Consider the following 144,179-nt stretch of genomic DNA (forward strand, 5'->3'; position numbering starts at 1 on the left):
CTGATGTGGGCTGGACACGACCGACTCTCTGGGCAGATCAGTTACTACGACAGTGGACTTGAGACACCACGCCTAGTTGCGTACTTCTGATTTTTTTGGAGGATGTCCAACAGTCTCTCATGGACATGCCCTTTGATTGCTCCCATCTCTTTGGAGACAAAGCAGACTCTGCCTTGGAGAGATTCAAGGATTCCCAGGTTACGGCTCGGTCCCTTGGCCTTTCCACTGCCCCTCGCCCCCAGCAGTCTGCTTTTTGCCCCTTTCGTGGCCACGGAAGGGGCTCCCTGTCGTGTCCCCGTCCAGCCACCATGCCATCCATGCTAATCAGACACTGCATGGCTGGGGACATGGAATCCCATGTGGACGTGGGACAGGGAATCAGAGGTCTGCCCAGACCACCTCTGCTCCTGCTGCAGCCTCCAAACCCTCCTAGTCCGTCCTCTCACTTCCATCCAGTTGGTGGCAGGATTCACCATGACCTGCCCCGCTGGGAATCCATCATTATGGACAGGTGGGTTTTGCAGATCGTTTGACAGGGCTGCTCCCTCCCTTTTGAATCTATCCCACCGGCCATGCCTCCATCACTCAGCCAGCTCCGAGAGGATCATTTGGCACTTCTCTGCCAGGAAATCGTGACTCTCCTGCCAAGGGAGATATGGAGAAGGTCCCTGTGCCAGAAGTAGGTCATGGTTGTTATTCCAGCTACTTTCTGGTGCCGAAAAAGGACAAAGGCTTACGTCCTGTCCTAGACCTTCAGGACCTCAACTACTTCCTCAAGAAGGAGAAATTCAGAATGCTCACCCTTGCTCATGTTCTGTCTGCCTTAGACCCAGGAGTCTGGACGTTGGACTTGCAGGACACTTATTTCCACATCCTCATCCTGCCTGCCCACAGACGTTACCTATGATTCGTGGTAGGTCACGAGCACTACCAGTTTACTGTGTTTCCCTTTGGCCTTACCACTGCCCCTCGGGTGTTCACAAAAGTGATGGTGGTGGTTGCAGCTCATCTGCGCAGGTTAGGGGTCTCAGTCTTCCAATGCTGAAACGACTGGCTGTTGAAGGCGGATTTACCCCACAAAGTCATCTCCCAACTTCAGACTATGGTGAGCTTCCTGCACATGCTGGGGTTCACTATAAACGTGCCAAAGTCACACCTGACCCCCTCTCAGATGCTCCCTTTCATCAGAACTGTTCTGGACACAGTGCAGTTTTAGGCTTATCCTCCTGAAAAGCGAGTCCAAGATATTCAGGCTATGATTTCAGCCTCTGTCTTGGGTTTCAGTGAAACTCACTCTGAGGCTGCTGGGCCTCATGGCCTCCTGCATCCTGCTAGAGAGACATGCCAGATGGCATATGTGGGCTCTGAAGTGGGACTTGAAGTTCCAGTGGACGCAGCATCAGGGGAATGTCTCTGAAATGGTCCAGATCTCGGAGGGGACAGCAAAAGACCTGCATTGGTGGCTTTCGAATCCACATTGGGTCCACATCAGATCCCTCTCCATTCCCCAGCCAGATCCATTTATAGTGACAGATGCATCGCTTCTGGGTTGAGACAACCACGTGGGAGAGGCTGAGATCAGAGGCCTCTGGTCTCTGAGGAAGTCTGGGCTCCATATCAGTCTTCTGGAGCTCCGGGCGATCAGGCTAGGGTTGAAAGCATTTCTTCTCTCTCTCAAAGGGAAGGTAGTGCAGGTGTTCACGGACAATACTACCACCATGTGGTACTGCAACAAAAAGGGTGGAGTAGGGTCCTGGACCCTTTGTCAGGAGGCACTACGTCTCTGGACATGGCTGGAACATCAGGGCATTACGCTGGTGGTTCAACATCTGGTGGGTTCTCTCAACGCCAGAGTGGACAAACTCAGTCTGAGGTGGTGCAAGGTCTGTTTCAGCAGTGGGGAGAGCCTTGGTTAGATCTGTTCGCCTCCGCAGAGGACATGCAATGTCAACTGTTTTGTGCGTTGGAGTTTCCAAGGCGGCACTTACTCAGATACACTTTTCGGCTCGAGTGGAAATCCGGCCTCCTTTCCTCCTATACCACTTCTGCCCAGAGTTCTCAAGAAGATCAGGAACGACCGAGTCCAAGTCATCTTGGTGGCTGTGGACTGGCCACGAAGAGTATGGTATCCAGAGCTATTGAGTATGCCATTAATCCTCCACTCAGACTGCTTCTTCGGGCGAATCTGTTGTCATAGCAGGGGGATGGTTCTCCACCGAACCTCCCAATCTCCACCTTCATGAGTGCAGATTGAGCGGTGCCAGTTGACGACTTCCACCCGAAGTCTGTGATGTTATCTTGGCAGCCAGGCGTCCCTCCACTAAAACGGTATACACCTGTTGTTGACATAAATTTGTGGCATGGTGCACCAACAAATCTGTTGATCCCTCTATCTGAGGTTCTATTGTTCATTCTTTCTTTTGTCCAGCAGAGCTCTGATTTGGGCACTCTTAAAGGGTATTTATCTGCCATTTCTGCCTTATTTAGATTACCTGATCAGCCCTCATTCTTTAAATCTTTTATTGTGAGTAGATTCCTAAAAGCTCTCACCCATTTATTTCCTCCCACTCCATTTATCATGCCTCCGTGGGACCTCAATCTTGTCCTTACTTAATGTGTATTCCCTTTGGGCCGATGCACAATTGTCCCTCATGGCTACTCACCTTCAAAACTGTCTTTCTTGTTGCCATCACTTCTGTTCGCAGGGTGAGTGAGCATCAAGCCCTTTCGTCCAAACCTCCATACTTGTCTGTGCCACATGACGAGGTGGTGTTGCGCACTAAGGCTTCCTTCCTTCCAAAGGTGGTTACGCCTTTTCATGTAGGCCAGTCCATCACCCTGCCTACTTTTTACACACACCCCCATCCTTCCCATGAGGAGAAGAGACTCCACTGTCTGGACCCAAAAAAGAGCACTGGCATTCTATCTTAGTCATAATAAAGATTTCCGGGTGGACGATCAACTCTTTGGCGGGTATGTAGGTGTGAAGAAAGGGAAGGTGGTGCAAAAACCTACCATTTCTTGATGGGTACTTATTTGCATCATGATGTGATACGCTTTGGCCAAGAAGCAACCCCCTGAGGGCTTGTGTGCTCATTCCACCAGAGCGACTGCTGCTTCCAGTTCCTAGCCAGGATATCTGCCAGGCAGGTACGTCGACATCCCTGCACCAGTTTGCTAAACACTATTTCTAAACACTACTACCTGGACAGTCAGGTCCGTCGGGACGGTTTCTTTGGTCATTCGGTCCTGCTGGACTAGTATGATATTGGTTCGCAGCCCACCACGGAAGATGGCATTGCTTGGGTATCTATTGTAAGGTAAGGAAGCTGCAACTAGAAGTCTCTATCAGATGTACAAGTTACTCACCTTCGGTTACAAAATATCTGGTAGAGACATATTCTAGTTGCAGATTAGTTACCCATCCTCCCGCTTGAGAACTGATATCTAGGGACAGGGTTTCCCCACTTTAGGTCCTTAGCTCTGGCGCACCAATCTCACTGTTCTTAGTGGCTCTGAGCTTTTGTGTGAAAAGTTGTTAAAAGAAACTGACGTCACTGCGCTGAGGCGGCGTCTATGTACTACTCCCGATGTCATCACAGTGACTACGACGCCAATGACGCCTGCGGAGCCGACCGATGCCACCTGCTGACGGGCAAGGATATTGCTCAAAGAAAAATCTCCAGATCTAGTCTGACGCCTCTGACCACATATTTTGTTACCAAAGGTAAGTAACTTGTACGTTAACATGGCATGAAAGCTGTGCTGTTTTGTTGGTGGAAGAAAAAAAGAATGAATTTCAATTTGGCTCCTGAAGTTAATCTGAACATATTTCTCTGATCACTCACATTAGTAAAAAGAGATTCATAAGCCTTCATAAAGTCAAAAGAGACTTAAGATAGTATCTACAAAAAATTATCTACGTTGTTAAACCTTTTATGTTTGCAAGTCTGAACAGCTAATCCGTCAATCAAGCATTTATAGAGCGCAGCAAATCACCTGTGAGGATCTTGAGATACTGGAGCTGTATGCTGCTGCGTGGAGGAATGATCATTCGAACACCCAGGCCTCTAGTTCTCTTCTGAATTGCTGGAGTGACGGTGAGGTCCTGAGATGCAGACGAAGGATAGTCCAAGCATTGGCTGCCAGGTGCGAGAAGGAGCAACCTCTGCTCTTGGCTAGATGGATCCATGGAGTGTCTGCGAGGGAGAGGGAAGCGGATCATAGGTGTATGGTTGGTTGGTGGAATTTCAGGCATTTGTCAATGTATGCTGGTCCTTCATTGTGCACGGCCTTGTAGGCGTGGGTCAGTATCTTAAACTGGCATCTCTTCTGAATCAGGAGCCAGTGCAGGTTTTTAGAAGGGGTGTGATGTGGGTCCTCCTGGGGAGGTCAAGTACAGGTCTTACTGCTGAGTTCTGTATTGCCTGGTGTCTCTTCAGGAGATGTCTGTGATTCTTACGTTGAGCGTATTTCCATAGTCCAGTCTACTGGTGATGAGGACCTGTGTGACGGTCCTTCTGGTGTCTGCTGAGAGCCACCTGAAGATCTTGCAGAACATGCACAGGGTGTGGCAGTAGGCGGATGAAATTGCGTCAACTTGTTTCTTCAAGGTTCAGTGGTTGTGATCGTAGTCTATGGGGACGGAGGGTGTGCTGAGCTTTGTGGGTTTTTATGTGTCAGTCCATGGCAAGGTGTTGTTCCGAAAGATCAGGAATTCCTTTTTTAGTGTTGTCGTTGAGACAGTTGTCTTTCATCCAATCCGCTACGCTCATCATCCCTCTGTGGAAGTTCGCTTTTGGGGTGGAGGGATCTTCGGATAGTGAGAGGATAAGCTGTGTGTTGTCAGCATATGAGATGATGTTGAGTCCGTGTGATATGATGGCCAGGGGAATCATGTAAGTGTTGAAGATGTTCAGGCTGAGGGACGATCTTTGGGAGTCTCCACAGATAATGATCTTGGGCTCTGAGGTGAATGGTGGGAGACTGATCCTTTGTGTTCTGCCGGCGATATGTGAGGTGTTCCATTTGAGAGCATTTCCTTGAATCCTGATGTGGTGGAGTCTGTTGATCAGGATGTGGTGAAGACAGTATCACACTCAGTGGACATGTCCAGGAGAATGAAGCCTGCTGTTTTGCCGTGGTTCAGGAGGGCTCTGATGTCATCTGCAGCTGCAATCAGGACTATATTGGTCCTGTGGTTAGTTTGAAATCCAAATTGGGAGGGGTCTAGGAAGTTGTGGTCTTCTAGGTGTTGAGTGAGTTGCTGGTCGATTGCTTTCTAAAGGACTTTTGCTGGATAGGGCAGCATAGAGATGGGCCACTAGTTCTTGGCTTTGGCTGGGTCAGCTAATGGCTTCTTCTAGTTAAAGGATGGTTGTGGATTAGATTGAGCCGTTTGATGTAATTATAGTGGTCTGTGTAGTTGGTTGGATAAAACCAGTTCTTAATTTGTAAAATAAATCTGCCAGGGGCCAAGGTTTTTTTCAGAGGCTCGAAGCAAGTGCTCTCAGAGGCAGGGGTGCTAAATACCAAGGCAACATGTACTTGATTCCACCTTATGTCTCTTTTGTCCTCCACCCTACTATCCTAGCAACTTTATCTCACACTAGCAGGTTATTTTGCATCACTCATGTCTGCCTTTGCCACTGCTTTTCCATCTTTGTCTTCCTCCTCCTTTTCACCTTTTGCCTTTTTCTCTCTTGCTCTGGATAAAGTCTTTTGAGGAAAAGTGAGTGCTGGTGGGCTCCATCTTCGACCCCCGGTTATAAATAAGTACTGCCTGAAATACATGCAACCCTAGAACATAGATTATTTTCTCGCAACTTGTTATTGGGTTCTGAACTCCTTGTGTTGACTCCCTGTTTACTAGTTGATTGATGCTGGCACAGACAAAGCACTTCATGAAATTACAAATGGCTCTTATAATAGATTATTGTGATGCTATTAATAGTCAGACTGATGTCCAGTTATACACATTTTGTATGTCTTTTTATATTTTACTGATGATGAATTTTGTATGTTATATCTAACATATGTTTGTTTAAAACCATAAATAGCCCCTAACTATGATAAAAATGAAATAAAAATGTTCAAGGTCTGGACAGTAGACCTTATATCTCAAAATAATCCAATACATAGCATAGGGATCTAAAATCTGGAGATCGAAAAATCACCCAATCTACAGAATAGACGAGTCATATTAATTCCAATGTGTTAGGTTGATTTTTCATCGCCAAGTTCGGCTTACATATGGAAGCTTGAACTTCAAGTATTGGACTATTAACTATGCGTGTGCAAGCATTGCACAAATAATAATAATAACAAATGTATTGTAGGAAATTTACAACTTTTCCCCTTCTAGGATATGTTACTGGTTAAAGATTAAAGCCTCAATTTACCTTTTGGATGACCAAAATTGGTGAAGCTGTTTATATCCGCTTGACAGCGTATGCACACTTTGTTAATTGATTGCATATATTAGGGGATAATGAAATGTGAAATGTCCAGCAATTACTTTGTGATTGAGCAACTATGAATACTCTGCTGTCCTTCAGGAACAATCTGGCTATCACCATCCCGTAGCAGAAAGTTTAGCTCGATATGGCTCGTCGACTGACTGGAGGTCTCATCACAATAAAATAGTTGTATGGGTTAGAGATTGATCTAAGATGGCAAAATGGAGTCAAACTTTATAATCGAAAGAACTGTACCACTGAGAATCAGATCATTTACCTACCTCACTGCTCAAGTTAGGAGGATTTTTTTGTAGGCCAAAGTTGCCTTTATTTTAATTGAGCACTATTTTTTCACAGCAAACAAGGCCCTGTCTCTCCTGTAAATTAATTGATCATATATTGTAGCTGATTTTTAATCACACTCTAAGACTTTAAGGAACTAAGTTATAAATTGGCGTTAATAATGATTTTTCCACGTTGGCTTTAGCATTTTGCTAGCGGTGTCTGTCTTTTTCCCCTCATTTGAATTGAAATGGTTGTTCCAGTGCTAATCTTGTTTTGCTTGCAAGAATAGATTGGGCTGCTACTAGTTGTGCTATGTTCTCTTTGAGGAAAATATGCATTTTTATTGCTTATTCTGCCCTTTTCTAAAGGACATGTCTGCTGCTACTGCCATTGCTAGATGTCCTATTTTGCTGAGAAGTGAGAACTAGTGATATCTGTACTGTATCTGTCTGTATTTGTGTGGGCAGATTACACAGCTTCTTTAGTGTTGGCATTTACCCACTGTGACTAGCCCCTAGAATCTGCTTTTACTACTGGAGTTGTAGCTGTCCTATGAAAAATGCTAAACTTCCGATACAATATTAAACCTGCTTACTTTGGATTGGGATAAGCTACAGAGGTGATTTAAACAACTATTTTAAATATTTATTAAAATCCCAATTCATTGGCAAAATCAGATTTATATTAAATGTAGTAACATGACTCTTTTTGCATGATCAACCCCATTTGTTTCAGGATTGATGTTGCAGTTTTGTTTACTCTGTGCAATGGAGTTCTCCTTTCCAGGCCCCAGGACCTGTGTTCTGACCCCTAAATGGCATATTTAATTTACATGTAAATCCTTAGTAAATGGTACAAACTATATTGCCTGTAAGATGAATGCTATGAGTGAATGTCAGCACACATTTTGCCACTACTAGAGTGACAGTACAAAACATGACTGCAGGACTAATACTCTAGCACGCCTGTGAAGATTGAAGCCTGCAATGTGACCCATCAGAAAAATCCCTTTTGACTGCCCTACACCTTCCTTTCAGATATTAAGTCATCTCTATAGCAGGCCTTCAATGTCCAAAAAGCAGTGCGCATGGTATTTAAAAGTAAGACATGTAAAAGTTTAATGTTGAACATCCTTACAGTGCCAAGGCCATAAAAACGATTTTGACTGTAGCAGGGTTAGGTGTCCTATATGAATACATTGGGAAACATTGTTAGGTTTAATGTTATCTCCGCCTAGCAAGCAGCTACAAAGATCAATATTGAGCTTTTTTAAATATTTATTTCAAGCACAATATACTGATAATCTTTGATTTATAATAATAATTTACTGAAAGCATTTTAAAAATTTACCTTATACCTACCAAAAGACTCTAGAAGCCCATTTGCATGAGCGTTCAATTGCCTCCCAAGAGCTGAATAGTCCTTTGACAAGGTGCAAACTTGCTCATAGAGCTGAGACACAGGCCTTGGGTGTGGGGAGGTGTTCTGTTCCTTCACAAGATGACCACTGGGGCAGTGGACAGGAACTTAATTATTTTCAAAGAGGCCTACCCTGTCATAGCCAGATGCTGCTAACACCTATGTCTGCCCCTTCCCTTTGACTGGATAGCAAGTCAGACACCAATCCCTAGGAACTTGTTTTGAGTGATGACATAGGAGGGGTTATCATTCCTTTGGACACTACTCTAAGGTGGGCACAGTGGAAGAAAGATTCTGCCTTCTTAGTTTTAGATAGTGGGGTAAACAGGAACCAATCAAAAGGGGGGTAGGGCTACCCCAGGGATTTATTTTTCTCTATTGGTGAGTGATGGACCAGGAGTCATCCCCACCCTCAGGCTATTGCTAGACATACAAGTGGCAATCCTCAGCACTCTATCAAGAACACTACTGGAAGACAGAAGGAGGACTGCACTTGCTGTTGAGACCTGTGAGGAAAACCCTAAGAGCTGGACCTGCTCCAACTTGTACCCAGGACAAAGAAATGGACTCCAAGGATTGGTTGGCTGACCTCCTGTCAAGCTTAAGGGACACAAAATCTGTAAGACTCTCACTTTCCCGAAGGAGCCTAGCTCACCAGTTTTAACTAGACCTGCCCTGAACCCTGCTATTAGCTTCTTTTGGACTGAAACATAATGCTGTCCTGAGGTTCTGGAACACTTGAATGGTGTCAGAGTGTATTCTACCTGACTAACTCTAAAACTTGGGTGTTCATTTTTAAAGACTTTTTTCTTGGAGAATCGACAGGAGACTGGGATCAACCTGCCAAGCTGATCTGGTGTGGATGCATCGTCGGTGGTTCTCCTTCTCTGGCGCTCCCCTACATTTGTTTCCACAGCAGCACATTCATTTCAGAAAACCCGGCGCTGATTAACATCCAATTATGTCAAACCCTTTTTGGTTACAGCCTTCAGCATTGTCCTGCTGGAGGAGTCTGACTTCCAGAAAAGCGTCAAGGTCTGAAGTTAGAAAGCCTGTCCTAATTCCGAGTGGCAGCCAATTGACATTGAAGACTTTGTGTGTACAAAATCTGGACTTTTCCTGCCATTGCCAGTGGCTTCATTGGGATTTTGAACAGCGGTGAACTGTCATCATTGACATATTTTTAGATACTGCCTGTGCTTTGCCCCACTGAAGACTCTACCTTCTCATAAAAAATTAAGTCCAAAAGTAACACTTTTACTGAGGCCAACTGGTCCTCATATCTGACACATGTTCCATTGCATTCAACCTCAAATCTTACCCTTTTACCATTTTAGCATATTCAGTTGCCCGCGGTTGGCACTTTACACTATTGGGTACTGTTTTTTTAAAGAATTAAAAAATTAATAGCTCTTGGTCCCCTTTTAGATTTTTACTTTGGTGCCATTTTGTTATTTAAATTGGTGTGGGATTTTTATTATGTTGCTGTTGACTGACTTTTTAACTGTTTTGGTACTTCTAAATGCTTTACACACTTTCCTAAGTTAGGTTTGTCTGCTTTGTGCCATAGCTACCAATGGTTTGAGCTCTGGTTTAAAATACTGAAACCTTTGCTTGACTTAACAAGAGTAGCAACCTTAATACTTGTAGTGGACTATCCATCCCAACACAAATCTACTTTATCATAGTAATTAATTAGGAAACGTGACTTTTAAAAAGTTGCGCTTTGCCTACCTGAGCTTCTAGTAAATATTCAGCAATAGCTTGCTTGGAAATGGCCCTGTAAGAACTTTCTGTTAATAAAGTGTGTGTGAAAACTGCTCCCAGAGTAGAAACAATGGCTTAGGCATGGCACAGGAAGACCTGACTATGATGTATGTGATACACATCAGCTCAGGCAGGGCAGCTGAAGTAGGTTCATGACCTTAGTTAATTTGAAGGCACCAGTGTGAGCCCAATCATAGTTAAAGGGAGACCTAAGGAGGAGAAGCCCTTTGTTCAATAGGCCTTCTGGAGTGAGTTTGGCATCTGCCCAGTGGGAGTGGGTGCTCATCAGGTAGGTACAGCTTGCTTCGAGTGACACAGAGAGCCTGGGACGCACATTTGGGCATAACCATGCCACTTAGGACCTTACATGAAAAGCAAAAAAAGTGAATGTGAGAAACACTTTCAATTTATCTAAATTCAGGCAATCACGTGTGGTAGCATCCCAGACAGACATATACAGTATAGTGATCAGTAGGAATGAGAGGGTCCTGTTTAACCTGTGTCACTGGAGTGAGCTCAGAATGCTTATTCATTCAATTTGCTGCTGCTGTGTGCTTAACTCATCACTGGTTCTACATTGGGTTGTTGTGAAGTGCTGTGCAGCACATGGCTACTGTATCTGTGCTAGTTGTATGTGATCCTAGGGTGGATACTGGACAGTGATACTGCAGTACTGTGCAGTGTATGCAAGATAGATGGATGTACAGTGTACAGTGATGTGCAGTGCACACATGTTAAATGCATATATTGGGTGTATGTGAGTGTCTTTTAGTGGCACAGTACATGAAGGATACAGTGCTGTGCAGTGTGTGTATATTAAATGCATTAGCTGGGTGAATGTGTGCCTGTGAAGGGTAAAATACGTGACAATTATGAACTCCATTTTGGAGACCCAGGCCTGCATGGTGAAACATGAGAGGAGGTAGAGGTATCCCTCGGACAGATTTGTGTATTGCTGCATTTCTATAAGTTGCGTGGGACACAGTGAAGAGAGGAGAGCCAGGCTTCCCATGTACACTTCAAATGGTGTTCTTTAATCAGAGGGGTGTCACGAGGAAGGGGCCTGGGAACATTTCATGAATCAGGTGGGGATGATAAGAGGATAATAAAGCCTAGGGCTGAGGCTCTGGGCATAACTTTTGATACACATATCACTGTAGCTGACATCCAGGTGTGAACTCCAATCAGTCCCATGCCCTGTGTTGTGGGGCTATCAGCTTTGGAGTCACTCATGCTGTGACAGACTGATTTTCAAGAGGAAAAGAGAGAAGAGGAGTGAACACTTCAAAAGAAGCAGAGCCCCAACTCAAAATATCAAAGATGTGAACCCTAAATCACATTTGTCGTCTGGAAATGGACTATAAGAAGAGTACTTTGAGACCCAAAAACTGTCACCTGCCGTGCAGCCAGATGGGCTGCGTAAGGAGGGGAAGCTCTGCAAGTCTCCCTGTGACCAGGACTGGGGGCCAAGGCCTGCTAGTCTCCCTGCTGTATGAGGGAGCATAACCCAGGGAATCCAAAACCAGCTACCCTGAAGCATCATTCTCTGCCTGCTTGCCAAGACCAGTGTGCCCTGTGAGGAAGAGGAGATCTATTGAACACAGCGGGGAGCCCTGTTGACTGGACTCATTTTTGAGAGGTTTGAGGAGACTGCTACTGTATTGATCAAATTATTGCCTGTGTGCTGGATGAAGTCTACTACTGACATAAGCCAGAGGAATGCCGTAGTGATATGAACTGTTTGTCCACGGAATTGTCCTAGTCGAGTGTGAGTAAGTTCAGCAAAAACCTAGGACCTCATTACTAGTCTGGCGGTCCAACCACCACATTACAACCCTGGTGGTCGGCCCTCCAGGGAACTGCCAGCTCTGCCAGGATCCCAGATACCAGAAGTCTGGACACTGGTGACGGTCCTAATCTGCCAGAGCAGCCCTGCAAGGAGAGCTGCCCTGGGGATTACAACCCCCTTCTTTGTCAGCGGTTTCATAGCGGTAGCACCACCATGAAAATGCTGGAGGAGAACAGGTGTAGGGTGCTCTGAGGGTGGGAGGGCCTGCACTGCCCATGCACTTGGCCAAGTAGGGCAAATCTCCCAACCTGCCTTCAGACCATCATCGGGAAGTAAGAACTTACGCTTTGAAATAGATTCGAGCCACTGACTGAATTTTGGGGTATAGATTGATTTGCCGATCCTTTAGTAGCTGCACCAGACCCAGTATCGCCCATCTATTTCCTAGGTAGTTTTAGGGCCCCAAGTAGCAGATATAGGCCCTCATTATGACATATTGGTAAATTCCACTTACGGCTGTGGTGATGGCCACCAGCATACCGCCACAGTGGTGAATATCCGTTTGCCATATTATAGCACACACACACCAAACCGACAGAATACTGCCACAAACACAAATCCGCCAGCCCAAAAGTCAGTGCTAAAGTGGCGGTACGAACACCCATACTGTTACGTCAACAAAACAACGCCCACCACATTATGACTCACAAATCACCACAGTGGACATTCAATGGTGGTAAACCATTGGCAGTACACACCAGTGCTCTCAGAATGGCCACCCTAATACAAAACAAAACAACATTGGCCAAAACTAAACACACACACCTGACACTCATACACCCACCACACCCACCCACTATAAAACACACACCCACATCACACACCACCCTTTACGAATACCAAAAAGCACCACAAGACTAACATGAAGAACACTGAGACAACTACACAAACACACCACAAACACCCACACATCCGTCACGCACCCCTCACCCCACATCACTCAACACCCTCTGCACAACACACACCACACAGCACCCATGTCCCCACAAAGGCACCCCCGTTTCACATTTGGGGAGTTGAGGGTCATGGTTGAGGAAATAGGGTAGAGCCGTAGCTGTTTGGAGCACAGGTACAACACATATCCATTGCCAGGAAGATGGAGCTATGGTGGTGAATTGTGGACAGGGTGAACGCCGTGGTACAGCATCCAAGAACAATGGATAACATCAGGAAGAGGTGGAATGAGCTACGTGGGAAGGTACGGTTCTGTGTCGGCAAGGCAGCAGCTCGCCACCCAGAGAAATGGCGGTGGACCCCCACCTCCCCCCACAGCTCACAGCATGGGAGGAGCAAGTCTTGGCAATACTGCATCCTGAGGGACTCACTGGAGTAGCCGGAGGACTGGACACTGGTGAGTCAATATTTACTACTTATCACCCCCATACCTGCAAGCCATCTCACCCCCTCACCATCACTCCACTCCATCCCACACACTACACCTACACATATGACTAACCCCAATGCCAAGCCCGCCATGCCATACCAATGAATGGACAGCCCTCCCAGCCCTGCATGGACACCCATCACTAAAGCATGCACAGCATGAAGAACTAACAAGCACACAATCCATCACCATACACAAAGAAGGTGCAGGGCAACAGCAACAATAGAGGTGAAGCAAGGGTTGTACAATATGTCACAGAAATGAAGTATAATACATCACTTACATCCCCACATGTGCCCCAGCCAATCTCCGTGGAGAGGAGGTGCCACGACAAACCAGTCCCCCAACAGAAGGCTCCCCCAGTGATGACAGTAACTCTGGACTTCAGTATCTGGATGAACTACCTGGTCGATCGGGGACCACTGGTCATTCTGCCACCCCAGCCCACTCAGAGTCCACAACAGAGCTTCCCCATCAGTATCCAATACCACAGCATCCTCCCAACATCCCCACACAGTCAGTCAGCAGTGTGCCCATGTGTACCGGGACCCCAGTCCACACCTCACCCCCAAGACAATCAGGGACCTCGGGTCAGTGGCAGTGGGCACACCGTTCAGGGGACAGAGGCACAGGGGAACAGGGACACTGGGAGGATCACTGTGTGCCAGAGGGAGGACTGGCCCAGGGAATTAACTCTCCAGGAGGCACTCACCAATGTCCTGGGGGCTTACCAACAATCCCAGGACAAGATGGGCCAGATCCTTACCAACATACAGAAGAACAAGCGCATGCAGGAGGTACACCATCAGGAGATCAGGGAGGAATTTCAGATACTCAACACCACCATGGCCTCCATAGCAGGGGTGCTGGCAGATATGGCCAACATCATGAGAGAATGGACAGCACACCAGCGGGGCCCTACCACTAGCCAGTCTACTGAACAGCCCACCACTTCCACTGCAACCAGTGGGCAGGAGACCCTGCCACAGGACCCACAGGCCACCAGCATCCCTCCTCCTGCTGAAGGTGACCCACCCCACAAACGTTCCCTGTGACCCAGACAGAAGCCAGAGACACTTTCCAAGACCACCACCAGAAATGAGGCCCTCCTGATTGTCCCCCTTGTGTCCTACTTTGTCACCTTGTCCACGTTAAATTGCCTTTGCTTCCCTTCCTATGGCCCCTTGGACACTGGACCTGTGCTACAAACAGACTGGAACAATACCCTGGACTAACCTCTACCATCACCCCATTCCATTTCAATTTTCCGTAAAGTATTTGCACTACAGTAAACATCCTTGAACACAACCTAAGTGAAAGTGTTTATGATATGAAAATGTACATATAAGGAAACAGTTACATCTTGTGCAAATGATCTGAAAACTGTGATGGCATACATTTTAAGACCTCTATCTGTCTGTAGACATCACATTAGTACACTATTGTCCTATCACCAACATCTGCAAAATAAGAATAGGTGACATTCAGTAGAGATGCAAAGGAAGTGAATGACATCCTGCTACAACCACATAGAACACATTGATAATCAGAGGAATGGTCAGTTCCACTGTCTCACATGTGTGTCATTGGAAGTATTGAGGTATGACTGATATACTGTTGTCATCACACCCTCATCTTCTGCCTCCACATCCTCAATGTCCTCAGGGTCCACTGCTGCCACAGGAGCATTTTCAGTCTCCTCCTCCTGCAGATAAGGCCCAGGTTGTGTAATGACTTTCTGGCAGACTTTCTCAGGTGAGTTGCACAGTGAACCACCAGTTAGATGGCGGCATCTGAACCTGCCCTTCAGGAGGCCAAAGGTCCTCTCAATAATTCTCCTGGTTCACCGATGTGCATCATTATAACGATTCTCAGCCCCTGTCCTGGCATTCCTCACAGGGGTCAGGAGCCACAATAGGTTTGGGTAGCCAAAGTCACCTGCAAGTATTGAGGGACAAAAATTAGCCTCACACAATGGTATGGGGTCAACACCAGAAGGCATACAGTGACATACATTGGGTGTGGACTCATCCTCACCTATTACCCACACCCTGTGACTCTGTAGTTGTGCCATCACATGTGGAATACTGCTATTCCTCAGGATGAAGGCATCATGCGCCAACCCAGGATCCTTGGCAGTGATGTGGGAGATGTACTGGTCAGCCAGGCACACCAGTTGCACATTGAGTGAGTGAAAACTCTTCTGATTCATGAACACCTGCTCATTCTGGCGGGGGACAAATGCAACATGTGTACCATCAATCGCCCAATTAATGTTGGGTATATGCCCCATTGTATAGAATCCTGCCTTCACAGTGGCCAAATCTTCCACCTGGGGGAAAGCAATGTAGCTGCACATGTGTTTCACCTGGGCAGACAAAACCATTGCCAGCACGATTGAAAACATTGGCTGTGGCATTACTGCTGCCAAGCCCACTGTCACCTGAATGAACCAGTTGCCAGGAAATGGAGCATTGAGAGAACATGCGCAAGAGGGGGGATCCCTGTGGGATGACGCATAGCTGATACGAGATCAGGCTCCAATTGAGCGCACAGCTTTGTGATTGTGGCCCGGTCCAGTCTATAGGTGAGTATTATATGTCCACAAGGGGTCTGTACACAGGGGTTTGTCTCGTCCTCCGATTCCTCCGCAGTGGTAGGTATCTAAGGGACACAAGAGTGAGTAGGCTGTCCCAATTTAAACAATGGATCCACCACCTCAGTATACATAGAGCAGTAATGTGATGGGACATTGGGAATGGCAATGTATATGCAAACAATGGAAATGATGCAGTTCCAGATTATCTGAATATTGTCCACCACCATAAAATGTCGATCGCCTGTCCTGCATGTTGAGACAGGTGGAAGTGAGATAACTCCGCCAGCATTGAACGTCATGGCGGATGACGATCTTGCACCACCGTGCTATTCCTCATTGGATAACATGGGGCTCTATGGAGTACAGTGGCCAATGGGGGTCACTGGTGACGGTGACGGTGTACGCCGTCCTGGACGTGACCACAATTTTCTGCCCATAACCTCACTCAATTCCTGACTTTCCACAGTACAACAACTACACTGCATGTTCTTCTGTGACCTGTGTCTGGATCCTGCCATGGCCCATGTGACCAGGGAAAGGGCCCCTGTCTTCACTTTGGGGTAGTTAGAGCGTTTGGTGGATGGGGTCCCAGCACAGTATGGGCAGCTGTATTGGGCTCCAGACCAACATGTGAGTACACCTTGGGCATGAGGCATTTGGGGGGGTCGTATGTCTGGTGGTAGTGTACATGGTAGGCGCTGAGTAATGTGCGCGCAATGGGGATTTGTGGGCGATATGTGTGACAGGCTGGATTGTATGTGTAATGGTGTCCTTGTGTCTGTGCCCATCAGAAGAAGGGATTGTGGCGTGCCATCGCCAAGGAGGGTCTGGACTCTAGGGGTCTACAGAATGTGGAGTACCCACTGTAGGAAGAGGTGTGAGGACCTGAGACGCTGGTCCTGAAAAGACTGTGGAGGCCTAGCTGGCAATGGCCTCCCAAAGAGGGTGGGCTGACAGTTGGAATCTGACCCCCATGATGGCCCGCATACTGGTGGTGACCTACTCAGAGCTGGATGGGCACTTGAGGGCATCACCTGAGCCACAAGGGGGTGAGTACAGTGTGTGTTACAACTATGATTGGTAGGTGGCATGGGAACCTGGTGGTGTCTGTCAGTTAGTGGGTGCCCCTCAATGCCAGATCAGAACACACCATGATCCAGCTCAAGGGGAATGGGTCTATTTGTAAATCTTGTAACATAGCTAGGTTGAATACAATGTCATAGGGGGTTCCAGGAGGGGTGCCGTTGGCAGTGTTTAGCTCTCATCTTGCTGTGGTACCTAGCCAATGTAATGTCAGTGCGTTGCATGGGACACCATCCTGATCCCTGTGTGTGCCTCTAATGTGTATGCCATCTGTGGTGTTGGTGCTGTAATTGACTCAGTGCTCCCTTTCTCTCTACCCCCCTTTTTTTCTTCTGTCATCCTGTCCATGTGTGCATTAGCATCATCTGACGGAGGAGCAGGGGCACAGGTGGCAGAAGGAGCTGCATCCCACGGGACCCAGGAGGCAGATTCCACCAATGCTGAGAGGTCCAGTGGGACAGAGGGCGAGGGGAGCATAACGGCAGAGACAGGGGTGACAACACTGACCCTGATACCTCCTCCAATGGAAGCTCCCTGGTGGTGGCCGACACCTGTAGCACCACCCCAGCTACAGGTACAGCCGCCAACCTGCGTACTAGCACCGCCCTCCCAGTAGCCCTTCACTGAGTTGCCCGTGCCCGCTCACCCAGTAGGGTGTGCATCTCCTTCGCCTCAGGCCCTGCCGGGGTGGGTCCTGCTGCCCTCAGTGAGGAGGCTATTGACCTCCTGAGATCCATCTGTGTAGGGTAGTCAACCATTGTGAATGCCATCCAGTGGCTCGCGTCCCAGATTCAGCAATGCAATGCATTCCTGGAAGCCATTCACTGTGTATTGGCAGCCCAAGAGAGATCATTCCAGGCTCTGGCCTCCTCTCTGATGGCAGACATTGTCCCTGTTCCTGCTGTCCCCCCTCCAACTACCACTTCCCATTCCGAATCTCCTCAATCCCAGCCCATCCCATGCACACATACAGACAAGCATGCACACAAAACATCACTCGAGTGGCACAGACAAACACAAGCACCACCTATCAGGCCACAAGCACTCACACAGACAGTTGCACACATGACAACATCCACTACCTCCACAATCTCCCCCTCCTCCTACTCCTGCCTCACTGTCACATCCGCACTCACACCTGCATGCACTGTATCAACATCTACACCACCATCACCACACCAGGCAACACACACACCTCAAGACTCCATCCATGCGTCCCCTGTGTCCTCTCCCACCATGTCTGCCCCCCATCTCCTAAGAGACGCAAACTCACGCACACGGACACCCAACAGCCATCCACCTCACATCAGCACACTGCCCATGCATCCAAGTCCAGCAGACGTACACCTCCGACAACCACTCTGCTCAACCTCAACTCTCATACCTCCTCCCTCATCCAGCCGCACTGACCATAAGAAGCTTTTCCTTTCCCAACTTGACCTCTTCACTCCCCCTATCCCCCCTGTCCTGCCCATAAGAGCAGGGTCCCAATGACCCAGCCCAGCACCTCAGCCAAACAGTCCACGGGGACAGTGGAGGCAAGACAGGAAAGTATCCCACTCCACCACCCAAGAGAGGGAAGGATCCCACTCCACCACCCAAGAGATCGAAGGATCCAACTCCACCAGCCAGGAAAGGGAAGGATCGCACTCCACCACCCAGGAAAGGGAAGGATCCCACTCCACCAACTAAGAGGGGCAAAGAGGCCTCCCAACAGCAGTGCCCAAGCTGCCCTCACCTCAGGCAGGGACATAGGAGCCCTCGCCTCAGGCTGGGACACGGCAGCCCTCACTTCAGGCTGGGACACAGCAGCCCTCGCCTCAGGCTGGGACACAGCAGCCCTCACTTCAGGCTGGGACACAGCAGCCCTCACTTCAGGCTGGGACACAGCAGCCCTCACTTCAGGCTGGGACACGGCAGTCCTCACTTCAGGCTGGGACACAGCAGCCCTCACTTCAGGCTGGGACACGGCAGCCCTCACTTCAGGCAGGGACACGAAAGCCCTCACCTCAGGCTGGGACACGGCAGCCCTCACCTCAGGCTGGGACACGGCAGCCATCACCTCAGGCTGGGAAACGGCAGCCCTCACCTCAGACTGGGACACGGCAGCCCTCACCTCAGACTGGGACACGGCAGCCCTCACCTCAGGCTGGGACACGGCAGCCCTCACCTCAGGCTGGGACACAGTAGCCCTCACCTCAGGCCGGGATACAGCAGCCCTCACATCAGGCTGGGACACAGCAGCCCTCACCTCCAGCAGAGGGCATGTAGGCCACCCCCAAGGACTGTTGTACAAGGAGCCCCCTGCAGAACCAGTAGGCAATTTCCCCACCTCAGAGACTGTGACCTTGCATTCCCCAGTATAGGAAAAGGGGCACGGAGACCCCTCCAGAACCATTGGGCAAGTTCCCCACTTCAGCTGCGGTGCCCCCCACCACCCTTCCCCCTGAGGTGCCTGGCCATTCCCACCATGATGCCCCCGCACAGTGTAGTGCGGATTACATCAGGGAAAGAATTGGGGCTTGGACTGTGCCCTGTGTCCATGTGGGCCTTTTGTATTTTGGACTAGCCATTGGTCCTTTCTGCACAGTGGCTCATGTGTATTTTGTCACATTGTCAAGATGGTGGCTGTTTTCATTCAATTACACTTTCAGTTCTGGAATGCTGTAGTCCTTGCATTATTATGAAGTGTGTCCTGTGACATTGTTTTGCCTCTGCAACTGATTGTGTGTATGGTGTGTGTGTGAATGGTGTGTGTTGTGCGTGTGTGTCACTCTCCTTTTCCTCCCTCCCTCCCTTGTGAGCTAGGCAGCTGTACTCGTCGTCTTCGTCTTCATCGGCGTTGGTGCTCCAGGTGGAGTATGGTGTAGAAGAGCATCAGGGAGACTTGAAGTTCCGGTTCCATGGCGGCCTTGATCTTCTCTGTGTCTCCGAGGGTGAGTCTTTCGCCTTCTGTGTTCTGTTTCCACCAGGCTTTGTATGTCATCTTATAGTGGTCGGTACCTTGTCTTCCACCTGGCTGTTGATGCTATCTCTGTGGTCAGTGGTGTTTACACCCTGACGGTTGGTGTGGTACATTGGCTGTCTATGGGAGTCATCACCACCAATGTCATAATGACCACCATAGTCAGGATGACATAATAAACCCCATGCTTCAACAAGGTTATGATGGAATCTGTGGCATTGCATCATGAAACATTGCTGGGCTTAAGAATAAAGGCAATGCCAATGACGGGAAGAATATCACCCATTCTTCACTTATAATTTATATTCAGATGGCAGATGGACCCATAAACATTGAGGGTTCTTATTCAGTGTTTACAAGTGCAATTTCATCTCTGCTTGGATGAGTGAAGGGTGGGCTTCAGCTGCTGGTTTCCAGTTTGCTCCTGTGAAGATAAAAAGATACAACACATCCTCTCCCTATTATCAGTTTGTGTGATTGAATTTTAAGGGAGGGTTTGATATGATCTTTATTAACTACTATAATAATGTGTTTGATTTTAAACCGTGGTTATTGTGAGATCCTTGGAATCAGACTTTGATGTACTCATCCACAAGTCAATATTGAATAGGCCTATTATATGGGTCGGGATTTTATTATTCAGAGATGTTGTCACCCTGCAAAGCGGGTTTGTGGTTTTTTGAATGGGGCTGGTGGGGGTTATTTGCATTCTCAGCCTAGCTAGTATGGAGACCTTTTGATTAATTTGTTATATCAGCATTATTTATAACCGCTGGAGGGATCCAGGAATGTAGGCAGTTCACAGATACCCACATTTATAGGGGAGCACACTACAGGTGACCACATACTTATTAGCTCTTCTCTTGGGCAGTTGGCCATTTTTTCTAGGGTTCTACCACTGGTAGTTAGTGATCATAACCCTTTAGTTCATTCTCTCCCAATGCCAGCTAATTGCTCTTTACCCCCCTACTAAGGTCTCACAAAATGCTCCTAGCACACCATAGGCATGAAATGGACAGGAATAATCCTGAGTGTATTTTTTGGCAGCTTTGACCCAAATATCTAATGAGTTTGAAATATGCCTGGTCCCCGATGTAGGGGATTACATTTTGCTTCCAGCTTTGAGGAGAGCATTGTGGCTCCTAACTTTCTCCTGGTTCACCGCAAAAATAAGGGCAACTTCCTAGACAGAGATGGTTCAATTATGATTGCACTCAGTTCTAAAGAATACTGAGGACTGCCCTGCATCAGGCTCTGAGAAATTATACTCTTGTCAAGCAACTACAGAAACAGTATAATGATTCCTTGACTACGTGCATTCCCTCAACTAAGGCATAGTTGAGGGAAACGTCATGGTCTAACTTGGATCAGGCTGCAGAAACCAACAATTCCTCATTGTTTTGGAGGACCATAAATACTCCTTTTTGGAAGACCATTCGTGGCACCGTCTTATCTTTTGTCTTCCTTGCAGGCTTGGATTGATGACTTTGAGTTTTTTTTGGGCCCAGTACATATTAGGTAATTGACTCCTTCCTTACTGGTTTCCCCTAAATTTAAAGAGAACCCTTCTAATTAATTTCTGATATTTACACTGGATGAAGTTCTAGATGCATTGGGTAAGTGTGCAAAAGGAAAAGCCCCTGGACCCGGTGAGGTTCCAGTGGATGCATTCATAGGTCCGGGTGAACTGTGGGCCCCAATATACACACGCATTTTCAACTCAGCAGCTAGGTGTAATTTTCCTTCCTCCTGGACTAAGTCCGTTACAGTACCTATATTTTAGAAAGGTGATAAAGCAGATGCAAAATGCTAACGCCTCATTTCCATCACAGCTTGCTCTGCAAAATTCCTGGGGATGGTTGTTTTAAACAGATAAGAGGGCTAGGCAACTGCTTTTTCTATTTTGTCTAAGGCTCAGTGAGGATTCAGGAAGGGACTAAGGATGGTGGAACAATGCCTAAACTGTGAACTTCTGATTGGGAAGTACCCAAAAGCCAAGGCGGGATATCGCCACTTGTGCTTAGCAGATCTCTCTAGCTCACTTGACCCAGTAGACCACTCATACTCTTAGCACATACTGCTGTCCTATGGGGCCCCCATAGAGATCGTTAACCTCCTTGCACACTTATAAGAGAACTTTTCAGCAAAATTACAGTTCGGCCCCATGACCCAATGGGGAGTTAACACCCTCTTTTAGAATTAGCTGAGTCAACCGTTAGGGATGTGTATTGGTTCCCTTTTTATTTTATTTATTTATAAACGGAGTCGGTGACACTTAACGGCCATTGCAAGCCAATGCTCCAATGGTTGCTGGCCGCCTGGTACTTGTACTTCTCTATCTGTACTTCTCTATGCAGATGACTTAGTACTTATTAAAGGACCGCATTCATACTCCAGAAATTAATGGATCCCTTTGCAGATTTTATGGCCTCCTGGAAAAAAATAATTAATCCAAAACCTTTATAATGAGTTGTGGGGAACATCCAAGAATGTAGGATCTTTCTATTTTGAGGAGACTTAGATAGCAAAGGTTAAGTCCTTTTGTTATTTGGGTATGTTGTTTACTTCTAAGGACTCTTGGACAGATGATATAATCAATTCTAGGCTGCAGTAGAAAGGTTTTAGATTCTCCTGTAATTTGGTCACTCATCCCATGAAAGAGATGGTCATAATTTAAAGGCGAAGGCTGTTTCCATGGCAACCTATGGTGGAGGTGTGTGGGGTTACATGAACACTAGACCTCTGCAGATCAAGGAAAATATGTTTCTAAAGTGTTTGCTGTGTACCCAACCCATGGCACTGGCTACCATACTGCACAGAGAAGTAGGTTTGGACCACTTGGATGATATTCTGACAGTTAAACCTATATCCTTGTCAGGTCCAATATGGATCAAACCAGAAATCGAATTAACAAAGACAATCAGACAAGACTGTATTATTCTGGATCATACCCTACAAAACCATGGTTGTCTTTTATTGACAAAACACTCAAAACAGTATTAGGTATTTCAAGACTTGTAGATCTGACCACAATTTTAACACTGTAGAAGGCAGCAATAAAGGCAATTATGCTTGATGCATGGAAAAGAGCAGTGGGTGATGAGAAGAAAGAGACAGTTGTAACACACATAGCACATAGACTACTTCTAGTCCTTCAACCCTATATTTCTTGGGTGATAACTTATCAGCGTTGTTAAGTCTTGACTAGACTAGGTTGAACAATTTACATCAGCTGGTAGCGTACCCTAAAGTAAGTCAATGGGTTTCAAGTACAGCCTCTTCCCCATGCGATGGAGCCTCCAACCCATACACTGTACACTTAATGATTTTCTGTCAGTTTAATACGAGCCTAAGGAAACAATTTTTAAAAACAATTTGTATTGCACAAAACGTTAGAGATTTTAAAGCTGCTATGAGTTTTTTGTACAGCTTGGAGTCCCTAGTTATCTGTTTTAACATGGCTGAATTTATTTGCACAGCAATTTGCTTAAGAAGAGAACATTTCAAGGAGGGGACTGTATGTGTGTGAAGACATTTGTGTAAGATTACAGCATTAGACCTATTATATGTAATGGATTATTAATGCTTATTTTATTTGTGAGTATTTTAAACATATGGTTGGTATTGTTTTATCATGTGCTTCTATGGTCTAGTTGATAGTGCCAAAATAAAGCTTTGAAACTGTGCTGTGCTTAACCCTCTGATAGTGTGGCACAAAGTAGTCAGGCCTAACCTAGAGGCAAAGTGTAAAGTAGTTATGCAGCACACCAACAGTAATAAAATGAAAACACAACACAAGAAAAATCCAAAGCCAATTTAGAAAAAGACATCACATTTTAATAATTAATACATAAACATATATCATAATGACAACAATTCCAATCAGTAGAACAAGAGACATGTTATTTCAGAGTTTTAGGTAAGTATAGCACCTAAAAGCAGAAAAAGCTACTCTCTGACATCTGGTTGTGCTAGACCTGTGGAAAATACCAACTTCAGGCCAACTGTGATTGAGAGTGGGCCGCATGCAAGGAGCAGGTAGTCCTGTTGGAAACTTCACCTTCTCAAAGTCTTAGAGTCCAGTTGATGGTGGAGGAGGCTGCAAGGAGCAGGGAGAGTGCCACTGATAGTTGTCACTGTTGTGCGGAGAGCAGACTGGGTGGTGTGAGACATCATTGCTGTAGCGTGAAGAGCCGGTCAGAGCTAGAGCTTTGTGTTGCAGTCACCTTAGACTGCTGCCATAGCGCGGAGTGCTTGTCTTGAGTTGCCGGTCGTCACAGTAGTACAAAGTGCATGTCTCATGGAGCTTTGCATTGATGGTCGTCACAGGTGGCAAAGTCTCCATGTGAAGGGACCTGTTCACTGTTTAAGAAAATCCCAAAATTCAGAATTACACTTTTTCTTCTTTGGAGGAGCTCAAACTGATTGAAGCCTAGGATCCAGGACCTGAGTGGCAAATCTTGGGGATCAGGAACTCAATTCAGCAGTGGCCAGCAGAGCTCAGGAAGGTCCAGTTAAAGGTCCAGTTACAGGTACAGTGCAGCAGGTCAGAGCTGCAGAGAGGCCACTTCAGCTTATGTCTCTGCAGTTCACACAGCAGGTCAGCCAGCTGACCCTTGGAGTCACTCAGGTTATCCAGGGATAAAAGCAAGCAGGTCTACAGGTACTTCTTGTTCTATATTCACTTCTGGTTTGGGACAGTTCTTCCTCTGTCAATGCTCCAAACTGCATGGGGTGACAAAAGGCAGGCAGGTTTGATGCCAGAACCCTTTGTAAGCTTGAGGCAAAGTGCTTTGAAACGTGAGTCTGCAAGGGTGGCCTTGTCCACATTTAAGCCCATGTCATGGGGCTAAGGTGTGAACAAAAGAGCCATTTGCACTTATGTGACCCAGGACACTATCAGAAGGCAGAAATGGTTAGGACAAGAAAATGCCAATTTCAGAATCCAGTTATGCTATTGAAGAGTATTTAAAACTACAATTCATTTGAGTGTAAATAGCATATTTGTTCCCTTTCTAATGCTAGAACATATTAAATGTAATAAGGAAGCCCAGTGTTAGACAATGGAAGAGAGGCCTTACAAAAGTGAAGAGGTGACTGTAGAAGTATTTCTCTGTGTGAGATTTTGTATGTTATCATATTAAGCTAGATATTACTTATATCTCTTCCTGTACTTCTTTTCATTATAGGCATCCTTTGTGGTTGCCATTTACTACCTTTCTTAAAAACATTGAGAATATAGTTTCTGTACAGTATGTACTCTATCTGAAAACTTTCAACCACCATGAATACTAACCTCTCAGTCTTCCCTATTTTTACAAGTAATTTTTGCTGTATATTGCCATTGGATTATTTTATCATAATGTCTCCTGGTCAACTATGATTCATTTATAATTTGTGAGAATTTTAGTTCCCTTACATATGAAATGCTTCTAATACACATCCCTTGTTTTTTCTCTCCCCTCACCTTCATCTCCCCTTTTCCATCTGAAATCTCTAAAAGGCTATTCTTTTTTCATATATAATCTTACTTATGTAACAGTTTATGTATCATTGTGGACTTATCACATTGTTTCTTGTTTGCACTTATTGAACTAAAGCTTTTAAAAATTAGGAGTTTTTCACTGCCAGGACATGTAAAACATAAGCCCACATGTCCTTTTAAAATACAATGCACGCTGCCCTTTACGCTTTTAGGTCATACTGTAGGAATTAGTTAATCGTCTTTAAACTACGGTTTAGATTTGGCAAAAGGTTTATTTTGCCACATTGAAATGGCAGTGTAAAATATCACTGCATGGTTCAGTGGCTGGCCTGAGACGTTTTAAAATGCTACTTTAGTGGATACAAGCCCACTAGTAGCATTTAATTTTCAGGCCTTGGGTGCATGTAGTTCCATATACTAGGAACTTAAAAGTATATTAAATTTACCAATCAGGTAGGTGCCAATTGTACCATGTTTTAGGCAGAGAGAACAAGCACTTTACCAATGGGTAGCAGAGAAAAACTCCATAGAGTTCTAATGCCAACAAAAACGGTTCAGCAGCAGAAAGCAAAAAGCTGTGGTTAACCCTTCAAAAAGGGCCAGGGCCAGGTTCAACAATGACAAATCTTAATTGTATTATGTTTTTATTTACGTCTGTCATTGGAATGATGATGACCTTAATCACTACTATCAGCCCCAGTATTACTGCTGCATTATCATTATTAATGCTTTTCTTGAAATACCTTATTTGAAACCAACGTTATTGACTTGCAAGTCATTCAGAGTGCTTTTGCATGTAAAACACTTAAAGGTTAGCTTATTTGACCAGTGGTTAAATTGTGATATGGTTACCAGAGGCCACTATTAATTCTTATTTGAGGGGACCAACACTCTTTGCCACCTTCTGTCCTGTCCATGCCTCTATCTGAACCAAAGAGAGAGATTAGTCCTTCCTTTGCTGCTGGCACCCATAGAACTACCACAGCAAATTCAATGATCCATCACCATTTAAGTGAGCATTGGCAGCCCATCTCCCGTTTCCCTAAACCACAGTGAAAATTTCCCACCAGATAAGTTGATGAGAGCTGCTAGCAAAGGTTGTTGCAGTATGTAAGTGGCACTGGTGTTGCAAGTAAACCCCATCTCCCAATTCTGAGTACAAATTGATCTTTGTCAGTTAATGCAGAGTCATGTGGCTCCATTGGCCCAATTTAACATTAATCATGTTAGTTGACGTCAAGTTAGGAATAAGGGAAGCAAGAGCAGGTACACAATCTTGCATTTTCAATTCCGTTGTGCACTTGTAGACTGTTAACGTGCGAGTATTTTACACTTTAAGACGTTTTCTCTACAAGATATTGTTTTGTGTGTGTTCAACTTTTGTTTCGACCAGTAGATAAAATCTGTACGACATACACGTTGGCAACTTGATAATATTATGTCCTTGGAATCATATTCACACATGCCCAGTGAAGAAAATGTTTTATATATCAAGGGGGAATGTTGTGTCATGTGCTTTTTGTGCTAGAATTAAATGGTTTACTGGTGATCCTTTTCCTGCAGTTTTAAGTTACCCTGCAGCTTCTGATGTCTGAGGATAACAGGAGCGCTATTTTGAATGAATCGGGCAGAAACATTGTCTTTATCCTTGAGAAAGGAATAACTCATTTGGGAATGACAATTCATGATAGTTAAGTGAATTTCATATGTAATATGTGTAATTAAAGAATGCTTCATCATTTGAGCGTTCTTTGTTAATTATAAACATGATTCCAGGGTAAAGATCGGTCATAGTGATTAAAGACAGATTGATATATCGCTAAAGGCGAAGTATTGCAAATGTTCAATTACAAAATATGTCGGTTATAAATGCTGTCCTCTTTGCTTTGTAATGTATGATGGGATGCTTGTATTAATGCATAATAAACTATTTGCTAGCCCTTATATGGAAAATATATGTACATCTCTCTTGCTATTCCGTTTTTTCAGCGTATTTGTAGGAAAGTGTAGTCTTGACCGTGTGGGGGTGTTGGCCTTCTGCCATGCAACAGAAATATCATATGTTATCAAAACCAGAGTCAATGAGTGAGCATGGAAAGCTATCCAGGTGGCAAGGGTTTGAGAGGGGGAATGTGGGGGAGCGCTGCAAGGGGTGGGATGAGGGTAGTATGAATTTTCACAGTGTGATTAGTAATACTGAATTTGATCTTCAAAAGTATGTGTGTGTCCGTTAGAGACATTTTGTATTGTACGTTTATAAACTATCACTCAAAATATTGAGGATTTTACATAAAAGTGTGTACCATAAAAGTACCATCTCCTTGCTCCTCCAAGATTTCAAACATGTACAAATTCCCAATTGGCAACCCTAACTTTGATGCACAGGAACGTGTGCTACCTCTTTCTTTTTCAATATAAAATGATCAGCAGCAAAAAAGGGAACATGGCAGATTTATTTTAGGAATGTTGTATTTGACCTATATATTTTAATTAAAGACATCTGTAGTTTAAAGAGCAGTGATTAACAAATCAAATGAATCAAGGAATGTGATAAATCATTAGCATTTCTACCCATATAATGCCCTAGTTTTGCTATACAGCTGCTTACTGGACTAAGGAATAGAGATGATCATGAATGTGCTAGAGTGCCCATGGAGGTCTAACCACCTTCGGAAACTACAAGCACTCGGGTGAGACACCATAACAAATTCTCACCCTCAGAGTTCGGCCAAACCTTTGGACTTGGTCAAACCAATGACATTATGCCATAAACAATATTAAACACAATGAACAATACACTAAATCAGACTCCAAACCGAATAAAGTTTCAAAGCTTTATTACAATCCCAAAATCAATTTCACATAAATGGTGTGCTAAATTAAGTTTTAAACATACATGAAAACCCCAGGCTGACCGAATCACCTGTAATGATTCATCCTACTAAACATCAATACTGTGAGGTACTCCAAAAGAATAAGATAGATTTGCAACAGTACAATATGAACATTATTATGAGATTTCAAAGCAGATGATGGTGACATCAGTAAATCATCAAAACACAGATTTAGCCATTCAGTTTCAGAGCTGGGCCATTCCTAACCCTAACAACAACTGAGACTTGCTTTCTGGGAATGGACCAACACATGCGGACAAAGGCAAAAAAATAAAAGAAGGCAGAAATAATTTGGAAAACATCTAACTAAAAAACCTCACTATAATAAATATGCTGGTGTAAGTTACTAAAATAAAAAGGAAGCAAGAAACCACATTTAATTGTATCCCTCCTCATGGAACAGCAGGCAGCGATGTTTCATCGAGCAGAGCAAAACCACAGCCAGCACCAACTCCAGGAACCACAGATTCATCATCCACAGCAAACAAGACATGAGCACACAAGTCAACACTGTCACAACATCCTGCTTCCACACTGTAAAGATGCTGAAGAAGATCTTCAAATGGCTCCCAAACAACACAGAAAAACTGCTGCTCACACCCTAGTTACCAGCAAGTTAGATTAAGGGAACACCCTCTATGCCAGGATCACCAAGCAACTCACCACAAGACTACAAACCATTCAGAACTTGACTCATCCCCACACACAGAAATAACATCACACCACACCTCAGTTAGCTTTACTGCTCATATCAAACTTCTCTCACACATATTAAAGGCACTACACAACTTAAGTCCCACTTACTTATGTCCTTCCATCAACTACACTGCTGCATAAGACTCCTACTTGCAAACATCCCAAACATAAACAGCAGGAGGATGAGCATTCTCCTACATTGCTCCTAAAAAATGGAACCACCTCCCACTCCACAGTAGATCCTTCTCCCCTTTTCTTAAATTCTGCTAGAAGGTGAAGACCTGGCTTTCCAATTAACCAACCCTAGCCAAGGCAGGGCTAGCGCACATACCTGCTCAGCACCAGGCTATCCTTGTGGATAATAGCACACTTTAGAAATACATGTAACATAAAGTATGTAGGACACACAAATCCATACCGTACAGTAGCCATGTAAACCATAACTGGTACACCAACTGCAATGCGTATTATTTTGAAATTTACACCAATAGGTAAGGACAACTGACAGCACTACATCATAAAAACATACTTAAATAAAGCTATGATATTCTACCCATATTTGTCTTCTTGGTAATCTTAATGGTAACATCATATGTCACCTGTTAGGTCATTTACCTCATTTGTGATGAGATCTCCCACATTGTGGGTGAAGGTATGTGCAGGCCAGTTGGAAATTTGAATTATTCTTGTGAAATCTGATAATTTTGCATTGCGTCTATTATGTGAGATTTGATAAATTACACCATTATGCCAATTAGTGTAATTACGCACCATCCACAGGAAAAGCTAACCACAAATGCGCCAATTGAGGTAACAATTTATCACAAATGAATGGGAACAGTCGGCAGACAAAGCTTATCAGCAAAGAGCTGCACATCTCTTGTTGGACGCCCTATTCTGACGCTTCTGTAGTCCAGTACTGTGATCAGCCTGCTTCACTCACACGCACAGGGGGCGAAAGGCTGAATCGAACCACACCTCCCAGGCACACCGGAGGGAGGAGGCGGCCTATGATGCTCTGCAGTGCCCGAAGGTGCCTTAACTTGATACGTACTTTCCACTGCGCGCAACACTCTGCTCTTGGCCACAGGGGCCAAAGGTCTGAATCGGACCACACCTCTGAGGTACACCGGCTGGAGGAGGCCGCCTACAGTGCTCTGCAGTGGCGTAAGGTGCATAAACTTGACACGCACTTTCTGCTGCGCGCAACACTCTGCTCCTGGCCACAGGGGATGACGGGCTGAATCGGACCACACCTCCCAGGGACACCGGCTGGAGGAGGCCGCCTACAATGCTCTACAGCGCCCAAAGGCGCATAAACTTGACACGTGCTCTCCGCTGAGCAGAACGCGCATGGGTGCGTACCCGTGGGAGGAGCGGGCTCGCCTGTGCCTGTTCACAGCCAGGTGTGGCTGGGCTGGGCCCACCCTCTTGGTTTTAGGACCCATTAAGATTTGAATAGGCTGTTTATGAAATGGCAAATGATTATAAGGGCTGCAGAACAAGTAAGCAAGACATTTAAATGTAATATTATCTTTTTTCCTATATTTGATGCTCACCCCTTTATAATTCCAATTGATTTATTGAAGTGGGTCTTAACACATACTTCCAAAGTATGGGTAAGCGGAAACCCACAGCCCAAAAGGCAGGTATTGAACCATACCGCTCTACAATTGACTCCTTTTTGGTATGGGCGGTGGGAGTTATATCAAAGAAAATTGATCCTGCCGAAAGGTGTCTGTCTCTGGGGGTAGCTGGTTTAAGAGAAGGCACAGCGGGACCTCCAAGACCAATAGACCTGGTAACTGATACTACTTACACTCTAGAACTGGAGGACATAAGGAACGGTGATGATCATACTCGGAGCAAGGATATAGTTACCACTACCCCCATATCTGTTAATCACTCACCCGTCGTTAAAAGGAGGAAAAGATGTAGAAAGGGGGCTGAAAGCAAACTAGGTCCTATCATGTCAGCTAATTCTGAACCCACTTATTGGAATAATGTTACCTCTGTTTTTAATAATCTATTAAAACCACTTAGAGACAAACTGGATAAACTTGAAGGGGAATTGGAGAAAATAATGGCCATGTGTCAGAAACGTTCTAAGCCCCTGATGGCCCCTATTCCCCAATCAATTGTTGCACAAATTGAGCCAGATCCTTTAGTTATACAGCAGGATATAGAGCCTATAGGTGATATTGGTTTAGCTCCAAATATTAGGAAGAGGCATATACTATAGAAGAACGAAGGGTGGCCATTGGCGATGGCCAAATTAGTGGACAGCACACAATAATAAGTAAGAAGCTGCACGGCCAGACACTGGGCGGCCCAAGATCCACTATAAACCCAAAAGCACCCAGTATACCCCAGTCCTGTTACATTATGAAGCCAACCTGCACTACACCTGCCTCGTTGCAACTGAGGGAGGATCCCCCAACTGTTAATATACCACCTGAGTGCTGCCCATATGTAATTATCATGGTCAATGTTCCTTCTTTATGACTAGGTCAGAGTGAACCCCAAGGAACCCTGAAGAATCGCTTTGGCTGGTCCAAAACAACTTATTTACATTAGATAATGCCCACCAGATTATTTTAACTCGAAGAGTAACCTGGGTGGGTCCCTTAGAGAAAGAGTGTGGGGGAGATTGTATAGTCATTTTAGGAGCCCTAGCCTTGTGAGGGACATTCTACCCAGGACCAAATTCCACCCACACCATGTTAATACTCCATCATTTCTCCCGTTGGGTGCATTTTATTGACATTGACAACCCGTACAATCGGGGTACCCCCAGTACAACACTACTCCAAACCAACTAATTTTTTTTTTACCAAAGCTACCCAGTGCCATTATAATAGATATCAGGCCCTGAATACACTCTCAGATAATGATTGACAAAGATGCAGTGGACATGCAGATAGTTTAAAGAGGGGGCCCAATATGGTGGGGAACATTAGAAAGATAATGTCTACTGACCTTGGCATTGTCCTTATAGAGACCCAGAAGACTGAAGGATCAGACCCTGAGGCCTGTATTAATAACCCCCACAGGGAATTAGTAGGACATTTTTTAAGTACCAACAGCAAAATAGAAGCAAGGGATAATGATAGAGAGTCTAGTGGAAATATTAAAGAACGCCATAACTTTACTACATGGAATGCCCAAGGTCCACGTAGTAAGTTTGAGACAGAGGAGTGGGTTAATATTATCAACAACCTTGACCTGGTATGTATTCATGAAACTTGGTGTGTTTCCCCGGTGCATATTCTAGGATTTACCTCACACTTCTTGCCAGCTACTCGTTCCCCTTCTGGAGGGCTAAGGGTGGGCTCCAAGTACTTATTTCAAATAAACTCCCTATAGCTGTTAAATCCTGGGAGACTCCAAACTTTCAATTGTTGTGGCTGAAGTATGCGAGTATGATCAATGTGGTATTAATGAACTACTATAATATTGTTTTCGACTTTACCCGCTGCAGAGTAGTTCATGCATTAGACCAGAATCTACAAAATTCTTACGCTTTATCCAGTCCAATTTTTTAATTTTGTCAGCTGGTGATTTTAATATCCATCATGTTCCCTACCTATATCCAGAACATGTGGGCTAACAAGTCAAGAGGGGATAGGGTATGACCATTTTTATCATAATGATTATGGAGAGGCGCTCAATATGATTTTGTCAAAATATGATCTGATTTTATTGGAATGTAAACGCAGTATTAATGGGGTGTTAATACCTTCTTTTAGAGGCATTAACTCTTCATCAGTAATTGATCATTTGGTAGTGTCATCATTTGCTAAAAACGTATGTGATACCCCTTGTATTGCCCAGTCATTACTGAGCCATCATGATCCAAGCATCCTCACAACAATATTTTGGGGCCCCAAGGAAGAGTTTCATATTACTGCGAACCAGGCAGAGGTACACAGAACAAATGGGGTAAGACTGAAATGGAAAGACATAGACCCGGCAGATCTTTTACAGAAGATTGTACAAGGGTGCTCGTTTGAAATTGAATACTGTTTACAAGAGGAAATAGAACCCCCACATTTGCTCAGTAGTTTTAGTACAGTTATGTCATACACTAAGAGTCTTCTGACTTATTACCCTCAATATAGTCAGACCACGAAGAATAAAGGGTGGTTTGACCTTCTTGCACTAAAGCTAGGGCGGGAGCTTAAACTAGCCCTTCATATATCACCTAGAAACGCAGTAGTAATCAGGTTGCTGCGGGAAAAATGTAGGGAAGCTTTGGAGCGAAGAAAGAAGGAGCTGAGGGAAGAGGCATGGACAAATCTAGCATTGGCAATGGATACAAATAATACTAAGTTGCTCTGAGAAACAGTAAACACCCCTTTATTGACTAATTGGGCACCTTCTGAGCTGGGCACCTTAGTGTATCCTGTGCAGCATGGGTGGACAACCTTTCAGAGATCTTTAGGACAAGGAGCGGGCTAGAAGACATACCCAGGCAATTGCAGTTGGGGTATCCCAATCATTTGCACATGTGTCCAGGCACCATTATGGTTCTCCTTATATATTAATGGAGTCGATAAATTCCTGCAGGAAATCCAGGCGGACCCCCCCCATGTGGCAGGGCGTCCAATACCCGTATTACTCTATGCTGATGATGTTGTCTTGATTTCTAGGACTCCAATGGGGCTCCAAAAACTAATGGATGGTCTAGAACAATTTGTGACCTCAAATGGTATGGTTATTAACAAATCTAAAACCATCACTATGACCTGTGGCCAAAGGGTAAAGAAATGCAGGAGTTTTTATATTCACAATACGGAGATTACTACTGTAAAGTCATTCAGCTACCTGGGTGTTTTGTTCTCTAGCAATGGGCAATGGAAACAACATATTCATTCCGGAAAGGTTAAATTAAGAAGGAATTCAGGTGCCATTTTTAGATTTGCTAGCAAACTAGGGATTCACCCCATCTCTACTATGATAAACATTTATAGGGCCAGAGCATTATCCACGTTAAGGTATGGAGCCAGCATTTGGGGGTACACAAAAAGCACCCCTTTTGAATTAGAGGAAAACTGTTGTTTAAAACCTTTGTTATGGTTACCGACCTCAGCATCTAATTGGAATGTACTCCAAGAGGTGGGCCTCCATTTTTTTGGAGGACCTGTTGCAGGTCAGCCCTTTGCTCCTATGGCATAGTATTTGGTCCAAGGAGGAAACTGCATTTACTAAGAAAATGATTTTAGATAGTTTAAAATCGGATAATGTTATGCGTATACCATAGATCGCCTTCATTGACTCCTCTTTCAGATCTGTATTCAATATAAATTATTTTGTACGTTTTATGATCATCTTAGAGTTTTTTTTATCTCAAACCCCTTTTTAAACAAAATAGTCTAAGGACCTATCTGGTGGCGCTGGAATTTTTGTTAAGACTTGACAATACACATGTATGTTACAGGGTGGCATTATATTTTTTAAATGACATACAAGTTAGGTAATGTCTGTTTTTTAGCCCTGTTGAAACCGGATAGGTGCAATAAATCATTTTATTACTGTTTCATGATGATAATTATTGTGAATTTTGGGGGATTAGTATTAATGTTATTATATTTTATATATGTATGTTTTATTTATTATGATTAGCTAGTACTTGTATTATGAATTTTGATTTGAGTATGTTGAATATGTATTTATATTTTCTATGTGTTTTTATGGCTATTTTGTATTCGCCGAATAACGTTGATGACTGAATGGGAACAATAGAACACAAGCATCTGTTGTTCACTGTTATTTGCTTTTTTACACTAATGTTTTTAATCAAAACATGTGATCACATCAAAAATTGACTCAAGGACTGATTTTGCTGTAAAATATAGGACTAAATGATGTACTAGCATTTTGTGTACCTAGGCATAATTGATGACGTTTTGTGTAACTACGTCCCAACAAATTATTCAAATTATGCACACTCCTAATCGTGGGCATGGTATTTGGGGTGACCTTTAAGATTTGCATGGCAGTACTGAGTTAGGGTTTGCAGAGCTAACCCTAACAGAGGATATCCCTCACCTTTTGTTCTGTAGCCATTTTAGCTATAATTTTATACACATTATTTTAGCATACTAGGCCTGTCGCTTTGCTCTTTAACCTAGATATATTTTATTTGGCTTTGTTTTATTAATTCAACATCAGCCACATTTGCAGCCTTGTTTTATTTTTTCTATCTAGCTTTTCTTCGCCTTGGTCAGCACTACGTTCTTAAACAAGACATTTCTTTCCCTCTGTGCTTTTCTCAAGGCTGCAGTAAGATAGATTGCCAGCCAAAGTGGTACGCTTTGTCTCCAATGTTCACAGAAACACTCTTACGTGGGGATCCTGTCTTGCAACATCAGCTGTTTTATTATAAAAACACTACTTTGACCCATGTACGTTAGAGGGAGATACCAGCCAGATGACCACAACGGTATGCTGATTGCTTCCCTGCAGCTGCTTATGTAGACTACAGGCCTCCTGCTCAGGTATGAGGGATGAGGTCTTCCCAAGGGTAACCTGAATATGCTGTGCTCTAACATACCTTAGGTAGGAATTATCCTTAAAAACTTTAGTGACAACATGGTAGCGTTATTCTTGTGTTTTTCTGTCCTTGTCACAATTTTAATCCTATTGTGCTTCATTGTCCTGGTTATTGCAATATATGCCTTGTTATCTAAGATGCAGTTACTTCAATAAAACCTTATTGAACTATACTCTGCCTCTGATTGTCCTTGCATATGTGAGATTAATGTAACTGAGAGAAACGGATGAGAGCAGAGTGACCACGATTCCCCTGAGGAGTCATTTATGTCATGCGCTCGGTTGCCCCAATCATCCCTGCTCTTGGGTGGAGATGAGGCCCTGCTAGTTAGATGGAACAAAACCCGGATTAGGCCAACAGGTGTCACATGGTGCTGGATCAGACTCAGTCCCCCACAGTACAAGTGATTCTGCCGCCCAAATCTAGTAGTCTCATCAGGATAATGAGAGCCTACGTGACATGGCACTGCCAGCGTTTGGTCAGGCACAAATGTTCGGGTCCTGGTATTGAGGTTTTTCCTCCTCAGCTAAGCAGGGAGTACCTAACTAACGTTGTAGGTTGTACAAGCTTGAACCCTAAAAGGATGAACCCGATTTGGTGTGCTTATCTCTGAACACAATTTACCATTCATCATGGCAAACCTGCAACGGGTAGTAATTGCGGTCAGTATGCGACCACCCCTTACTGCACATTTATTGAGACAGGGTGTCCAGTTACATTTGTTGTTGAGGCTCATGCAGCTTATAGAACAGAAATGTTCTATTCTTGGGTCACATTTCCAGCAGCCGATGGGAACACAAAATGCATTTCACAACTATACACCTGCAAAGATACCTGCACAATATAGAACATATGCATATCTAGAAATACCTCTATCTTATCAAGACCATAATAATTGGCTTGATGGTGCTCTACCACATACAGTCCTACATGTTCGGTCAGGTCCTCTAAGCAATGATGGTCCTACCTGGCCTTTATTGTCCACATATATACTGCACTCTGATATACAGATTTTTATTACAGCTTGTAATGCAAACATTAAATACAAACCCAGCATGTGCTGCCCCGGTGCAACCTCATGCAGCAACACCAGGCATTAATCCTACAACTGTACATTAGATTATGGGTAAGGTACCCGCCAAACGGGAAGAGATTTTGTTTTGGTTAGCTCAAAAAATAAATGCACTTGAAGCAGTATTTACCCATATGGGATCTCAGGATAAGAATAGAATAACTATGTGCTTGCCATTTGGGATGGTTCCCACAGAAGATAACTGCAATACTTTGAGCACGGTATTTGGCACACTCTCTACTACCGCACACAGTACACCAACACTTGCCAATCTTCTGGAAGTGTTCAAACAAATTTAAGATGAATACAGGGCTGCCCCTGCCCTAGACTTGGAACATACAACTCATTGGCAATGTTGCCACTGTATCCTCAATTATATTAAGTAACCTTAAAGGGGAAGCAGTTGCACCAGCAGTCCGTATGCAGCTCAAGGACGTTCCTCCACAGGATCAAGAACGTGAGCTGCCAAAGATTATCGCGGAGACCTACTCTAGTATTGGTCGATGATAGTCTGGGGGCCAGACCCACAAATCCACAGTTTCAGGGTAAATCTAATAAAGATTCTACCAAGCAAGCACCTGAGGGTTCTAAAAAATCTATAAATAAAAATAACACCTAAGAAAGAAAGGGGGAAATCTCTGCTCTCGGAGACCCCTCAGAATAGATATAATCTCAGAAATAGAGATAATATAAAAATGCCTGACAGATATCAATATATTCTGATGCACGCCAATCTTGTTCCTTTCGGGATTCACTGGAAAAACGCAGTGAGAGCGCTGGGCGGTCAGAGCGGAGAACTGAGTTTGTGAAACCGAGACAGGAATCACAACGCTCAACAGACGTTTCTGTTAAAAAAGAAGAGAAACTTCCCCAACACAAACCCATTTTTAAAAAGAAAAAAGTGGCAGCAGTTGCGATTCCTCATGCCACTCAAGAAGAGGGCTCTATTGAAGAACAAGAAGTGGGCATTAGCTCTGCTAGACAGCGCAGCCGGGGTCACTTATAGTTCGCCGGAATCTTCAAGAGCATCTGGAAGTGAAAGCAACTGATGACTTCTTCGGAGTTGAAACTGTGGACATGCGTGTCTCCACGCCTGACAAGTTGTACAAAATAACAATACAGAGACATTGAACGTACAATTGACACAATCTTTTGGGACCACGTCGTTAACATTTATGATATTTTACTGGCCGAAAAGGATTGGCCACCTGAATTTGTCCGTACTTGCCCATATGGGAAAGAGGTTATCAAACCTTCTTTTTCACCCCTTGTTCCCGATGAGCTCGCAGAATTCTACGCCATTGATTGGGCATTGGAGCAGGCACCACTGACATATTGCAACCACATAGAGTGGGATAAAGATTCCCCTTATCATGTAATTCCAATCCAAAATCAACCCTAACTTCAACCACAATACCCAATAAAACATGATGCTAAAGGACCAGTGAGGGAAATCCTCACACAACTAAAATACCAGGGTGTAATCGTACCCTGTGTCTCACCAATGAATAATCCTTTATTCCCTGTAGCTAAACCAAACCATTCATACAAAATAGTCTTAGACTACAGACACTTAAATAGTCATACCCGCACAAATGCTATACAAAACTCTCATAGCACAGCACCGATGAATAAAATAGTGCGCAGAAAATAAAAAACAACATTGGATATTTCCAATGGCTTCTTCTGCCATAATATAGCACCTGATAGTAGAGATCTAACAATTTTCAGTGCACTAGGCATTGCAACAAGACAGGCTTGCAGCACAACTCCTGCACACAAGGGACAATAAAACACACCTGGTCATCAGAGTAATTGCTGGTGCCATTGGTTTCACCTATGTAACATTTAATGAGAGTGAGGCAGTCCTGACTGCATACAAATCACATTTGTACTCAACAGCAGAACAATGTTTTGCTCCCACTGAGAAAATTCCCACTGCTGTTCAAATGCCTGTCATTAAAGAAAGAACATTAGCCCAGGGAAAATGCATTATTGTTCTATCTCCAATCCCAGCCCTCAAGGCTATTACCAAAGCCAGCATTCCAAACGCCAGAGCATTACATCCATGCTGGATCCAATGGGCAACGTCTCTGACAGCCACTGATGTTGACTATGTTTTTGACCCAAAGTTACAAACTCTAGAATTTTTGCAATATGAACTAGAATACCCAGTTCCAGCAAATACTTTGCCTAATGATAAATATCAAAGAGTCATGTACACTGATTGCTCAGCACAACCTGCTATATGCACAAAGCATAAATACTCCACTGTTTGAGCAGTCGTAAGCGGCTATATAGAGGGTAGTAAATTCTATCCACAACATACCTTTACGCAAACCCTAAGGGACTGCACTACACAACTAGCAGAGCTAAAGGCCCTGGTGATGACACTGGAACATACGGATCCTGACCAGCTAACGCTGATTGTCTGTGATTCGTAGTATTGCGTCCCGTCCTCCAATGAATGTCTGCATTACTGGCACCAAAATGGGTTCAGAGAGTCCAAAGGTAACACCATCAAACACAGACCTCTGTAGGGGAAAGTAGCAGATCCGAAGGAAACGCTACCAAATGTCCATGTTGCACATACACTTGGACACCAGCGCGTTGCAATACATGTTGCTGGAAATACATTGGCTGATGAAGCATCCGAAGCAGCGGTAGGTCCGGCTTCTGTTGCTGCAGTAACTCGTTCTAGAACAAAACCAGACAATGAAATACTGGCTGCTGTGCAAGCCTTGGCTGACGGCACACCTTTACCTAAAGGATATCCTATTAAATATTCATACCGGATGGGAGGCTTCCTTGATGCAGAAGTAAAAATACCAGGCGTGGGAGTTCGAGTAATTCCAAATAAAGCCCTAAGACCAGAGTTGATAAAGCTGCCCATGCTGGTGTGGCGGCTACGATATCATTATTGCAAGCTCATTTTTGGTGACCAGGTCTTTACAAACAGACCAAGCAGTATGTCCTTTGTTGTGATATCTGCCACCATCAAGCACCCACCGCAGAAACCCCTCCTAATTTCAAACAAACCATTACAATGTGTGTACTTGGACCATTGCGTTCCCTGACAACTGACAGTGCATACAAATACATCTTAGTCACTGTTGACTCCTGCTTCAGATTTCTGAGGGTGTGGCCTCAATGCTCGGCTGACGTTCAGACTGTTATTAAAGATTTGCAAGTCTTTATCGCCACATATGCAGTTGTGGCTTTCCACTCGGACCAGGGCCCTGCATTAGCCTAAAGGGCATTCAGGGATGCCATGGCTTCATTAACAGGTCCTACTCCATTACTCGTCTCCATTTCATCCAGAGGGAAATAGTGTTGTGGGGCGGCGAAACCAAGATTTAAAGTAACCCTAACAGCCAGAGTATTAGGTGCGAGTTGTAGTTTGCTTAATCACCTGTATGATATTCCAGAGAGAACTAGAAGGTCCCTGGGGGTGACCATACTTCTACAAGTGCCTGTTTGGAAATCAGATGTATGTTCCAAATCTTTATGGTCCTGTTGTGGAGGCAGCAGAAACACATTTGGCATCAATGAGTGTACATAAATGAATGTGTCACTATCTTGCAGGAATTACAACAATTCTGTGACGACAACACTTCTGCAAGTGCTTCCTCCATAGGAATTAAGGATGTACCAATAACATCTATGGCTGGATTTCAAAGGCTGGAGATCTAGTACTTGAAAAAGTTGCTGTGAAAAGGAGTTTGGTCCTTTCTATTGTGCACCACTTCCGGTCCTGGGAATACACGGTACCAGAACTGTTACTCTACCACTGCTGCCTGGCTCTAAATAAAACCTTAATGAACTCTACTCTGCCTCTCATTGTCCTTGCACATGTGAGACAAATGTAACAGAGAAACAAATGAGATCTGAGTCACCAAGATTCCACTGAGGAGTCATTTTTGTCATGAGCCCGGTTGCCTCAATCATCCCTGCTCTTGGATGGAAATGAGGCACTGCTAGTTAGCCAGAACCAAACCTGGATTAGGCCGACAGGTGTCACCTGGTGTGGGATCAGCCTCAGTCCCCTGCAGTACAAGTGATTCTGCCGCCCGAATCCAGTAGTCTCATTAGGATAATGAGAACCTATGTGACAGGTTAAGGATAACAATCTACTCAACTTACCTAAGGGAGCAAAAAGTCCCCTCTGGGCTGCATTGGCCATGTAGGTATAGGGGTCAACACAACCCCCTCTCACCTTGTCCCCGGGGGGGGGTCATGGGGAAGTATGCCAGAACAACTCTTAAGTGCTAATGTGCCATGCTCACATTTTAGAAGATGGGACTATAGCAGCAGTGTTATTTTCCAGTCCTCTTTATCCTGCATAATGCTGTAGAAGACAAGGGGTGAGGTCAGCAAACTACTTTTGCATTGCCATCTTCCAAAATATTAACACAATTCCAGAACAGTAGTGTGCTGGCTTGGTGCTCAATCTCCTGCAATATTTTACAGAACACAGAGGAGTTGGACAGCATACTGAGGAACTGATACAATCTTCAAATTTTGGAAGGCTGAACAGGAGCCTATGTGGTGTGATGGTTGCCCATCATCATATATTCTCCAACACCCTCTATTACATTTTCTGCACAAACACATACACATGTCATAAAACAGATCACCACATGCACCAACGCAAGTCAGTGCATCCACCGTCATATTCCCACAGTCAACTTCATTTGGCTGAACAGCCACAATTACCCATTGCTGTAAAGTCCCATCCAACAATTTAGTCACACCATCATACAGCCTTTTACGTAGTTACAGAGTCAATCAATTAGTAAAACATATCTCAATTTAAACTTTCACAAGGAATAACAGTAGAGGTAGTGGAAGTTGAGATATAATTTTCATGGGTGAAGCACAAGTTATTGTTTGCGTAAGTAAGCAGAAGTGGACAATTTAAGGGGCTGAAGGCTTTATTTAAGAATGCTAACTGTTGTAATATTATAAGCAGAAGGAACTTTGGGGGTCATTCTGACCCCGGCCGGCGGCGGAAGCCGCCGGCCTGGCTGGGACCGCCAGAATACCGCTGCGCGGTCAAAAGACCGCCGCTGGTATTCTGGGTTTCCCGCTGGGCTGGCGAGCGACCGCCAGAAGGCCGCCCGCCAGCCCAGCGGGAAACACACTTCCATGAGGATGCCGGCTCCGAATGGAGCCGGCGGAGTGGAAGGGGTGCGACGGGTGCAGTTGCACCATCGCGATTTTCAGTGTCTGCATGGCAGACACTGAAAATCTTGGTGGGGCCCTGTTATGGGGGCCCCTGCAGTGCCCATGCCAGGGGCCCCACGACACCCCATACCGCCATCCTGTGCCTGGCGGCCAAAACCGCCAGGAACAGGATGGCGGTATGGGGGTCGGAATCCCCATGGCAGCGTAGCAAGCTGCGCCGCCATGGAGGATTCCCCAGGGCAGCGCTGGTTTTCCGTTTCTGACCGCGGCTGTACCGCCGCGGTCAGAATGCCCAAGGGAGCACCGCCAGCCTGTTGGTGGTGCTCCCGCGGTCGTTGGCCCTGGCGGATTTTACCGCCAGGGTCAGAATGACCCCCTTTATCTTCTTTTTAACAACCTTTTATTCAGTAAACCTGCATCTTCTGATAATATACTAAATTGATTCTCCATGTAAGTAACCCCAGCTGTACACAGGCTCAAGCATATTGTTGGACTTTTCAACCTTGGTGTGGTCTCCTTTAACTTTTTGCCTCTGTTTCCTAGGTTGTTGATGTGTGCTAGACTCTGTTTTTGCTGTTTTTGTACTCTGTGCACTTTACCACTGCTAACCAGTGCTAAAGTGCAAGTGCTCCTATACAAAATGTGTATGTAACTGGTTCATCCATGATTGGCATATTTGATTTACTATTAAGTCCTTAGTACAGTGCTCTAGAGGTGCCCAGGGTCTGTAAATCAAATGCTATTAGTGGGCCTGTAGCACTGGTTGTGCCACCCACATTAGTAGCTCCGTAAACATGGCTCAGACCTGCCACTGCAGTGTCTGTGTGTGCAGTTTTAAACTGTAAATTCAACTCGGCAAGTGTACCCACTTGCCAGGCCTAAACCTTCCCTTTTCTTACATGTAAGACACCCCTAAGGTAGGCCCTAGGTAGCCCCAAGGGCAGGGTGCAGTGTATGGTTAAGGTAGGATATATAGGGCCTGATTACAACAAGGAGGTGTTAATCCGTCCCAAAAGTGACGGTAAAGTGACGGATATACCACCAGCCGTATTACGAGTCCATTATATCCTATGGAACTCGTAATACGGCTGGTGGTATATCCGTCACATTTGGGACGGATTAACACCTCCTCCAAAGTTGTAATCAGGCCCATAGTAATGTTTTATATGTCCTGACAGTAAAATACTGCTAAACTCGCTTTTCACTGTTGCAAGGCCTGTCCCTCTCATAGATTAACATGGGGGCTACCTTTAAATATGATTAAAGTATAGATCCCCTTTGGGAGCAGATTGACATGTGGAGTTTGGGGTCTCTGAGCTCACAATTTAAAAACACATATTTTAGTAAAGTTGATTTTTAGATTGTGTGTTTGAAAATGCCACTTTTAGAAAGTGAGCACTTTCTTGCTTAAACCATTTCTGTGACTCTGCCTGTTTGAAGATTCCCTAGCTGGGTCAGTTTGACAGTTGGGCTGGTTGCATCTGTCACTAGACAGTGACACAAAGGGAGCTGGGGTGTAGCCTGCATATCCTGATGAGGTATCTCTGCTAGGAGGGAGGGGAGGAGTGGTCACTTAAACCTGAAAGGGCTGTGCCTGCCCTCACACAATGCAGTCTCCAACCCCCTGGTGTGTGCCTGGGGCCTGGCCTGGGCAAGGCAGGATTTCACAAACAAGAGAGACTTTTATTTGAAGCAAGGCTACTTCAAAGAGCAAAATGGGTATAAGAAGGTCACCAAAAACCCCAGACTATAGAAAACTTCTGGAAACCAAGAGGAACCTCTGCCTGGAGAAGAGCTGCCCTGCCTGTGACTGTGCTCTGTGGAGCTATCCTGCAGGTGCTGCTTCTGCCTGTGCTATAGGAGAAAGACTGGACTGTGTGTGCCTTCCTTCTTGTGAAGAACTCTCCAAGGGCTCGAATTAAAGCTTGCCTCCTGTTGTTTGAAGTGTCAGGGACATCAAAGACTTCTCTCTGCCAGCACCTGGAGCCTCTGCTGAGACTCCTACCATGCCAAGTGGTGCCCGTCTAGTTACTGGGACCCTGAAAGGAGAAGTTGACAGAACAAGAGTGAGAAATCTACGTACAGACTGCTGTGCGGGGAAAAGATCGACGCGACTCTGAGACGCGGCTGAAAAATCGACGTGCTGCTGGCTTCGCAGCTGAAAATCGATGCTCGTCTGTAGTGTGACTAAAAGATCAATGCACGAGGCTGGAGAAACAACATGCAGCAATGCTGATGGTGGCTGGTGAGATCGAAAGCCGCGCTGCGTGGCTTTCGGATCATGGTGCACCAGTATTTCCCACGCAAACATCGCTGGGCATGTAAAAACAACGTAAGGCCTGGCCGAACCTGAGAGTGCGGTTCGAATCGACGCACGCTCTCCTGCAGAGAGAAGAAGCGACGCACGCCGTCTCAACTGAAGGAGAAACAACGCACAGTCTCGCTTGTGAAAGATATGGACGCATCGCAAGCCCTTTTTGACGCACACTCGCCCGTGTGGAGTTATATTTGACACACCCAGGTGTATTTCCACGCTAACAGCATTAGCGTTGTGTTTAAAATTACATGAAGACTCTTTTTGTTTTTTAATTGAGGATTGTGGATTGTGGATTGTGCATTGTGGATTTTTGTTGTTTTGGTCTTGTTTTGTTTCGATAAATATTTTCGATTTTTCTAAACATGTGTTGTGTCATTTTGTAGTGTTTTCATTAAGTTACTGTGTGTGTTGGTACGAATACTTTACACCTAGCACTCTGAAGTTAAGCCTTCCTGCTCATGCCAAGCTACCAAGGGGGTATGCGGGGGTTAGCTGAGGGTGATTCTCTTTTACCCTGACTAGAGTGAGGGTCCTGGCTTGGACAGGGGGTAACCTGACTGCCAACCAAAGACCCCATTTCTAACCCATATCTTATGATATATTATGTCATGTTAATAGTACTTGATAAAGCTCATGGTCACCAATGATTGCTTGGTGCTATAAGACTAAGGGAACACAAAATAAAGGGATGAAGCTAGCATGAAGGCCTGTGTGAAAATGAACAAACCTCCCTAAAAGTTTGGCTCATAGATATAGGCCTGTCTTAACAGCAAGGTTTTAAGTATTTTCCTGAAAGTCAGAAACCTGCTTTATTGCCTCACAAATCAGGCAAGGAGGTTCACAGCAAAGGGGCCTGGGCTGAGAAACTATGACCTCCCACGTGTTGCTTCGTTTTCTTGAACCTGGGGAAGGTGGGCACTGGAAGGAGGGAGTGTAATTAGTAAGTCTCTTCCCTAAAGAAAAATGTGGGCTGAATCTTGCAGAACTTTAAATATTGTACAATAAATGTTAAAGTGCACCCTTTGCCTAACAGGTTACTAGTGTAATTATTTTATGATAGAAGTCACATGGAAATGCCTCAGAAGTGTTACTAAGCGGCAGGTTGCTTCATTTTTATTAGAATGAAGCCTTTGGATGACATATTTTGTAAGATTAAAATGAATAGCAGAGAAATACCCATAGCTATAATTATCGTTTTCAAGGATTCCGTAGGGACGATGGAGGTTATTTTCTTAATCCATTTCAACGTAAAAATGCATTTTGATGCAACAGCAACAATTTGAGATTTTCCCATTTGCCCACTCTTGAGTAGTAGGCACAGATTCATAACTGGTGCCTTAGGCTGCAGGGAGTCACCCATTTCCACTGCCCAAAAAAGGCCGTTCTAGAGGTCTGTTAAGTTTTTTAGGACCATCATTTCTGTGTTTTCCGCATATAACTGGTTATGTGCTATCCATCACCAAACAAATCTTACAGTGTTTTTAAATTCAAACTGTGTGATCATGGTGTTATCTTAGTTCGGAAATGCCTGCATAGTTGTCGACTCTAGAACCCCTATCTTTCCCCAGGGAAACTCCTTGGGGGACTACATGTATAATTAGAGTGGCTGTAGCTTCAAGTGGACCCGACATTTACTCCTCGAGTGTGATTCTGCCGGACGGATTTCATGCAATTCAAGGCAATATCCTTGATCCCTGCTGCTTCCAAATGGTTAATCTCATGGGTGACTGTATCAAAAGTAACTGATAGGTCCAATAATACAGCAATCCAAGCATCACATAAATTAAGCCTAAAATGTATAACAGCCATTATCACAGATATGTATTTTGGTCCAGACAAAGACTTGCTTGCTGTGGCATCAAGTAATGCAACTTTGTAAATGGTCACAGAGTTCCTGAGACACTTGTGCCTTCAATAGTTTGTTTTGCTGAATAAGGAAGCAGTGAAAGGAGGCAGTATTTTAAAAGAGGAATTACCCTGGCACTTTTGAAAGTTTTAAAAACTGCTCCTTTGAGGATAGAATTTTTCAAAAGCTTTAAAAGTAAAGCTTCAATATATTTCCCTATGTTTTTCATCATGTGGGGAAGACAAAAATCTGAGGGAGATGCTTTGATCCCCCCCATCAACCTAAACCAACTAAAAGAGGAGAAAATGTAGGAAAACGTACCCAGATCAAATTAGAACTAGTTTGTGTGGTGCTTGCTCTTATTTGATCAACTTTATGTATGAAAAATAAAAGCATTTAAGATATCATAGAAATCCTGAGAAGGTGTTAAAGTTATGGAAACTCCTTTTGGGGAGGAAAGCTCAATCTGGCAGCCAACCATGAAATGCACTGCATTTGGTGCTAGAGAAGGGTAGGTGAAAAAATGTCATCTCACCTACGGAAGTGCCAGAATTTTGGTCACTCCACATTACTCTTCAATGCAGCTCTATTTCCCTGAGGCTCCAGAAAATGTGAACTGGCAAGCACAAGTGAGATTTGGCATTCAGTAGTGTGATTTTCCAATGATGGTGGTGGCGGTCAGAGGGTTGGCTCTCAAGCAGATTTTCTGCCACTCGAGTAGATTTTCAAAATTGAGTGACAGTAAAATAATCTTGAATAGATATGCACTGTTGTGCAATGCATGGTGCCATTCACATTGTTTTTTCAGTGCTGCTCATGCTTCCAGTGCTAAATTGCAGTGCATGCTGTATACTTTATGCCCATTGTCTAAACTTAACCTAATCTCACTGAGTTTATTTATAACTCAACAGTATTTTGTGGAGTGAAACTCGATGAGGTCCTTCCACCTCTAATAGTACACTGTGGGGTAGTTATACCTGCAAAGGCAAAGGATACAGTATATGATCAAACACTTAAGACATAGATTAGAAAAAAAAGGCTAAAGTAAAGTTGTGGTTAGCTTTTGTTGTGACAATCTGACTTATGTTTTTGAAACTCTAAGAAATTCACATAACAAACAGAGCTGAAGTACAACTCTGGTTAAAATTAAAGCCAGAAAAACACAGACATTTTCAAGTAATGTTAACTATACAAGCCATAATTCTCACAAATTCAATGCAAACCATACCTCTCCCACAAAATGCAATACTTATGACCTCACTATATGCATACCAATAGGTAACAACACCCAAAAGTACAACGTAATTAAAAAGATAGGGGTGGGTGTAATTTCCGCAATTCACTGTAGCGCAATTATGCTAATTTACATCAAAAGTATGCAAGATTACGCAGAATTATGAGAGAAGAGTAACACTGCATTTAGCAAAATGCACACTCACATCCAAAATTGACTTGATGATGCATTTTAATTAAAAAACATGCTCTATATGCAACAGACCTTGGACAGCAGCAGCCAGCAGCTGCTTGCACTCGGTTTCTGGGCTCTTGCAGTAGACATTTTTGACCCACATTACTCTAAATTGCAGGACTGGACATAATTATGCAATACACAAAATTACTGTAATTACTTTGATTACTCCAGTGCAATTAAAATTTCACCCAACTCTAAAAATCCAGAGATTTAATGGCGTCCAAACCCTATTCCAAGCATATGGGTTATGTTGAACTAACATTCTACAAGAAGAGGAGTATTAGGCATTTCTAGTGACAATTTATTAAAAATCAGGCTTCTCCTTACTATTACGTTTTAGAGCTCATGTATTATTTTGGTCTACCTTCATCTCTGCAAAACATGTTCTGCAACACCATGGTCTCCAAATAGAATCTAAACATTTTATAATAGTAATGAACATGAGTGTACATTTCTATTAAGGGCACATAGACAACGATTGTTCATTCTCTTCTCTGCTTTAATAAGATAGCAGACATGCAAGTCAAATTAAACATGAAATAAGTTTGTATGGAAATAAATTACAAACTTCATAATACAAAGGGAAAAGTTACAAGTCCAGTCATACATAGTCCATCAACTAATCACAGTACTGGTAGACACACAAACTGAAGTAGAAACATGTAAAATGCCTTTTCTTGCTGTGAAGTTGTATGAAGATCACATGGAAGACGCTCCTGTTTTTTGGTGTGAAACAACATACTAATTGTTCAGTTCACTCACAAACTAAACAATATTCCATTGCATCATGAACCCACATAATAAGTTGAGATAGTAGAAATACACATTAAACAAAGACAATCATTTTCATCAGCAAAATATGGGTGGGATTGTCATACCCTAGTGTCCTTAATAGAATTAAAAATTATTGCTCACAACTGTTAAAAATGCGATTTTGTGATCGTATCTGGGTGCTTCAGATTATGCAAATATAACGATTGTCAACAATCAGTCAATGAAAAGGGATTACTTTCTGGTTTAAACATTGAATCTGATGGTCAATCTGCCCCACGGATGATTTCTTCCAAACGCACTCCCATTCCAAAGGAGTTGGATGCCATGGTTCTCCTGACTGACTGAGCACCAAATATAGAAGTATCAATGCCTGCTGTGGATAAAATTCATTGCTGCTATTATAATAAAGCAGAGAAGAGGATCCATAAGCAGAAGCTTCCATTCTTGTCACATATGATATGGAAAGTGATCAATCACATCATATTTTGTTTCTTTAGTGGAGTTTGCTACCATTAACTCCCTTAGCACCAATTCACCAGAGTAAATGTATTGTAATGCAACAATAGGGGAAATGGTATGAAACCTTAACAATATGTTAAATTTTATTTGTAAAGTAAACCATAAATACAATGACACTTAGGGGGTCATTACGACCCTGGCGGCCGGTGGTATACTGGTGGTAACACCGCCAACAGGCTGGCGGTGTTCCGCCAGTGTATTATGACTGTGGCACATTAGCCATGGCCATACTGCCGGCCCCTCCACTTGACCGACAGGCTTCCGCCCGGCGGTCATAATCCCCAGAGCAGCGCTGCCCTAGGGATTATGAGGCCGCCAACCTGTCTCTGGCCATGGAAAGCCTGGCGGTAAGGGGGACTAGGGGTGTCCCTGGTCTGGGCATGCACTTGGTCTGAGCAGTGCAGGGGCCCCCAGGCCGAGCCCCATGATGCATTTCATGGCCCGAATTTCGGGCAAAGAAATGCGCGATGGGTGCTGCTGCACCCGTTGCACATCCTCATTGTCGCCGGCTCTATTATGAGCCAGCTGCAATGTTGATGTGATTTTTTTGTGCTTCCATCTGCTGGCCCCAGCGGAAATGTTATAATAGGGAGGCAGCAATACCGCCAGCACTGGCGGTATTGTGGCGCCTGCAGCTTCGGCTGACTTTTTGCAAGACCGCGAAGTCATAATGAGGGCCTTAGTGTCATTGTATTTATGGTTTACAACACAAATAATATAGAAAGAAATACATAATACACTGTTACTTTGCCCAGCATCATAATTTGTAAATCTTCCTTGCAAAAGTGTTTGATTTGTCGAGTTTCTTTGTTGAAGGCCGTGTTTGAGTCGCTGATGGCCAGGGTTTGCATGTTTGATTGCTGAGTTTTGTAGTAGAACTTTTATTTGAGTAGGATCATATTAGTCTGTTAGTTGCAGGTCTAGTCTGGTGTTCAACATTTGTAACTGATTTCTGGATTAGGCTATACATATATATGTGTATCATGGAAACATAAGGATATGCAGCACATTTGCAAGGTATGCTTGTCCAAATAGCTGTTTCATAATATTTCCCCAATATAACATTGATTGTTAAAGTCTGCACATATTCAGTAACATTGTATTGCATAACTGGTGATATGAAAGGGTAATTAGAAAGAGATTAGAGCCTCAAAAGAGATGACCTGAGTGAAGGGTTTCTTGAGTCTAGAATAAGGTAAAAGAATCATTGAAACGTGTTCAGGTTGCCTTTGTAAAGCTGTTGCAGTATTATACAGTCACCCTTTGAGCAACCCCTAAAAATATATGTGGGGATAACAAGTACTTTAGAGCAAGCCAAATAAACAGCTTTATCGGGACGGGAGAAATAAGTGTTTCACAAGTCCTATTGAGGTACAACTAATTAAGTGTGTGATTCAATAAGTTTGAATTTTAGTCATGGATTGGATTAGCTCGTTTATTGGCCGAGCACTACATTTTACCATGTCCCAATCTGTGAGTCAACTCATAAATCTGATCCAAGACGGTGGACATGTGAGTTGTTTTGATTGAAGTTCCTGTGTAGATATATGGATTATTGAGAAATACTCATCCATGGAACCAGGGTGAGAGTTATATGAAGCACTGGAAAGCAATATAAATCTCAGGCCAAAGGAACAGCCTGGTGAGGCATGAGACAATGGTAAGTGACTTATGGCTCAAATTATGTGTATGTTATGGTGGTTAAATTTGAACCTGCTCATCCTTGATTTTGAAATGCATTGTTCCCAAATTTCCAGGCGGTCACTCTTTCTACATGCAGGCCAATGGGTGAAACACTAGAGGGCTTTGAGGGAAATCTGCCTTATAATCCAAGTGAGCTAAGGTTTGGTTGATGGAAACACAAGGAGCTTTTGGTCTGGGTTGAATATAAGCACCTGACAAACTGGGAGCGTGGAGAGAAGGTCACGGCTACCTTGTGGTCAGAATCGAGGTATTATTAAACTTCATCAACTAATTGGTTATTGCAGCAGAGTATTGTCTTCACAAAACTGATGTGTAATCTCTGGTTCACTGGGGATATTCGTATTTTCGATTATTGGTTCGTCCCAGTCAGAAACCTCAGCAGTTTGGAATTATTCAGTCTCAGTCCATTACACAATCCATGTGAGAGATAATGAACACTGAAATGACTGCAGCCCCCGGTGCACTAAGTGTATCCTTGTTAAAATGAAATATAGTATTATGCTGTCATATTTATCAAATAATACTTGAATAATTACTTCATTGTTGAACCAACAATACTTTCTGTACAATGAACCATTCAGGGTGAATATTCGCTCCAAGGCTAAGCAAACTCGTGACTAAGTGGTGTGTTCTCACGTCGCACAGGCTACTCAAGGAGATAATCTTGTGAGTTAAAATCCACAGGAACCTTCGGTTTAATAATTTTAAAATATTGAGACGCTGCTTACTCGCTAGCAGGATCCTGCTGTGTTTAAGATGCTCAGCTTGTCATTTAGAATGTTAAACGAAACCTAGGAGGAGGCTATTTATTTACATAATAAGACATAATTTGCTGCTGTGAGCTTTTAATTATTTATAGGCTGTCTAAAATATTTAACGTGCCATTAAGTGTTGGCTAATTTCTTCATTTCAGGTTTCCTGCCGTTTTCTTTATGGGTCAACCAATTTATTTCTCATTAGCATGCCAGGCGAATGGCTAGGAAACATAAGGAAAACAAATTGATTTCAGTTTATTTGCAGCTAAGGTAGTTTGAGATTGTGAAAGGTCAACGAGGCTTGAAGAGTTCGGGCATTCTGAACAGTGGTAGCCTTGTGTGGAATAAGTTCAACAGCATTGTGTGCTCCTGTAATCGACTGTTTGTTTAAGTACATATAGAATAGCAAATCGTTACCAAAAAGGCGTGTTTCTGTATTGGCTATGTGTAGTAGCCAACTGAGCCTCTCCAGTGATCCTTCCCTGTACGAATTTTCAAATTGCCCTTGAATTGTCCTTTCAAGTAATTATCTGTTATTTTTAATATTATATTAGTACAGCAGTAATTAATTTATCTTAATTTTAAAGGTTAATTGACCGCAACAAAAAAAAAAACAAGAAACATTAAATCATATTTAATACATTTCTAAACCTGGGTGATGGACCTAAAAACAGAAGCTGAACATGGTGGACCAGGTGTAGACATCCTCTCTACATGGGGGATTTAAAGAAGGACCCAAAGAACACAGTCAGGTGTGACTGGTGTTACAGTAGTCACTTAAGAGGCCTGGATTGTCCCACCCAAAGGAATGCCGTGTCTATCTATCTATCTCTCTATCTATCTACATAGATATAGATATAAATATATATGTTTTGTCACTGGAGGCAGGTTGCCGAAGGAGAGCATGAGGAACAGCACATTTGCTTAACATGAGTTTAGCAAGAGAAGAAAGAGTTATGAAGAGAACTTTTGGGGAGCTCAGTAGCCCTGATCCAAATACGAGCAGGTTGGTTAGAAAATGGGTAGATCTGAATTCAGGAAGGAATTGTGAAGCAGAAGGATAAATTGGGGCTGCAAGCCTGGAGACCAGTAGATCCTAATACATAAAGGACTTAAGGAGCATATAGCAATTGGGTACTGAAAGTCCAGAGACGCAGAAGTCTCAAATTGTGAGGGAATGATGTAACAGAGGAATAGTTGAGGACCGTCTATGTTAAATAGGAAAAATGCTGAGATTCACACTCTGGTCACCCTAAATGCCTGTAACAAGGCATGCACTTTGCTGTCTCTTTGAACAAAATGCATTAAGTTATCTATTAGGATGGTAAGAACATATTGCAAAAATTGCTTCCAGTGGTCTAGATTAAGTTTACCGCACCCTATTAACGTCCATGACTACCTTTACGCCTCGAACCTTAAGACGAGTTTCTCCATGTGCAGTTCTTTGTCTTGTGCACCAGGATACCAGATTGTTGATATTTGAGCCCGCATAAATAAATAAATAAATCAGGCAGCAAATTGCATGGTTAACAGGTGCAAATTCTTGTTTTGTATACATAAATTGCAAATTTCAATAACAAACATATGACATTTAATACTGGCTCAGAATGGTGTACTCTTGCTTAAGAGTAAATTTGACCCAGGTGAGCTGGGAGTCAGCATTCCAAGAAAGATATGTTTGTGCACACATACGATCACGGCAGTTCGTTAGTACCTACACTTTCTAGCCATATTCTTATCTTGGAAATGCTCAAATAGTAATTCTTGCTTTCAGTAAGAGTAAACTTATCTCTAGGGTTAGACTGTGAATGGAATGGCCCATAATAAGAGGGGGTGGGGGCAGGGTATGGAGCGTAAAGTTTATTTGCAAGAAAAATAATTTCCCTGTCATGGGAAAAAAATAAAGAAAATGTTGAAACGTGTAAATGGACTCAAAATGGAAGGTATTTTTCACTCATAATTGTACACTACGATGAATTAATCAGGTACACGTGCCCTGCCATGGCCGAAATGGTAATTACAAGACATTTTCCACTGTCCTATCTTCCTCAGTATGCTTCAGAAAATCTTTGGGAATTTCTCCAATCTCCACTAATTCACTAATGTAAATGTACTTCTGTAGATTTTCAATTTGTACCTGTATTGTAAACAAATGTAGTGACACTTAAGGGCTTTTTTAATCCCTTTGCCGCCAGGCCTTTTCCCCTCCTGTGGCAAGCTTTTTTTTTTGGCTATTTGGGGTAGTTAGCACTTTGACCATCATAACTTTTTGTCCACACAAGCTATCCACAACACAGTTGCGTCCTTTTTTCCAACATCCTAGGGATTCTAAAGGTACCCAGAGTTTGTGGGTTCCCCTGAAGGAGACCAAGATATTAGCAAAAATACACCTAAAATGTGTTTTTTTTGTGGAAACATTGGTAAGGAAGAAATCATTTGTCTTTTTTTTCCCTGCAAATGACATCAACAAACGGTTTGTGGTGCTAAAATCACCATCTTCCCAGCTTTCAGGAACAGACAGACTTAAATCAGAAAAACATTTTTTTCAACACAATTTTGGCATTTTACTGGGACATACCCCATTTTTACTAGTTTACTGCTTTCAGCCTCCTTCCAGTTAGTGACAGAAATGGGTGTGAAACCAATGGTGGATCCTAGACAACTAAACAGTTCTGAAAAGTAGACAAAATTCTGAATTCAGCAAGGGGTCATTTGTGTAGAACCTTCAAGGTGTCCCTACAGAAAGTAACAGTTGAAATAAAAACAATTGAGTTGAAAAAACAGCCATTTCTGTCTACGTTTTCTTCTGTAACTTTTTCCAGCTATGCAAGATTTTTTAAATCAATATACTGTTACCTCTGCTGGACTCTTCTGGTTGTGGGGATATCTAGGGCTTGCAGGTTCATCAACAACCTGAGATACCCAGCACTAATAAATGAGCTGCACCTTGCACAGCAATTCATTCGGTAAAATTTAAAGAGTGAAAAATAGGTATCAAGGAAACCTTTATATTTCCAAAATGGTCACAAGATAAGGTGTTGAGTAGCAGTGGTTATTTGCATATCTCTGAATTCCCGGGTCCACATACTAGCATGTGAATTACAAGGCATTTCTCAAATATACTTCTTTCTTACACACTGTCTTACATTTGGAAGAAAAAATGTAGAGAAAGACAACAGGCAATGACACTGGCTCTTTAATTCTGTGTTCCTCCGAATCTCCCGATAAAAATTATACCTCACTTGTGTGGGTAAGTATAGCGCCAGTGACAGGAAACGCCCCAAAACGCAACAAGGACACATCACATTTTTACATTGAAATCTGATGTGTTTTTTTAAAAGTGCTGGGGTGGATTTTGGCCTCTAGCTCAGCCGGCACCTACCTAAACCTAGCAAACCTGTACATTTTTTAAAACTAGACACCTAGGGGAATCCAGAATGGGGTGACTTGTCGGGGTCTCACCAGGTTTTGTTAGCCAAAATCTTTTGCAGACCTCATCATTTGGCAAAAAAAGACACTTGTCCTCACATTTTTGTGATGGAAAGTTCTGAAATCTGAGGGGAGCCACAAACTCTCTTCCACCCAGCATTCCCCCAAGTCTCCCAATAAAAATGGTACCTCACTTATGTGGGTAGGCCTAGTGCCCGGGACAGGAAATGCCCCAAAACACAACATGGACACATCACATTTTTCTAATGAAAACTGACCTGTGCCTAGCTGTGGATTTTGGCCTCTAGCCTACCTAAACCTAGCAAACCTGTACATTTTTTTAAACTAGACACCTCAGGGAATTCAGAATGGGATGACTTGTGGGGCTCTCACCAGTTTCTGGCACCCAGAATCCTTTGCAAACTTCAAAATTTGTCTAAAAAACACTTTTCCCTCACAGTTCGGTGCTGCACAATTCTGGAATCTGAGGGGAGCCACAAATGTCCTTCCACTCAGCATTCCCCCACATCTCTCAATAAAAATGGTACCTCCCTTGTGTGGGAAGGCCTAGTGCCCGCAACAGGGAAGGGTCCAAAACACAACATGAACACATCAAAATTATCTATTAAAAAACCTCCTGTTTTTGCAAGGGGGAGACTTGCTTTTTTCGTCCTGGGCTCAGCAGCCATCTAGGGAAATCTACCAAACCCAGACATTTCTTACAACTAGACACCCAAAGGAGTCCAAGGAGGTGTGACTTGCATGGATCCCCCAGTGTTTTCTTACCCAGAATCCTCAGTAAACCTCAAATTTAGCACAAAAAAAAAAAAATCCTCAGATTTCTGTGTGGGATTACTACACCGGCCAGATTTCTGTGTGGGATTACTACACCGGCACAAATGTCCTCCCACTTAACATACCCCTCAGTCTTCCGATAGAAATGATACCTCACTTGTGTAGGTGGACCAAGTGCCTGTGACAGGTATGGGCCAAAAACATGTTGCAATTGAGAGAGAACCAAAGTGGGTCCAAACGGGCAGTTTGAAAAAAAAACATTTTTAGGCTGACAAGTGGGACAGATTTTTTATCTGTATAGATGTGACAATGCTGTGTTGGAGGAATTTTTTGGATGCTGGTGGATTCCGGAAGGTTCTATCACAAAAATATAGGAAAAATGTGTCATTTCAAGCATAGTTGGAGGTTTGCAGGGCACTGTGGATAAGAAAATGATGTGGGTTGCATGTGAAGCAAACCACTCTTTACTCACCCAGATGTTTAGTTTTCAGATCGGTCTAGGTTTGGTAGATTATTCTACATGGCAGCGTCCCAAAGTCCAAAAAGTGCAGCCGCTCACCATTCCAAGTCGGACGATATTGGGAGTTAGCAAAGCTCTCTTGGTCCAAATGTAAAATCAGAACACAAAATAATCAAATGTCCTCTTGCTTCCCATTGTAATAATATCCTTCAGTTAGCAGGGGGGCTGAAAGACTGTTACCCCTTTCAGTGGGATGGGGGGCATAACCATGCCCATACTGTCTGGCAGCTTCCACCCCTCTATACTTTTTTTTTTATATTCCCTGGCATCTAGTAGGCTTTCTGTCCACCCCGGGGAGTGGATTGGAGGTAATTAACCCATCTGCCCACCAGTGGGCAGAAAAACTTTGTCCCCATGTATTTGGGGTGGGGGTATGGCCATACCCCCACTCTCTTTGTTTAACAAAATTCTTCCCTTGGGTCTAGTGGGCTTTCTGCCCCCTTGGGGGCAGTTGGGCCTTACAAAAATAGGTGATCTGCCCCCAGGGGGGACAGAATGGCCATCAGTAATGTGCCCCCATGGGGAGCGACCCTTGCCCAAGGAGCCGCCCCCTAAACAAAACACATACACACCGATCCCTGGTGCCTAAGTGGTTGATGGTGATCCTGTGGTTCTTGGCCTGGGTGGTAGGTGTTGGTCATACCTCTGTTGGCCATCAGGTGATAAGCTTTTCACAAAGATAATGATTTTGGTCTTATCGGTGTTTAGCTTTAGAAGATTTGTCTTCATCGAGTGGGCGATTTTAGTCATGCAGGCATTATAATAATGTTTCTGCCTTGAGACACACGTTTCATTTTATTGTACTCATTTGTTTGCTTTATCAAATGTAGCAGATTACTGCATGATTCACAGAGCTATCAGTTTCAAGGCCTCTTAAGCTACAAAAAAATGATTCTGACATTATTTTCATGGGATTCATCTATAAGAAAAATTAATCAGCTCTTTTGAGCTTCCTGCTGGTGAGGCTTCTTATTTTTGAAGTCAATCCAGTACTTCAATTCTGATAAAGAGTGAACTCTTCGCCTTAACTGGATTTAAAACCTCAGTTTAATATTTGCAGTTGGTCAGTATTTGAGTATTTTCTAATCCAGTATTTGTACATAATTCCATTCTTATGGTATTCATTATTTGAATCACACCTGGTAAAGTCAATTTGTTTAATTCCATAGAAAGACCCTGTTTATCAAAATGAACTGTACAATTCAGAGCACCTTTTTCTCCCATTCCCCATATCACTATCTAGACAATTTAAAGGTTCCATTTTCGAAACTGATTTTCAAATATCTTTAATTAGTTCAATAAAAGGTTTTACATTTATGATGATGTGAAGTAAAAATGCAGTCATTCGTGGGATACAAGCCAAGAAATGTTGGGACGCACACAAGGCCACATGTATGAAAACGAGAAACTATTTAAGGAGGAAAAAACATTAATCACTTAGCTGCTGAGGCTTTTCCAACCCCAAGTGTGAGCCTGCTTATGTTTTTAATTATTTATTTTGTTGTTTGCAGTGCTTTGCAGGTTTGTAGATTACCCTTAAAGGAACTGAGAGAATACATTCAGCAAGGAGTCATTTGCTTAGCTTGTTCATGATACTCTCAAAGGAACTAATCACTGAAATGAAAAAAAAAAATGAATACAGGTAGGAGAAATAGCAACTGCGACGTCTTGAACATTTTCTTCTGATGGACATATTACAACATAACACTGTATCTGTCAGTCCCTTCTGGTTGAAGGGATATGAAGTGTCTGATGGATTATCCCAAATAACTCAATAGCTTGAGACCATAACTTAGTTGCTGATTTCTTCTTTATGTACTGACCATGCAGCAATTGAAATGGTAAAATCTAATGAAGTAAAAATATATATGAAGAAAACCTGCTTTTTTGGAGTATGTCATAGATACTTAGTTTAGGAATGGTGGATATGTGTACAATTCTGAATTTTGGGTTACCCACCCTATCATTAGGTTTAAAGACCATTTTTCAAAATGTTTTATTTTTTGCACACTGAGCATATTTAGAAGCCAAATAGAGAAATTCCAACATAACAAAACTTCTACTCTTCTGCATTCTCACACTTCTCTAATAAAACCAGTACCCCACTTTTGTGGCTGGGCCTATCAGCAGCAGGAACCTCCACTAAACATACGTGTAGACATCATTTTCATGATGAAATATGGCCCATTTTGCCCATTTGTAGCTGCAGAATTTGGACCAGGTCACCGCTCAGCAGAAACTACCAAGCTCAGCCATTTCCGAAGACAAGACAAGCAGGGTAATACAGGGATGGTGTGATTTGTGTGGATCATGTTCCATTTTCATATTCAGAATGCCCTGCAAAGCTCTAATTTTATTTTAAATCAACCATTTTCCTCACATCAGGGAACGTTCTGGAATCTGTAGGGATCCACAAAATGTTCATCGGATGTTCCCACAGTTCTCTTGATAACTGTACCTCACTTGTTTGGGTGAGTCTGTAGTCCACTACAGGAGCATATGATAAACTTGGTCCCTGCATAGTCTCTGATTTGGAATGTTCCTGTTGCAATAGATGGTCTCAGTCACACAAGTGGGGTACTGCTTTTATCAGGAGAGGAGAATTGTTCAGATACAGCAGATCCCAGAGCTTTAACTCACAGAAATATGAGGAAAAGGCAAGATTTAAAAAGTTTTCTCTTTTCAGGGCATTATGGGTAGGAAAAAGTAGTGGTATTCACACAAGTCAGACCACCCTCAATATGTTGAGGTCCTTAGCTTTCAAAAATTCTCAGGTACTATATGATACCATGGTTGTCTGTTGATCAGAGCCAGAAAAGTGTAGTTATTCACCATAGCAAGTTAGAGGAAACTGGAATGTATTCTATCTCTATGGCCTGTATGTCAAACCTATGCAAAAAGAACCCAAATTTCTTCTTGCTTGCCATCCTAGATATAGAACCTCACATCACAGCCCTGCAGCTCCTCGTAACCTTTGCTTTGAAATGCAACCCTGGTGCAGGACCTCGCATTGAAGCCTTGCAGCTCCTCAGAACTACAGCTTTGTGATGCATCCTCAATGTTGGACCTCACAATGCTCCATACTAGAATTTAAGATACCTTTTTCAGTGGGCCTAGCTTGGTCCGTGTATCAGGCTAGCAGTCCATCGTGATCAGCCTTGTGACATAGTCTTGGTCCAGCACAACGAGACACCCGCAGTCGCAGTTGTACTGTTACTGTAGTGGGTGACACTATGGGTGCTGCTGTACACTAGTGACATTTAAGTCACAGGCCCAGGTACACTTTATACCATATGCTATGGACTTACAAATAAATGTAATATGCCAGTTATGGGTTTAACCAACTATCACATGCTTTAGGGGTCAGGGCACAAAGTGAAAAAAAAAGCAGCCCAAAACAATGAGAGTTGGGCAGGGGGAGCATGTAAAAAGAGGCATTTTGCTACAATTATCTTTCCAAATACACCCTTTGTACACCTTTCCAACATTTTCCAAGAGAATCACTGCTACTGGTTTCTAGGGTGCCTTTCTTACCAACTCCAGGAGTTATTTCTTCATAACTGTAAGATTAGCTGAGATCCTGAACTTGCCATTGACACAGGAAAGGCAGAAAAAAGAGAGGAGAGATAGAGAATTTTTAGGAAAAGAGAAGCTCACATTGGTAGGACAAGAAAATGTAAAGTACTAAATGTGTCATTTTATGAGTTTTGATTTAAAATCCGGCTTTGTCATTAACGAGGATTTTAAATTGCAATGCTGTAGACACTCAAAAAAATTCTCTACCTATTCTCAAACAAGAGTTATCACTTGTTAAATGTAACAAGGTACCCCAATGTTATCCAATAGGGAAGGTAGGCCTCACTGTCAGAATGTGGTTTATTAGTAAGGACAGGTATGTACCTACATCTAGTAATGACACTTCAATTACGAATAAGGTCCAGTCAAGGTCTCAATAAATTAATCCTTGTTCAACCCTTGGTACCTTGGCCCACGAGCGGTTACGCTTAACTCAGGAGACAGGTGTGTAAAGCATTTAATGTCAACAAAACAATAAATAAGTAAAACACAACACACAGTAAAAATCCAACAACAAAATTATAAAAAAGGAAATATTTGCTTCTTTCAAAATAACACCAAAATGACAAAAATCCATTGTAGGGAACTGCAGATATGAATTTCTAAAGAATAAATCAATAATGTACTTTCTAGTACCTAAAAAGAAAAATGCAAACCTCTGCCATCTGGTCACACCTGACAGAGTCAAAGTCAAAGCTTGAGCCTGACCGCGATGGACCCTAAGCTGGAAATGTAAGCAGCGCAGCCCTGGGAATTACGAGTCTCCATCTGCCAGCTTGTCCATGGTGGTAAACACCACCATGGAAAACTTGGCGGTATGAAAGACTCGGGTATCCCCTGGGGGCCCCTACAGTGCCCATGCACTTGGCATGGGCACTGCAGGGCCACCTATGCACAGCCCCATCGTGCATTCCACTGCCCGAATTACGGGCAGTGGAATGCGTGACGTGTTCTTCTGCACGCGACGCACCTGAACATTGCCGCCGGCTCGATGACAAGCCGGCTTCAATGTTGTCGTGATTTTTCCGCTGGCCTACCGGAAAAGTCATAATAAGGCACCAAACATACCACCTGCACTGGTGGTATGTTGGCACCCGTGGCTTCGGTGGTCTTTGAAAAAGACCGCTGAAGTGGTAATGAGGGCCTTAGTCACTTTTTTGTTTGTTTTTCCTCTATGTCTGGCAGGTCTTCTCGGCAGGCCAGATTTTAAGTCAGTGATGGTGGCTTGCTTCAGCACCAGGCCTCAATGATTTAATGGAGGTTATGTACCTCCAGAGCTTTCAGCTAGATGAACCGGAAATCCAGGTTGGCTTGGGGTTTGATGTTGGCGGGTCGTCACCATATGGAGCTTTTTTCCAAATAAGTTCCAAAGGTCTCCAAACTTCTGGATCTTCTTCTAGAAGGTCTTCTGGGGCCTTGAAGGGTCCACAGCACTAGCCAAGGTTCCAGAGGAACAGGGTTGCTTCTTAGAGAGTTGGGACTACAATTGCCACAATGCACCTGGTCAAATCCCTAAAAGTCCACTTGATGCTAGTCAGCTGGGCTCTTCTTGTAGGAGTTGATGTAGGGGACTCTTGGTAGCTCCTTTGTACCTATTGCTTACAGGGAGTCCACCCCTGGATCTTTGAAGCAAAGGAAAAGTCCTCTTTGTGGTGAAGCTCAGAGTGTGCATCAGGTGCAGACCAGGTATTCAGCAGGGTAGCCCTTCTTCTTTTGATTTCTTTCAGCAGGGTCTGTGTTCCTGGGTAGCTCTTCCACTTTTATCTAGGTTTTTGGGCTGGCAAGCAGGGGAGCATCCCTGACCAATAGGGTGCAGGATCATCCTGTCTCTGATGATCAATTCCTTAGACGTGTGGCACATTTTTGTCCCAAAAAGCACTGCCTCTTGAAAATCCAAAATGAAGAAAATCTCTCCTGGAGTTTCAGGTCTGGCTATGCACACTCACAGGTGTGGCTAACACTCCTCTATACTCCCCTTTCAGCCCTTCTACTAATCTAATTAGAGGGGCTCCCGCCTGGCTGGGGGTGCAGGTAATGGGAGGGGGGGGTCTGTTTTTTGTTCCACCTGCCTTTTCCCTTTGAAGACCTATTACTACCCAGCCCTCTTCCATCTCAGCATTTGCTTCTGCATTTCTCCTCCAACCACATGGTTCTGTTATCTCTGCCCAGGCCACTTTTCACCTAATCGGAACTGAATGTCAGCCCGTCAAAGGGCTTTGGACTTAATTTTATTTTAAAAGCAGCCTGCAAGGTAGGGCTCCCTTTACAATGACCACAGACACCACAACAGTGCACCCACAGGTGCCTTAACTCCAAGGACATCCCTAAACCTACATACCCTACCATATACTAGAGACTTGCAGATAAATTGTCAGAGACTATTATAATTGTGGCTAATTACTATATACCATACCACTTCAAAGACCGCCTGGACAACAACGCACACGACAGCAAAGAGCTCTTCAGCATCGTGAAACAACTCTCCAACCCCAGCGCCAACATCAACGACATCCCTCCATCCCTCCATCCCAATAACTCTGCAACGCACTGTCCACCTTCTCCCACCGAAAGATCACCGACATCCACAACAGTTTTGATGCCAATCCCACGCCAGACCCCACCCCCGAACACTCCGCCTGTGCAAACCACCTGACCTCCTGGACCAACGTGAACGACACAGAGACACGCAAGTTCATGAACTCCATCCACTTAGGATCTCCGTCAGACCCCTGTCTCCACCACGTATACAACAAAGCCGACTCCACCATCGCCCCCCAACTACAGAAGGTCATCAACATCTCCTTCGAAACAGCGACATTCCCTGAAAAATGGAAACACGCCGAAATCCGCGCCCTCCTCAAGAAGCCCAAAGCAGACCCCAACGACCTCAAGAACTTCCAACCCATATCCCTGCTCCCCTTTCCAGCAAAGGTGATTGAAAAAATAGTCAACACACAACTAACCAGCCACCTTGAAGACAACGGCATCCTAGACCCCTCCCAGTCCGGCTTCAGATGAAACCACAGCACCGAAACCACCCTTCTCGCCGCCACAGATGACATCAGACGCCAAAACATCAGCCCTCATCCTCCTGGACCTATCTGCCGCCTTCGACACAGTCTGTCACCACACCCTGGAATCACGCCTCCACGAAACTGGAATTCAAGGAAAAGCCCTCAACTGGATCATCTCATTCCTCTCTGGTGGAACCCAGAGAGTCCGCCTCCCCCCCTTTCCGCTCCGAAGCCACCAACATCATATGCGGCATCCCCCAAGGCTCATCCCTCAGCCCGACGCTGTTCAACATTTACATGGCCCCCTTTGCACAAGTGGCCCGACAACACAACCTCAACATTCTCACCTACGCCGAATACACCCAGATCATCCTCTCACTCACCAAAGACCCACGCACCGCCAAAACCAACCTCCACGAGGGAATGAAATCCATCGCCGAATGGATGAGAAACAGCCGCCTGAAACTGAACTCGGACAAGACGGAGGTCCTCATCCTCGGATCCACCCCCTCCGCCTGGGATGACTCCTGGTGGCCCGCAGCACTGGGAACCCCACCAACACCGACCAACGCAGTTTCCTCCTCCTGCTACAACACACTCTGCATGCTCCGCAGAATCTACAAGTGGATCCCGACAGAAACAAGAAGAACAGTGACACAGGCCCTCGTCAGCAGAAGGCTGGACTATGGCAACGCACTCTGCACAGGCATCCCAGCAAAAGACCTACTACACCTCCAACGCATCCAAAATGCCTCCGCCCGACTGATCCTCAAAGTACCCTGCCACAGCCACATCTCCCACCACCTGAGAAACCTTCACTGGCTCCCCGTGGACAAAAGGATCACTTTCAATCTTCTTACCCACGCTCACAAAGCGTTCCACGACACCGGACCAGCCTACCTAAACAACAGACTCAGCTTCTACACCCCCACCCGTCAGCCCCGCTCCTCTAACCTCGCCCTCGCCGTCGTCCCCCGCATCCGAAGAAAGACCTCCAGCAGCAGATCCTTCTCATACCTCACCTCCAAAACCTGGAACACCCTCCCCACCAACCTGCGTCAGACTCAAGACCTACTCACCTTCAGAAGACTCCTCAAGACATGGCTCTTCGACCAGTAACACCAGCTCCCACCCCCCAGCGCCTTGAAACCCTCACGGGTACGTAGTATGCTTTATAAATCCAATGATTGATTGATTGATATATCTTTTGAACAGAAAACTGCCCCTGAGCCTGGTTAGCAGAGCCCAGGGCACAGTCCGAGTCAGTAGCCACCAAATAACAGTCAAAACGTGAAGCTGATCAGGGCAGAATATCACACTCACAGTACTGAAAACCAAATTTAGTAGATTCTCATTACCAGGACAAGTAAAACCTAAAGCTGCATGTCCTAGTTTTAATGTATACTGCATCCTGCCCTATTCGCTGAAAACGAATGTTCAGCAAACAGGTGGGGAGTAGGCAAAATATTTGGGAAAGACCACCCTAAGACTGATAGGTCTAACTTTCTTGATGTAGGTACACCTCTATTTGGTAATCAAGACAGTCTTTGGCCATCTTCTCAAAAGACATTGATGCTGCCACTGACTGTCCTGCTGCATGAAACCAACCAATTGCAGGGATTGGCAGTGAACTTGAAGCGGTTTTCGCTGCGGGTTTTGAAGTAGCTGGTGAATGTTTTGGTTACTGCTAAGGAGACTGTGCACCAATAGTACAACCTTGTCTGGAGGTAGAAGGCTGCACTCCAGAACCCTGGGCTTGAATTTGTGTAGGTTTTTCTTCCTGCTTAGGATGAGCCATGTCTTGTCAACAAATACATACATTTTTTTTAAAGGAATAAAAGTGGCCTGTATAGCAAAGTGTATCCTGTATTGTGGCAGAGATGTAGTCTTCGGAGGACACAGTCTCTTTTTGAAGATTTTGATTAGTATCCAAGTGAAGGATTAAGCTATCAAACAAAGAAGCTGCTTCTTTCCTGACACTGGTGAACATTTGTTCTACCTTTTTTAACTGATCATGTAGCACATGCTACAATGGGTTTATGTGGCTCATTGTACAGTCTTCTTAGCTGACTTCACATGTCATAATCTAAATGAAAAAGTTGCCTTTTATCAAGCACTCCAGTAGCCCCCATTTGTCCAGTTCCATTTTCAGTTACATCCTCTCTCATTGAATTACTTAATCATGCATAGATTAATACTACTCAAACAGGTATTGCAGCATGGAGAAGATTGAGTTCCAGTGTGCCAGGGCTTTTACAGATAGATTTTTAGCACTCTGAACGATACTCACCTGCTTCTAGGCTTTGAATGAATGACGGAAGAGAGTGTATTTTCTTTTTTGATTTTTGGTAACAATTCTTTAAAGGTTTTAAAACAAGCCTAGAGTGTAATTGGTATGAGGATGTATCTCAATACACTCCAATATGAATAACAGTGTCAGTTATAAGGCAAACAAAGAAAATATAAAAAAGGTCTAAAAGTGTTTTAACAAGAAACAAAATAGCAGGAAAATAACAAGCAGTGGACTGAGCTGCCCCACCTAGTATTTTGCTGTGGCATGGTCAACATGCACTTACATGATATTTCTTGTGTGATCCCACTTGCTAGTGCCCAGTACAGCCCATTGAGAGCTGTGTGTACCCTCCTTTCACCAGAGTCTTCCCCATCTTTGCCCTGTTATTGCACATTCCTGATTTGGGAATGTGGTCCCCTGAAATGGCCTCGTTCGCACCATAGTTGGCTTTTCTTGTTGCCTTGTGTGGGAAAGATGGTTAGCGTCAAGGGAGCTGAATGGAAGGTGGTCATTTGTGTAGATCCTAAAAGGTTTTCTTACTGAAAATAAAAGCTGAAATAAAAAAATATTGAAATTGAGTTGAAAAAAACAGCATTTTTTCTCCACGTTTTACTCTGTAACTTTTTCTTGCAAAGTTATATTTTTGTAAGCAATATACAGTTATGTCTGCTGGACTCTCCTAGTTGTGGGGATATATAGGGATTGTAGGTTCATCAAGAACCCTAGGTACCCAGCGCCAATAATGAGCTGCTCATTTCAGTGGGTTTTCATTCTATATCGGGTATACAGCAATTAATTTGCTGAAATATAAAGAGTGAAAAATAGGTATCAAGAAAACCTTTGTATTTTCAAAATGGGCTCAAGATAAGGTGTTGAGAAGCAGTGGTTATTTGCAGATCTCTGAATTCCGGGGTGCCCATACTAGCATGTGAATTACAAGCATTTCTCAAATATACATCTTTTTTACACACTGTCTTACATTTGGAAGGAAAAAATGGAGAGAAAGACAAAGGGAAATAACACTTGTTCTGCTATTCTGTGTTCCCCCAAGTCTCCCGATATAAAATGGTACCTCACTTGCGTGGGTAGGCCTAATGCCCGCGACAGGAAATGCAACATGGACACATCAAATTTTTACATTGAAAACTGACATGTTTCTTGAAAAGTGCCTAGCTGTGGATTTTGATCTCTAGCTCAGCCAGCATCTAGGAAATCCTACCAAACCTTTGCAATTTTTTTAAAACAAGACACCTAGGGGAATCCAGGATGGGGTGACTTTTGGGGCTCTCACCTGGTTCTGTTACCCAGAATCCTTTGCCTACCTCAAATTGTGGCCAAAAAAACACTTTTTCCTCACATTTCGGTGACAGAAAGTTCTGGAATATGAGAGGAGCTGCAAATGTCCTTCCACCCAGCGTTCCATCAAGTCTCCCAATAAAAATGGTACCTCACTTGTGTTGGTACGCCCAGTGCCCGTGAAAGGAAATGTCACAAAACACAACGTGGGCTCATCACATTTTCCCCAAAGAAAATAGAGCTGTTTTGTGCAAAGTGCCTAGTTGTGTATTTTGGCCTCTAGCTCAGCCAGCACCTAGGGAAACTTACCAAACCTGTGCATTTCTATAAACTAGACACCTAGGGGAATCTAAGATGTGGTGACTTATAGGGCTCGCACCAGAAACCTTTGCAAACCTCAAAATGTTGCCAAAAAAAATGTTTTCTTCACATTTTGGTGACAGAAAGTTCTGGAATCTGAGTGGAGCCACAAATTTCCTTCCACCCAGTGATCCTCCAAGTCTCCCGATAAAAAATGTACCTCACTTGTGTGGGTAGGCCTACTGCCCGCAAAAGGAAATGCCCCAAAACACTATCTGGACACATCGAAATTATCAAATACAAAACTACCTGTTTTTGTGGGGGGGAACACCTGCATTTTTGGTCCTGGGATCAGCAGCCATACAGGACAACCTACCAAACACAGGCCTTTCTGAAAACTAGACACCCAAGGGAATTCAGGGAGATGTGACTTCCATGGATCACCCAGTGTTTTCTTACCCAGAATCCTCAGAAAATCTCAAATTTAGCTAAACAATCTCATTTTTCCCACATTTCTGTTTGGGATCACTGCACCGGGACAAATTTCCTACCACTCAACGTTCCCCTCAGTCTCCTGGTAAAAATGACACCTCACTTGTGTAGGTGAGTCAAGTGCCTGTGACAGGGAAGAGCCAAAAAGAGCCAAAAACATGTCGAAATTGAGGGGAACCAAAGCAGGTCCAAAAGGGCAGTTTGGAAAAAAAACATTATTAGGCTGACAAGTGGGGCAAAAAATTTATGAGATAATGCTGGGTGGTAGGAATTTTGTCGATTCCCGCAGATTTCGGAAGGTTCCATAACAAAAATTTGTGATTTCCAGCAAAGTTGGAGGTTTGCAGGGCATTGTGGGTAAGAAAATGGTGCGGGATGCATGTGAAGCACACCACCCTGGACTCACCCAGATGTTTAGTTTTCAGATGTGTCTAGTTCTTGTGGATTCTTCTACATGGAAGTGTCCCAAAGTCCAAAAGGTGCAGCCTTCACCATTCCAAGTGGGATGATTTTGAGAGTTAGCCAAGCTCTCATGGCCCAAATGTAAAACCAAAACCCAAAATAATCAAATGTCCTCTTGCTTTGCGTGGGATAAGATCTCTTAGTGTGCGTGGGGAGAGCTGAAACACTGTTACCCCCTTCAGTTGCGGTAGGGGCATAACCATGCCTGTACTGGTTGGTAGCCACCACCCCATTATTTTTCTTTATTTTTTAATTCCCTGGCATCTAGTATGTTTTCTGCCCTCCCCCGGTAGTCAATTGGGGGTAATTGCCCTATCTCTTCACCAGTGGGGAGAACAACTTTGGCCTTATTTATTTGGGGTGGTGGTACGGCCATACCCCCAACCTCTTTTTTTTTTAAAGACAAATCTTCCCTGGTCTCTAGTGGGGTTTCTGCCAACATTGGGGGCAGATGGGCCTTCCAACAATAGGCTGATCTGCCCCCAAGAGGGGAGTGACCATTGCCCAAGGGGCTGCCCCCCCAAACAAAACACACACCTATACACACACCAGTCCCTGGTGCCAAAGTGGTTTCTGCCCCCCCAGGGGCAGATCAGCCTAATAGAAATAGGCCGATCTGCCTCTAAGGGGAGCACATATGGCCTAAAATAAATGTGCCCCCCAGGGGAGCGATCCTTGCCTAAGGGGTTGCTCCCCTTGTGTGAAATTGGTGCAAAAAAAAACCCGGGCCTAGTGGTTTCTGCCCCCCTTGGGGGCAGATCGGCCTAATAAAAATAGGCCTATCCGTCCCCCAAGAGCGGCAGAAATGGCCTAAAATAAATTTGCCCCCCAGGGGAACGACCCTTGCCTAAGGGGTCACTTCCCTTGCGTGAAATTGATGCAAAAAAAAATACCTGGTGTCTAGTGGTTTCAGGCCCCCTTGGGGGTCGATCGGCCTGATAAAAGTAGGCCAATCTGCCCCCAAGAGGGGCAGAAATGACCTTAGACAATTTGACCCCCCCCCCCAGGGGAGCGATCCTTGCCTTTAACAAAATAAAAGAAAATAAAAAAAATACCTGGTGTCTATGGGTTTCTGATCCCCTAGAGGCAGATCAGCCTAATTACAACAGGCGACGCAGAAATGGCCTAAAACAAATTCCCCCCAGCCCCTCAGGGGAGCGACCCTTGCCTAAGCTGTCAATCCCCTCATGTGAAACTGCCACAAGATAAAATATATATATCCCTGGTGTCTAGTGGTTTCTGCCCCCCTTGGGGGCAGATTGGCCTAATACAAATGTGCCTCCCTGGGGGGTGACCCTTGCCCAAGGGGTTGCTCCCCTCATGGCAATCATCTATAAAAAAAAAGAAAATTCCCTGGTGTCTAGTGGGCATTTCTGCGATCGGGCAGCAGAAATGCAGAGAGAGACATGAGGTCTTTCCTCTCCTTTCTGCCTCTCTTGCCCCTCCATACAATCGCTTTTGCATTTCTCCCCCAATCCGCACTGGAAGCTGAACTTCCTGTGCAGAGGGGAAAGCCTCTGATGTCAGCGTGTGATCAGGTGCTGACCTCATCACACGCCACGGGGTGGAGGTGGAAGCGATTTCCCTTCCATTCCTGTCGAGGGGAGGTGGGTGCTTGGCCCTTGGGAGGAGCGCTAGCGATCCCCCCGAGGGCCCATAGCAGGACGAGCTGGTCTCGTCATCGGCACTGGGCAACTGTGCAGAGAGTGAGACCAGCTTGTCCTGGGCACCGTAGGGGTTAAAAACAGCTGGTCCTTTCTCTGTTTTCTCAAGAACGATTTTATTTCTTTAGAATGAGAAACAAGGACTTCTAGCTTCGCTGAGGGAATGAAAGATCTATCTAAGTGGTACTCTGCCTTTAAAGAAACCCCCATTGACATTGTCGACACACAGTGGCACACTTTGTTTTCCATACCCTCTCATCGTCTCACAGATGATGATTGGTTCAAGTTTATGACTAAACTTTCTCTGACGCTGACTTTTTTAGAACATTGTAGAGTCTCTGACACATTTAACAAACTATTTTGTAGTTGAAAGGTACTCTACAGTATCAGGTGGGCCAGTCGAGAAAAGTTAATTTGTAAAATATAATTTGAAAAATGTGATCTCAATCAATCTAAATGATTTGATAAAGCTTTAGGCAATGACCTTCATTTATGAATTTATCACTTGAAGGTTTTAACCAATATCTCTAAATAGTCCATTGCAAAAATATTTTTACATCTTGAAGAATTATACAAATCATTTCATATTCATTTATTAATTGGGTGTTTCGGCAGCTACCAGTCAAAATGGCCTCATTTGTTGAAATGTCATTGCCTAATGTATCCTGTAATGTATCCTAAAGCATACAATTGCTCATTGCAGAGAAATGACAAAGGATGATCAATGCATTTTTAGTAGCCTACATTATGAAAGAGTAATGGAATTTATGCTATATTAGCCTGTAAAATATTTCAAATATTCCATTTAATATTTTAGCCTTCCCCCTTTAAATGTGTGCAGAATTTAGAAAAGATAACTTTTGAAAACTGAAATCCACAACTGTTACACTTGCTTTCTTTATTTTAATAAGATGTATCACAGCATTAAATCATTTGGATATATGTACTATTTAACCTCTGTGAATACATAAAACCCAGATCATAGTGCTGTAGCAATGATATTGTGTGCAAATGTTTTGATTTTACATTTATGCGAAACGTTTAAGTTGGTCAAAGAATAATGGTTGTTGTTTGATGTACTAAAAATACATTATATGAGGAGGAATACTGTCTTCTAATCTGTGAGGTTCCACTTTGTTAATATCTTATATTAATGTAATACTATATGACATCTGATTATTTATTTTCCCATACAATTGTCTCTTGTATGACATCCAGAAATATGAATACAAATGTAAGCAGTTAAGCATTCCAGGCCTGAGAAAACTTATGAACTCAGTGGAAGTTCTATTTCAGAAGAGGAAAATGAGACTGTCAACATGTTCTTATATATGTATTGATAAAAATATCACACACTGCTGAAAAACATTTGTATCTGTTTTCCACTGTAGGTCTAGATTACTAATAAATATGCTAACAAGTATTCACTGGTGTTTTAAATGACTAAATTCCAATATTGGGTGGCATTATGTAGATCACCTATGTAAATTATATCCAGAACTATACTTGTGACTTTAACTGATAATTACCTGTAAAAGAGGCTAGATATCATACGTTTTCAATTCAAGTATAATAAATTTGTTTGAGAAAGAGGAACTGCAGCTGGCAGTAACAAATGGGCCCTATGCCCGAGCTTCTACAAAAAACAGTATTTGAAAATAACACACAACAAAAACTAAAGATTACAATAAAAAAGTGAACTTTTTGAAAGTAGACCATCCCTAATCTTCTATTCAGAAGCATTTTTTCATATCCTGCCACTTTCATCTATCCTACTGTCCTCATGAAAACAAAAGGGTTTCCTTGAAGAGCCCAGAGATCTCACCTGGGGTGTAACACAGAGCCCTAATGTGGCTGATTCCAGGGCTGAGGATGTGTCATGCAGTCAAGGCAATGCATCAATTCAGAAGAAATGTGAGGCTGCAATGTGAGAACCTGCGTCATCATCAAGGCTGTGATTGAAAAGAGATTTGCATTGCCAGGTGCTGGGTCAAGGAAGCTTTGCACAGTGGCAGCTCTGATGTGGGCTGCAAGGTTGTTGTGGAATCCTTGAACTGAGAGAATCCTCGCAGCAGAGGGTGATGCATTGCTTCTTCTCAGGGTTGGGCCATACAGCAAAGGTGATGCATAAGTTCTGCTGGATCTACAGATGGGCTGGCAAATCACCTTTAGGTCCACTTCTAATGGTCGAGGCATGAGGTGGCACCACTTCCAGGGTACAACGCCAATATATCAGAGTCAAGGAGCTGGGCTCAAGCTTGTTGGACCCTTCTGTCCCTAAGGCTGTATTCAGGAGGCCAGCCAACTAGTCTTTGGAGTCACTCTGGAGTCCTTGGTTCAACAAATGTGGGTCCAGTCTTTATGACCCAGACAAGGGAGCAGTCCTTCAGAGAAGCAATCCAGCAAAGTGGTCCAGCAGCACAGCAGTCCTTCTTCCTTGCAGAATATCCACAGGCTTAGAAGTGTACTGAAGAGATTGTGTCAGTGGTCCAAATGTTTTACCTGGGCTTTGTGTGGAAGTAGAACACCTCCTATTCAGGGTAAGTGGCGCTGTGCTCAGTTCTGCCCTCGTATCCTGCCAGTGATGGCCCATAGAGACACATCTAAGCTCTGTATTGTGTGTGGCTGTCTAGGAGGAATACTCAAAGTCCACCTGTCAGCTGCACCCAGTCATGTGACCCATGGACGGGCTACAAGCACTAAATAGCAAAGGCAGGAAAATGCCAACTTTCTAAAAGTGGCTTTTTCAAAATTGTAACTTAAAATCTTACTTCATTGTAAGAAAAGATTTTTCATTAAAATTCCAAAGATGTCAAAAGTGAACTGGTTACCAGTTCCCATCTGGAAGTTACAGCTTATTAAATGTTATTGTTGTGATAAGTTAACTCCAATGTAATTTCTTCTATGGAAGAGGTAGGCCTTGCCGAAGTAAAAAATGAATTTTTAGAGTTTTTCACTACTAGGATATGTAAAACTTAAAGGTTCATGCCCCACTTTTTCAATACAGTCCACCCTGCCTTCTGGACTTTCTACAGCTAACCCTAGGGGGGTGACCTACATGTATTAAAAAGGAAGATTTGGGACTGGCAAAAGGTTTACGTTGCAGGTCAAAATGGCAGATTAAAACTTCACAGACACGCTGCAGAGGCAGACCTGAGTAAATATTTAAGAGCTATCAGCACAATCAGTGCTGCAACCTCATTAGCAGCATTTAATCTACAGGCCCTGAGCACAGGTAGTGCCAGTTTAGTAGGGATTTACAAGTAAATTAAATATGCCATTTGAGTATAATCCAATTCTACCAATTTTTAAGGAGCACGTACAAGCACTTTAGCATGGGTTAGTAATTGTAAAGTGTGCAAAATCCTAAGGCCAGCACAAACAAAGTTGGTAAAACAGGAGGGCTGTAGGCAAACATTTAGAGGAAATACCAAGTCAAGGATGCTAGGTCTCACACCTTGTAATTACACTCACCCCCAAAAAATCCACTTCTACTAATAAGCATTATCAAGCAATTCTAGACCAAAATAGCAAAAGTCAGCAACATTAGCCATATTCTTTGCATGCTCAAATACCATATACACCTGGGTCTCTTTTGGTCATATGAACCTCAAACCAACCGAAACTGAGGTAAATATTTTCATGGACCATATCAAGAAGAAAGCTCATTTCGGTTGTGCATTCAACATGGTACAAACACACCCCCACTCACAGTTTATGCTCCACTGTCAAGGCCCTCATCCTGTCCCAAACCGATGTGGCAGTCTTCACATCCATAGAATGGCCTATCTCTACAGCTTCTACTTCCCCATACCGGTGCTATTTCAATAAAGTGTAGAAACCATGCCTTTTCACATTCTTGACATCAAATGACTCAATTATCACTACAGCTAGCTTAACCTTCACTTTACTTTGGATGACAACTTTTTTTTTTGTTGAAATGCAGAGAAATTGTGTAAGCATGTTCATGTGAGCTCTGTAACAAAACACACCCATTTATCTTCCTTTTGATCCTGGTGTTTCTGAAATCCACCAGCAGATGGTCCAGATATATGTAAAAACCCCAGGAAGAATTGGGGACATGTAGAAAATACTATCATGCTTTAATTTGATACCTTAAATAGGCTTGGGTAGATTTTCAATTGTGCTGAAGTAATCAGAGTATTTTCTATAATTCTGTGTTAGTATTTCATGCAGAATTACCAATAATAATGTGATGGTGCCTGCTTGCATAATTAAGAGTAATTTAGGAGGAAAATACCTACCGGGAGAGCACATTTAGCAAGAGAGCAGCTGCTTGCACTTTCTATTCATAACGTTTGCATTTAGTTTGATTTCTTTGCGCCAAATTCATCCTCACATCAATTCTCAATGCATGGTTGTAGAAAATAGTACTAAATGCTGGGAGTAATTTGAGGGGAAATCCTACCCAAGTGCCCATTTAGGAGCGCAAGTGGCTGCTTGCTATTCATGTTCTCTTGCATTTAGCACTATTTCTTTGTGCAGATTATAGCCTCACATCCATTTTATACAAAAGGGGGCATATTTGCACTAAGAAATAGCACTAAATACAGAATACTTCTTCTTGCATAATTCCACATAATCTCACTGAATGCTGGGGTAATTCATGGGATTATGATGCATAGAATTACGCAAGTTACGCCCACCCCTAATCTTAATTTAAGCGAAGAAGTAATGGCCATGTTTTTAGCACCTTGATTTTTCTTAAAAATTATGTCTACTCCTCTACTTTTTAATGGTCCTCTACTTTTTGAGACTTTGCATTCACCTCAGGGTGGACATAGCTGCTACTGACCCCACCCAGTCTCTTTATAGCTCATCTGTTTCTGATGGAGCAAAGCAGTTTTTGCAATAGAGCTATAGCAGCCTTTTTGCGAGTAAGTGGTGCAAAAAATGTTATCCTTTTTTATGTAATGTGATACTGCATCCACATTGTAAAAAAATTAGGTTCATAGGTTTTGTTTGATCTACCTCAGTCTTTGTAGTAAATAACAGTTTTGTGTTGGTCTGTACTTTTTCACATTTACGTCTGTTGCAGACCTCATTTGTAGTAGTGTATGTATACATGTGTGTCTATATATATAAACAATATATATATATATAAATGTGTGTGTATATATATATATATATATATATATATATATATATATATATATATATATATATTTTTTTTATATATTTTTTTGGGAGAGGGCAAACCACCCCTTTTTTTAATTACCCCTACCGCCCTTTACCACTACCTACCTTAACTCTATCATCCAAATCATAAAATTGTCCTTACTGCCCTATACCACTACCCTACTTTGATCTTTAGAATTACCTTACCACCTTTTGCCGCTACCCACTATATGGCCCCGTCATGCAGTTTTCACATCAATAATTTCACTGCAAATATTATAGTGGTAATGTCTGTGATGCCATAGAAGATGTCATGAGTAATGTAATATGTGGGGTAATTAGCAGTGCTTGCTGAGGGCATGAGTTATAGCTGCCTTGATCACAAGTTATTTTACAAACGATAACTATAACTGCTGAATTTCTGTGGTTTTGTGCATGTAAACTCCGAACCTAACTATAACGTCCCTGTAACCTTCATTTTTTTCAGTGAATTTCTACAGTGTTTTAATGTTATTTCTTAACCAAAACATCCCTCTAACCTGGATGTGTGTGGTTGTGTAAGTGGATCGGGGAGTGTGTGGTGGGTGTGGGACTGCCTGACTGTTTTGTTCTATGAGTGGGGGTGTGATTAGGTGTGTAAGAATCTGCGTGGGTGTGTGAGTAGTTTTATGGGTCTATGAGTGGGTGTGTGAGTGAACTGGGAGTGGATTTGTGGGTCTGTGAGTGGTTTTGTGGATCTGTGAGTGGTATGAGTGGTATGGGTGTGTGAGTGGTTGTGTAAGTGGTTGTGTGTTGGATGTGTGAGTGAGTGGGTGTGTGACTGCTGTGTGGGTCTGTGAGTTGGTATGTGAGTGGTTTTGTGGGTCTGTGAGTTATGTGGGTGTGTAAGTAGGTATGTGAGTGGGGAGGTGTGTTGGTTGGTATTAGTGTTTTTTTAATTAAGCTCTGGATCCACAGATCCGCCCGAATCTGTGAGCATCTGGAAGGATCTGGGTGCATCTGGGAATCCTCACGCACTCCAAAAAAATGTGAACAGTTTCTTGCACACGAGGGGTCCCTCTAAGACCCCTCCATCATGCCCATAGGTTTAGTGTACCTCTACCTTGACCTCTTCTATCAATTTTATATTTTATTTTCCCCGCTAGGAACTGAGCACTGATGAACAAAATGGCAGCCATAACTTTCCTCCCGGGTTGCAGCCAGCCAATCATAGCATGTGGGGAGTGACGCGTGGATCTGCGAATCCACCCAGATCTGCAGCAGATCCACATCTCTACATATACATACATATTTTGACTTTAATAATTCCAAAATTACTGAACAAATGTATACTAAAGTACAAAAATCACTCTTTCAGGTTCAATATATAGCATTCTGCCAATTTGGTGTAATTCCGTTCAGCGGTTTTCTCTAGTCATGTCTAAAACCCTACGGGAAATTTCATGGGGAAAATGCATTTTGGGACCCCCCATTTTTCTTAGTTCCCGCTTGACAGATCACCCCAAATCTTTACAGACAACAGCCGAAGTGACTGGCAAACAAATCATGAAAATGTCATGAAGATTTGTCAAACGGCAGCAAAGTTATTAGCAAAAAATGATTTTCCTTTCCTATGGAAACATGGCACCGTATTGGACTGGTTACCGTCATAAGCAAACTTAATTAAACTGGGTCAACAAAATACATTATCCTGCAAATACTGGCCCAATATGGAAAATCAGTCAAGTCACAATGACATCTTGCCCACTGGCATATAGCATTGACTCAAAATGGGTACGCCCATCTGCGAAATGCTCCAATACAAATGGCACGGAAATTCAATGTATGTGAAATATCATATAGATATTGGCACAGTGCAAAATACATTTGTCTCATATTTTGACCAATAGCAGAAAAATAGCATTGGATATGCCCAAGGAGGCAAAGATTGTAAATAAATAATATAGAAAAAAATACTATGTACATAAAAGATGTAATCTGCTTAGAGATGCGTCCTTAAGCAGAAGTGGGCATAACATACATTACCATATTTTCATGATATATTAATAACACAATGCAGTATTTAGAGCTTCAATGATATGTCCTCAGTGATAAGTGAAGATGAAGAGTAGGGTAGGCAACGCAGTTGTGGACCACTCCTCGCAACGCACGTTAAATCTAAAGGGTCCCTTCCTCTCCTCCCTATAAAACAAAAACACAAATGAAAAAATACATTACATTTTCCTTATTAAAAAAGGTTTTCTACTAAAAGAAAATAAATTATTCACAAATGAAAATGTACACACTTCTTGACGAGAGAGCACCCATTATAACCCACATTATGTCATTCTACTAATATCCTACTTAATAATCCTTAGAAAGAGAACCTTCATATAATGTTTATGCTGTTATCATATGTACAAGACATAACATAAATGGGTCAACTAAGATGGACTGCCAGCTCTTCATTTGAATTCTAACCAAAAGGGGTTTTGGTGTTAAGATCAATAATCATGCAAGATTCTCTCCTTCTCAATTTAAGAACTCTGTATTCCAGGAGGAACGTGGCCTCACCAGGTACATGGCATGAACTGGGGAAGGGGAGGGAAGGACAACAAAAGGGCACAAAAAAGGGGAGCACTCATTTTTCTTCATATTTACTAAAAGACCCATGTAAAACCACTGAAATGACAAAACTAGGGAAAGGGCACTGGGTAAAAGGAAACATGGTGCTAATTTAAGAGAAAGATATGATTAAACATAAAGAAGGTATTTTAAAGGTCAGAGAGATAGAGATATAGGGTGTCAGACAAAGGAAATAGTGTAGGGTCATCTAGAAACTAACAGAATCACTGAAGAAAAAGGCACAGGAAAAACAAGAAAGAAGACAGAATGTGGGAAAGAAAAGCCAGACAGGAAAGAGCAATAGACAAACATACCTTTTAAAACAGGCTTCTTGTTTTTCTCTCCCTCTCCCAGTGGACGATCTTATAGATCCCTGAGGCCCCAATGAAGAGCAAAGAACAAAAGGAAGAATACAGTCTATAGACATACAGACAAGTAGAAATAGAAAAATAATACAAAGGAAGAGACATTTATTGGGGATGACAAATAAAGAGTGACACCCACAAACCTAATTGGCGTACTCACATATCTATTTGTACTTACCTGTCACAAGGTGTAAGGCTATTCTACAACTTATAGGTGAACATTTAAAAATATCTCCTTCCCTAACAAGTATCATTGTGTTGAGGAATGTAAAGTAGAAGGGCATGAGCTGATCATAATGGTCTGTTTGGAATGCATCTATGAAACAGAGAGTGAATAATCACCAGGCCTTGCTGACAGAAGACCTTGCGGGCAATGCTTATGAATTTTAAGATCACTCTTACATTTACTGGAAGCCAGTGTAAACTGTGGAATACGTGTTCTGTGTGACCGAGTTGTTGCAATTCATGGCAGTCCGAATTTTTTCTGCCATTTCTGAGCATGTTGCAAGCAGGCCAAAGTTTTAGAAGGAATGAGACATTGGTAGCACTATGTTTGGCACTTAGATGGGCAACAGAGGAAGCACTTCATGGAGCATTCATAGGACACTGAAATTGCATTAACATGCTTTTCAAAAGTGAGTTGAATGTCTATGAAGAAACTCTGTAGTACAGCAGAAGTTAACGGTGTAGGAGGTCCTCGCAATTTAGCAGGCCATCAGTTTCAGTGATTTCCAAATAGCCAAATGTCAGAAGTTATGTTTTATCAGCAGTCAGTTTCAAGGCATTTTTGCAGATCCATTGGGTCACTGAACCCACACAGGCATGAAAATTAATCCCAGTCATTGTTTAATCTGTCAAGGTGACTACAATTTGTGTGTAGTTTGACTATGACATTATGGACAGACCAAAAGTCTGCACCAGTGAGGACCAATAAGTACCTCCTTTTTATCTGCATATTATATGTATGTACTTGTAGTTTATATACGTAGCCAGAAAAAATGCTTTCAAAAGCAACTTGAGGCAATATCTTTCTTCCATTCAACAACACTTTCTAGATGGCCGCGGGAGCTCCCGTCACGCTCTGCGGCTAAGCCTCCGATGTGGAGAGAGCGCGTTGCAGTCAGATGCGCTGTGGGAACTGCTGAGTGGTTTCCGAGACGCCGAAGATGTGGAAGTGAAGCGGTTTCCAGGGCGCCAAGGACGCAGATGTCAAGCGGTCTCCAGGACGCTGAAGCCAAGCGGTTTCAAGGACGCTGAGGACGCGGGTGTTAAACGGTTTTCAAGGACGCTAGCGCCGGCCGGGCGAGGCTGAGTAACTAAGGGGTTGACTGTGGGGTGTGCAGCACAGCGGCAAGTGGGACACCAAGATTTACACGCCCCAGGGGGGGCAGCTGAAAACATTTGCTTAGGTCAGACCTGCTGATTACGGAGCCACTGGCCTCCCGCTCTCCTCTGCAACCAGATGCAGATTTCAATGTTATTTTTACCCGACTAGTCTGGAAGCTGAGGGGTGGAAACCAGCTAAACTTCTCAACTCTTGGACAGCTCTTGGACAAGGGAGAGACCAGCGCGATACACGGAGGTGAGGTAGGGGCCTTCAGGAAAAGACTAAAGGGGGGAAAGGAGGGAGAAAAAGGGAAAAAAAAAGAGATAATAATGGAGAAATTGAATTGAAAAGACTGCTTTTCAATGATATTACATTCTTTTTTTTCTCTTGGGGGAACTTGACTGTCAGTGCGCCAGGGGGGTCTCTTATTTTAGAGAGCTATCTTCCCAAAAGACATTTGGTGGTTGTTATGCCCCTGTTAATCCTGATTTGCGTTCAGCCATACTCGGACGCTGTTACTCTTTGAGGGTCAAGGCAGATGATTGTTTATTTTGCCTTTAAAGGAACTATTAGAGTGGAAAATCATCCTTCTTTGATCTTGAGGCTGACTGGTATGATCTGCTGGTCACTCTTGGCGCTTCACTGATAATTTAATCGTACCTGAAGGGTCAGGACAGGAGTCTTTTTCTGCCAGGACATGGCTACTCCATGATTTTTGGGAGGATGCAGCGTTCTCTATATTACGCATTGGGCTCAGGTCGTTCTGCCGCCAGGGTTCCTAGAACAACATGTACTGCCAAAACAAAACGTCCTGTACCTTTGGATAATCATATGCACAAGGCCCCAGCTTCAGAACCTCCCCTATCGTCTGCTATAGATTTAACCTCTAACCCTACTTCGCCCGTACCTCTTAATCTACCACCCTCTGTGACTAACTTGACTAGCCTTCTCCTCAGCTCTGACCGTCCATCTGACGAATAAAGGGCTCTGCCAGCTGATTCGGATCCTAGCCAGGATCATTTGGTAAAGGCTCTCTACTGCTCAATCAATCAACCCCTAGCTGGAACTCTGAGACCTCTTGTGGTCAGGCAACGGACATGGACTCTGCTTCCAAACCCCTCTATCCCTTGTTTGGGGCAGGGAAAAGCCATAAGGAGTGCACCCCCTTCACCAATTAACAGCTGCACCCCTGCCCCTCAGGTAGACAGCTCTGCCTCTCTTCCATTGCACAAGTTAATCAGTTGGAGCGGGGCAGACACAGTAGCTGGATCTTCCCCCCATGTTGCTACTCCTGCTGTGTCTTCTGAATTTAATGGTCAAAATGGGGCTCTGTCTCAGGAGCTGAAAGATATGGCAAGCACTGGCATTCCCTCTGAAAACTTATTTCTGCAGATACTAAGGGAATTAAAAATGCTGAAAGTGTCCCAAGACGATGCAAATCAGAGAACAGAATCACAATTGAACTTGATCTGTAGTAATATCCAGCAACTTAACACACGAATTACGGATATCGAGCAGCGAGTTTCTGATCTTGAGGATGTCCGTGTGACTGTAGAACCATCCCTTGCAAAATGTCAAGCTGACCTGTTAGATCTACAGATTCGACTCTACGACGCTGAAAATCGATCACGTAGATCTAATTTGAGATTCACAGGAGTCCCTGAAGGCCGTGAAAGCGGCCAGACAGTCATAGATCTGGTCACTGGTCTTATTAAAAGTCATGTTCTATTAGGACCAACGGACAAGCATATGGATCTCACTATCATGCGGGCCCATCGGGTCCCCGCAGTCCAGCCACCTAACCCTAAATATCCTTGCACTAGTCTAGTGAACTTTGGCGATTTTCGTATCAAGGAACAGATTCTCCAGCAACCAATTAAGACTAAAACCTTCCAGATTCCCGGTGACTATGCGTTCAAGATTTTCTCAGATATGTTGGTGGTGGCTGCGCATCGGAGGAGAGAATTGAAAGGGATCATTCCGGCATTTCAAAAAGCGGGGGCTCAGGCTGGACTTGTGCAACAATCCAAACTGAAAGTGTTTTTTCAGGGACACACGAATTTTATTCACACAGTGGATGCTGCTAAATCCTTGCTACATGAAATTCAGAACTCTGAGCAGTCAGGACTATTAAGGGGTGGTGGGGCCAGGGTGGAAAAAACGTAATAAGAGAAAGCCAGAGCAACATATTGGACCATGAGGATAATGATACTGTAAGAGAATGCGGACTTTCTTTTTTTTTTTTTTTTTTTTTATAACGCCCACAACGCATGTTCAGGCTATTTCTACTTTGGTCTCTCTAGTCTGTGGCTTAGGGTGCTATGACAAGGCACCACGCTAGGGAAGGATGGGGGCTGGGGGTGGGGGAGGGGTGTGGCCTCGGGCTGTCCAGGCGGGAGGGCTCCAGGTGTGGGCCACTGAGGGTGAGAGATGGGAGGATAAGGAAGGTGGGGTTGGGGGTAGAGGTTCGGACACCAGGATCCGTTTTTGTCTTTTTAGAGGATTGTTATGTCTATGACAGTGTATTTCACTCCAGAGTGGGGGTGATGATAGTCAGACTAAGCAAAGGTACAAATCAATGACAAAATCTTTTCTTCCATTAAGAATACTTTCCTGGAATGTTAATGGATTAAATAACCGTAGGAAAAGGCCCGTAATCGAGGAAACTGTAACTGCTTTAAATCCCTCAGTTATACTTCTTCAGGAGACTCATATTCCGGTTAATAAAGTCCCGGATTTTCACATGTTTAAAAAAATGGCTGATTTTAAAGCAGTCGCTGCAGCTTCAGCGGCTCATAGAGGTGTGGCAGTCTTTTTAGCCAGAGCCCTCAATGCACAACTACTAGATTGTTTCTGACCCTGACGGCCGTTGGTGTTGGGTTCAGTGTTTAATTGTCAAGAAAAGATTTGTCTTTGTTAGTTTTTATGCTCCTCTGTTAGATGACCCAGCCCCCTATATAGTCCTGTTTCACTCCCTCTTGCAATTCACAGGCAAAATTATTATTGGAGGGGATTTCACTTTCCTTCAGGATCCAGTTTTAGATACCACGGTAAGGGGTAAGAGACAGCACAAACCCAAAGTTGCAAAACTTGTTAAAATGTATGTTAAGGTTTGATGCTTTGTGATCCCTGGAGAACGAACACTCCTGATGCGAGGGAATATACTTGTATTTCCACTTGGTTTAAAAGCTCCTCATGTATTGATTTTTTTCTGATATCAGAAACACTGTGCTATAGATCTAAATCGGTTCAGCACTCTGGTCTTTCAGACCTTGCCTCTCTGCTGCTGGAAGTGTCTCTCTGTTCCACAGCTTATACAGTTCAGACCAGAAGGTGGATTTTTAATCTCCAGCTCCTTTCTGATGAGGGGTGGATGCAGATTTCACAGGCCGAAATAAGGGATTTTTTCAAACACAATCAGGGATCCTCAACTCCAGCGGTAGTCTAGGATTCATTTAAGGCCTTTTTTAGGGGCTGGGTAATTGCCAAAGAGGCAGCTGATAAACGGTTCTTGAGACAACAAATTGCTGTATTGGCAGATGCAGTTCAATAGTGTTTAACTGCCTACCTATATGCCCACTCGGACACTAATAGGCAGTCTTTTGAAGCTGCCAGGAAGGTATTGGCGGATAACTTTTTTAAGAAGGTGGATATAGAATATCAGACTTATAAACAAAAGATCTACGAAGAGAATAACTTTACATGAACATTTTTGGCATGGCAAGCTCGACATCGTATTGCTGGCAATATCATGCACGCTCTAAGATGTCCTATTTCCGGGGATAGACAAACTGACCCCGGAGACGTCGATAAAATTATGCTGGAACATTATAGACAAATTTATAGTTATGCCCCAGTTATGGATCCCAGGACTACTGAGAAATTCCTGAGGGACCTGGATATTCCCAGCCTCTCAGAGGAAGACTGTGAGGTGCTGTCACAGCCATTTATGAAGCCAGAACTTCTAGACGTTGTTAAGAAACCTTCCCACGGGGAAAGCCTGTGGACCGGATGGCTTCCCGGCTGAGTTCTTTAAGGCTTTCATAAATGCATTCACCAAGGATTTTTTGGCCTTAATTAATGGCCTACTGAGGGGCGAGCAGATTCCTAAGACTTGGCATTCAAGAAAAGTGGTTAGCTTTCCTAAGAAAAACAAGGACAGGGAGGATCCAAATGCACATCATCCAATTTCGCTGTTAAACTCAGATTATAAAATTATCACAAAACCTTTGGCCAATAGGCTTAATGGAGTAGTTAAAAAAACGGGTACATCCCGATCAAAATGGGGTTATAGCCGAATTGCGTTAATTAAAATGTCAATCTTACCACTCTTCAATTTCTTGTTTGCGCCTATTCCGTGTGTTCTAACGCAATTTTTTTTTAGAAAACTGGAATCCATAGTTTGCCCTTTTATTTTGGCAAAACCGAAAGGCTCAAGCCACTTTAAGTATACTATATGCAGATAAAGAGAAGGGTAGATTAGCTTTGCCAAATTTCAGATATTATTATTTTGCTTTTTTCGCACATTACTATGCCAGCTTTAAAATGGATCACCTGGCAGGCTCCAGGTTTTTTATTGATTTCCGGGTTTCATATGTAGGGAGCTTAATATTCGGAACCCAGCACTCTTGGCGAAATCGCCTAAAAAAGTTTGCTATAAGATTTTTTTATGTTTTTTCAAGAGAAGATCAGACTTCTTTAGAAAATATTCAATTCCTTTCTTACATTTTGACACTCCTCTTTCACAGATTTTGCTGCACTCTGGTGCTCAGCTTCATGATGACTTAGTAAGGAGGTGGGAGCTCGCTGGATTCAGTAAAATTGGGGATTTTCGCACCAAGGACAACTGGGAAACTCCATTAAATATTCTGACCACTGTTAAAAATGATTTCTTGTTGGTTGGATCTTATAACATTTTGTTGCATATTTTAAGGGATTTGGATGTCAATTCTATCGCTAACGTCTAGTCGCTGGTAACAGAATTGGTGGATCCTCCTTGGATAAGGACTGTGGGGTCGTGGAGAAGGCTTCTGGCAGACCAGGACAAAGCAGATCTTGGGACAAAAGCTCAGAGGAAATGGGCTAGTCAGCAGGGCTTAGAGGTTTCAAGTGATTGCTGGGAGACCATTAATCGTCTGAATTTCACCGTTCTTCGAGGGGCTAACTGGCACCAAATGATATTTTTCTGCAAATGGTTATTGTATCGAACCCCGCAGGCCCTGTCTCGCATGGGGACCGGCTATCCCAATATATGTTTTCGCTGTATGGAAGTAGGAGTGGCAGGCTGGATCCATGTGATTGCGACATGCCGATGTATACAGGGATATTGGGAGGGAATTTTTGCGATGTTAACAACTATGGCGCCAGTATCCATATCTCCCAGCATTCCGTTAATGAGCTTGGGCTACGATCCTGAGGCAAGGCTTTCTTCTAGATGGGAGAAGCTCGAATTTATAGCCATTACGGTTGCTAGGTCTCTTCTGTTGAGAAATTGGCGTTCTGAGCTGTCTCCTACTAGTCAAAAATGGCATTGTAAGATGACGCAAGTCAGGGTTCAGAAAATGAGATATGCTAGCAGAGTAGGTAGTGCTAAAAAGTTCTCTCTGATCTGGGGGGATTATTTCTTAGAAAATCCTGGCTGATTTTGTTTTGTTTCTTTTTCTGAAAGTGACAATGTATCTTGTTCTGTTTCAGTGTTACTCCATCCTGGTAAAAAAAATAAAAAAAATATATAAAAAAACAACACTTTCTAGAAAACCATTGATCAGTTGATTCATGATAAATCTCACTGCAGGTAAACAAAAACATACATCAAACGTGAGTGGTGTATTTTGGCTGCATAGTGAAAAATGTAGAACTTTTTAATTTGTTCCATTAGCCCTCTTGCCTACAATTCAAAAAATCATATAGTAATGGTTTTGGTTTTATTGATATGAGTTAATTTGCTAAATCAGTCAAAAAGTGTGGTTGATGGGTGTATTATTTTACTCATGTCACTTTCATTGAATATTGTCATCCTCATCTTCAATTGTTGTTTTAGTTTTGGCATAAATGTAGAGTTTGAGAAAAGGGAACATTTGGTTAGATTTATTTTTACCTTTGATAACATTGTTGCCATATTCCTATTCATGATAAAAGTAAATTTGACAATCAGAAAAACAATGTTCCTCTACTTTGACTGAATTGGCATATGGCACGTAGCTGAGAATGTTCCAAATGTCTGTTTTCTGCTGTTATTAACCAACCCTATATATTTCAACTACAGTCATCCCTACTTAATTTCACTTACTGAAAAGGCTTCTACATAATAAATTTTATTTACTATGAGCAAAATACACGAAGATCATGCTTAAAGTACTCTTGTACTCTTGACTTCTCCACACATTCTGAGAGTATGTTAGTAATAAGACAATTTATTCATGTAACTCAAGAGTAACACAGGAGTGATGCAAGACTAGTCTAAACATACCCATAGTAAAGCTTTTGTGTATCAGACTCTATGAAAACGTATAACTATTCCAATTGATTACTTTAAATTTTCTGTTACGCATGACCTCCTTTTAGATTTAATAATATATATATATTAAAGTTGTTAAAGCTCATATAAGAAAACACATGGTCTTCTAAACTTTGCCAGAAAATTTGCAAAGACTGACTTTGCAGCAGGCACCTTGAAACTAATCCCACCCTAATAATAATTATATTTATTGACAACCTGCTGGGTATGTTACTACATTAATAATTTTAGGGCTTACATGAGTCGTTCACTAATATCTCGAAATATCTTACATTTATTCTGTATGGCATATGATGTGCTCTATAATTTATAAAGTGCCACATGTGGAATGTAATAAAAAGCAATAGTCCTACAAACATTTAAGCTGTGACACTATAGATTTTCTGACCTTTGTAATTTTATGTCTAAAACAACAAATTCCTGTGCTGTACATATTTTATTATACAGCATACCATTTAACTTCCTTTTGCTATACAGCAAACATGAAAATCGTAATCAACTTACTGTGCAAGTGCCACAAATGTATCTGAAATAAAAATAGGATCATGAGCAACAAATTAAAACTTTGCTGTACAAAAAGCATTACAAAATAATGATTTAATGCTGCTAGTTAACGATTACCTTGGTGGATTAAGAATGGCTGTCTAATAATGTATTTTGCGGGCAGCCACTCAGTTCACTTATTTTCTTCCTTACTTTTTATATTTTACTACTTTATCCCCTTTCTAAAACTAAGCACACATTATTTCTTCAACCTCTGGTCACAGGTTGAATTTCTGATTGATTCTCCTTCATTCTTGCATCTTCTGAGTTACCCTATTTTATGGGTCATACCTTCATTTTCTATTCCTATACTGAACTGGTAGGTTAACTAGTCTTTGTAAGTGTCCCTCTGCTGGTATTCTCTGTCAGTATTTCCACCCTTAGACCATGGTGCAAGGGTGCCTGCATTGCAAGCAGGATTGTTTTTGTCCAGGAAGTGGCACCTTCTTGCACAAAAACAATCTTTAGAGGCATTTCACTCTTTCTATGAGTGCTGTAGAATGCAGCACACATAAAAAGAGGAAAGACTAGGAGACATAAACATATTTCTCCTTGTTTCGCCTCTCCTGGGTAGGTATAAGATTGTGGCATATTCCCAAGTTTATAAGTCCTTGTAAATCTGGGAATGTATCAAAATCCGTAAGAGTAAGTTGGAACACCCACCACAATGCCCATGTAACCCCTACGCAGGGCAGAGTAATACAATGCAACAATTTGCCTCACTCCATATTTTTTAAGCCATTCAAAGCTACGCAAAGTGGCCTTGCCTGGGTTCAAAAATAAAACCATTTTGCCTAGTGCAAGAATGGTGCAACTCACTCATAAATATGCCCCTAGTGCTTAGTATATGTTGTGGTAATTTATTCACCTCATTTTCGAAGGCTCTTACACTGATGAGTTTGTAGCTCCCTCATTTTCTTACATAGGGTGATGATGATGATGCCTGTTCTATCTGCTCTGCTTACAACTTCACCTGATGAGGAGCCTTTATACCGTCCTTCCACCATGGTTTTCAAACTTCTAAATCTGCCTATGAAATGCTTACAAGTTTCCAACTAGTTTGCTTATGTTCTCACCATTCCTGCCACTCATCTTATTTGAAAGATTTTCAATTTCTTCTAACTCTGTATTAAGGCTACTGGCTTAGTTGTTTGCTGTTTCTATCTAAGCTCACCCTAGCACATGTCTTTGCTCTCCCTTCTACTTTGTTTGAACTCTTTTTTTTCTCTCAAACTCGCTCCAAAGACCCAATTCTAACATTCCATGTACGTTTCTGCACATTTGCCACTAAAAGATGTCTGTACCAACTATTTTCCCTTTCATACAGCCTATAAACACATTTTTGTGACACACCTGCTAGCTGATGGCCTTGTGTCATTTTTTTCCCATCAGGTCGCGGCTTTCTTGAAAAAGGGGCCCTTGACAATGGCATCTCCTTTGCTTTTAAGCTTGCCTTTAGGCAGAAGTAAGTCAGGTTTCCATACATGACCCCGTCCATAAAGTAATCCAGCATTATACAATACTATGTAATTTAGAATAAATCTTTTTATAAAAGGCACATCTTGGCTATGCGTCTGTTATGGGTGGTTCCCTTCACTCATGAGAAGGGAGGAGAAAGAGATAAAAAATATGTTCAAATAACCTAATATCTTTCCACTGGTGATCGTCACATTAAAGAGCAGCAGAGCATGGCAGACGCACATACTTTTTATGTGTTTGACTTCCATGCTACCCCAATCTCGTATACTCATTACATGTTTGTGCAAGGCAATGGTGAGGACTGGTTGCTAATGCTAAAAGGGAATATTTTGCTGTAACTCACTCCAAGGCCAGACATACTTAACCGAGTTAACCAGATCTATCCTCCTATTATGTGTGTGTTATTTATATTGTCGGTACCAAGATCGCACTGACAAGGTACGTGTACCGGCATTGTCCATGAGGGCATCCAAACTACAAAGTCAGAGGTCTAGCGAGATCCTGAAAATCCTAAAATTCTCAATCCAACCAGGGATTACATAGGAGGCTTTTAGAGACAGTATTTCTACAATCTACTAGAGGTACTCTGGTTTCCACATAAGCTTGGTAGTTGCTATACTTGGGAACTTTGTTATTACTGAATTTGAGAATAGATTAGGAATTTTATTGGTCCTGATAAATTGCCATAGATCTGCTGACTTTACATAAAGGCAAGACACATAACATGTGTACCACATTCTAATAATAAGAAGGAACAATAATTTCCTTCCTGCTCCACTTTGTATTTACCCCTTTTACAAGGACTGCCACAGTAAAAAACAGAAGAGATGTGGGTCCCTTATTAATTTTAAACACTCAGAACCTTACCGAACTACACCATTAGAAATCCTTTCATCACCATTAAATATCTTTGTATGGCATAATTGGAAAAAAGAACTTTGGCAAAGAGACCCCTTGAGGACCCTGTTTGGCATTGCAGCACTGGCCCACTAAGGAGCTGCCCGATGATGAAGCATACTACCGATCTCAGGGGGTGAGAGCTCTTGCTCCACACAACAAACATTTGCCCTGACCTTCACTCTCTCTGCATACACTAGTAGTGCTTACCTGAAGGATTAAAAAGAACAGTCTACTCGTTATTTCACTAAATAGAAGTGTGACAGGAGTGTGAATGCTGGACCTTTGTTACTCCCCTTTCCTCAAATTCTTGATGATTATCTTTAAATTGTGAGCCAGTGACATTAGCAAGTGGGATCTGGAAGTAGCAAAGTTTGAGAGTGGTACTGATGTCTGTTCATTCCTCTACTATCATATACCAGAATCCTTCTTCTATAATGTCAAGTTCAGATGCCTTTTGATGTTTCTAGGGCCCAGTCACAGTCCCTGGCCCTCCAAATGCAACTCTCCCAAAATCTGGCACCTACCCGAGCTTCACTTGACTCACTGTTCTTTGACCATGCTCATCTTGAGCAGAGTTTAGGAGACCGAGAGCTGCCGTTTTCTTGAGCCCTATTGAAGATAAGCACAATGTGGCTGATCCCACAAGTCCCACAGCCTTCTCCTGCAGTCACCAGTTTCCTTTGCAAAATGCAACTGGGGATGACCAAGAGCTGAAATTGTACAGAGGGAAAGGGAAGTAGAACCATTCTCTGGGAGACCAAATTTACCACTTTTGCACAGGAGGTACGTTTTGAAGGATTACAAGGCTATGGTTGAACCCCACATGTCTGTATGGATCTGTGCCTGTAAGAAGTGCAAGTCAACATGTATGTTTTTGAGAGTGTCATTTTAATTTGTCTATTGGCTTATATCTTTGTGTCATCCTGCTGGTGTCTTTATAGGTTTGTGCCTAACTAATTTAGGTGTGTGCTTGCATGTCTTCCAGCAGGCCAAGTTGTTGGGAGCACTATTAGAAAGATGTAGGCGTTCTGGCCTTGTATTTTCTGAAGATCAACATACAAAGCAAAGTTGGATTGAGGGACCATGGGATGGGCTCAAGGGACTTAATCAGGCCCTGAAAACACTACTTGGCCAGGGCCATACAAAAGCTTGAAGTGGATATACCTTATTTTTTTCACATCCTCTTCTTTTTGAATATGGTTACCAAATTAGCTGCTCCTAATGACCCATGTTCATCTTAGGCCATTAATATACCTCTTTAAGTCCTCTTTAGAAACATGACTTGGTTGATTGCATATGGTGTCTATGTTTTGTATCTTAATTTGATATTTTCGACATTTACTGAAATGGACCAACAAAACACTTCAAAAATATTTTTATCTTAAATATTAATGAAAATGAACTTTGTTTACTTTAAATGTAGAACTAAAGGCAAAGTGCTACTGCTATTAACTTAACTGAATTAGAGCTTTAATTATTGTAAATATAATTATTAAATTGAAATTATTTTTTGTGATCTTTAAATTAAAAAAAGTAAATATTTTTCCGGCATTAATAGTTATTAAAGAGGGTGTACACAATAATCCAAATATATTTAATGATATTTTCTGAAAACTTATTGTTGCATGAATTTTAAATGCAAAAAGTGTTATAAAATATTTTAGAATGAAACGCAAAAGTTCTATTTTTACATGTTAGATTTCAAATTAAAATACATGTGTTTAACTATTTGTTGTCATTTATCTTTATGTAAGATGATTTCCTGTGGGGTTTTTATTTTAACTCCCTATGGCCATTATTTTCAATGGGAGGGTATTGGCCAGTTGTTGTCCATGTGTGCTGCTGGGCTTACTTCATCTCTGAGCTGGGCTGGTTTACTACTGCTTTGGGCTTGTAGGCTGTAGCAATTATAGAAATGTTCTTACTCTTCTGTAAGTGGGTCGACTTTCCTCCCTAACCCTCTCCCTCATGCTCCCTGAACCTTCCGAAAACCCTACTTACTTCCCCCTATACCCTTACTTTTATTCATATTCCTTATTTTCCAGCTAGTGCTCTCAGTACCTTCCATATTTACTACCCTAACATGTTGTTGAGTGCTAGGACGTTCCAGGTGAAGCAGCCGCATGCTTAACAAATTCAGTTGATCAATTGATTGATTGAGAACATATACCTACATCTGCAAAAACTCCACCATTGGGGCGTGGATCCCCACACAAAAAACACAGTATGTTTGTGAATAGCATTTTATGAAATGCAGTTTGTGAATAGGACCAAATGTGATGCGCATGTGCTTGCCTAAAACCTTTATAAAACTGGGTTGTGGTGTAAATTTTTTCCTAGCTAGTCTATGAGTCAGACATATGTTATTTTTTTATAACTACAGTCACCAAAAAAAATCACATTATTTCTTCATATAGGAAAGTATTGGTTTTTTTTTACCACTTATCTCTGTTCTAGTGTTTGACTCATTGATACGACTACATTACTCCTTAGCCACATGTATAGCTATTAATGCCCACTTATATTCCATGTTCAACATGGACCATGAGTCTCCTATATTTTATACAGCTGGAGTGTTCCTATGACATAACTTTGTAAGTATGCTTTTGAAAAGAAGTTAATTAATGGCCAGAAGAGATGTGGATAGTTCATGTTTTAACTAATCTTCAAACACCAACCAAACTCCTGTAGTATGTGGGTAGTTCTTCTACATTACATTAATACAATGAATGCATTTTGTTTCTGTAGATGTGTAACTATGAATACATGTTTTAAACATACGAAAGGGAAGATTCAGATACATAATTATAGATATGTGCATTCATCTGATCTTCAGTAAGTACATTCTTGATACTGCGTATTTCCAGGCTTTTTCTTAGTCTAAAAAATAATATTTATATTAATTGATTATTAGTCAATTTTCCATTTATATTAGAAAAGCAAAGTCATTGAATGGAAATTAAGTCTACTGTATATGTAACTCTTTTCAAGAAATACTTGTTCAACACATTTAAATATTATAACACCTAGCCCTTATAAACTCATTTAAATGTATCAAAGTATACATTTCATTTAACATATTTTTTATGTGGTCCTATCAAACTATGACGTACAATGCACTCTGTTGTATCATACTTTCAAAATGGTTTCTGATGCAGTTTTATCCAACAACTTCACTAATGCTGTGACTTTATTTAAACCTGATCAATTTTGATTAGTAAATTGCATAGTGCTTCATTACTGAAAACTGCTTGAAAGTTCATCTTATAAAAAACTTTTGAGTAGTCATAATGTCACATTAGTGGGGTTTCACTTATAAAGCAAGATATACCTACATTGGAAATGCCAAAACCCCATTGATAAAACTGTGCATTATTCTGCTGTAGTAATGAATGAGAGAAAATCTGTCTTTAGCAGGGAACACATTTAGGAATTCCAGTCTCAAATTATGTCATGACTACAAATTGGATAAAAGGAGATATGTTTTTTGTGGTTCCACTGTATTTGTCAAAAGTCAATATCTTTCACCACTTAATAATTTATTATGGATTCTCCTTTGCAAATTGGTTAACAGGAACAGTAAAGTTTTCACCTGTATCTTTCCTAAAATATAAATGTGGAGTTATGCAGTATAAACCGCCTAACTTATCATCCACATTTACTGTGACTCATAGTTTGGCATGCTCTCTTTCAAGAAGCAGTGCATAGAATGTAATATTAGGGTGCACATTTACCTGTCCAATGCAGGTAGAAATTGTTTGTTGCATTCCAAAGGTAAATGTAGACTTGCCAGTGTCCAGTCCTCCGGCTACTCAAGCGAGTCCCTCAGAATGCAGGATTGCCAAGACTTGCTCCTCCCAGTGAGCAGTGGGGGAGGCTGTGGGTCAGGTGATACTGGCTACCCAAACCTATCATGGCTGCTGACCCCTGTGAGGAATGCCAGGACAAGGGCTGAGGAACGTTATAATGAGTCACATGGGTGAACCAGGAAAATTATTAAAAGAACCTTCGGCGTCCTGAAGGCCAGGTGCCTCCATCTGACAGGTATCCAGGTGTGCTACTCACCCAAGAAGGTCTGCCAGATAGTTTTGGCATGCTGTATGTTGCACAACCTGGCCCTTAAACGCCATGTACCTTTTCTGAAGGAGGAGGAAACTGGAGATGCCCCTGTAGCTGCATTAGACCCTGATGACAGTGAGGATGAAGAGGCTGAAGATGAGGATGAGGACAACAGAATTACAGTTATCCGTCAGTACTTCCAATTACACACAGGTGAGTCAGTGCAACTTCACATTTCAATGACTATTGGTGTATTCTGTGTGGCTGTGGCGTGATGGCATTACCTACTTTTTAGCTCTACTTACTATCACCTATGGATTATAATTTTACAGATGTTGGTGCAATGACAACTGTGTACTGATGTACTGACTACAGCCAGCTACAGGTCATTATTTCTATGCTCTCTCACTGTACAGTTCATTTGTAACTGATGTAACTGTTTCCATTAATACACAGTTTCAACACATGACATACAAGTATTTGAGTAGTGTTCAAGGGTGTTTATTGTAGTGCTAAGAAAGTACACTGGATGATGATGGAGAAAAGTCAAGGTTATTGTTCCACTATGTTTGTAGCACAGGTGCAGTGTCTAAATGGCCATAGGAAGGGGAGCAAAGGCAAATCAAGGTGGACAAGGTGACAGGGTGGGACACAAGGGGGATAATCAGGAGAGTCTCATTTCCTGGCAGTGGGCTTGGCAAGTGTCTCTGGCCTCTGTCTGGGTCGCAGGGAACGTTTGCATGGTGGTTCACCTTCTGCAGGCGGAGGGGTGCTGTTGGCCTGTAGGTCGTGTGGTGTGGCCTCCTGGCCACTAGCGGCAGCAGAAGTTAAGGGCTGTTCATTTGACTGGTTAGTGGTAGGGGCCTGCTAATGTGCTGTTGCCTCCCTCATGATGTTGGCCATGTCTGCCAGCACCCCTGCTATGGAGATCAGGGTGATGTTGATGGCCTGCAAGCCCTCCCTAATCCCCTGATACTGTTCCTCTTGCAGCGCCTGTCCTCCTGCGCGCTGTCAAGGAACTGGCCCATCATTCCTGGGAATATTGGTGGGCTCCCAAAATCTCGGACAGTGCCTCCTGGAAAGTTGGATCCCTGGTCCTGTCCTCCCCCGGTGCACAGCAGTCCTCCCAGTGTCTCTGTTAGCCTGTTCCCTGAACAGTGTGCCCACTCCCACTGACCCCACGTCCCTGATTGTCTTGGGGGGGGGGTGTGGCCTGGGGTCCCTGTACAGGTGAGCACACTGCTGATTGACTTGTCCTGGGGACAGAGGTGTGGGTACGCTTTGTGGGTGCTACCAAGGAGAAGAGCTGAAGAGCTGAGGAGAAGTGCTGCCCTGCCTGTGACTGTGCTATGTGGAGCTATCCTGCAGTTGCTGCTTCTGCCTGTGAAGGGAGGCAAAGACTGGACTTTGTTGTGCATTCCTGCTTGTGAAGAATCTCCAAGGACTTGAACTGAGCTTGCCTCCTGTTGTTGAAGTCTCATGGCCATGAAAGACTTTGCATGACAGCACCTGGACTCTCTGCTGAGACTCTTACCCTGCCAAGTGGTGCCCTATCCAGTTCCTGGGCCCTTGAAAGGTGAAGCTGGCAGACCAAGACTGAAATTCCACGTACAGACCGCTGTATGGGGACATTTTCGACGCACCTTCCATGACGCGGCTGATAAACAACGCGCTGCCGGCTTCACAGCTGAAATCAACACTCCACCTACATCGTGGCTGGAAGATCGATGCAACGCATCTGGATAAAAGATACGCAACACCCGCTAACTGAGGCTGATAACGGAAGTTTGGTGCCTGCGTTATCAGTGGGAAGATTCTGTCGATTCATGGGAGATTTCTTCTTGGCTTCCAGTGCAGCGTGAAGGCAGACAGCCCTCAGAGCATTCACCACCAGGAAACAGTAGATAAAGCCAGCAGGATTAGGTGCTACAATGTTGCTGGTAGTATTCTTGCTACTTTTTTGCAGTTTTGCCGGTGTCCTGGAGCAGTCAGCTGTCGATCCTTGGCAGAAGTCAGAGCGGGAGGTGCAGAGGAACTCTGGTGAGCTCTTGCATTCGTTATCTGAAGAGAAACCCACAGGAGAAACCCTAAATAGCCCTCAGAGGAGGATTGGCTACCTAACTAGGTAAGAGCCTATCAGGAGGGGTCTATGATGTCACCTGTTGACACTGGCCACTCAGAGGCCTCCATTATGCCCTCACACCTCTGCATTCAAGATGGCAGAGGTGTGAGACACACTGGAGGAGCTCAGGGCACCACCCCCGGGATGGTGGTCACTCCCTTTTCCTTTGTCCAGTTTCACACCAGAGCAGGGGTTGGGGGATCCCTGGACTGGTGTAGACTGGTGTATGAAAGGAGGGCACCATCTGTGCCCTTCAAAGCATTCCCAGAGGCCAGGAGATGCTACTCCTCTCAGGCCCTTAACACCTATTTCCAAAGGGAGAGGGTGTATCACCCTCTCTCAGAGGAAATCATTTGTTCTGCCTTCCTGGGACTGGGCTGCCCAGATCCCAAGAGGGCAGAAACCTGTCTGAGGGTTGCCAGCATCGGTAGCTGCAGAGAAAACCTAAGAGAGTTAGTTTGGCAGTACCCGGGGTCCATGCTGGAGCCCCGAGGATGCATGGGATTGGCACCCAAATACCAGATTTGGCATGGGGATACAATTCCATGATCCTAGACATGTTGCATGGCCATAATTGGAGTTACCATTATGAAGCTACATATAGGTATTGACCAATACGTAGTGCACACGTGTAATGGTGTCCCCACACTCACTAAGTCCGGGGAAATTGCCATGAACAATGTGGGGGCACCTTGGGTAGTGACAGGGTACCCTCACACTTAGTAACTTTGCACCTAACCTTCACCAAGTGAGGGTTAGGCATACAGGTGACTTATAAGTTACTTAAGTGCAGCGTAAAATGGCTGTGAAATAACATGGACGTTATTTCACTCAGGTTGCAGTGGCAGTCCTGTGTAAGAATTGTCTGAGCTCCCTATGGGTGACAAAATAAATGCTGCAGCCCATAGGGAACTCCTGGAACCCCAATACCCTGGGTACCTAGGTACCATATACTAGGGAATTATAATGGTGTTCCAGTGTGCCAATGAGAATTGGTAAAAATGGTCACTAGCCTGCAGTGACAATTTAAAAAGCAGAGAGAGCATAAGTACTGAGATTCTGGTTAGCAGAGTCTCAGTGACACAGTTAGGCACCATACATGGAACACATATAGGCCACAAACTATGAGCACTGGGGTCCTGACTAGCAGGATCCCAGTGACACATATCAAACACACTGACAAATAGAGTTTCCACTATGAGCTCTGGGGTCCTGGCTAGCAGGATCCCAGTGAGACAATAAAACACCCTGACATATATTCACAAACAGGCCAAAAGTGGTGGTAACAAGGCTAGAAAGAGGCTACCTTCCTATACACCTCTACTCAGCCATTGAACTGTACTCACCTAGAAAGGATCACAACTGTATAATGTGTGGGTGTAGGACAGGCAGTGACAGGAATGCAAAGGCTTGGACGCACACGTGTATGGTGTGTGTGATGCATGGAGTCAAATGGCTGCAATACACAGGAGGATCCCTAACTGCCACTTCAAATACCAGTCCAGTGAACACCTGGCAAAATACAATTTTTCTGGGAATTCACACTTGAAGTGCACTCACCTGGGGAAATGACACATAACAAGTGCATAGAGAACAGGGAGTCACCAGATTGCTAAGTCAGGAGGCTAGGTCTACCCAATTCAAAGCACCATCTACTCTGCATATGCTCAAATATCCTTGTAGGTTAACTTGCAATGGAAGTGTACTCATCTCAGAGGATGACCCATGTATTCTGTGTGTAGTACTTGGAGAAACATCATAATAAATCCCAGGAAGGCAAGTCCAGGTAACTCCCATCACTAGGCTAGTGGCCAGGTGACATTGTGTATCTGTCTCTGAACTCACTCATGAAGTTTACCCACCTGGGAGGGACCAAGATAATCGTCACAGTACCCCCTGTGATATGGCTCTACACACAGAACCCTGTTGAGCAGCTACGCCAAGATGAAATATGGACAGGAAGGACAGCTCAAAATGTGGGCTAAAAAACGTTATGACAGATCAAAGGCCCCAAGATGCCTCATCTGAATAGTATTGCCAGCAGACATATCCACAGTGCACTGACCACATGATGACAACTATCACATATAAAACAAGGTTCTGGGTCCAACAAGGTTATGGGTCTGCCTGCATAACAGCCAAATAGGTCTTAAGAGGACCTAAGCCACATCATGCCCAGGCACTGTTTTGCCTGCATTGCTGGCTAGATATAGATGTAGATCCATCCCTCCAAGTGCTAAGGTACTGAGACAGTCTGATACCAGTTGACTGAAATGCAATAGGTTTGTTACTCAAATCTCAGGTCATTACAAAGGATAGCATGTGAACCCGTCAGATAAGGGAAAGCTGCTAACACCAATGTGTACATGGCCCTGGCCAAATGTCACAATCATCTGTTGAAAGTAAATGTCACAATCCAACCTGTAACATAGTATCTCTTGCATCAACGGGTCGAGCAGCCACTTTGACTTCTGGCTCTACTGAATAGACTTCCACAACCCCCATGGATGAAGCCCTCAGTAAGGATACCGGACGTGGATGTTGAGGACGGTTCTGGCCTATCCAGGCAACTTGGTCAGACAACTCCAGTGAGCCTCATTCTGACCACATCGACTCCTCCCAGACCTGTGGCCTCAACATCTCAGGCAGCCAGTTGCCCCCATACCTGTGTCCCGAGGACAGTTACTAACATCTTATGCCCCTCAGTCTAGGTTCCTGAGTCACAGCAAGCCAACTCTGACAATGAAGGGCCTAGAACCAGTGGAATGGGGCAGGCTGTTCCAAGGGTGCAGGCATGTGGCGGTAGGGTGCTTTGGAGGGATGGTGTAGCCCAGAGACAAGAGGCTGCTGGTGATGCTCCTGACCAGGACACCATCAGCCAGGTCTTGGGAGCCTACCAACAATCCTAAGGCATGATGTGCCAGATACTTACAGAACCGAGGGAGATGAAGCCGCTGTAGGGGGACTTTTATGAGGGAGCCATGGAAAATTGGGAGGCCTCCAACACCTTCTTGGCCTCCCTAACGAGGGTGTTCAAGGAGATCAGCACCACCTCATCAAGAACCATGAACAACAATATATCCCTTCCTGTGGCCCAGCAACACCAGCCTCTTCAACATCTGTAGCAGCCACAGACAGGGATGCCCTGTCAGGGGAAGCACTCGCCTCAGAAACCCCTGCCTCTGTAGCTACTGAACCCCCACACCCGCAAGTGTGGATGTCCACCCAAGACTCCATAAAGTGTGGATGGCAAGACACCAACCCCTGCCAGGAAGTAACTTCTTCCTGATGGAACTCCTTTGTGTGCCACAGATTTACTCTGTTGACTGGTCTGTTACCACTTTCCATTTGCTCTGATAGTAGGAAACTGGACTTTGGACTTCAACTGTTGTGGCAGCTACTCTATTGATTACATTCACTGTTACGACTCTGTTGTTCCATTTCTAGTGAGCGCCATAAGGGGACTGTCAGAAGCCGGGGAATCACCTTGAACACTTATCTAGAGTCCCTTGCTGACTCTCGTTTGTTTCTCTTTTCGTTTGGTATGCTTTTGTAGTATTACATTTGCTTCCTGGGACTGCAAATCCCATAATGCACAGCCTGGTAGTCAGGAAAGCCTGGATTCTGTTTTACATTGTTTTCCATGGGAGAAATCCAGTTGCTCCTTTTCACCGGATCCTCTCATCCAGGACTTGCAAGTGTCTGAAAATATACACACCTGAGACCTCTCCTGTGCAGCCCAGTCATGTGATTCCTCCTGGAGTTTTCTGCAGCTTGGAACTGTTTATAAGCAGTCATTTCCTCAAGGTCCTTTGTCATGCATTTGAGTTCGATTCCTTTGTGTTACGGACCCTTTTTCGGACGGAGTTCCAGTCTTGTTCCTGTTCTGTTCCAGTTTGAACCTGTTTCCTGTTTCTCTGCCCTGCTCCTGATTGTTCCAGCCAGTCTTCTCCCTACCTCTTAGCCTTGTACCTGTTTGTTTCTTCCAGAGCCTGCTCCCTGTTTCTCTGTCCTGCTCCTGTTTCAGCCTGAACCTGCTCTCTGTTTCCCAGTCCTGTTTTCTGCTTATTCCTACTCCCTGTATTCCAGCCCTGCCCTTGTTTGTTACAGTCAGAGTCTGCTCTCTGTTTCCCAGTTCTGTCTCTGTTTGTTCCAGCCTGAAGTTTTCAACCCTGTTTTCCAGTCCTAGTCCTGCCTGTGCTTCAACCTGAGCCTGTTCCCAGTTCCTGCCTCTGAGTTTATCCCTTCTGTTTCCATTTCCTTTTTGTATTTGTGTCTGGTAAGTGTTCTATCAGTCTTCACCAGTGTATAAGTGTCCTCCTTTGTACTGGGGTTGGCTCCTCGTTTCCAGGAGGCAATTCTAGCCCCTATCCTTGTCTAGTGTTATACATTGTCTTTTGTGCCCGACAGTGTGCTATTGCTGTTTTTCCAGGATTTGCTACTGGACCCACAAGAGCTTGTCTTGTGTATGTAAGTACTATCCTTGTTTGTGCTCTAGAGTCCAGAGACAGAATCACTTCTGCTGCCTCCTTTCTATGGGGCTGGTGGAGTGACTATCTGTAAGAGCAAACTGCACAGAGGCATTGACATTCCCTGTCACTGTGGGAGGTTCTGCTCCCTACCCTGTGTACAACCCCAGCATGTTTATCCATTAGTAATCCATTTCCTGTTTGTCCACACAAGGGTTGCTCTGCTTTTACTTTCCTGTTTACTGTACCTGTCTATAGCTGTCCTTTCCGTGTATGCCTTTAGCTGCTCTTCTGCCCCAGTACACAACCTCTTTAGGCTATTCAGTGACCTCAAGGGGAATCCCAACCAGAGTCCTGATCAGACCCGCCCGAATCCATGACATTCACCATGACTGATAACTGCACCTTACTTTGTTTTTTTAGTTTCACAACTATTCCATGTACATATGTAAATAAACACACCTATCACAACCACACTGCCTACTACCTACTTTTTCACAGTTTGAAATGACAAATGTTAAGCTCATGTAATGCACACAAGGAAGGCAGAAGATGGTAATGGAAGGAAGGAGAGGTCTCAGGCAATGTCATGCTGAGGATGACTAGCAACACACTGTCACAAGGGTCTGGTCACCCCAAACATTTGATTACACTGTACTGCACATAGGCTGTTAAAATCTCTGGACTGCCATAGCCAAGAATGTCTAAACCACATTCAGTTAGACAATGCATCCAAAAGGGACCATCCCCCCAGGCCACAGTAGAATGTGATTTGTCAGACCTTGCCCCATAGAATATGCCAACAGATTAGTGGATGTTGTCACCAGTCTGAGCCTTATCACAAAATAAACCATTTAGGCAAATCTGATGGACTTGCCTATGGCCTTGGACTTTCTGAAGTTTTACACATAATTAACACAAAAGTTGTTTTATTGGATACACCTTTGTCCTGCACTTTCTTTTCTAGCTTTATGTAGTTCCTGAGTGACTTTAGTAGTGTCACGGTGTATGTATGAGCCTGCTTGTTGCTTCATGTGGTGTTTGAGGAATGTGAGTTTGTGTGCAGTGCTGGTGTGCCCCAAGAGGAGGTTATGTGTTGTGTGTTTAGGTATGTTTGTGTAAATGTTGGTATTATGACATTGTGTAATGTTTTTGTGGTATGTATTTCTTATTGTGTTGAACAATGTGGGCATGTGTGGTGTTGGACTTGTCCCCATGATATGGCTATTGTACTGATGTGATGTGTATCATCTTGAGTGTTGTATGTGCAAGCATGGGGTGTGTTCAGTTGTGCTAGCTGTGTTTCCATTTGCCTGTGCGAGTATCCATTTAGGTGTGTGTCCCTTGCAGCTTGTTCCTGAACAGGTGTGTCCATTTCAGTAGGAGTGTGTGTACTTTGTTGACTTGCCTTTCCCCATTGTATAGATGTGCATGACAATTGTTTTTATAATTTTTTGTCCCTGTGACCCAAGTAGGGTTATTGCCTGGGGACGTGTTGATTGAGGGTTCTGTTGGGAGTGTGATATGTCCAAGTGCATTCTCCTTTGCTGGGTGTCCCAGTTGGCCCCATTCCAAATATGTAGGTATAGTTGTGAAGTTGTTCCTGGTGTTTTTGTGCATGGCATTGTACTTTAATTGTGGTCAGTCAATCAATCAATGTATTTGTAGAGTACACTACTTACCCATGAGGGTCTCAAGGCATGTTGAGGAGGGGGGAGGCGCTGCTACTGGTCAAACAGCCAGGTCTTGAGGAGTCTCTTGAAGGTCAGTAGGTCCTTGGTCTGCCATAGGTGGATGGGGAGGGTGATCCAGGTCTTGGCCGCTAGGTCAGAGAAGGATTTGCCGCCAGTTGTTGTCTTGCGGCTGCGTGGGACTGTGGTGAGGGCGAGGTTGGTGGAGCGGAGCTGACGATTCGGGGTGTAGAAGGTGAGACCATCATTGAGGTATGCTGGTCCGGCGTTGTGGAGTGCTTTGTGGGCGTGGGTTAGGAGTTTCAATGGGATGTTGACAGGAAGCCAGTAGGTTTCTTAGGTGGGCTGTGATGTGCCTGTGGCAGGGGATGTTGAGGAAGAGGCGTGCGGAGGCGTTCTGTATCCGTTGCAGTCTTTTCTGGAGAGCTGCTGTGGTTCCCGCATTGAGAGTGTTGCCGTAGTCCAGTCTGCTGCTGATGAGGGCCTGGGTAACCGCCTTTCTGGTTTCAGTAGGGATCCACCTGTAGATTTTGCGGAACATGCGGAGAGTGTTTAAGCAGGAGGACGAGACGGCATTGACTTGTTGGGTCATGGAGAGCAATGAGTCAAGGAGGAAACCCAGGTTGCGGGCGTGGTTAGTCAGCGTTGGTGCGGTTCCCAGCAAGGGCGGTCACCAGGAGGCGTCCCAAGCGGAGGGGGTGGGGTTGAGGATGCGGAGCTCTGTCTTGTCTGAGTTTAGTTTTAGTCAACTGTTTTTCATCCAGTTGGCGGTGACCTGCATACCCTTGTGGAGGTTGGTTTTGGCTGTGGCCGGGTTCTTGGTGAGGGAGAGGATCAGCTGGGTGTCGTTGGTGTAAGAGATGAGATTGTGAGATCGGACGATTTTGGCGAGCAGTGCCATGTAGACATTGAAGAGTGTCAGGTTGAGGGAGGAGCCCTGTTGTATGCCGCAGTTGGTCTTGGTTGCTTCAGATAGGAATGGAGAGAGGCGGACTCTCTGTGTTCTGTCTATGATGAAGGAGATATGATGTGTGTGTTGTCTGTGTGTGTCCATTTCAGGGTTGTGTGTGGTGGTGTTGTTTGTGTTCCGTCGTGCAAAGATTGAAATGTGTGTTGTATGTGGGGACAGTCCCTAGCCAGTGTTGGATGTGAGGTTGTGAGTTGTATTTGCATATGTGCAGTAGGTGTGTTGTTGTTGCTGTGTGTGACAATTTTGCGTAGCCTTCAGTGTCCCTGTGCGTGAGCTGTGTGGCTGTGTATTTTTGTGGTGTTGTGGTGCAGTGTGAGTGTGCTTGCCAAAGTGTGTGTATTGAGTGTGTATGTATCTGTGTTGCTGTGTGTCAATGAGTGTGTATTGTATGAAATGTGTAGCTGTTGCCTGTTTTGTCCCCCCATGATGTGTTTGCCGGCGCTACGTGCTGTTTTTTAGGGCTAATGATACAGGTAGGTGTGCGTATTTACAGTTGGTGTCACCCAGATCGACGTTGATTTTGTTGTCTCCGGATGAGCAGAAGCAGTGGCATAACATTTGTGAAGGGCTCCATGGAAGATCTTGATGTGTAAGGCAGCCTGCAGGTGAGTGCGTTCCATGATACTGTCCATTTCTGCCAGCTTCTACATGGTGGTTGGACCACCACAGTCACATTGGAGGTGTGCAAACTCGTAATGGGTCCGGTGGAAACACAGGCCCCACCAATCTGTTTGTGCTTGCTTGTGACCGTGGCAGTCTATGCTGCCTGGTGGTTGCGGTGGACCACTGGCAGTCTTCTGTGGGTCTGACCACTAAACTTGTAATACAACGGTCCACTCAGCCAGTCATAGGACCGCCATACTTGTAATTAGCCTGTATGTGTAAACACACCATAATTTGATCTATAATGCTAACCCATTTTATTTTAAAATGTGTATTTTTTCTCAGGAGAAAAAGTGCAAGATTTTACTTGTATTATTTATCTAATAAATTAAGGAATTTCCATACTTGTTTTCATAGAATCTGTCAACTTTTGAAATGACATTAAGATACAACTTACTACATCAGCTGCCTATAAATTGAAATTAAAATAATAACAGCTGTAACCTAACAGCGGGAATCCATACTGAAAGTCAGTATAGATTTCTATTGAGACTTACAGTGCAGGTAACTCACACTGTCTGTCTGCTTCCATTGGTAACATTGAGTATTAAATTTTACCATTGGGTATTGAATTTTCAATTTTTTAAGATTCTATATGTGACTGAAAACATTACTGGATTATAAAAAAATTACATCATGACACGTCTATTAATTGTACCATACATTTTGTATCATTGTTGTAAAATAGTTTATAATAGTTTAACAGGTATAGCAAAAGGATTTTCATGTTGTCTTCAATACTGTTATATTTGCCCAAGAAGCTTGTATTATATATGTTTTGCCCTTTAAATTCTGCAAAAAAAAATGAAATATTGCTTTAAATCACAACATATTAATAAAAGACATGTCCAGAGCTCGGCATTAATATCTGTGCCCAGCCAGTTTATCAGTAAAGGGTGTTTAAATACAAATAATCTAAAAGGTAATTGTCAATACATCTATTAGTTTTTATTTCAACCAGGCATGGATTTGGCTCTCCTGGTTCTATATTGGACATCTCTGCATTAAAACAACTGTTCCCTGACATGCACATGATTAGATACTCAACTCTAAATTGAATATTATGTCTACAGTGCAGACATATTTCTGTCTGCGTGCTTTATAGTGCCCTTTCTTGAGGCAACCTCTCAGAGATACACAAAGAGGAAACAAAGCACAAATCTAATTGCATCTATCCATTAAAAAAGGATGGGTTGATAAATGGTGATTGTATGATGAAATCATGCGTGCGTGAACCAATCATGTCGTAACAATGTGGTCTAAAGAACGACTGTGTCTTTATCATGCATGCCTTTACAATGAATTTTGTTGTAAAATCATGTTTGGCAAAGGAAAATGCATGGTAAATGTCCTCTCTGCCCTGTGCTCTGACAACCAATACCCTAGCCCTGCAATCCACCCCACCCCAGCCCATAAAACTACCCCTTCCCCCTGCATTGAGCCCTAAGCCCCCTTGCTCTGAATCCTGAAACTGACCCACACCTACCCTTTAAACTACTCCCACCCTGCCCGAGGTCCTAAAACTGACCCCGGTCTACCTTTAAAACTACCCCTTCTCCTCCCCCCACCCTGATGCCTAAAACCTTGCCCCCTGCTAAAAACGACCCCACCCCCAGCCCCCCACCCTGAGCCCTAAAACTGACCTGGGCCCTAAAAACCACCCTTTCTCTCCACACTGAGTCCTAACACCCTGTTCCCTGCCCAAAACAATTACCCAGCCCTGTCCAAACAAAAAAACTAACCTGACCCCCTCCACCCTGAGCCCTAAAACCACCTCATCCCTAAAAACTATCCCCCCACCCAAACCCGGCCCCAGGTTCCTAAAACCCTTCTCCCTGCCAAAAACTTAACCTGATCTCCCTGTCTAAAAAAAACTAACCCGACTCCCCCACTGCCCTGAGCCCTAAAACCATCCCACCCCTAAAAACTAGCCCCCTCCAACCTGGCCCCTGCCCCACGTACCTCTCCTGATGCTTCCTGTTTCTGATCTGTCCCAAACAGCTAGACCACTCTCTCCCTTTACCACACACATGAGTGGTTAAGGCACGGGCATGCTTAAGGCATACTCCATGACTATGCATGATTCAGGTAAGTGTAGTTCAGCTTACGTAGAAACAGCACACATGGCTCAGCCTGCATTTATAAGGCTGTTTCCCATAAATAGCTAAACCACACCACCTTTCCCAAAGCTGATGTAAATTGTTTTGTTACACTAGAAGTGTGATTGTGAGTAGTTTAAGTCAGTTCCTCTCTCAATAGTCAAATGTGGCAGAACATGCTGACCTTCAAACATCACGATTGCATGGAGAGCGCAACATTTTGATGAATAAGTAATTTTTAAAAATAACATATGGAGTATACAAAAAGCTACTGTTTCTAACAGAAATAAATATTACCTATCAATTTAGGACCGCATATGAAAAAATGCACTGCTTAAGACCTGCTTTTATTATTGCACATAATTCAGTGCTAAAACTATATTAGACATTTCTTCTCTATAGTTGTAGTCTTAGCTGCTTAGATGGTTGTGTCATATTGATTCATATATTTGAAATATTTGACCAGAATGAACTACAGACTGTGTCAATACTGCAGGCAGGGGGGAATACTAAACAATCAAAAGAAGTCTTGTGAAAATCTTCATGTATCATGGAAAACATTGTGGAAGAACTTGAGGCGACAGACTCAATTATTTCTCCATAGAGAAATGTCCTGCAGGTAAACTTCTCCTGTATTTGAAACTTAAAGTAAAAATTGAATAGAGCCATACCAATCTCACTCCGGACACAGGGAGACTGAATCTCACCACCATGGTGACTGGATCACTATACACCCCATCAGACATGGAGACACTTTTTCCCATACAAATATGCGTACTATATTTAAATTAATAACACATGCATTAAAAAGCACTCCACAGTCCAAAAGCCACTTCCTTCAACAGCTGCATCACCTTTCCCACCCCCACCGGACACCTCTAATCATCAGACCTCCTGATCACTGCTAGACATGACATCCGAAACTCAGAGCCAGCAGCATCACCTTCTCGGATCTGCCTACTGACCACCTTCACATGATGGCTGCTAACTCAGTCTTTGAATTCAGAAAGAAACTGAAAATGTGGCACTTCACATAGGTAGCAGCCGGGGCAGCACCCCCATGCTCACCTGCACCAGTATACCCTCCTGGGTGAGATATGTGCTTTAAAAGTACACATGACATGGCAAGACTGACCATACATGGTCTGATCATTGACTTCTTTATTTTGATTCTTGATAAAGCCCTATGTGCTAACTGCACAAAAGTGAAACATGGCGGATGACACATCGGCAGTATGCTTAAAAGTCTGTATCAATATATTTTCACTCTTAAAAATTATAAAAGAAAAAAAAGATTTTCTATGTACAGGAACAATTAGCTTTTTTGGATTAATTCCTAAAAGATGAAGGAAAATACCAAACAGGAATCTAAGAATACCATGGAAATGAGATGTACATATCTGAACTGTTAGGACTAGACACTTAAACATCTTCAATGAACCTCAACAAGTCAAAAACTCATAAGAGTTTACTGAGCTCTGTTTAGAGTACAATAATTTAGGTTACCATTTTAATTTAGGTTGATCATTTATGAGAGCAATAAGCAAACCTTGTTAATCCTTATCTATAATGGCACATATGAGCTACAATAGCATGTGGACCTAGATTAATTATAAGGGGTTCACATTAGTTCCAAAATGCCTATCCATTACATTTCTTAGAATAATGTGATAATTGTAATGTACCTAAGTGTAATTTTAACTCTGTTTATCAACAATATTCAACATTAAAGCAGATCAACCAATGTCAATTAATTTTGAAAATGACCATCAACACTGAATAACTATAAAACAAGATTTCATTTGCAATTGCGTTGTTTTCTAATGAATGGGAAAACTCAAAAGTAGACTTTATTTGTTTCAAAAACCCCATTGTAGACTACATTTGCTTACCTTTAAACTTGAGATATTTTGCTACACTGTTCCTAAAGCTTGTAATTCTCTCCACCTAAAGCAAACCGGAATGTTTCTAACATTGTATTGCAAGAAAGGAATGCTTCTTTTGTTCTAAGGCATTGCTCAAATATATCACATAGTGTACATACACACTCAAACATGCACGTCCTGTGTGTGCACAGACACAGATGTTTAATGTTAAATTCAATAACCTGTGAAATTCTATAATTTACAACTTGTTAACTTATCCTATGTCATTCATTGAGCTTCACAAAAGCATATGATGGGTCATGCTGTTTACTGCTCATTTAATCTGTCATATAATCACAAGAAATGATTTGAATACTAGAGGAGGCCACCAAAAAACATTGGCCCTGATTACTGCCATAATGTATTTATACTATAGTGATAGAGTAAGTTTTGTTTCCAATCTATTATCTAATTTGCCCCAAATACATGAAATTGAAAGGCACAAAACAAATATCAACCAAGTAAATATCTATGATTAAAGAAATGGAAGTCCAGCCAATGTTGTTAATTTTATAGACAATAATGCTATGTAATAAGTAGTTTCATACTTGGATATGTTACATCACTTATAGACTGTTTTTTAAGCAATAACAATCAGATACCATGGAATTTCACCAGATATATACTTTGCTCTTTACTTTTCAGTTTTACTTTAGAAATACTAAATATCATAACAGGTAGTATATCATAATTACAGTAAGTCACATAACTGTAATCTGCTATGGTACTTTTCTTTGTTAGAAGAACAGTTTCAAAGTTTCACAGTCTAATAAAAAGTTGCTCTAATCTGCCTGTAGTAGTTATGTGATTAAAAAATGTTTAACCTCAAGATTATGACCAAGGCATCATAATAATAAATGTTCCTTTACAAAAGCACTAGAATGCATACTTAATGTCAATAGTAATATATCAATATAGTCTTCTGCCTTGGGCAATAGCACTTCTAAACAATTGTCAAATGCCCTCACCACAGAAAGGCTGCAATTAATTTTGAAATTTTTAACCATTCCTATAGAAATTGTTAATTAAGGGACGTATAACAAGATAGAAATTCAAATATTTGGACAGAACAAGTGCACTACAAATCAGTTACCCTATAACACTCTTCTGGCTTCTTAATAATTGGAAAGATTGAAATATTGTTTGTTTAAACTATCTGGTAAAACATACAACAAATGATGGATAGAATGCTTGTGTTAAACGCAGCCACTGTTAATTACTTGCGTTATTTATATATATATATATATATATATATATATATATATATATATATATATTTTCCTGCTAGTTCATGGATGTAAACTTTGCGTGCTGTTCTACTACTGCTTGGATCAGGACGTATCATGGTCCTTTGTTCATAACATTATGTTCTACGCACATGACTATTTTGGGTAATTGACTTAATTGCTTTCCTTTTGTTTGGTTGAGAGACATTTGGTTACTGTACCAATGGGATACATCTTTTGGGATCTTTACCTCTTTATTTTTGCCAGGGATGGACTTGCATTAGCAGTCTGCAGTTACTCCACTCTGTTATTTGCTGCCTTAAAAAAATCACATGTTGTGATGAAACACGTGTTGGCTGTTGATGTGCTGCTTGATTAATGAGGACTGTCTTTCCTATTGAAACCGTTGATATTTTCTAAACTTTGTAAGAAGCACAATGAACAATATGGAATTCATTGAATAAAAAAAGACTGGATTGGATTGGAATTTTCGTACACTTATTACACTGTATTGGAATTACTTTGAGTGCTGTGGTTCCTTCTTCTGTTTACTATAAATGTATGTATATATTACCTACTGGCAGTAGCCAGTAGGTAGTTGGGACATAGTTTCCATAAGAAAAGTGTTTTTTGTTTTGCCAGTAACTGTGGTGCCATTTGACAAATCTTCATGAAAGTTAAAAAATTAGTAAATTATTCAGTTCAGCTGCTGTTTCAGGGTCATCTGTCAAGCAGGGGACGAGACGGGGGTCCCAAATTACATTTTCCCCATACATTTTTCTAAATGGTCTTTAGACATGACTGCAGTCCGAAATGCAGAATGAAATTACACCAGTTTTAGCAGGAATATTGATCTTGGTACGCAGATGGTTCTTTTTGTTATTTGGTGTAAATCTGTTAAGTAGTTTAAGAGTTATTCATGGAAAAAGTGATATAAATATGTGGGCGAAACCTAAGCACAGATCTCATGGTGAGATATGATTTCCTGTCAGCACGTCATCCAGAAAGTGGTGGTAGCCATCTTGAAACTAATACACATGGTAGCACCCAGTTGAAAAGCATTGTTGTGAATGACTGGTTTTGAGGGCCACAAAAATGAGAACATATAAAGGGTGATAACAGATTTTAGTTACAATATAAATGTTATTGATGGTACCACATTAATTTTAGGAATTGTACTGTTTGTTCTAAGAGGATTATACCCTGTAAAATAGCCTTCTGCTGGGATTTCATAAATCATGTTTGAGAGAACTGTGTTTTCTTATGATGTTCTCATAGAGGTTATGAAAGGTGCTCCAGAAGCTAAAATGAGAGCATATTGTCTATAAATGCACACTATCTTTCTCAGCCATCTGAGAATGAAGTCTGACATTCTCAGTAAAACATGTACTTCCAAAAGGAGCTCCCTGTCAGTTGATTCCCTTATGTTCTGCTGCAGCCTCCCAGAGGGTTCTAATGAACAACTAGAGCAGTCTTATTTATGACAAACGTGTAGCATATTTGAAGCCACCTTGATCAAATCAAACTGGTAAAACTTAAAACATTTAATTTGGAAAGAAACAAAATGACAGGAACATTTTGTCACAGAAATGATGGTTAGTGCTGTAGAAGGAAAAATTAGGACATGTTTTAAGTGAGGTCTCAAATATCTTACTCTTCTATTCGCTTAAAACATTCCGACAAGCAGCCTGAAACACGCACTATAACCATGAGTAACATACTGCCTGTTAACTCCCTGGTGATATGCAGCTTTACTACAGTGTTCTAATGAGCAACTAGATTGCTTACATTCTGAATGTATACTAGAAGTGTGGCACATCTGAACACCATCTTGGTGGAATCTAAGTGGAAAACTGATTATCTCAGTAAATGAACAAATTAGGGAGCTTTGTAATAGGTAAGTCTCCCAAGATGGCTGCCAGATAAAAAAGAGCCCAAATGTAGCACAAATATCACCCAAATGTAGCCCAAGTATATCACAATGACAAAAGAGGGGCTGATTACAAGTTTGTTGGTCCTGGGACCACCATGGTAGAGTTGGTGGTCGGACCATTATCAGTCTGGTGGACGGACCACCACATCACAAGTTTGGTAGTCATACCAACAAAGGCCCATCAGCTGTCGGCTGGTAATGCCAGGCAGCACAGACCACCAGGGTCACAAGGAAGCAGAAACAGTCCGAAAGAGCCATATTACTGTGGCGGTCCAAACACTGTGTACAAGCTGGCAGGAATGTTCAGTATAAAGGGAGATGCTAACCTGCAGGCAGCCTTACACATCTGGTGCTGCCAAGGAGCCCTTCATGCCGCTGCTGCTGATCATCGAAGACAATGAAATCCACAATGCTGTGGATGCCAACAACTGTAGGTACACAAACCTACCTGTATCATTAACCGTTAAAACAGCTTGTAGCGCCAGCTTAAACATCATTGGTGGGGCAAGCCATGGGCAGCAGGTACACATCTCAACCTATACACATTCAGTAACATTCATCAAAATGGACATGTACACATTCCCAATACAGCCCCCTTTGCGCACCACACTCACACTGCACTGCAATTCTGCACAAATACACATGGCCACACAGCTCAGGCACAGGGAGACTGAAGGCTACACAACACTGCCACACACATCAACAACAACACACTTACAGCGTGTATACAAATACAACTCACAGACTCACATTACACACTGGCCAGGGACAACACACATATGTATCAATGTGGAATGGAACACAAACATCATCACCATTAAACAGCCATGCAATGGACACACACAACACACACTGGCCAGGGACAACACACATATGTATCAATGTGGAATGGAACACAACATCATCACCATTAAACAGCCATGCAATGCACACACACAGCACAGAGAAACAAATAGACAAAGAACACTATGCCAACTATACCAGCACAATTGTGATGGGCCATATGAGACACCCCGGAAAGGAGACTGCTATGGGACATAAATCTTTTGAACAACCCCCTCAAACAACATGTGCACAGGAAATGACCCTATATGGGTCTTAGGGACAAACAATACTAAACCCAAATGTCATGCACATCTGCGCAATGGGGAAGAGCAAGTCAACAAAGCACATACAACTCCTACTGCTTGGTACATACCTATAGCAGTCATGTCACTCTCTGTACCTCATGCACTTGTTGTATATCAATCCCACAAGTGAGTACACTTCATGTGTGATTTCCCCAAAAAATTTACTTTGGCAAGTGTACACTGGATTGGTGTTTGAAGTGACAGTAAGGGAGCCTCCTGTGAGTTGCAGCCATGTAACTCCCTGTATTATAAACACTATACAGGATGGTTTCCTCCCAGGTGACTACACTTGAATGATGATTTGGTACATGAGGGTATTTTTAGGGGAGAACACTGTTTTGGTGGTTGGAGATGAGGGAACAGTGCCTGCTGTCACTCTCACTGCAGGCAGCCTTACACGTCTGGTGCCGCCATGGAGTTCAATCCAAGCCCTTGGAGAGCACTTTTGGGAAAGCCAGAGTCCTTCTCAGCAAAGTCACAGGCCAGCGGAGCAACAGCAGGATAGCAGTCCTTTTCAGTAAAGCAGTCCAGATGAGTCCTTTGGTCGGCCAGGTAGTTCCTCTTGAGAGGATGCAGGTGTAGACCCAGAAGTGTCTAGTTTGGTAGGGTGAGAGATGCAGTTTATATAACCAAAAAAGCATTTGAAGTGGAAGAGACTTCAAAGAGTGGTTCTGAAGTGCACAAGTTCCCTTTTCAGTTCAGTCCTGTCTGCCAGTGTTCCAGTAGGGGGTTTAGCAGTCCAGTGTGTGAGGGCAAGCCATTGTCTTTGAAGTGTAAGTGTCAGGCCCAGCCCAGGAAGACCCATTCAATATGCAGATGATTGCAGGTGTGACTGAGTGTCCTGTGTTTGTGGTTGTCTGGGTGAAATGCACAAGGGAGCTGTCAAGCAGCACAGACCAGATCCAGATGTTGATTGGAGACAGGCTCTAAGTGAAAGATAGTTTTAAGTGCAGAGAAATGCTCACTTGGCATTTCTCAACTAGTAATATTAAAGCCCACCTCAATAATAAGCAGGATTTTCTATTACCATTCTGGCCATACTAAATATGACCTGGTTACCCCTTTTAGATCAGAATCTACCACTCAGAGTGTCTGAGGGCAGTCTTAATGCTAGTATGTGAAAGGAGCAAGCTTCACAGTAGTGGAAACAGAATTTAGGAGTTTTTCTATTATCCGGACACATAAAACACATATGTACATGTCCTGTCTTTAACCTACATAGCGCCCTGCCCTTAGGTGTGATTTATATTTAGAAAAAGGGAAGTTTAAGGCTTTGCAAGTACTTTCAAATGCCAAGTTGGAATGACAGTGAAACTGCACGCACACACAGGCCTTGCAATGGCAGCCCTGAGACATGGTTAAGGGCTACTTATGTGGGTGGCACAACCAATGCTGTGGGCCCACTAGTAACTTACACGCCCAGCGCACATGTAGTGCACTTTACTAGGGACTTACAAGTAAATTAAATATGCAATTGGGTATGAGCCAATGTTACCATGTTTCTAGAGAGAGAGCACATGCATTTTAGTGCTGGTTAGCAGTGGTAAAGTGTCCAGAGTCCTAAAGCCAACAAACATGAGGTCAGAAAGAGAAGAGGAGGAAGGCAAAAGGTGTGGGGTGACCCTTCAGAGAGGTCATTTTACAATAGGAACTAAGACTTCATGATGAAAAACAATGCAAACACCTTGCAGTATGGAAAGAAACAACGCATCGTCTGTGCAGAGTTGGAAAATCAGACTCAACATCTTAATTTTCTATGCATCTTCTCTGCGGTCTCCCTGCATGGTTATTTTTGATGCAGTACTGTGTGTAACAAAGAGACAACTGTTTATTTTTAAGGATTGAGACTCATTTAAACCTTTTAAAAGTAATATTTCAACTTGTGGTTGTTGGTTCTTTGTTGTTTTGACCTTTATTTATTCAGACAACTAGCTGTTTTTTTAAACCTATGTGGTGTATTTTTGTGGTGTTTTCACTGTGTTACTGTATGATTTATTGCACAAATACTTTACACATTGCCTTCTAAGTTAAGCCTGACTGCTCAGTGGCAAGCTACCAGGATAATTTGGCACAGACAATTTGGATTGTGTGTGACTTACCCTGACTAGGATTGTGGTCCCTACTTGGAAAAGAGTGTATACCTCTGTCAACTAGAGACCCCATTTCTAACAGACGACAAGAGTAGAACTAAAATGACATACACACAAACAACAGAGGGGAGCAGTGAGGTGGTCAGGGGCTACAACCTGACCACACAGGGCAGGTAGGTGGGTCTGTGGTAGCACTGAAGACCATGTATGAAAAGCAGGAGAGTTAGTGGCCTTGGCGGGCAAGAGTGAGGCGGCAGGGGCATGCACAAAGGACCATGAGGTCATAGAAGGGATGATTAGAGGCTGGGAACAGACAAGAGATGACAGGGGCTTCACAACAAACCATGCGGGCCAGGCAGGAGGAGCAGTTGCAGCACAACAGAGAATGGAGGGCTCAGGGAGTGGCAGCAAAATGGACCAATCAGGGCAGGAAGGAGGGGATAGGGGCTTACAACTTGGACAGGCACAGGTAAGCAGATTGGAGGAGCAGTGGAGGCTTAACAGCACACTGAGTTGATAGGAGGGGTAGTGGCAGGTCCATGGACCATAGTGGGAAAAAAAGGAATAAGCAGAGGCATGCACACATACATCGGAGGGCATTAGGAAGGAGGGTAGGGGCAGGAATTTAAGCCCAGAGTCTAACCAGGAGGGCAATGATAGGGCATAGAATTGGGGAACAAAGGGCAGGAGGAGTGGGCAGAGATATCAAGCTAAATTCAGGGCAGTGGCCATCTCTATGATTGTAAAGCAAGTAGGCAAGGTAGGCTATTAATAGAATAGTTAGTATAATGGTTAATTCCATGGGTTTACATTGCTTTTTACGAGGGTACAAACCCCACCTGGAGACATTTTTTTGTACTGTTTTCATTTAGTTTTCTTTTACCTAAATGAAAGCAGACCGTTTATAAATCACAACCTAGCACTGTCTTGGACACTTTTGGCTTATTTAGTCATGACAGTGCATATCAGAAATTTATGACATGTTCTGGCATGTGGGAGGGAGGCAAGGTTTGCAGTGAAAGAAATCCATTTATTTGTGGAATGAGAGATAGAGGATGCTTGTGTAAGAAATATAAATGCATGGGGTCAGTGTGAAAGAGAGGAAGGGTTATTTGTTTATAAAGCATGAAAAGCAACTGTACATTTGTGGCATGTAACATAAAATCACCATGGAAATAACAGAAGGACTTCCACACTATATTTATGATTAGAAGGCATTTAGTCAACGTATGTTATCAATAGTATGGTTTGTTTAGTGGTTAATTCCTTTGGTTAACATTTCTGATGACCAGGGTTAATTTTTTTAATTTGTTTTTTTGCATGAAAAGTAACTGTGAATTTGTGGCATGTAATATAAAATGACCATGGAAATAAAAGAAGGACTTACACACCCTGTCCATGATTGCAAAGTATTTATCCAAGGAATGCTATTGATAGCTTTTTAGGTATAATTTGTTGGTTAATTCCATCAGATACCATGGCTTTTCATCAGGGTTCAAACGATGCCTGAAGAAATATTTTTTTATATTGATTTTTATTTAATTTATTTCACCTGAATGAAAGCTGTCGCTTTGTAAATCACTTCCTAGCACTGTCTGGAATATTTGAGGCATCTTAAATCACTATTTAGTATGTAAAGAATTTGTGGCATGATGTGGCATGTGGAATGAGAGATAAAGAGGAAACTTTTATAACAAAAGGAAATGCACGGGGCCAGTGTCAGGGAGAAAGAGAGGAAGGGTTATTTGTGTGTAAAGCATGAAAAGCAACTATGAATTTGTGCCATGTTAAAAAAAATCCTTAAAAGAAGGAATTCTGTGTTGTGCAGAAGTTAATAAGGCCTTTAGACAGAGAGCTTGAGAAAGTTACCAAATAGTGTTGTGGTAAAGACATGGAATTAACAAGTGTTTTGGCTAGGCTTCAAACCCCACCAAAGGATTGTCTATTTTTATATTTATATGTTGAATCTTTTTTTCTTAATTTAACCCAAGTGAAAGCGTAGTCCTTAGAGTAACCCACTGGCACTTCTGGGGGGATTTAACACAATTATACATGAAACACCATGTCCAAAAAATGTTACATGCTATGTGATATGCTGTGGGCTCCAGTCCCTTCTCTCTGTCAGATTCTAAGGGTGAAAGTACGGTATGCACTGCTACGTGAAGTGTTCCAGTTTTACTATGATGATACATGCAGTTGCGATATGCATGTTTTTGGGTAGAATCAATCAAAGGGTTGCACAGAAGTTGTCATGATTAGATGGGAACAGGAGCAATGCAGGTATGTGCCAGTTGGAAAAACCTCTCTTAGAGGCACATTTCTACTTTTTCTCTCAGGTGCAGAGGAGGATGCTTCTACCTCATTGTGTTGTCTTTGAGAGTTTCTACTTATTCTGATTGACAGGTAAATCTGGAGGTACAGTATGCTAAACTAAAGGAATATGAGTCATTTGGTGTGTTCAAGGGTGTGGCCTTTTCAATGGGAGAGGCGGTCTTCTGTTTGGACCAGTTAAGGAGATCTACTGCCGCAATCAGAAAACTAGGTCCTCTCATTAGAAGCCACACCCCTTCTGCATTCCATTGTCTTTCTGGATTTATAGACAACTAACAGCAGCAATTAAAATTGAGTGTTACCATTCTAAGACTAGTATTTCATATTGGCTTGCTCTAAAGCCATGGGTGAGGCTTTATTGTTGTTTTAGGAAGTAGTCACTTCCAGGTTGGTGTTAAAAGGTTAATTTTTCCCCTAGTCTCTACCTACCTGGGAGTATTGTATTACTCCATCTGTGTTGCTTACTTCCATCAAACATTGAAGAAATATTAAATGTCATCTCCGAATGGGCATTTCTATTGCACTAATACGTCTTCCACAAATGTACGTATGCTAATTTAATAATTATTAAACTTAGGGTTTAAAATGTGAAATTAAATTAATTTATTTTTCTACTGATTGTGTGAAGTATCTGATCATATCACCTCTAATAATTTTTGCTTCTCTTCTTGCCTCTCTGTACACCTAAATGCGTTGCTGTCTTTCTTTGTTAAGGGATATATTTTAAAGTATTGCTGAAAAAAGCCTAATTCATATATGGGGCGATATGATTAATATCGAAACAATTCAAATTATATCAGTTATTGATGTAATGCATGGGGGTTCACGTAATCAATATTAAAGCACTCTGTTGTAATTAATTCAAAAACCATTCCCTATAGCATGGTACTTTCATATTAATTAGCACAATGAATACATGATTATGTCATTGACTGAATCATAATACATTTAAACATCTACATTCTTTTAGTTGAACTGACTGAGACACTTTGTTTTCTCAAACAGTAGAACCCTGAATTGATTTTCAAGACTTGGATCTCTAATTGCTAGCTTGCCTACTCAATGTAAATTAATTTTAGAACTTTCTTGCGTCCTTAATTATATAATTTGTCGTCTTAAAGAGTGCTCAATTGTATTCAAGACAGTATTACCAGATTAGTGCAAAGCAGCTCCAGACTGATGTTAAGCAAAGCGTCTGTTATCTATTTGTGACTATTTGCTGTCTTTACAATGCTCTCTGGGACATTTGAGTGACAGAAATCATTGCAGTTTCCTAATGCAAACCGTGTGGTAGGAGAAACTGAAATAAGGTACTTAGAAATGTTTTAACATTTCAGCGCGAACTGTACCATTTCAGACACTGCTATTAGCTGCCATGACAAAGGGTTTTGCGATATTCTCAATCGGAATAAAGATGTTAAAGTTGATTGGTGGCAGTACAAACACATTAAAAATTGACAGTAAGATCGTATATATAATCTCAAGTTTTGTGCAGCTGTAGCAGGAAAAGTTGGAATATATATATATATATATATATATATATATATATATATATATATATATATATATATATATATATATATTCATATTCATTGCCTACTGGCAGTCACCAGTAGGAAGTAATAGCTAGGACCTAGTTTCCTTTGAAAAAGTGTGTTTTGACTTGCCTATATCTTTGGCACCGTTTGACGAATCTTAACTAAATTTCCCTAGAATCTTGTTGTGCATGCAAAGGTTTGGGGTGATCCTTCAAGCGGGGGCCGAGAAAAAGAGGGGGTGTTAAAAAAAAGGTGCATTTCCAATAGTAATTCCCATAGACTCTTTAAACACTCCTGCACCCCAATCTCTCGACGGAATTACACCAAATTTGGCAGAAAGGTAGCTTTTGGTCCACAGATCAGCTTTGTTTTATTTGTTGTAAATCAATTAAGTAGTTTATGAGAAATGAAAGGAAATCTGATTTTGAATTTCTTGGGTCGTAACGACTTTATGAAAAATGACGATCTTGTGCAGAAATCTGATTTGATACCACCACTTTAACCAGGATGTGTTGGCAGCCATTTTGAGACTTGCTTCAAAAATAAATGTAAAAAAAAGAAAAGGTGGCAGGGTACCTTTGCCCTACTCCACTAGCTTTGGTGCAAGGGTCCTCCAGGCCCCCAGGGCTAAAAAGCATTATTTGGGGAAAAAATGGCTAAAATGGGGACTAAAGCAACACAAAAGGATGATTGATGGAGTGCTGAAAGTTTTAAACTACTCACCCCCAGTCACAGATCTGAGTCTAATCCATTGTTCTTTTGCTCACCATACCACCTCAGTTTGGACCCAGCTATATGCAAATCAGTCTTGCCAATGTTGCCAATGGGAACAGTCCAGCCCGAACTGCAAGGCCAGGTCCTCCCTGAACTGGAAACAAGCATCTTGTGACGGATTTCAGGGTATCACCCTTCATCAGCCAGGCTAGCTTCAATCCAGTGGCACAGGAGCAAGGGACCAACGTCTGGGCATACCCTTCCCACGTAAGGCAACTTTAGCAACACAAAAGGATGATGGATGGAGTGCTGAAACCTTTCAACCACTCACCCGAATCACAGATCTGTGTTTAATCCATTGTTCTTTTGCTCACCATACCAGCCCAGTTTGGACCCAGCCATATGAAAATCAGTCTTGACCCTGTTCCCCATGGGAACAGTCCAGCACGAACTGCCAGGCCCTCCCTAGACTGGAAACAAGCATCTTGGGACCATTTTCAGGGTATCACCCTTCATCTAGGACTATTTAGGAATTCTGCCACAAATTTTTTTTTTTTTTTAAAAGCAAGCACGGTCTCCTGTTATTGCTTTTTTTTTTTTGCACTCATGCACACAGGGCCTCCCTCCTAGGGCTTACCGAAGCCCCATGGACCGCCACCTCCCCGGTGCACAGCTGATAAAGTATGTGGATGTTACTGCCCTGCACCCACTTATCCCCAGTGATGGCCACTTTTCCGGGGACCAAGGTTTATGAATTAATGCAGGGGGGTCACATGGCTACCCCACCTTCCCAGGGCACAGGATGTTAAATGAACACAGGGCAATTCAGACAATTCATGAAAGGGCATGTGCCCCCCCCGGGACTGCCACCTCCCCACAGCTGAAATAAAATAATGAAGGAGGACTGTCGCGAGCCACAGGACCTTGGGGCCACCACCTCCACAGAGCTAAATTAAAAAATGGATGGGGGCCACGCAGCCCCTTTAATGGAGCCATAGATGGCCCTGGGGACTGCTATCTCCCGCTCCATCTTCTGTTACCTCCCAAGGTGCCCTCCTTCGGGACGTAGCTGTTTGCTTTTACATGGATGGAGCTGTCAGCTCCCACCAACCAAAACCAAACATAACTCAGCTTTCCTCAATCAAGAGCTGTCAAACAGCTCCCACTTGCAGAAATCAGAGTTGTCATCTCTTTACCTGCATGCAAATGTTCATACAAGAAAACAGATGAAAACATTGCTCTGGCAAGCAGGGAGCTAATATTTAAATTTAAAGCAGCTCCCTCGTTGTGGGAGCAATGCCAGCTCCTGCAGTAGTTGAGAGATGGCTGGGACACTGCGCGCCTTAAGGCTACCCTGTTGTAGCCGGGAGTTAAAGTCCCCGACTACATCGGATATAAAACCGGGAGCGGAACGCCGCTCTACTGACCCCTGCGGACTAGAAAATAATGTTATCGGGAATCCGGATGGCCGGATTCCCGAAAACATACCTGCAAGACGCAGAGACTGGGAAATGATCACCGAAGCTGGGAACCCAGATATCCGGGTTCCCGATAGTGTAAAAATAGACGACGGAATACGTGCGCTGCGCGAGTTGAAAACAAGGGACGCCGATGTAGGAGAGATGGGAAGAGGCAAAGGGAAGAAGACGGTCCACGGACAAACGCCGACGGAGGAGCAGACGAACACTGATCCAGAAGATACTGCTATGGGACAGGAGGGTCCCAAGGAGCTTGAACGTCGCCACGTCCCCAGAGAGACGTGGGTAAGTCAGGTACGGTCCTGCTTAAAGGACAGCCTTCGTTATATGGTGGGGAGGGAGGGGGCTAGTGGAGAAGAGAGGAGAAGAGGAGAAGGGGGTGGGGAAGGAAGATAAAGAAAGGAGAGGGAAGGGGTTGAGAAGGGCACCTGAGCACCATTTATGGGCACAGAGACACAGAGAAGTTATTAAACCAATTACAACCCACAGAGGTGACTTCACTGGACAACTGAACCTACTATCATCACTATATTCTGTCTGTGGGGAGAGGACCCTTTTATACCACACCCACACTCTCTCTCTCTCTTTTTCTTCACGAAAGCACACCTCAAACCTATAAACCCTAGACGTACCGGTCTTTCCGTTCCTCTTGTTTTTCCGGTCTCCCTGGAAACACCGTTGGGAAAACCACCTCCATTCATCAAGAACCCGGAGGGAGAAGAGGACAGCGAAGATTACTAACCAACAGACCGTAAAACATTGAACATTGCAAAATGTAATACTTTATACAATAAAGCACGTTTATTCACCCTTCCGATTGAGTACCTTCGTCCTTCTTATCGCTACACCCACTGCCACAGTGGTGTCAGAAGTGGGATTTTATTGAGCGATAGAGGACAGAATAAAAGGATAAAATGGAAGGGAAACCCACTTTGGAAGATATGATTCAGCAGTTAGCGGAAGGTCAACATCATCTCCAGTTAGTTTGGGAGGCCCAACAAAGAGAAGCCAAAGAGGATAGGGAGGCCCTCCAGAACGCGTTAAAGAGCCAGGCCACCATCATGGCAAACAATCAGTCAGTACGTGAAACGGCCCTCCAAAAGCTAACAGACACTATTGCGGCTAGCAAGGTCCATCCTAATGTACCCAGCTCGGTCCTCCAGAAATATCAAGAAGGGGAGGACCCCAATGCATTTTTTACAAACTTTGAAAGGGTGGCCTCCTCCGCCCAATGGCCTGAAGAACGCTGGGGTCAGTATGTAGCCCCGTTATTAACAGGCATCCTCCAAATCGCATATCAAGCTGCTAATCTGGACGGAACAACTCCATATAAAGACATAAAAAAGAGTATCCTGGAACGGGTAGGCCACGATGCAGAGTACTACCGCCTGCGGTTCCGGAAAATAAAATAGGGCCCTACTGAAGACCCCCGGACACCATATTATAAAGTAAAGGACCTAGGACTCAAGTGGCTAGGCCCCTTAGGAACAGAAAGGGAAGACGTTATAAAAGCTGTGATTTTAGAACAATATCTAGAATCCCTTCCTCCCCTCACCCATAGTTGGATACGTCAACACCCCAACGTAGATACAACTATGGCTGTAGACTTAGCCTGTGCCTACCATAGGTCAATAGAGTTTAAGAGTGGAATACCTAGAACAGCAGCCCATTCAACCCGATCGTCACCAGTACCTGCTCGGCCTTTTCTCCGGAAAACCACAGAGGACATAGCGCTACCCAAAATAGGGGAAAAACCGCCTATGCAACAACCACAATGCTACAGTTGTGGCGAGTGGGGACATATAGCACGGGAATGCCCTCGCAAGGAGGATAAACCAGAGCCTATGGAAATTGGAATTACGAGGGGAAGAGTCCTATGTACGGGGGGTGACCCACGGTACAGACAGGAAATAAAAGTGATTTTATGATTATGATTTGTAAACCTAATGCAAGTAAAAGATCTACAAATTTGCCAGTCATTTTGTTGTTTGCTCGCATTAAGTGTCATCCACTGAGAAATATTTTGTCAAAGAAGAGTGGTTTATGGATTCTGATGAAGGCAGAAATTCTGTCAGACGGTTGCATCACAAAATCAGACAGCACTTGACAGTGGAAAAACATATGAACATACGTACCTGGATCAGAAATGCATCTCCAGCTTGTATCTTGGTCAAGATGTTTAAGTTTAAAAAATATGAGCAGGCGTATAGAACAATCTATTATAAAAGTAATATGTTTGTGTTAAGTTAGCTGGTCATCCTATAGAATGTATTTTGGCCCAAATTTTATACCCATAACGTAGCGGTCTAACTGTATTGTAAATCAATTTCCCACTGCCTTTCTTGTTTAGACTTAGGCCTGATGTGTAATTTTTTGTAAATAGGGGAAGCTCTGAGAGCTTTATGTGGTGACTAAGCAGGAGTATGAATATCATTAATTCTAGTAGGAGAGTAAGACAAATAAAAAGCTGTTTATAAAAGACCATGTAAAATATTGTATTGATGGGAAAAAGATAGCATGTTAAATGTTTGAGAGAGAATTGGAAAAGATATGACTGAATTGTAAGAGATAAATTGAGAGACGTTGAGTAGGCCGTTGTCAATCCACGTTTTCCATAAAAGGGGTTTTCCTTTGAGGATAGGCATTTTGTTATACCAAATGGGGCTCTGCAGAAATATTAGAGACTAGAAGTGGCGTAAGCAGGGAGCAGGAATATGAAACAGTGGATACCAAACAACATTTGGGAGGATGTGACAAATATAAAGCCTGTTGCTGAGAGAAAGGGAAAATCATGGATGATTCTAATGTAAACTATAATTTAGGGTCTGAAGTAATAAAGTAAATCATGAAGGATTTGATCTGCTTAATTCTGAAAGCCTAATGATAAATATAAGTCAGGAAATTTAACGTCCCCGATCACTTGATAGCTTTAGTCTGTTTGATGATATGGACTCCTTTTTCCTATCCATAGGAAATTTGATAAAGTTTTGTCTAGGGGATCAAAGTATTTTGTAGGAATCTTAATTGGTAACATCGGAAGAGAGAAATTTATAATAGGGAGAATTTTCATTTTATTTGTATCAAGATGACCCCACCAAGATGAGAAGAGGGGTGACCATCCCTAGGTAAGATGTGTGATTTTATCGATTACACTATCCATAAGTATTTTTAATGTGTCTCTAAGATTGTTAGTATAGAAAATCCCCAAACATTTAATCTTCACAGGATTCCATGAGCCGGGGAGCCCGGCGTAAGCAGTGCAGTGGCATTGGCCTTGGCTTCTTTAAGGGAGCAGAGGCCAGTGCTGTTGCACACCAGCACCGCCAAAATGCATACTGTCTGCATAGCATAGCAGACTGCGCATTCTGATGGTGCTGACACTGCCTACAACCAGGAACCCGCCATGAAAAGGCTGGCGAAAAGTGGAGTCGTGATCAGCACAGCGGTGCCAAACTCAGCACAGCAGTGGCTGACCATAACTCGACCACTGCCAACCCACTGGAATCTATGATCATGGCAGTGGTCTCCTGGCCAGGAGTGCAGCAGTCCAACCGCCACTGTGGGCTTGGCTGTCCTCGGACAGCCAAAGTCATAATCCAGCCCATAATCTTAGGCATTATACATCAGTGAAAGAATAGATAAAATATAGCAGACCGAAGTATAGAAGGAAAGAGGAAAGAGATTAAAAAAATAAAGGTAAAGAATTGTGGAAAACAAAGGGAAAGAAAAAATGATTGAGAAAAAAAGAGCTAGTAAAGGCAATACAGGAAATAAATTCCTTAATTGCAAGTGAAAAGATAACGATATAAGGGCACATCGCAAAGGATGTGAGGAAGCGGAACACTTGAAAAAGATGCGCCTCACTTGGTTCCGATCAGATGCAAACATAATATTACAATTTACCTATCCATAACATGAGATGGTAACATGTATAAATATATAACACACAACATTAGAATGATAATTACTTAACAAAATAGGGAATAGACAACAGACTTAACACTGATAATACTTTGAATTGTTGTCACGGGACAAGACCTACGCACAGGAAACAAATATGGGTATGGGAGTATCAGGATGAGCCAACACTGAAAACATACAAGAAAAGAGGAAAAAAAATTGTCAACAATGCTATCACTATAAGTATAACCTGAAAAAGAAATCCAATTACCTAGTAATCAACAGGGAAATCAGAAATAAACAGTACAGAATGATGCTATGGCATTTGTAGCAATTTCCATGTCTTCATGAATTTTTTGTCGAAGGAACTTCTGAAGATCATCTGGTTCCTCAAAAGTATATTGCTTGTCTTTAAATGTAGTTTAAAAAAAGCACTGATGTAACAGACCACATCTTATATTTAAAGACTTAAGTTGAGGTTGCATCTCAAGAAAAACTCACCTTTTAGTGGCAGTGGCACTAGAAACATCTTGTTTAAAGTAAACTCTATGCCCAGGCCAGTTTAGAGTACCAAGTTGTTTAGCCGGTGAGAGTATTTGCATCAATTCAGTAAATTTTATTTTAAAAAAAGAACAAAAATTCCTATGGGATTAGAATTGGTGTAGCTGGTGGACCTGGGGCCCAAGCGATGAGCCCATTGGATGCTAAGAGGATTTTTGTTTTGTAAATGGACGATAGAAGGAATTGCGATTTGCAGGAAGGCAATCCTATTAGATCCTTCAGAATTTTCCAGTATTCCATAGGACTCAGACTATTTCTATTTTCCAAATCCTCTGTAGATTTTTTGATTTGCGCATTTTCCTTTAGTAAGTGAGAGACATTATGCATAGTCTTTGACGTCACTGATCTGTTGTTCCAGGGCAGAGATACACTGATCATGAGAAGACCATTTTTCTTCAGTATGCTGGATTGAACTGCTAGTTTCAATGACAAATGGCTTTGAAGCTTTGATTTCTTCCATAATATCCTAATATATATATTTTTTTAATGACTCCAGTCCCAGATGAAGCTTCTTTAAATTCATTATTGTTTTTCATAATACCCGAAGGGTATTCAATACCTAGAACCTTTTAATGATAAGACTTCCTGATGCAATACCACTGACCTGGGCAGTGAGCTGCTCTGACTCCTGTAGGTCCACCTGTACGTAGAGCCCTCATTCCTCTGAAGTCCTGACCCCTGTCAGGAGTTTGAGGCCCTCCTCCACCTACAGGCTTCTGCCTGTGCCTCATCCCTGGTGTCTAGTGGGAGAGCTCTGCTTTCCTACTAGGCTGGCGTCTGCCTCTCTCCTCCTTTTCTCTGCTTCGCTCTTTGTGTGCTTTCTCTTCCGTGTCTGCCTCCTCTGCGCCCTTTTGTAATTCGCTCTCCACAGTGCTCCTTTTCTGACTTTTGATCTTTGACTTTTTCTTTGCTTTTCCCTCCACTCCGGTCTCTCTCTCTCTCTCACTCTTGCTCTCTCCCCTCTCTCTCTCCCTTGCTGCCCCTGCGGCCCCACCCCTCTTCTCTCTCTCATGCTGTAGTCCTGCCGCAGCTGCCCCTGCTGCCTGTCCCCTTTTTTCACACCGTTTTCGCCCCCGCCTCCCAGCTGTCCTCTCCTCCCCCCCTCCCTACTTAATGGCGGCTGCTGCGCAGTAGGATGAGCAAATACCCCTAACCTGGTCAGTGAACTGCTCTGCCTCCTGTAGTGCCACCTGTAAGTACAGCCCTCGTTCCTCTAAACTCCTGACCCCTGTCAGGAGTTCGAGGCCCTCCTCCACTCATATGCTTCTGTCTGTGCCTCATCCCTGGTGCCTAGTGGGCGAGCTCTGCTTTCCTACTAAGCTGCCCTCTGCTTCTCTCCTCTTTTTGTCTGCTTTGTTCTCTGTGTGCTCTCTCTTCCATGTCTGCCCCCTCTGTGCCCCTTTTGCCGTTCGCTCTCCACAGTGCTCCTTTAATGACGTTTGATCTTTGGCTTTTTCTTTGCTTTTCCCTCCACACTGCTTTCTCACTCTCTCCCCTCTCTCTCACTCCTCCGCCGCTGCTGCACCTGTGACCCCTCCTCTCTCTCTCGCTGCACTCTCGCGCTGATGCCCCTGCGGCGCGCCCCCTTTTTTTGCACCATTTTCACCTGTGCTCCTGCCTCCCAGCTGTCCTCTTCTCCCCCTCCCAACTTAATGGCGGCCGCTGTGAGGCTGTGCGCAGCAGGCACGCCAAAGGCAAGCCCATCTGTGCCTGTCCATGCCTGTACCGCACCGGAACCCCTGGTTCTCGCCCCCACCACTGCTACGCCCATCTCTTCTACAACGCCATCACCCTCCACACACTCAACACAGGCCACTCTTCCACCTGCCATCAAGCCACCCCACAGGTCACCCCCGGACCCTTCTCCTGTCAGAACTGCACCTTCACCAGCCTACACACCAATGACCCACCCACCAGGGCAGGACGCAACCATCTGAGATGCATCCTACTCAACACCCGCTCCGTCCACAAACACGCCGTCAAACTTTGGAATCTACTCCACTCAGCCTCCCCAACCCTTTCTCAGCTCCTGACATCGCCATAGCCGTCCCGGGCCCCTACAAGATCACCCGCAAGGACCACACCAACAAACCAGAAGGACGTCCATAAGAATACCCTCAGAATCACAACCAGCACCAATGACACCCTCAGCACCGCTGAACATCTGCACTTCCAGATCCACACCGACCCAAACACCACCCTCAGAGGGTCCCTTGTTTACAGACCCCCTGGCCCCCGACAGCAGTTCAGCGACTCCATCACCGACGTCATCAGCACGCACGCTTTCCTATCCACATACTACATACTCCTCGGGGACTTTAACTTCCACCTCGAGAACACCAACAACTCTACCACCTTGCTCGCCAACCTCGTCAACCTCGGCCGCAAGCAACTCATCACAACACCCACCCAATCCGCAGGACACACGCTTGACCCCATTTTCTCTGCCAGCAAACACGTCTCCTCTAGCCACACCACTGAACTCCACTGGACCGACCACCGCTGCATCCACTATTCCTTCAAGAAACCCACAACACACCATCACCTACAATGGATTCCCCACTGCAGATGGAACAAGGTCACAGAAGACCAACTGATCACTACCCTCTTCCCAAACCCATCTATCGACACCACTGACACAGCAGCTCACAACCTCAGGCAATGGATCGACGATTATGCCAACACTCTCGCCCCGATCAAGAAACCTTCTAACAGATGCACCGGCAGAAAGGCCTTCTGGTTCACCGCCGACCTCCAAGAATCCAAGCAAACATGCTAAAGACTAGAAAAAGAAGTGGAGCCAAGATCAGACACCGGACAACCACACAGCCTTCAAGAACACCATCAGCAGACACCACCAACTCATCCGAACTGCCAAGAGAACCACCTTCAAAGAATGCATTGACAACAACGCACACAGCTGCAAGGAGCTCTTCAACATCGTGAAGGAGCTCTCTAACCCCGGCTCCAATGTCAACGACATCCCACCATCACATAACCTCTGCAACTTCCCAGCCACCTTCTTCTACCGCAAGATCGCAGACATCCATGACAGCTTCAGTACTCAGTGAACCACCGACACCACAGACTCACCACCCACCAGCCTCCTACTTTCCTGGATCCACGTCAACAACAATGACACCATCGGAATCATGAACACCATCCACTCTGGCTCTCCATCCGACCCCTGTCCTCACCACATCTTCAACAAAGAAAGCTCCGTCATCGCACCCCAACTCCGGAAGATCATCAACAGTTCCTTCGAGACTGCCACCATCCCGGAGAGCTGGAAACACGCCGAGATCAACGCCCTCCTCAGGAAACCCAAGGCGGACTCGAAGGACCTCAAGAACTTCCGGCCCTTCTCCCTGATCTCCTTCCCGGCAAAAGTCATAGAGAAAATTGTCAAAAAACAACTGACCGATTTCCTCGAGGGGAACAATACTCTGGACCCATCCCAATCCAGATTCCGCAACAACCACATTACCGAAACAGCCCTCATCGCCGCCACCGATGACATCAGGACCATGCTTGACAATGACAAAGCTGTGACCCTCATCCTCCAGGACCTCTCAGCCGCGTTCGACACCGTCTGCAACCACGCCCTACGCACATGCCTCAATGACGCAGGAATCAATGACAGAGTCATGGACTAAATCACCTCCTTCCTCAATGGCAGAACTCAGAGTCCGCCTCCTTCCATTCTGCTCAGAAGCCACCAGAATTATAAGCGGTGTACCCCAGAGATCGTCCCTCAGCTCTACTCTCTTTAATGTATACATGGCTTCGCTCGCACTACCTCAACATCGTCTCATAGGCCGATGACACCCTCACTAAGGACCCCTCCATTGCCAAGACCAACCTCCATGAATGAATGAATGAAGGCCATTGCCGAATGAAGAACAGCTGCAACTGAATTCCGACAAGACTGATGTCCTCATCTTCGGCTCCACCCCATCCGCATGGGAAGACTCCTGGTGGCCTGCCACACTGGGAACCGCACCAACACCCACCGACCACTCCCTCAACCCGGGATTCATCTTAGACTCATCACTATCAATGACCCAGCAAGTCAATGCCATCTCCTCCTCCTGCTTCAACACCCTCCGCATGCTCCATAAGATCTACAAATGGATCCCCAATGACGGTCACACAAGCCCTTGTAAGCAGCAAATTGGACAACAGCAATGCCTTCTACACAGGAACCACGGCAAAGCTCCAGAAAAGCCTGCAACGCATACAGAAAGCCTCCACACGCCTCATCATGGACATCCCCCGCCACTGCCACATCACAGCCCACCTGAGAGACCTACACTGGCTCCTTGTCAACAAGAGAATCACGTTCAAACTCCTCATCCATGCTCACAAGGCACTTCACAACACCGGACCTGAATACCTCAACAGACGGCTCTCCTTCTACACCCTGACCCAACAGCTTCGCTATGTCGACCTTGCCCTCGCCACCATCCCATGCATCCACAGAACCACCTCAGGGGGCAGATTGATCTCCCACCTCGCCGCCAAGATGTGGAACACTCTTCCCACCCACCTACATCAGGCACAGGACCTACTTACCTTCAGGAGACATCTCAAGACATGGCTGTTCGAGCAGTAGCAACCCCTCTCCCCTCAGAGCCTTGAGACCCTCACAGGTGAGTAGTGCACTTTACAAATACACTGATTGATGACAGGTTTGGCAGTAGAGTAAGATGTCCTGTCTGAACTTTTCAATCTGTGTGGCTTGCCCATGATTAGTGACGAGGGCAGTAACCCTTAATGCTTTTTAGACATGCTATTCACTACAAAACACGTGAATTGAGTAGGTGTCGGATGTTCAGTGATGAATAAAATGTTTCAAAGCCCTGCTTTTGTATGTTGGAATTGAGTTGCAACCTCCTGAACCCATATACCTGCATGTAAAACATATTTCCATGCAAGAAGAAACAAAGGTAAAGCAAGCCACAAGAAAGTATATATGTATTATAAAAAGTTTCAAAGGTCTTATTGAATGGCAGCAGTTAGTGTGCAGAAAGTTGAAGGGGCCCTGCATATCTGTAATAATAGTAAATATAGAGCATTTGGGAAAACGTTGTAGACAATATGCAAAAAAACTAAAACAAAAGGATGCCAGTTATTTGGTGACTGAAAACTTAAACATGAGGGTTGCACAAAGACATTAAAGTAGCGCTGTGGTGACCTCAGAGAAAAAAAGGATTCCAAAATGGGGACCGCTTTATATGACAAGTAAAGCCCGTGACGTCATTGTTGGATAATCTCTTAAATCATGTGAAAGTAGGTCGGAAAATGCTTGAGATGAAAATGCCCATCTCAGGACACTTCATTTTGTCCAGAAATCCTGAAAGCAGTGTCTGAGGTACCCATCTCGCAGTCCCTATGTCATAACCCCTCAGGAGACTTAAAGGCAGGCTGCCATCTTGCTTACCGTAACGCCCGCCTCCAAGGTATTCGTTTTAATTAGTTAATAATAGTAATTTCGTTTCTATCACCAGGAAACAAAAGAATCTTGGACTTTTCGGTGGTCCTGTCATCTTTTTAACGATACCACATTTCATTTCTGATGTGTGTGATAAAACTATATAGGTGGGGGCTTCTTCCTATGTGGAGAAATGTATTAGGTTGTAAAAGTAAATCCTTATAAGATACAGTAAACTCGCTTCTTGTGTGAATTGGTCACTGTGGTTAATTGAAGTGATGGATTTTCTGACACGTTCTTATTTTGGCAGGTCAAACATTCATCAAAAGACTGCTTATTGGTGTCTCAAAAATATGGTGATGGAATCTTTATCATGATCAGTTCAAGGGTAAAACTAAGTGGAAAGGTTTCAAAGTATTAATCCATTTTACAAGATTGATTGCAACAATTGAAGTGCAACTCCTTCAAATTGCAAAAAGATCCGAATTCTCTCTACTGTCATTGCATTTTAGAAGATGCTTTTTTGACCTATTTCATATATATATTTAGAAACATATTTATGTAGCAGGTATCAGTCCTCAAAAGCAATATACAATACCAAAGCACAAATACCAATAGATGTTATCATAGACAATAGTAAACCAGAGAGAAAAAGCAGATGCAGGCATGATGACTCAAGTGGTAGAAAATAGGCATATCTTGGAACCCTTCTGAAGAGGGAAGGGTTTTAAAAAGTAAAAAAAGTTCCAAATTCCCAGTGAAAATCAGAATAAAGCTTGAAATGAAATTCCTTAGCCTCAGGAATTTCAAGGGTGGGACAGTGTTGCTATGCGTTCGTCCTTGGCCAGAAGACATATCTAGTTTACTTGACAGCTTTAGATATGATGCAGGTTACCAAAGAAAGCCACTTGAATTTGATCAGCAGGGTGTAACGGAATCAGAAATATTTGCTCCAGTAACACTCCCATCAATAAAATGGAAATACCTTGTAGTTGAACCAGTGGTGTCTTAAATAAACACAGAAGGCTAGAATAGCCCATGTAGATATATGAAATGATGATCGGCAGTGCAATATTTATAAACTATTCTCAGGGGGTAATGCTCAATGGTTTGATTTTCCTAACATCTCACATGTGGCGAGAAGTTAAGTAACATTTCTATTTTGGGACATTAAAGTAATTTGGGAGGCATGAGCGAAGGTAGCACTATGGCTTGGGATCAAAGGTGTTAGTGAAACCTACTGTTCTAGATTGCTTAGATAATAGTGATTAGGAAGAGAAACGCTGTCCTTATACACTTGTGCTTGAGAGAAGGTGGCCATTCATGATTAAATATCATCGAGGAGAATCCTCAAGGATAAAATGTCAAAAGATCGATTCTTAAACACAACTAAGTATCGTTTCATATGCGGCACTAACGTAGTCATTAGGATCCATCACTCTGATAAGTTACATGTTGAAATTAAACAGTGCAAATGACAAAAAGACAAAGGACATTGAAAACTGCAAAGCCCTGGGGAAAAAAGAGGCGATCTGGACATCTTTAGTCAACAAATTGTTAGTGTCTGGATAGGAAAGAGGCAACACAATCATGAATAAACTACTGATCTTCGTCACCTAAGATAAATTAAATCAGTGCTTCCCCATGATTTGCAATGTCAAATCAAGAAGAAAGACCAAGGAGAATAGTTATATAGAGAAATCACCATTATCTCAAACTTGCTGAGGGATATTAATTACCTGTAGAGTGTTTTTATATCGAAATAGTTGTCCCAGTATGGACAAATTGTCTTGTGCATGCAAAAATAGCTTTTGGTAGACTACCAAAGGCTTAATTCGATTCCTCTCACTTCTCAGGATTAAACATTACAGACTGATAGATGAGAGTTCTCCCAATTGTAAAATGGTACTTACTTTATGCAGAGTTAGATATCAAGATTGCCTATTTTTAGAAAGGATACGCCATTTTACTTTTGCAAACACAGCTGCAAATCTAGTATTCTTTAAGAGGACAATGATGATAAACTTAACAACGTGAGATGCACAAGATGTTTATGTACCTTCTACGAATACACAAGGGTGGCTCCTCGATTATAGCTGAGGAACGTTGCCCTTCTAAATTACCCCCAGAAAACCCCAGAAAACCCCAGAAACAAAAATAAAATTGGAATAAGGTTAATTTATTACCATTTTATTTTTGGTCAGCCGATCTTAAACCGAGTGTCAGGAAAGGGTGGGCCTGTCAGTGGCAGCAGTGGTGGGAAGGGATGCCTGTGCACTATTTTATACTTATGCAGGAACACGGCCCCAGGCACATGTACTCCTATGGAGCCGGATCCCTAATTTAGGATGGTTGACCTCTAGACTTGACTAGTGTGAGGTAGAGTATATTAGAGTAATTGACCGGAGTATTGTAGCTTTACAGTTTTAGACTAATTGCAGTCTTTGTGTGTAAAAAAGGAGAAGTGCTGATTTTTTGGTCCTGATGAAGCGTCACCGGATCCATATGGACCACTTAACAGGGGTGTTAGATAAATTCTCTCCCCTCCTTTTTGGTTTATGATTGTGAGAGTGAATGAGCATCACCTCAGTCCGCACTCTCCACCGTGTTTTGACCTTGACCTAGACTCTACCTTGATTAATAAATAGTGGTTATATGGTAGGGTTCTCAAGCCAATTTTAATTCTAATTTCTTTTTACTCTCCTGTTTGTGGTGTGCCTGTAGATGGTGCACTACTCGCCATTATTCTCTGGTTTGGGCACTCAATCTTTGAGAAAAGATCTCCGGCAAAGAGCATCCTTTTGGGGTGCCCGTCAGACATTGCAGCGCCAGTCTGACGAGGAGCTTGCCCAATGATGAAGCATGACATCTGAGTGGATGTGTGAGGGCACTTTGCTACTAACTAGAGGACTGTTCTGTGGTCCTACTTTTTTCTTGCTCTTGGATCAGTGTACCCAGATTCATTGAGCACTATTTTATAGTGCAAATGTCACTTTGGCCGGAGATCTGACAACAGCCAGCCTGACATGCGCTCTATAAGCCTCTGAACCCAGCTATCTTAGACAGCTGAGTTGAGCGCATGCACAAGCCTCCAGTGTCCCAGGGAGCACTGAGGGAAGCTGCTCCTTCTAACAATGGTGCTTCTCTCATGCTGGATAACAGCATAAGAGCAGAGCCAGGATTGGATAAGGGAGTTAGCTGGGGCCCTGGACGTGACATGACAGAATGAGAGGATGTGTCTGCAGGCAAGACAGCAAGTGCATTTTTATTTATTTATTATTATTATTTTTTTTTATCACCAGCCCACCACCCGTTTGCCTGCCCCACCATTCACCGTAGTTGCCAGCCGCGCACTGCATATGAGAGCAGTGCTGTCTGCAATCTCAAATTTCAACATGTTGAATATAGGTCTCGAGTAATTGTTATTCTTCTGCATTCTTGACTTAATTAACTTAAACTATTGCAGCCATTCCAGTCAGTAATACACATTGAGCAACATATTCAGCTAATTACTAAAAAAGGAAAATTACTACTCACTTCGCTTAACCTTAGTAATACTCAGCTAGCTGTATTCAAATCGAGAATTCCTGTACTGTCAGAAAAATTATACGCTTTCAGTATTAGAATAATCTTGATGGACATCTTGTAAAACATGCTTCTATGAAACTGTCCCCCATAAAGCACATTTTCCCATTATTGGAAACCGCCATTTGAGCAAATCTAACCCATTACATGATCACAGGTTTCTGCGACAGCCCTCCTCCTCAAACATATTTACAGCCAGTCAAAGACATGGGGAAGCTAGGTGATGTTTTGAAGGAATGTTACAATTACTGCTCAGTAAGGCTGTTAATGCATTTATATGCATTAATGTAGTGCAATTTAAATTGCTTAATTACACTAAATTCATATATATGTAAGCATTCACAGCCTTGGGAAAGCCCTATGCCTGCGATCCGCACAGTAAGAAACACATGTTGAATACACACCCTGAAAACTGAACAGAGATTTGTAAATAATAAAAAAAAAACACCTTTACTATCAAATATCTTGTTTCACATAATGCTTGTGGGTTAGGTCCTAAAACCGTTGTACCAGGAATGCAACAATACACACCAATTACACCTTCCATTAAACTACCTTTTTGGCCATAAAGTGACTAGTTCAGGTTGTGATCCCTTTTATCTACTAGTATATTTCTGCCTTTTAATCTGACCTTGTCCTTTCTGTCACAATATTGTGCTACTGATGGTTGATTATGGACGCCATTGAGAAAACAGAAGCAATAGAAATGGCGAGGTTTTCAGTGCTTCAGATACACGCACAGAAAACTTGACACAACTAAATCTGTCTCCAACAAAAGACATCTTCCAGGCACTGGAAAAATGTTTATGAAAAGACTGTTAAATGGTGGCAAGCATCATCGTTTGAAAAATATCTGGAAGCAGATCGAATTCCATGAGGTCTCAGATACACTGTTCCATAATGTTACTATGCTATGTGTGTTCACAGCAGACAACATCGACTCAAGATTGACTATCTCTGCTAGTCACTTTAACTTGATATATGCTGTGTCCAGAAATCCTTTCATAGATTCATTGGTGCCTTTATTCCTCCACTATGTATAGAGATCACCTGGTATATGTGGAAGGTGGAGTTGCTATAATTTCTGAAACTTTACTGCCCATATGTAAGTGGAATATTGATTATTCAACCAGTTGTGAGATGTTGTGCTGCAAGAGAGAACATGTTAAAAAACAAATCAATATCTTTTTGATTTAACTCCGCGTCACTAATAGAAGACATTAGTGATTTTACTTTTTGGCACAAATATACAATAGTGATATGTGATTTAAATTTCTCAGTAGAATTCTCCTACGGGAGATAATGATTTTCCACAAGAACATGGGGATAAATAATTTATCTCTGCTGAATCAAGTCACCGGATGTAGAAAAGGTAATATTTTTGATACTGGTTTCACCTCTCAGGAGGTGCATTGTTGTTGTGGGCCCTACTTGTCTCTTCTGGACTGGCCATTGAGCCATCTCTTTTGTTGTTAAATACTGCAAGCAATGTCCAAATGCCAAAATCTCCAGTCACTGTCAGTTTTGACAGTGGAACCCCTTCTGGTTACCATGATTTCAAGGAGTTGGTCAGCATTAAAATATTCCACTAAAGTAACTCAAATCAATAGGTACAAATGAACAAACGCTGGAAGAGATCTTGTCCATATAGGTTAAGAAACCACAGATGGTTAAAATCAATGGAAGAAACAATCCATGCTTCTCTACCAAATTACAAACTGAAAATTAAGCACTAGACTGGCAGAACACCCCTGGGGAGCCAGTTACTGTCCAGAAGCTATAAAACTCATAGCGAAGTGATAGCCATCTATTGCATAGACATTATAAAAGACCAAATGGAATTATTTCTCACTCCAGACAATACACAGAGAAGCTAATATCTCAACAGAGTACTTCAGGGTAGTAAAACCACTCTCTAACACTCAGATCTCTCTGGAGTCCCCTGCGAAACGTGTCTGACGTCAGGAAATCAATTGTGGAGCAAAAAAATAAATAATGGCACAATACATTATAGTTTCAGGCATACAAGTTGATTCCTGGTATGAGTAGTGGTGCGAGATTTTCCTTGGCTGAGCCATCACTAGAGGAAGATTTGGTGGCTGATGACTGCCTCAGACTCTTCTGGTGTTCTTTGTCCAACTTATATTATTACGAAGCATCTTACTCAGTTTTTAATCCATGAAATCACCACTCTGCCAGAAAAAGACCCTTTTTGTTTGGCCATCCTATTTTTATGCTGATTTTTATTTTAATTTTTTAGACTTTGCTTACAAGGACACCGCTGTCCAATGCCCAGTGTATGTGCTTTGACTCCTAAAATACATAAAAAGTGGCTAATGCCTGATGAGCATTTTTTACTTTTCTATATGGCTATAGCATAGGGTGTGGAATTGCACCTATGGCATGACATGTAAACTATCACCTGTAGACTGCAGCACTTATTGGTCCATCCACAAGTGTGATTAAGGAAAACATGGGATCAGATTTACCATTGTAACCACACTGCTGCAGTGCAAACCCTACAATGCAATGTATCAAAATAACCCTTTTTGACATGTAGAAACACCCCTTTTAAATATAAGTAAGTCACCCCTAAGGAGGCTTTGTAGCCCACAAAGTAGTATGCATGGTATTTAAAAGTGGGGCAATTTAATGTTATCATGTGCCTACAGAGACAAGGCCCTTTAAAGCTGTTTTCACAATGACAGGCCTAACTGTCCTATGCAGTAAACCAGATTACAGATTAAAATACTAATACAGTATCACATGAATGGGAGCAGTTAGAGAAATATTTCAACATCTATATTCAATAGTAATTAGAAATACAATTCAGAGGATTTGTTGGATTTTTATTAAAAACATTCAGAGTTGGGGCTGTGTGTATCCTGTGACATCAGACTGTCAAATCCTCCTTCACAGGTCCGTTGAGCCACATATAACACTTGGGGCACACTTAAAAAAGCCAGAACAGGATGTCAGGAAAATGTTTTGGTTCCTCCATCTGGTTGTTGAAGGACAGTGCTTTTGTCATACCAGACCTCTGTCTCTGGATTTGCTGTGGGTACAGTGTTTGTTTGAATCTGGGCTTTAGTGTTATATTTGACAGCACATTAGGATGACCATAGTACGCTACACACTAACATCCCTAGCCTCAGAGCCCAAGTTTAGTGTATTGAAGACCTTTGGAATCTTGGATGTGCCCTGCCCCATACCCTTTTGGGCCTGTTTTCACCAAAGCAAGCAGGAACTACCTCAAACATATGTAAGCCAGCATTTGGAAACCCATGCTTCATTGGACAGAGAGGGGCTAGCATTTGTAGAGCGATACATTCAAGTAACAATGGTTCTCATTGACATCTAATAGCCTGCCTGACATAGAACATATATTCTATACAAACATAGGTTCTTGATGTCACCTGCACACACTAGAATATTTTTGGTAACCAAATGGAATTTACTCAGGTGATCAAATACTATATAACTGTACACAATACTGTAACCACACCTCATATATGTATCAATTGTTATCTCTGTTCTAAATTTGCTATGTGTAATGTATTTAGAGCTGATTGCACTTTGAGATTTGTTTCTTTATCTCGTTTATTATGTCTGTAAACTTTGCATAGTTCTTTCCAGAAATTTGAACTCAGTTTACTTGTTTCTTTACTACTGCTAGGTCTGCGTGTTGAGGCATTATCAAGCCTATTTTGATTGTGCCACTTACTTGGCTTGATGTTACCATTGCATTGCTTGTATCTCAATATCTATCTTACATTTGACCACAAATATGCTATACAACATAAACAAGTGGTTTAAATCTTAATAATACACATTACTTCTGGCAGGTTTTTGCCTGCAGATATATGCTAAATGTCTGGCCTTTCATCACCTGTGTAATTCTGATTTCTCACTCTGCTGTGAGAAATTTCTTAGTTTCCTGCTGACAATGAGCAGAAGCCTTTCAATTTCACATGAACTCCTAATATGGTCACCACTGTGAGATAATAATATCCAGACCCCATCTATGAGCAAACAGTTTTCTCATTTTACTCATACCCACTGTCCAGATTGCCCTTCCTATAAATATTGTTCTCCCTTAATAGGAACTATATCTAGAAACAATCCATATCAGATTCACTGTCACTCTTCCTTCTCCTGCAATTAAAGTGGTTCCTGAATACCACCTAGACTCACATGAACATACATAAATCACATGAATATCCTTTAACCTGACCAGGTTAACGTGGTTGCAGCTTGACAAAAAAGCCCCAGAATTAATATCTTTCAATTGCTCTAGTTCCTGATGCAGCAGGACATTCCCATGCCCCTGCAGCTATATTGGGCCTACACGCATACAATCGCTATTTCTTGATAGTCTCCACATTGGCCCTATGTCACTTACAGTTTAGTAAGGCTGATTGGCCAAGCTTACTTTTAATTTATAAACACTAGGGCATCACATATATGGATGTAGCGTTACCAGATTCCAAGAGACAATCAGAAGTGGAGCTTCCTCTTTTCTTTCTCCCCAGCAGAACACATCATAGACAACAAGAAGACAGGTATATCGCACAATAGGTTGAGACCTGCTAAATCACTAAGGGCCACATGTACAAAAGGTTGTAGCGGTCACAAATGGAGAATTGGGCTGTTTATGGCAGCTAAAAAGCCTTTTGACATGCACTATCCCTATTTTGGGAGTTGGTAACTTATTACCAAATCGCAAAAAAGAACACCCTTAACACACCCCTTCCTAATAATGAATCACAGGGGGATGTATAAATGTATTGTGACCTGAATGCAGTTGCAAAACATTTGCAGTTTACCACCAACTTCAAGTTGGTGGTAACCCATTCCCAAATGGGAAGGAGTCCCCAAGGGACCCCTTGCCTTTCACGAATGTGGGCGCAAACATTTTTTACGAGCAGGCAGTGGTTCCAGGAACATTGCCTACTCTTAAAAAACGAAAACAAAGCTTTTCATTTTTTTTTAAATGCATCCTGGATTCCTTTAAGGAATATGGGCTGAATTTCGCAATAAAATTGCTTTATTGAAAAAGCAATCACAGACATGGAAGTCTGCTGACCCCAGAAGGCCACTATCCCTGTGATTTTTGCCACTCCCAATGGGTCGTAAACTGCGACCTGCCTCATGAAAATTTATGAGGTAGGTCCATTTGTGACCCACTGGGAATCGCAATCAATGTCAAACACCTTGTTGTGCATCGCAGTTTGCGACTTCCTAATTGCAAGTGAAAAAAAAGTCACAATTAGGAACTCTCAAAATGTAGCGATCATACATGTGGCCCCAAAAGAGAGACATAAATTATTTTTACAACCACTTCTCCTTTTTTGATTAATATGAGTGTAGATCATGCCACGTTTTACATTATGCATCTTACTATTGGTCCAAATATTCTGGTGTAGGTTTGTCCTTGTTTAAGAATATGTCAGAAAAAAGACATCTGATGTTTGAGCCATGTTTAGTGAAAAGAAAAAAAACAATGACATTGTACTTCCATTGACTTTTTACATTTAGATCATTTTAGTACATGGTTCTGTACGTAAAACTCTTCATGCCATATGATGTCCTATCAAATAACACTGCCCTGAAACAAACAAGTATAAATTCTATTAATCCAGTGAGTGCATGACTAGTTTCTAAATCGCAATAGATCAATTACATGTTTTTACTTTAAAGATATAACTGTTTTTTGCACAGTGAATGGCACACTACACTTCGTGCTGTATGGAAGTGTGGACTTCCACTTTACACCCTAAATAGAATTTGATCAGGGAACCTGTAATAGAAACAAACGGTGCTGGTACGAGACATTCTTCATAGTTGCTAGAGGCATATGTGCAGTACAACTTGGTAGAAATAAATGAAGTTCATCTGCAGTACATTTGCAAACACTGGAGGTCAATGCCCAAATACAGCATGTTATATTAGCTGGATATGCCACTTACACCTGATAAGATATGTAGGCGCTAGAGCGGGTGTATTTGTGTGGGTCTGTGGGGTAAGTGAGTGAGTAATCTGCAGGTAGTTGAAGAGGTAGTTCTTCAGCTTCTTGTGGAATTCAAGAAGGGAGGAGAAGGCCCTGATGTGTAGAGTGAGATCATTCCAATATTTGGGTGTACTGTGGTGAAGTCTAGGCCTCCCATTCTGCTTTTGCAGATATGGGGGGGTTGTGAGAGTGAGAGTGTGGCGGAGCACAGATGTCTGGTGGGTTGGTGGAAATGAAGGTGGCTGTTGAGGTATGCTGGTGCTATGTTGTGCAGTGCTCTGGATGGGTAGGAATTTGAATTGGCAGCGTTTGTGTATTGGCAGCCAGTGAAACTCTGTGATGTGTGGAGTGATGTGGGTGTGACAAGAGAAATGTAGGTATTCTGGCTCATCTGAAGTTGGTGTAGGAGGCATTTGGAGATTCCAGCATAGAGAGCATTGCAGTAGTCTGCTTGTGACGAGTGCTTGAGTGATGGTACGTCTGGTGTTCCTGGTAGTTCATATGAAGATTGTTCTGAGCAGGCAGAGTATATGGAAGCAGACGGGGCTGACTGTGTTTGCCTGTGCTGCCTTTTGAGTTTGTTGTTTAAGGTGATTCCCAGGTTTCTTGTATGGTTGGTGAGATATGGCGATGGGCTGAGCTCTGATGCCCAGCAGATGGAGTTCCAGGGGAAAGATCAACACTTTCATCTTGTAGGAACTGAACTTTAGGCAGATGGTTTTCAACCACTCTGCCACACTGATTCTGCATTTGTTGAAGTTTGTTCTGCTGGTTGTGGATTTATTGCACATTTATTAGTTGAGTTGGTTGTCATCAGCGTAGGAAATGATGGATGCCATGTACTCTGATGAGGATTGTGAGTGGTGTCACTAAATGATGAATAGGGTTGGACTGTGTAATGAGCCCTGAGCAACTCCCCAAAGCAAGTTCTTGGGCTCTGATGAGTAGTGTGGGAGGCTTGCTATCTGTGTTCATCCTGTTAGGAAGGAGCATATCCAATTGAGGGCCTGCCCTTTAGGGCCTTTTTTGTACAGTCTTTCGATGAGGCTAGAGTGTGACAATGTATCGAACAAAGATAAGAGGTTAAACAGTATGAGGGTGGAGGTTTCTCCTCGGTCAAGTAAGGTACTGATCTCATCTGTGGCGGCAATGAATGCAGTGTTTGCTTAGGTTGCTTTGAAAAGTGGACTGGGTGTGGTCGAGTAGGTTGTGGAGTTCCAGGTAGTTGGTGAGGTGTTGACTTCTCTTTCACTTTGGCAGGGTATGAAAGATGGGGGAAATTGCTCAATTTACTGTTGTCGGCTGATGATTTCTTGAGGTGGGCCATGATTGCTGCGTATTTCCAGTTTTCAGGGAAGGTGGCAGAGTTGATGGAGAAGTTGATGATGTACGTGAGGATTTTGCTGATCAGAGGTCCTCCTGTGTTGTACATATGATGAAGGCAAGGGTCCCCAGAATGGATTGTTTTCATCATTACAGTGGTGTCTTCTTCAATAAGTGTTCTGTAGTTGTTTATGTGGGTGTCCTGATTGGCACTAAACAGATTAGTGATGATATCCTTGGAATTCAGATGTTTTTCAAAGTTATTGTAGATCTAATTTTTCTGTGAAAGAACTTTTAGAGACTGTCGCATAGTTCCTGTGAGGAAGTGATTAAGTTGGATGTGGCCTCTAGGGTGGTGAACTCCTTTACTCCTTTACTTCACAGGTTTTGGAGCTGACCTCACTACATTCCATGAGGGCTCTTCTTTGTGTGTCACGCAGAACATGGTGATAGTGCCTCAGTGCTGCTTTGTAGGTAAATCTGGTGTTGGCTTCATGGTTTAACCTTGATTTCTTTTCCAGCTCCTTGCTGTGTCTTTTGGAGTCTTGGAGTTCATCTTCATACCAGGTGGCCAGTCTGATGGTTCTGCAATGTTTACGAATTTTGAAGGGTTTAAGTTTGTCTGCACAGATTTTGATCCACTGGTTGAAGTTGGTGAAATCCTTATCTACGTTGTCAGTGGTATTGGGTTGATTCGAGGGCACTATGCCAGTTAGCTTCAATTATTTTGCTCCAGTTCCAGCTGGGCAGGTTGATTCTGGTGGGCACTTCGTCTTGCGGTGTGGAGAGTTGGAAGTGTATTTTGGAGTTTTAATCCACGTGAGCCAAGAGGTGAAGTTTTAATTAATGTTCCTAGTATCACAGATAGGATGTAGGGTGTTTTCTGCAATGCATGTAGGATCTGTGATGAGCTGAGGGAGTCAGATGTTGTTCATGCTCTTGAGGAGGTTAGTGGAGTAGGGATCGGTGTGGTCTTCCAAGTGGAAATTAAAGTTGCTGCATAGAATGAAGTCCTTGTAGTTAATGGTGAGTGGAACAATACAGTCTGAGATGAGTTTTCTGAAGTAAGTTTGTGGTCCTGGTAGTCGGTATGCTAGGGTACATTTCAGGGTAAAACTGTTGTTTGTTTGGAAGCTGAAGTGCATGTGTTCCAAGACGTGGGTGTCTGAGTCTATGGAAGTGGTCATTTGATGGTGTCTTTGAAGTCCAACTCCTGGTTTGTGACGACGGACTTGGTGTGCAATTTTGTACCCTATACATCAATTGTCTATCACATACTGTGATTCTTTTGCACTTTAAATTCAATTAATGGATATGATTTTGATGATGAGTTTTCATATACATCATTGGGGGCAGGCTAATTGAGGTGGTTGAATTGAAGGATATCAGCCCTATACATTAACTGCACATATCTTGAACATGGATCTCTTGCATTTAGCATATAATGTATGCATATGGTTTTCACACAAGTACTCTAATATAGGTTATTAAGGATCCACCCATAATAATTGTTAACATCAGGGACTTAATGTATTGTTTCTGTTGTATTGTCCAGAATTATGCACTGTGTACTTTATGGGGATAACAAAGAGTCTTTTGATATTTAGAAGAAAGATTAGTGATATAACAAGATATACCCCATATGATCTAGTGTGAGTACTGAAGGTGCAATGTCATAATCATATTGTCTGATCTTCATTCAATCAGTGTACACTTTATAGGAGATGTTTGTTTAAAAGAATTTTGTAGCAATTAAATGATGAGATTCAGCAGTTATGGGCAGCTGATCTATTGATGTGTTAATAGTATCTGTAACAGTTACCTTGTATGGTCTATTCTTGATCATTGTTAATATTGAATGACATCATGAATAGGACCTGCAAATGACTATGGAGGAGAGGATAGGAATATGAATTTTGATTACGGGGAAATGTAGTAGGGTTAAAGGAATCGAGCATTTTAAAAAATAAGGAACAATTTTTACATGGAGGAAAAATGGATGCCATTATGTCCCATATCTTGTAAATAAGATGCTATCTCTAGTGTTTGAGGGCCATTGAAATGAAGAAAGGATATTGTATTAATAAAAAGATGTCTAACATGATTATAGGTGAGACCCAGCTGAAGGCATACAGCCGAAACGCGTAGGCAGTTTCGTTTTTAGTTTGTCTGTACTACTGGGAATCCTGGCATGCTTGAAATGAAATACCATGCAATTCACCATGAAAGTGGGCTGCTGAATTGTCTGTGCCATGCCGCCATGGTGCTGGTCCAGAGGGAGGACGAGGACCATACGTATGAATAATATATATATACTGTTAGACTTTTCATCCTTGGCGTGGTCTCCCTTAACTTTTTGCCTCTGTTCCCCAGGTTGTTGATGTGTGCTGGACTCTGATTTTGCTGTTTTTGTTACTCTGGGCACTTTACCACTGCTAACCAGTGCTAAAGTGCACGTGCTCCTGTACAAAATGTGTATGTGGTTGGTTTATCCATGATTGGCATATTTGATTTATTAATAAGTCCCTAGTACAGTGCACTAAAGGTGCCCAGGGCCTGTAAATCAAATGCTACTAGTGGGCCTGCAGCACTGTTTGTGCCACCCACATAAGTAGCTCTGTAATCATGTCTCAGACCTGCCACTGCAGTGTCTGTGTGTGCAGTTGTATCTGTAAATAAATTCGACTTGGCAAGTGTACCCACTTGCCAGGCCTAAACCTTCCCTTTTCTTACATGTAAGACACCCCTAAGGTAGGCCCTAGGTAGCCCCAAGGGCAGGGTACAGTGTATGGTTAAGGTAGGACATATAGGGCCTCATTACAACAAGCTGTAACCGCTGTGCGGCCGCCAATGCGGCCGCACTCCTGCGGTGCCCATTTGGACATCCCCGCTGGGCCGGCGGGGATGTGGGCCGCAACATGGGAGCCGGCTCCAAATGGAGACGGCGGTGTTGCGGCCGTGCGACGGGTGCAGTTGCACCCATCGCGCTTTTCACTGTCTGTACAGCAGACAGTGAAAAGCAGCATGGGGCCCTGTCAGGGGGCCCCTGCGGCAGGGGCAGTGCAGGGGCCCCCAGGGGCCCCACGACTCCCCGTACCACCAGCCTTTTCCTGGCGGTTCAGACCACCAGAAAAAGACTGGCGGTCGGGGAGTCGTAATCCTCTGGGCAGCGCTGCAAGCAGCGCTGCCCTGGCGGATTACATCCGCTGGGGCCGTTAAACCGCCGGCCCCGGCGGTGCGACCGCAGCACTACCGCCGCGGTCATAATACGCCGGGAGGCATCGCCAGCCTGTTGGCGGTGCTCCCGTCGTTTTGGCCCTGCGGTTGTTATACCGCCATGGTCATAATGACCACCATAGTAATGTGTTTTATATGTCCTGACAGTGAAATATTGCTAAATTCGTTTTTCACTGTTGCAAGGCCTGTCCCTCTCATAGGTTAACATGGGGGCTACCTTTAAATCTGATTAAAGTGTAGATTCCCTTTGGGAGCAGATGGACATGTGGAGTTTGGGGTCTCCGAGCTCACAATTTAAAAATACATCTTTTAGTAAAGTTGATTTTAAGATTGTGTGTTTGAAAATGCCACTTTTAGAAAGTGAGCATTTTCTTGCTTATACCATTTCTGTGACTCTGCCTGTTTGTGGATTCCCTGTCTGGGTCAGTTTGACAGTTTGGCTGGTTGCACCTCACACTAGACAGTGACTCAAAGGGAGCTGGGGTGTAGCCTGCATATCCTGATGAGCCATCTGTGCTAGGAGGGAGGGGAGGAGTGGTCATTCACACCTGAAAGGGCTGTGCCTGCCATCACACAATGCAGTCTCCAACCCACTGGTGAGTGTCTGGGGCCTGGCGTGGGCAAGGCAGGATTTCACATTCCAAAGAGACTTTACTTTGAAGTAGGCCTACTTCAAAGGAGAAATTGGGTGTAAGAAGGGCACCCAAAACCAAAGACTTTAGAAATACTTCTGGAACCAAGAGGAACCTCTGCCTGGAGAAGAGCTGAATAGCTGAGGAAGAAGCACTGCCCTGCCTGTGACTGTGCTTTGTGGATTTTTCCTGCAGTGCTGCTTCTGCCAGAGTAAGAGGGCAAAGACTGGACTTTGTGTGCCTTCCATCTTGTGAAGAAATCTCCAAGGGCTTGATTTAGAGCTTGCCTCCTGTTGTTTGAAGTCTCAGGGACAGCAAAGACTTCTCTCTGCCAGCACCTGGAGTCTCTGGAGAGACTCCTGCTCTGAAAAGTGGTGCCCTATCCAGTCCTTGGGCCCTTGAAAGGAAAGCTGGTGGAAATCCAAGGAAATCGACTTCGGACGACTTCGGACCGACGCCGCTGCTGAATCCGGTGACACCACCTGCACCCGATGCCGTGAACTTCGCTGGAAAGCGACGCTCTTCGCAGGCCTGACGCCGCTGCAGCCTCGCTGAAATCCGCGACTCCGTGGAAGTCGCCGCACCACGTCGTGACCGACGCCGCTCGAAGTGCACAGATTCAACTTTTCGCACAGACGCCGCGATTCCCAACTTCGCGCATCGACTTGTTTTCACTCTTCACCAAAGGTACTGTACTTGGGGGTCTACGCGACTCCGTGTCCGGCGCCGCTGGCGTCGGCTTGTTGGGAACGACTCCGTCACGACGCCGTGTTAACACCTCATCGAAGCATTTTTGTTTCTAAGCGCTATTTTTTAGTTTAATCTTTAAAAAACTCATAACTTGACTTGTGTATGTTGGATTTTTGTCGTTTTGGTCTTGTTTTGTTTAGATAAATATTTCCTATTTTTCTAAACTGGTGTTGTCATTTTGTAGTGTTTTCATTAAGTTACTGTGTGTGTTGGTACAAATACTTTACACCTAGCACTCTGAAGTTAAGCCTACTGCTCTGCCAAGCTACCAAGGGGGTAAGCAGGGGTTAGCTGAGGGTGATTCTCTTTTACCCTGACTAGAGTGAGGGTCCTTGCTTGAACAGGGGGTAACCTGACTGTCAACCAAAGACCCCATTTCTAACAGATACTATAACTGTAACATCACTTTAACACACACATTATTATTATATATATATTGATATATGTATATATATAGTGTGTGTGTGTTAAAGTGACTTTATAGTTCGGTGTTTACATAAGGTAAAAAC

Source organism: Pleurodeles waltl, chromosome 1_2 (assembly GCF_031143425.1).
Source record: "Pleurodeles waltl isolate 20211129_DDA chromosome 1_2, aPleWal1.hap1.20221129, whole genome shotgun sequence".
Lineage (NCBI taxonomy): Eukaryota > Metazoa > Chordata > Amphibia > Caudata > Salamandridae > Pleurodeles > Pleurodeles waltl.